At 43.8% G+C, this 144,179-nt stretch overlaps 4 protein-coding genes across 32 annotated transcripts in view; 1 reads left to right on the top strand and 3 right to left on the bottom strand.

Annotated features, from left to right (window-relative positions):
- Window positions 1-4,654: 4,654 nt before the first annotated feature.
- On the bottom strand, window positions 4,655-10,123 carry MC5R (melanocortin 5 receptor). The gene is made up of 2 exons (XM_038525579.1): window positions 9,980-10,123; window positions 4,655-8,441 (listed from the first exon to the last, which is right to left on the bottom strand). The coding sequence occupies exon 2, from the start codon at window positions 8,413-8,415 to the stop codon at window positions 7,438-7,440; it is 978 nt and encodes a 325-aa protein (XP_038381507.1). The 5' UTR covers window positions 8,416-8,441; window positions 9,980-10,123; the 3' UTR covers window positions 4,655-7,437.
- Window positions 10,124-42,611: 32,488 nt separating this feature from the next.
- RNMT (RNA guanine-7 methyltransferase) lies at window positions 42,612-76,756 on the bottom strand. Of its 3 annotated transcripts, none has more exons than XM_038526000.1 (12): window positions 76,672-76,756; window positions 75,162-75,200; window positions 73,981-74,442; window positions 72,315-72,450; window positions 68,634-68,759; window positions 66,443-66,558; window positions 64,693-64,874; window positions 64,043-64,207; window positions 59,866-59,983; window positions 51,692-51,793; window positions 50,322-50,355; window positions 42,612-47,281 (listed from the first exon to the last, which is right to left on the bottom strand). In XM_038526000.1, exons 3-12 carry the CDS (start codon window positions 74,398-74,400, stop codon window positions 47,244-47,246), a joined length of 1,437 nt encoding a protein of 478 aa, XP_038381928.1. In that variant the 5' UTR covers window positions 74,401-74,442; window positions 75,162-75,200; window positions 76,672-76,756; the 3' UTR covers window positions 42,612-47,243. The 3 variants fall into 3 exon arrangements, with proteins under 3 accessions (XP_038381928.1, XP_038381927.1, XP_038381929.1); XM_038525999.1 differs by lacking the exon at window positions 76,672-76,756 and adding an exon at window positions 76,108-76,294; XM_038526001.1 differs by lacking the exon at window positions 76,672-76,756 and adding an exon at window positions 75,463-75,666.
- Window positions 76,757-76,907: 151 nt separating this feature from the next.
- FAM210A (family with sequence similarity 210 member A) lies at window positions 76,908-106,822 on the top strand. The gene is made up of 4 exons (XM_038526002.1): window positions 76,908-77,084; window positions 95,841-96,357; window positions 100,816-100,927; window positions 104,960-106,822. Exons 2-4 carry the CDS (start codon window positions 95,882-95,884, stop codon window positions 105,191-105,193), a joined length of 822 nt encoding a protein of 273 aa, XP_038381930.1. The 5' UTR covers window positions 76,908-77,084; window positions 95,841-95,881; the 3' UTR covers window positions 105,194-106,822.
- Window positions 106,823-124,240: 17,418 nt separating this feature from the next.
- The window catches only part of LDLRAD4 (low density lipoprotein receptor class A domain containing 4), a 386,066-nt gene continuing 366,127 nt past the window's right edge, over window positions 124,241-144,179 (bottom strand). For 26 of the 27 annotated variants that reach the window (XM_038526019.1, XM_038526024.1, XM_038526003.1 and 23 more), the window contains 3 exons: window positions 141,745-141,896; window positions 127,114-127,173; window positions 124,241-125,788 (listed from right to left, as the gene is read on the bottom strand). In XM_038526019.1, the coding sequence (XP_038381947.1) occupies window positions 125,261-125,788; window positions 127,114-127,173; window positions 141,745-141,846 (690 nt within the window). In that variant the 5' untranslated portion in view covers window positions 141,847-141,896 and the 3' untranslated portion in view covers window positions 124,241-125,260. Of the gene's footprint in view, window positions 125,789-127,113; window positions 127,174-129,097; window positions 130,581-141,744; window positions 141,897-144,179 lie in introns of those variants that run through there. The other variant, XM_038526029.1, reaches the window with a different exon arrangement.

Raw genomic sequence — 144,179 nt, forward strand, 5'->3', positions numbered from 1 at the left:
TTGACACCACACTGTCAATCCCAGTAACCTTGATAGAAAGTAAAAGTAAGCAAGGTATTTAGTGGTAAAGAAGAGGGGACAAAAATAGGGAACCAGCTTAAGAATCTATCAGATTTCTGTTGGGAAGTTTTTAAGGCTGCTTTTACATGTTCCTGCTCTCATGCCTCATTATTTCTAGTAATGTGATTGTGACCCAGAATGTGCTGATATGACTGAGGTACACTGTAGTGTAATGCAGAGAAGGGTCAAGCCTCCCTTTTTTATGCATCAACACATAATAATTGTATTATTCTCTACTTAAAATGCATTATCACTGTAAAGACAAAGTCAGTCTGTGGAAAACATGTGGTCAAGTCTTTTTTTAAGAACTTGACTTAAAAAAAAAAATAAAAAAATAAAAAAAATAAAAAAAAAAGAACTTGACTTAAAAGGTTTTAAAAGTATATTTGTTCTTCGAGTAAGGGCAATGATGAAAAAAAAAAAAACCAGAAGAAAGGAAGATTTAAAAGGAGGAATGGGGCAGACACACAGCAAATTGTGATCTTAAAAATATCAGAAAAAGAACAATAGGAGTTAGCATTCAATCTAGAGGCCAAAAACTCAACATAATCTTATTGGACACTGAAAGAAGAATCAACATAATGTAGGCAGACAGTCCAATAATCAGATATCCAATAAACTAGAATCTGAGTCCCTTTGTATAAAATTCGATAGTTAATTCGATATCAAGCAATTGATGACTTCTTTAGATGACTTCTGTTCTCTACATCCCATTGCATGCCTGTTCTAGGCCCTCAGTCCTACATTCTGCCCAATTGTAACAGCCTCCCTACCTCCCTCCCAATGTTAATGCAAAGTCGCCCTCAAACTACTTTGCCAGCACAGATTTTATTGGATCATGGTCATGTTTATTAAAAGAGAAGAAAAAAGAAAGAGAAACTTTCAATGGTCTCCCTAGTTCCTACCAGAGAAATGTAAAATAGATTCTTCTTCTTGGCTTTCAAGGCCCACATAATCCCACTTCTATAGTTCCTAGTACATATCAGTGATTTTCCACTCTTGCCCCAACATATACTCTTGAGTCTAGTCTGCTATCTTGCCACTAACAAATACTTGAGTGAAAATTAATGCTTTCTCACATCCTATGTTCCCCTTTCCTCCAACTCTGAAAGTCCAACCCTCCTTCAAGGATTTATACATACTTATGTATTAATCTCCCTTGATTTTACTAATTTTAGATCTAATATTTCCTCTCTCAAATTTCACATAGTGATTCTACATGGAGTAGGTGGAAAGAGACAAATATATTCTAATCACCTTAGGGGCTTTTCCAAACTAATCATCCCATTCCCATTCCAAAACTCTTCAGTGTACCCCACAACCACCTGTGAGTATCAGTGCTACTGATATGGGAATGCACCATACCCCTCATTCGTCACAGTTATAAATAAATTATATACTATTTTTATTCTGAGACAAATTACAATGTGTCTATGTTTTCACACACCTCCAAGCAATTCTCTGATACCAGCAAGGGGTCCTACAATTCAGCTCAATTCTGATACTAAATACCTGGACTTAACATCAGATACCACAAGGTAAGAACTCAGTTCAGTTCCTACAAGACTGCCTCCACCTCATTTCAGACACCAATGGCAAGTCCAGTTGTCACCTGTGCTTCAGACCCACTGGCTATAGATAGAAGGCTGCCACAACCCCCTCCTTTGGTTTGATTAATTTGCTAAAAAGGCTCATAGAACTCAGAAAAACATTTTACTTATGAGATTACTGGCTTATTATTAAAAAAAGAAAGAAAGAAAGAAAGAAAGAAAGAAAGAAAGAAAGAAAGAAAGAAAAGAAAGAAAGAAAAAAGAAAGAAAAGAAAAAAGAAAGAAAGTACAGAAAAAACCCCCCCCCAACCCCGCAACAGAACGACAGCACAAATCACCTCACGACCAGCCACGCCACGCCCGCATGCCCGTCCCCCCCCGCCCTCCCCTCCCCGCCCACCAACCGCCCGCCCCGCCCCGCCCAGCCCTAAGTCCCAAAGAAAGAAAGAAAGAAAAGAAAAGAAAAGAAAAAAAAGAAAACAGCCAGTTAGAAGAGGTGCATAAGACAAGGCACGGAGAAAGGGAGCTTCCATTTTCTTTTGCTCCCCACAAGCCTTCCCATGTTCACCAACTTGAAAATTCTCTAAAGCCTGTCATTTTGGATTTTTATAAAGGCTTCATTACATTGGCGTGACTGATGAGATTATTGGCCAGTGATGATTGAACTCAGTCTCCGGCACCCCTTTCACTTTCTGGAGGTCAGGGAATGGGGTGATAGTGGAGATAGGACTGAACCATTCTAACCTTCTAATCTCGTGGTTGATTCCTCTGTTGACCAGCCCCCAGCCCTAGGTAATTCTGAATCCTTTAGGGGTATTCTAAAAGTCAGCTTATTAACATAACAAAGGACACCTTTATTGCTCTCATTATTTAGGGAATTCCAAAGGTTTGAGGAATACTGTACCAGGAATAAGAATAGAGACCAAATAGCTGTTTTATTATATATTGAAATATCACACTAAGCCACACGAGTTCATTTATAATTACATAGAATGTACTTTCCTGTATATATGACTATTATAATTGGACTTAGTCTATTAGCTCCTTGAGGACAAAGACACTGAATGGCCACACTTACTGGCATTATGGCTGTGCATATGATAGATGTTGTTCACCAACGTCTCCAGCTCACTTTGATGCTAGATCATGGGACTTATTTTGACAATGGAAATGTGAGTAGAGTGGGCAGCCCACGTGGCTCAATGGTTTAGCGCCACTTTCAGCCCAGGGTGTGATCCTGGAGACCCAGGATTGAGTCCCATGCTGGGCCCCCTGCATGGAGCCTGCTTCTCCCTCTGCCTGTGTCTGTGCCCCTTTCTGTGTGTGTGTCTCTCATGAATAAATAAATAAAATATCTCTTAAAAAAAAAAAGGAAATGTGAGTAGAAATAAAAACTCACATATCTGGATTGAGCTTCCATCACCCTGAGTAACTACAATGAGACTATCTGCTAATTAGTGCTAAGCATATAACATGGTGGAAATATAGATTTTTGTTATGCTAAGTCACTGAGACTAGAGAGCTGTTTGTTTCTACAGGATAACCTGGGTTTTCAAAGTGTGGCCCTTGGACCAACAGCACTTGGGAGCTTCTTAAAAATGCAAAATCTAACTTCCTACTCAAGACTCACCAGATCTGAATCTGATTCTAATAAGCTCTCCTCATGTTTCATGGCTATTGAAGTTTGATAAGTACTGGCCTCGACTATCCTGACAAGTACAGAAATTGTTACTTAAAAGTGGCTGAATCAAACAAAGGGTTGCTGAAGGGGAGGTGGGCAGGGGGATGGGGTAACTGGAGGACGGGCAATGAGGAGGGCACTTGATGGGATGAGCACTGGGTGTTACACTATATGTTGACAAATTGAATTTAAATTTAAAGAAAAGTAAAAGAAAGAAAAAAGAAAAAATGGCTGAATCAAAACTTAAAATGGTACATAGAGAACAAGGAAGGATGGCAGTGCATGTTATGTGGTAAAGAAAAAGAAAGTCTGACTGATGGAAAATATACAGAATTATATGTTGGAAAACAGGACATCAGTAGTGTGTGTTGGTTATTGGGGGGATTGAATGAGATACTGCAAGAAAGAGATGAGCTAAGGAAAGAAGTGACTGAATGCAAATATGAATAAAAAACAGCACAACAGTGTGAATGCACTTAATGCCACTGAACTGTAGACTTAAAAATTAAAATGACATATTTCATGTTATATGTATTTATATGTATTTTACCACAGTTTTAGAAATAAATAAGATTCTTTAGTGATACATTTGGACACATCTTTAAGGAAAAGAAAAATTCAAAAAATCTGGAGTCAAGGACTTCAGTTGGACAAAATGGCTCAAGAAAAAAAGAAACTAAAAGCATGAGTCTCCCCCAAAGCCTGTTAGATTCAAAGCATACATGGATAAGAAGAAAGAAAAAGTCAAGGAGTGAAAAGGAGAAACATACAGCAAGCCTAGGAAATACGTCTAGATCTGCGCTGTCCAATATGGTAGCAGTAGCCGCAGGGTCTGTTGAGCCCTGGAAGTATAATGCGTCATCTCCTGTTTTTCCCATTCTTGAATGAGAGTGTGTGTGTGTGGTCTCCTGTTCCACCATTATTCATTGGGGGAAAGTATCATATAAATTATCCTTTTGGTTTATTGGTCTCCAGATCAAGAGGAGCCACTTCTGGGCCTGATGTAGAGACTACTTACCTTTTCAGTTATTCCCTCACTCCAAAGCTCTGATATGCACCCTACATTCCCCCAGTGAGAATTGCCGTAACAGCCATAGAAGAGTATGAGAGCCTTCATTTTAAGTGTATGGTCTATGCCCCATAAATTCACATTTAATTATATGCAGCATCTTGAATTGTGGGCAATGCTTCCCTGTATCTTGAAATATTCCCATCTTGAAAAAAATTTATGCCCCATAATCCCTTTGATGGTGGACATTATCTAATGGCCACTGGTTGTAGCCCCGTACTGAATACTAATAGGTGCTATCCCCAAGATAGTTACTTATTTACTAAAAGGCAGACTTTTGGACGATATATAATGTCAAGTTTACAATTTCACTTTATTTTCAGGAGTTAAATCATTTTGAACTGAGAAAAGGCCATCATACAGATGATAACTACAGTCAAGGAAACTTCATCACTAATGAATGTACCTTCTCATTCTGCAGCAGTTGCTGACAAATTGGCAAGAAGACCAAAAATGCTCTGAATATCACACAACAGAATGATCAGTTCAAAAGGGTGGCCTAGTCCTTCCATTTTATTAATGATTTCTTTGAACACATAAAATTTTACATCAAATACAGTCCCTACATAAGCAGAAAGAGTTCCTATATAATACCATACAATAATTACACAGGTTATTTTGTGGAGGGGACTTTGTGCTGGGATTCCAGGGATTGGCTCACTTACAGATATTTGCCATGTCATTATATACATGTATTCCTTCCAACTGAAGACACATCTGAATACTAATTATTTCTGTCTCAATATATAGACATTAAGACATTTGAGTATTTCTCTAAAGACCTTTATAGAAAAGGTAAAACCTTGTTTGAAGCCCTGAAGCACCAGAGCAGAGAGCCTAACTAGAACTGGATTCCCCGGTGGAGCCAATGTAAACCACTGGAGCTGAAGTTTGATCCTACCCAAGAATGGGAGCCCTACTGACCTCAGTTAGCACTCAGAGTGCCACCAGGCAATCTGCTATGGGCAGCAGATTAAGTACACATTTGTTTAGCACCAATAACAAACATCAGTCTGTGCTAGAAACTGCTAAAGACATCACGGACTGCAGTTTCCCATCATAACTATGCAGAGATCACTTACATGCATGAGTACAAACAAGGAGGTTCTGCTAAAATGTTGGGAAGCATTTGAAGAGCTTGCTATTCTTTTACACCTCAGTTGTCAACAACCTGCTAACTTGCCATTTTCCAAAGATTTGGATACTTTATCCACTTTCCTGCTTGTGCCAGCACTGGTAGTTTTGTTGTTGTTGTTGTTGTTTTGTTTTGTTCTGTTTTGTTTTGACTCTGAGCTGCCAAATGGGAGGATCATGTCTATAAGTTATTTGTGTGAACTCGACCCAGGAAGTGTTATTCTATATCTTGGCAAGTTGAACACCAATAAAAAATAAATGTATATATAAAAAAAAAAAGAACTATACCCAGGAAGTTCCTCTGCTCCCATAGACTTCAACAGCTCATCATTGTGTGACCCCCATGGTCTTAATTTATACTTTATATTTCCTCCACTGGGAATAGTCTAGACATGAATATCCAAAACTAAAGAGAAGATATTAACACCAAAAATAATAGGATGGAATATGAGAGCTGTAAGGACCAAGCTCTTCACTCCAGATAAGAACACTGAGACCAAGCAGTTAGAGATGTGCCCCAGGTAACAGAACTGCTCTGTGGCAAAGCAGTCCTGCTTTCTGGGCCACTGTTCCAACTACTGACCAGTGAGCACTGCCTTCTGCATCCTCCCCTTGTATTTATCCCATCTAAAACTTTTTTTTTTTTTTGAGACTTTATGTATTTGAGAGATGGAATGAGTGAAAGAGGGAGAGAGAAGGAGCGGGGGAGAGGCAAAGGGAGAATCAGATTTCCCACTGGGCAGGGAGCCCTATGACTCGGGGCTTGACTCTAGGACTCCAGGATTATGACCTGAGCTGAAGGCAGATGCTTAACTGACTGAGCCGCCCAGAGGCCCCACCATCAGCAACATTTCTTTAAAATAAGTAGTGAATCTTTACGGTGCTTCACAAGTTTTCAAGATGTTCTCACACTTTTTCATGCAGTTCTTATGACCATCCAGTGACATCAGCACAGATGTGAAAACTGAAATGAGATGGCTAAGGTGACATTGCCTGTCGGCGGCAGAGTCAAGACCTAACCTGAAATTTTCTCCCTCCCTTCTATGTCGGAGAAGACGAGATTCTATGCGTTAGATGGGCACCTGACCGCCGGCGCCCAAGCCAGGCTGCAATGTGCAAAGTATACAGTGAGGGGGTCTCAGAATCCAAAACATTCTGTCTGAGAAGGTCAAAGATAACTTGACTATGGGCATGTGCTATATGCAGGGTGGGGGGCACCTAGAGCCCCTAACATGACCCCAAAACACTGATTTGGAAACCCTGGACCGAGTGAGAATAAGACACAGAGGCTTTCACACCACATGAGGCAAGGTTTGTAACATGAAGGCTCATGTCTGGGCAGGTACGAAAACATGATTGACAGAAGTGTAATTAAGGCAATTCCATCCTTGGACAATTACGGACATGATCCGGAGAATCAAAAGTTTAGGAAAAGAGAGCTGTAGAGACGTCCCATAACAAATGAACTGCAAATCTCAAATGGAAAGAATTAGACCACTTAATTCTGCCCTGAAAAGCACGCGTGACTCACGGGAGCATCAAGCTAAATGACGGAGCTGCTCCTGGGGAAAGAAAGTAACCACGCAGCTTGTCTTTAGTTACAGTCGTGACTTCAGTGGTAGCTGTTCTTCGCGCTGAGACCTGCGTCCAGAACGCTTCTTCTTCCCTGAACGCAGACTTACTTGATGGAGGATAGACCAGACCACCAGAAATGGGTAGGACCGGGAGAAAAATCAGGAATGAGATGGGACAGTAAGAAACGGTCACACACCGTTCCCCAAATGGGTAAGCGGCACGTGCTCGTCCGACCCAACAACTTCCGCAGGGGGAAATACAGGACAACTTCGACATGGAAAAAAGATAAACAGGATGCGTGCTTCTGATTTCCAGCTTTCTGGCTCCCTCCCTGGCTGTACCAAGGTGCATAAGGAAGAACTTCTTGCTTAATACCTGCTAAGGAACCTACGGGGTATTCGGAAACCGTGGCAACAAAAGATCTCTTTGAAGGACTTCCTCATCTCCTGGCTGCGGAAGGCATATATCAGAGGGTCGATGACAGAATTACACATGATGAGTATGAGGTACATATTAAAGTAAGACATAAAGCAAGAACAGTAGAAGTTCTGGGGGCAGGAAATCATCAAGATGAGATGGAGGAAGAACGGAGCCCAGCACACGATGAAGATGCCCAGCAACATGGTCAGGGTGACGGCCCCTCTCATGCTGGCCGTCTGCCTCACAGAGCTGCAGCCACGCAGAGCTGCTATCCGCTTGACGTGAGTCCGCGCCAGGAGGAACATGTGTATGTACAGGGACACCATGAGGAAGAGCATGGTGAAGAACATGGAGATGAGGCAGACGATGACATACGTGGACTCGTAGTAGACGATGAAAACGATGCCGCAGCCTGTGCAAAAGGTCCAGATACACGTGATAATCACTCTGGAACGCCTCACGGTCATGATGTGGTGGTAGCGCAGGGCGTAGAAGATGGTGACGTACCTGTCCACCGCGATGGCCAGCAAGCTGCACATGGAAGCCACCACGGAAATGCAGATCATGGAGTCGAACACGTTGTCAATGTGACGCACAAAAGCATCTGCTATCACCACGTGCTTATTATGTATTAAGTATATGGTGATGGTCTCCCAGGTGTTAGACATGCTCACTAGCATGTCAGCTACCGCTAAGCTGCACACAAAGAAATACATGGGGGAGTGCAGGTTCTTGTTCTTCACTATGGCTCCTATGACCAGGATGTTCTCCAAGAGGCTGATGAGACCTAGAGTCAGAAACACCTCCACAGCAATGCCCATCTCTTCACACGGCGAAGACTTGTTCTTGACATTTGGTCCTGAAAAGTTGCCCTCTGTGGCATTCGAGTTGAGATCCAAGAAAAGCAAGTGAAATGAGGAATTCATTGTTCCTCTTCTTGGCAACAAATTTACTGTAAAACAGGTTTGAATTCGTGATTCAGAGAGGTTAACGGTCTACCAAAGGAGCACGACAGCATCCAAGGGCAAGCACAACCTAAGAACGAGGCTGGATGGACTCAATGCATGAGCATGAGGCTGGGGTGCCCCAATCTGCCTGGGTCCCTGGCATGTGTCCCCCCCCCCCCCACGCAGGCTTAGAACGTTCATCAGCAAATGGATAAAGAAGCTGTGGTCTCTGTATACAGCGGGATATTCCTCAGCCATTAGAAACGACAAATACCCACCATTTGCTTCGACGTGGATGGACCTGGAGGGTGTGATGCTGAGTAAAGTAAGTCCATCGGAGAAGGACACACATTATATGGTCTCATTCATTGGGGGAATATAAAAAATAGTGAAAGGGAATAAAGGGGAAAGGAGAAATAATGAGTGGGAAATATCAGAAAGGGAGACAGACCATGAGAGACTCCTAACTCTGGGAAACGAACTAGGGGTGGTGGAAGGGGAGGTGAGCGGGGGGTGGGGGTGACTGGGTGACGGGCACTGAGGGGGCACTTGATGGGATGAGCACTGGGTGTTATTCTCTATGTTGCCAAATTGAACACCAATAAAAAATAAATTTACAAAAAAAAAATTAAAAAAATTAAAAAAAAAAAAAGAATTTTCGTCAGCTTCCTCCGCCTTCCTTCCTTTGGCTCCCGGTCTTTCACATGCCTCTTACTGGAGTGACCATACATCTCAATGTGCCCAGGACACTTTCACTTTTTATGCTTATTGTCCTAGCACCCGAGTTTGCTCTCGGAAGTGCCCTGAACCCATAACCTACAAAGGCCCTTGCAGTCTGATTTTCACATTTCTGAGGCAACTGCACTGCATTTTTCTCAAGTGAGAACAGATTTCTGAAGGACTGGCAGCCTACTTTCTCTCCTAAGAGAAAAAGATGGGAGCCTCTCAGAATTTGTCCTCGTACTTCTAAAATCCACTAGGACTCGGTCCCCCTAGCTGTAAGGGAGTCTAACCAGGGTGATAATGTGAGCATGATCACAGGCAAAAAGTTACTGTCTTCAATGCATAAACCTAAGTTGCACATATGTGTTAAAATTGGAGCTCACAGAATGCTGTTTTTCCCTTAATAAATATTTTCCGGGACTTCTGCTTTTGAAACTCCACAAAGTCTGATTGACAGATAGTCTCAGAAATTTCACAGAAACAAAGGATTTAAATTTGCCAAATAGAGCAAGATACTTCGTTCCTTTGTTGCCCAATTTTTCTCCTATAATTTATCTTTAAAAATGCCTTGTTATCCAGACTCAGAGCACATTTGGGGATAGAGCTAGATTTTTTTTGTCAGCATTCTCATCATCAATAAAAAGTATTTATTAACTTGTAATCTATTTGCTATTATATCTGAGATGTCGACCAATTAAATTATTGCCTTAAACATCATATCAAGCTGTTTAAATACCCAGTTAGCTCTCTTCCACATATAAGTCAGGCATAATGCTGCATTCCTTCCAAGACAATTTTAATAGAAAATGCGGCTATTTACCAGGGCTCCGCCGCGCCTCTTCTCTCGCACAGCAGCCTTTGGGCTCCTCGCCGGGGACGCTGGCTCAGCCTGGGCACCTGGCATCCACTGGCTAAATGCCATCACCCTGGGACAGGATCCTCTGAGCCAAGTGCTAGGGCAGCCTGAGCCTCAGTCAGGACTCCCTGGCCTTTATGCCGCTCGCCGACCCGCCTCCCGGTTGCCACCCACTCTGGACCCAGTTGCTTTCTCTCTTCCCAGCCTTGGGCTGAGCTACCACCTAGTGGCTAGAGACGCGCAGCCGGCCACCGGCCTTTGGAGCTCTAAGGACGCTCGCATACAACAATGTTCTCGTGCTTCTGGAAAGTCCTTCCCCAAAAGTGCGTTCAAATGTGTTTTCTAGATGGTTGTTCTTTTTGACATTGCTTCCTTTCTCCTTCTGTTATGCACTGATGCAAACGCTGCCAGAGAGTGCGACAGCTCAGCCTCTCCTCTCCCTGTTAAATCCTCCTATCCGGAGTCAGCCCCTGGTTCCTGGGAAACACTTGGCCGTGACCCTGATACACACCCTCTTGTTGGTCCCGTTCTGTCTGCCACGTGAGCAAAAGGAGAAAATGGATTTTCCCCTGGCCAAATACCCTGGCTTTTGGCGATAGTTTCTTTCTAGACCTCTGCTACCTAAAACACTGGCGTCTGACGCCTCCTGCAAGTAACCCAGGGTATCGCCAGGCTTACTCTTTTAAAATTCTGCTAGATTTGCTTTGAAGTTTTTTTTGTCTTTGTGTGTCTTTCTCAGATTTTGCTATTTATGTTACGCTGGCCTTGTCACTTTGTCAAATAAACTGGGGGATATTGTTTCACACGGTTTTCCATAGTGGCTGTACCAATTTACATGCCCACCAGCAGTTCACGAGGGTTCCCCTTCCTCCACATCCTTGAATAAACTAACTACCTCTTATCTTCTTCGTGATAGTCATCCTAACAGGTAGCAGGTGATAGCCATCCTAACAGGTAGCAGGTGATAGCTCGTGTGGGTCTGACTTTTATCAGATCTTATTATACATCCTTGCTGTGCTGAGGCCCACATTAGAGGTTATCATGGGTCCAGCCAAGGGGACTTCGGGTCCTACTGCAGAGGCAAAGCTTACGTAGTGAAGCACTGAGAGAGCAGCCAGAATTATAGAAAGACAGATTCGGGTGTTTTTAACTCCAAGGTTTACAAAACATTTTCCTATATTAACTCACTTGATGCTCATAGCAACCCTGGCAGGCATCAATGTTATTGCCATTGTCATCATTGGGGGCTTTGAGGCTCAGAGAAGCTGGATGGATCTTCTGATATCACTTGACTAGTAAGTGGCAGGACCCAGCTGCTGCAGCCAGGTCTTCTCAGCCCCGAGCTCATGCCTGTATGCACATTCATGCCCATGTTCATGTGGGGACAATAGGCAGTGGCGTCCTAACCATGCACCATATTTCCTATGAACATTTATTGAAAGCCTACCATGTTCTGCAAGTCCAGATTCTCAGCAAATTCTCCCAACAACCCGTTTAGTCCATAACTTAGCACCAGCCTACAGATGAGGAAACCAACGCTCAGAGCAGTTGTGTTAACTGACTCCCGGGCTGATAATGAAACCAGGAACGGAATCCAGCCTGTAACCACTTCTATGCTTAGCACAGAGTCTAATGTCTTCAATCTTCGGACTCGGTCACCTGCTGTAGAGGAGGAAACTCGGGATTCCAGAGGCGGCCGGAGGAGAGCAGAGGGACGATTTGAAGCAAAGTAGGGGAGAGGTGACCAGGCAGAGGCAGGGAAGGGAAGCATGACCAGAAGCAGGAGGACGGCCCCTGGGGTCGTAGGTAGGAGCGGTGCGTGCAAGCCCTCTGAGGGCACACCACACTGAGCGGAGACAAGCTGATGGCTTTGAGGGTCAGGAGGAAAGCCAGACTGGGACTTCCCACAACCCAAGGTGCTGGGGAGGCCACCGGGCTGGACCACGCATTGCTCCGTAGCTTGTGAGGAGGCCCTGGCCTCACTCTAAGAGCAATGGGAAGCCTTACAAGGCCCTAAGCAGATCAGCGCAGTCGTGAGGCGATGAAACCAGAGGAGCTCAGGAGTGAAGGAGTCTGTAAGCCAGGGGCAATGCCTCACAATGGACAGGTCCCTGGGCCCAGTCTCCTGATCCCCCAGCACCCGGCACCCGAACCCGGCACCCGGCACCCGGCACCCGGCGAGTAAGCACGCCGATTCCACGCGACCAAATCTTGGCAGTAGCAGCAAAATCACAAAGTGGTCCTGGTGGACACACGTGCACAAGGGGGATGGCCCTGAACGGAGAGACCCTGGACAGCACAACGTTTACTCCCGCTTTCCCTCCTCGGGTACGACAGGGAGGATGTGGAGTTTGGGGCTTTTTGAATTTTTTTTTTTGTTTATTTGTTTGTTTTTACTGTTTTCAAGTTTGTTTTGAAACTTGAAACATTCAAGCACGGCCCCTCGAATGCCACCCCCAAGTGTGGGAGTCGGGACTCTGTAAACCTTCGAGGATCTAGACTTTAAACAGGATTCAATAACCATATTTTGTACTTAGTATGAAGTTAAGAATCTTAGAGAAAAAAACTGAGTAGACAAAGTCCTTTCCTTTTAGAAGCATAGAAATCCTAAACAGCAAATTGAGCTCCCTCAGCGGACTCCTTCTGTAGGATACTCTACAGCTCGCTGGAGAGGCGCGTGCAGATTCCTTCCCCTAACATTCAGGTAACCATCGGGAACTTAGCCACAGTATGGGGAGGAAGGTCTCTTTGCCAGTTTTTAAATCTTTCCTATTGTTTTTGTGGTTACCTTGCCGATTTTTATTCAAGAAATTTCTTCTACAGCGATTGTTATTTCGGGTTTTACAATAAAACTGCTTTTTTATGGCATGATGCTCTCTCTACTCAAATTTTTTTTCCTTCTCTCTGTCTCCTTTGTCCACTCAATTCCTATTCATTCTTTTAGATCTAGGCCAGTACTTCCTCCTGGGAGTCTTTTGAAGAATATCCCTACACTGGCTGTGAGTGCCAGCCGCCTTCTGCATTGTTTTATGATTATCTGTCTGACTGTAGACTTCCTGGTTGCAGGACTCCCCTTGGTGGCCCCAGACATCATTATTGGCCTGACATTTCCCTTTCCTCTTCTCAGTCATGTGAACCCAGTGTGGCCTTGATCAACCATTAGCCACAAGGATTAATTAGAAGGTGGCCCAACCCAGGAAAGCAAGCAGACCACTGAGAAGGAATTTTATTTCTACCACAAAGAGGACACTCTATCTCCACTACTAAGTATGATGTAAAGACCTATATAGTCCTAGTAGTAGTTAACTACCAACTTCCCACCCCAAGGACAATCAGCCGTAAGAAGCCGGGGGGCTCAGCGGTTTAGCGCTGCCTTCGGCCCAGGGCCTGATCCCGGGGTTCTGGGATCGAGTCCCCACTGGGCTCCCTGCATGGAGCCTGCTGCTCCCTCTGCCTGTGTCTCTGCCTCTCTCTCTCTGTGTCTCTCATGAATAAGTAAATAAAATCTTAAAAAAGAAGGAAAAAAAAGAATGAGCTTAACAGTAGGAACCAAACGAGGATTCAGCTCTTCTTCAAGCCCACCCTTTATGGACTTTCAGTTACATGAATTAATGTATTATCTTTATCATTTAAACAAGTTGCATCCAGCTTTCCTCCTCTGAACATAGAAAGGTGTGAAGAGGAGGTAAGTAATGAGAGAGAAATCAGTCAGTAGGATATAGTTATCTCTCTTTTTTTTTTAAAAAAAAAAGATTTTATTTATTTGAGAGAGAGAGTACAAGGGAGGAAGGGACAGAGGAATAGGGAGAAGCAAACTTTCTACTGAGCAGGAAGTCTGACACGAGGCTTGATCCTGGACCTCAAGACTATAAGGTCCTATCCTAGGACCTCAAGACCTAAGCTGAAGGCAGATGCTTAACTGACTGAGCCACCCAGGCACCCCTAATCAGGTTATATTTCTTTTAAGTACACACAATGTACATTTTTACTTACCCACTGTGGATATAAATAAAATAAGTATTTGATATCTGTTAATAAAAATGAAATATAATTATGTAGAATGATGCTAAGAATACCTTCCCTCAGTTTTCACAGCAGGGTGACCATTGTTATTAAGATTTTCCCTGTTGGCGTTTTCTTTTATTCACTTTATAATTTTTTAGAAACTATGTTTATTAAAAAAAAAGAAACTATGTTTATTAATTTGATAGGTTTTAGCCATGAGCTCTCTTACAATTTCTATCACAAGAAATGATGTGAATATGTGTTCACTCATATGCAGAATATAAGAAATAGTGCAAGGGACCAGGAGGGAAGGAGAGGAAACTGAATGGGGAAAAATCAGAGAGGAAGACAAACCATGAGAGACCCTTAGCTCGGGGGAACAAACTGAGGGTTACTGAAGGGGAGGTGGGTGGGGGGACAGGGGACTGAGTGACGGGCTTAAGGAGGGCATGTGATGGAATGAGCACTGGGTATTATAGCAACCAATGAATTATTGAAAACTATATCTGAAACTAATATGTTAGCAAATTGAATTTAAATTAAAAAACAAAGAGATGATGTGAGACATGGCAATGAGCTAAAAGCACTTGTGTGTCCATCCTGTGGCTTGTGCCTTCCATCTCTGTGGGAGTTCTTACTGGACAAAGATTTATGAGGATCTGATCTTTGGAGCCGTGCCGTCAGACACCACTTACTACATACTGTACTGAATGTAAATTAGTCCAACAAGAGCTTCCATGGACTTTACTTCTTGAATCTCCTTGTTTTCACTCATAAACTAATATGCAAATACAGTTGATCTTGGCCTTTAAAAATTTACATACTAAGAAAATCTAATGTGAAAAGATTTTGCCAAGTATGTTATTAGTGATATTTTTATGAGTGCCTCTTAGCCCTCTCAAGTCTCTAGTTTCTATGGCTGCATATGGAAGGAAAGGAGCATCTACTCAAAAATACCTCTATAAAAATCAATCACTGTCTCAATGAAAATCTTTTTTTTTTCTTTTCTAAATTATATCCAATTGACATGTTTTCTAGGAATACAAAATGAAATTCAATTTAAAAAATAATTGAGTAACAATATCAACGCAAATCCACTCTCAAAACGTAAGGCAAGAAATTTTATGTTAACTGGTAGGATTTAAGCAGATTCTTTTACCCTCTTGCAAGACTTTACATAAGGATATAGTCCAAGTAAAAGGTAAAGCAAATGCCATAGAGATAGTAATTGAAGAATTATTCATAATACCAAAAAGAAGCAATAGGATAATAACTAATTGAATCCTTGTGTGTCCTTGAATCCTTGTGAGAGAAATATTAACCAACCATTAAAAATTAGGAAAATCATTATTCAGCTTTAAAATGTTTATGATATGCTCATGGACCGGAAGAACAAAAATTGTTAAAATGTCTGTACTGGGATGCCTGAGTGGCTCAGTGGTTGAGCGTCTGCCTTTGGCTTAGGTCATGATTCTGGGATCCCGGGATCGAGTTCTTCATTGGGCTCCCCACAGGGAGCGTGCTTCTCCCTCTGCCTATGTCTCTGCCTCTCTCTGTGTGTCTGTCATGAATACATAAATAAAATCTTTTTAAAAGTTAAAAATAAAATAAAATTTCTATACTACCCAAAGCCATTTATGCATTAATGCAATTCCCAACACAATTCCAACAGCACTTTTCAAAGAGCTAGAACAAACAATCCTAAAATTTGTATGGAACCAAAAAAGACCCCAAATAGCCCAAAAAATGATGAAAAAGAAAAACAAAACTGGAGGCATCACAATTCCAGATTTCAAGCTATATTACAAAATTGTGATTATCAAGACAGTGTGGTAGTGGCACAAAGACAGACACATAGACCAATGGAAGAGAATAGAGAACCCAGAAATGGGCCCTCAACTCCATGGTCAGCTAATCTTTGACAAAGCAGGAAAGAATATTCAATGGAAAAGAGACAGTCTCCTCAACAGTGTTGGGGAAACTGGGCAGCCACATGCAGAAGAATGACACTGGACCACTTTCTTACACCCTACGCAAAAATAAATTCAAGATGGATGACAGACCTTAATGTGAGATGGGATCCATTAAAATCCTAGAGGAGAACACAGGCAGAAACTTTTTGACCTCAGCTGCAGCGACTGCTTACTAGACATGTCTCCAAAGACAAGGTAAATAAAAGCAAAAATGTATTATTGGGACTTCATCAAGATAAAAAGCTTTTGCACGGCAAAGGAAAAAGTCAAAAAAACTGAAAGGTAGCTTATAGAATGGGAGAAGATATTTGCAAATGACATATCTGATAAAGGGTTAGTATCCAAAATCTACAAAGAACTTATCAAACTCAACGTTCAAAAAAACAGATAATCCAGACAAGTAGTGGGCAGAAGACATGAATGGACACTTTTCCAAAAAAGACATCCCGATGGTTAACAGACACATGAAAAGATGCTCATCACTCATCATCAAGGAAACGCAAATCAAAACCACAATGAGATACCATCTCACATCTGTCAAGATGTCTAAAGTTAACAGCACAAGAAACAACAGGTGTTGGCAAGGATGCAGAGAAAGAGGAACCCTCTTACCCTGTTGGTGGGAATGCAAACTGGTGCAGCCACTCTGGAAAACTGTATGTAACTTTCTCAGAAAGTTAAAAATAGAACTACCTTATGATCCAGCAATTGCACTACTAAGTAATTATCCAAAGGATACAAAAATACAGATTCAAAGGGATACACCCACCCCCCGATGTTTATAGCAGTATTATCAACAATAGCCAGGGATCCCTGGGTGGTGCAGCGGTTTAGCGCCTGCCTTTAGCCCAGAGCACGATCCTGGAGACCAGGGATTGAATCCCACGTCGGGCTCCCGGTGCATGGAGCCTGCTTCTCCCTCTGCCTGTGTCTCTGCCTCTCTCTCTCTCTCTGTGTCTCTCTCATGAGTGGATAAATAAAATCTTTAAAAAAAAAAAAAAAGAATGAAATCTTGCCATTTGCTATGACATGGATGGAATTAGATTGTATTATGCTAAGCAAAATAAGTTAGCCAGAGAAAAACAAATAAAATATGATCTCAGTCATATGTGGAATTTAAGAAAGAAAACAGATGAGCATATGGGAAGGGGAAAAAGAAAAAAAGGATAGAAGGAAACAAGCCATAAAAGACTCTTTATGACAGAGAACAAAGTGAGAGTTGTTGGAGGGAGGTGAGTGGGGAATGGGCTACATGAGTGATGGGTATTAAGGAGGGAGCTTGTTTTGACGAGCACTGGGTGTTGTATGCAAATGATAAATCATGGAACTCTACTCCAGAAACCAATATTGCACTGTATGTTAACTATCTAAAATTTAAGTTAAAAAGAAATAATTATGATATAATAAGAGGCAGATGTACATTATGCTTGTAATCAGGTTAAAATATTTATGCATTTGGACAAAGACTAGGAGGAAATAAACAAAAATGAAAATGGGCTAGGGTACGGGGCTCAAAAATTGTTTTTTCCTGTTTTGCCAAGCTTTGAAGTTATTAATTTTATCATGTCTGATCTGGAATATAATGAGGTTTGACATCAATCAGTGCAAAGCTCCAGGATGACCTTCTGGAGACTGGACAGTGCATACTAAATGCTTCGTGACAGATTCATATGGTGAAATGCTATACAGACATTTTTTTAATGTTTTAGAAAAAAATATATAATGTCAAGGAGAAATATTAATGGCATATGACTAAATGCATGATCCCGATTTTATTTGGGTGAATACATAATTGACTGATAGATATTGTTAGAGTATATACCAGTACTGCTATCTCTGATGAGTTAACAGTTCCAAATAAGTTTTATTTTCTTTTGTGTTTTTCTCTTGAGTTTGCAGGTTTTCTACAATGAATGTATTTTATATTTGTAATTATAAACGATAAATGTTATTTTTAAAATAAAAATGCTGCCGTTCTTCTCAAACCAACGTTTTACAACTCTCTGACCCACCCCAGTCCCACTAGTCTGATTCCTATCTGCTCAAATTTGTCAGCTTTCACTTTACTCACCCCAGTTTTTGTTGTAAAAATACAAACTCCTACTGACATGATTATTCCTCCTGGATCCTAACGTTTAACCTCAACTCTGTTGCAATACGCGTGCTTTGGACTCTGCTTCAGCTCTAGATCTTCCTTGATTTCTGCTGGCATCAACTCAGGCAGAGATTTTTCCCTGGGTTCTGGTTTTTCCTAAATCAATTCCTGGGCAGCACCAGGCCACAGAGGACTGACTCAGATGGCTTTTTTGGTGCCCTCTCCTGATCAGAGATGGCACTACCTAGGCTGTCCCATGAAAGACTCCGTATTTAGACAAAACCTGAAAACATTAGGCTCTGGCAGTTAGGAAGAACAGTTCTAGAACTCATATTCTGAGCATCTTCTATCTTTTTAAAATTTATTTATTTATTTATTTATTTATTTATTTATTTATTTATTTATTTATTTTTAGAACACATGAGTAGTGAGGGGCAGAGAGAGAGAAGAGGGAGAAAGAATTCGAAGCCGACTCCATGCTGAGCACTGAACCACAACATGGGCTCCATCCCATGACTGGGAGATCTGACCTGAGCCAAAACCAAGAGTTGGACCCTTAACCACCTGAGCCACCCAGGCACTCTCCCCCTTCTAATCTATCGTTAAGTAGAAAACAAAGTAGCTGAACAAAAAACATGCTGCATTCCTGGCAATTTTGGGAGTCTAATTTGCCCTAATAAAATTATTATTCATCACTATTTCAGCTAAAACTGGTATATGCAGAGTTTTAGGGATTATTAGAAGTGCAATTTTTACGATCCCTTAATTGTTCTAAAGAGTTAAATTCCAGAAATGAAATCAGATACAGATTTAATAGTCCCTATCCTAACCCTGAAGTCTAAATATCTGAAGTCTGTCTGCATATGTAAGGATGTTAAGACCAGATTCTACTCTAAGTGAAACTCAGGAACTGTTTTTAAAACTGAATATGTGACACCAGGAGATCTTAAGCCCTCACAGGCAATGTCTTGTCCAATCTTTCCAGTGTAGTTCATGAAGGCTGGAGAACAAGATGGAAATAAATCCACTGATACATTAGCTTTGGGATAGGAATCTTACCCAGTAGTATCTCATTTTGGCTACTTAGGGATTTAGGGGGGTTTTCCTCCTTGTCTTTCCCTATACATTCAGGGTTGTGTTCAGGGACCCATCCTCCCCCACTGCCCACCACATTTCTCAGAGGAAGCTCACTATCCCCCCTCCCAGACCCAGTTCCAACAGTGGGCCTCATGGTTTTGCTAATTCTAGTCAATAAAATAGGAGAGGGACCCACTGAAGGGCTTCTAAGAGAGCTACAAAAAAAGACAGTGCTCTGTCTTTGGGAGGCATCGAGCGTGCGTGAAACTCTGGGACTGCTGGAGCAACTTGTAGTCAGAGATGGAAACAACCTGGGAATTGATTAGCCTCTGAGTCAACCAACTCTGAACACATTCTACTGCTGAGCCATTTGTATAGGAAAACATTAATTCCTTGTTCTTAAGCTAGCCTGAGTCGGGGTTCCTTTGGGTTGCAGCGGAATTCGTCATAAATGGCATAGTTCATTTGCCAAGTTGCTAATACTCCGTGTCCTTCAGGATGAGAAAAGGATAAAAAAATGAGTGGGAAATATCAGAAAGGGAGACAGAACATGAGAGACTCCTAACTCTGGGAAACGAACTAGGGGTGGTGGAAGGGGAGGTGGGCGGGGGGTGGGGGTGACTGGGTGACGGGCACTGAGGGGGGCCCTTGATGGGATGAGCACTGGGTGTTATTCTATGTGTTGGCAAATTGAACACCAATAAAAAATAAATTTATAAAAAAAATGAGCATGATTAACCATTGAGACAGTGCATGACTATGCTGAGAAGGAGCAGAGAGGCGCTCCTTCGCAAACAGGCCGCCACTTTGAATCCTAACAGGGGTGCAAAAGCCACTGGGAAGAGTTGATTCCCACTGTCTCGGTTTGCCTGGTTTCCCCAAACCTAGAAAAATAGCATCCTCTGCAGCTATCGGTGGTGCCGGCCACTAAGAATCCCAGAAAACTGTTCCAACGTCTGGAATCTCCTGGAGTCTCTGAAATGCAAGACTACGCCAGAAGGAGAACTTTCTGAGTGCACTCACTGATCAGTGGGGTTCAACAGCACCCCTAGGTGCAAGCCCATTAGGACAACATCTGTGGCAGTGATTTTCAGTAGAGACTGTTAATCATTGCAGCTTCTAACAATGGGTTCCTTTTGCTTTCGTCTCACTGAAGAACTTGGGAGAAGGAACTTCTCCGACGTAGCACCTTCACGGCCCAGTGTTTTCAAATGAAAGCTGAAAATCTAGTGCAGTCTAATAAAAATATACACTGAATCCGAATTTTGGAATATACTGAACAGGGTGTCATATCATATTTCCCATCCCTGAATATGTCACTAAACAGAACTAGTCTGTATGACGGCTTGGTGCAAATTAGGAAAAGGGGGTCCTCTGGGCAGACGGCCATACTGACATATAGCTTGGTTATTGGACAATGGCTTTGTGGAAATCTGAAAAAGCCAGCCCTTCTAAGGAAGATAGCCCCTCCTCCCCACCAAGGCTGATAGCAGCTTGAGAAGCAGATTGGCTTCAACTCCCGTCTACTCTCTCAACCGTAGTCCCTGTGCAGTGTACTATTTGTCGTGGGTGCCCTCTGATACACTTGTTTTTGTTACAAGAAATTGTCTGAGGTACGCCAAGTAATCGGATATTTAGTACAAAGATTCCAATGTCAGGAACCCAGGAAAAGTTAAGCAATTGACCTTTAAATCCTCCTGGCAGGAAATCGGATGAGATATCAAGCTGATAAAGAGAGAGACAATTTGATGGATGGAGGAATGTGGTGCCAGAGATAGCATCTTTGGAGAAACTGGGGAAAGTTCATTTCTTGTATAAGAGCTCAGGTTGGGACAGTACCGAGCCTGATGTGCCAAGTACAAATGGAAATTGCTTCTACATAGTATTCATCAGACATTTTTTTGACTGAATGTCCAAAACAAATTAACAAATTCTAGACATTGGTCTAATAGTGCCTGCCCCTTGATCATTTGTCATTATTAAGTATTACGGAACTGAACCTAAGTAAATCCCTGCCACTGCAATGGAAGTCCCAAGGCTTGGGCCGACCAAGACCTGGATGGCAGAGAGCTCACACGTCAATGACTTGCTCACCCACGGGTGTCTTTGCAGCCACAGAACTATCGATGTGCACCCTTATTTGTTGTCAGTACCTTGAAAAGGGCTCATTAGAGGCACAGAGACCTTATTGGACTCTCACCACTGCCTCACTCTTGGTGTAGTTCATTCTGTGGATTTTGACAAATGCAAGATGTCATTTATCCCCCATTACAGTATCATACGGAATAGTTTTACTGCCTTATAAATGCCCCATGTTCCATCTATGCCTCATTCCCCCATCCTACACCCCTAGTAACTATTGACTCTTTACTGTCTCTATAATTTTGCCTTTTCCAAAATGTTATAGGGTTGGAATCGTGCAGTGTGTAGATATCTCTGATTGGCTTCCTTCGCTTAGTAATATGCACTTAAGTTCCTTCCATGTCTGTTCATGGCTTGATAGCTCATTTGTTTTTATCACTGAATATTTCATCGTATAGATCTACTACAATTCATTCACCTATTTAAGGATATCTTGGTTGCTTGCAGATTTTGCCAACTGTAAATAAAGCTGTTATAAACGTTTGTGTGCATTATCGTGATGAGCACCAGGTGTTACATGGAAGTGTTGAATCTCTATGCTGTACACCTGAAACTAATATTACATTGTATGTTAACTGTCATTTAAATAAAAACATAAAAATAAACATTTGTGTGAAGATTTTTGCATGGATATAAGTTTTCAGTTCTTTTGAGTAAATACCTAGGAATGTTATTACTGGATTACATTGTAAGAGTATGTTTAATTTTGTAAAAAACTGTCAAACTGTCTTCTAAGGTGGCCGTACTATTTTGCATTCCCACCAGCAATAAATGGGAGTTTCTGTTGTTTCCCAGCCACATCAGTATTTGGTGTTGTCAGTATTTTGGATTTTAGCCATTCTAATAGGTATGTCGTGGCATCTTATTCTTGTTTTAATTTGCAATTCCCTAATTGCTTATGTCATAACACATGATGTTGAGCATCTTTTTATATGTTATATGCTATCCGTATGACTTCTTTGATGAAATGTCTATTCAGATATTTTGCCCATTGTGTAGGTGGGATGTTTGTTTTATTGTTGAGTTTTAAAAGTTTTTTGTAAATTTTTTATGCAAAGTTCTTCATATATTTCAGATACTTTGTATATGAGTCCTTTATCAGATACAAGTTTTGAAAATATTTTCTGCCAGTCTGTGGCTTGCCTTTTTATTCTTTAATAGTATCCTTTGCAGAGCAAAAGTTTTTAATTTTAATGAAGTCCAACCTACCAATTTTTTAATAGATTATCCTTTTGGTGTATATCTAAAAACTTATTGCAAAACCCCAGATCACCTAGATCATCTCCTATATTATCTCCTACAAGCTGTATCATTTTGCATTTAACGTTTAAGCCTATGATACTTTTAGAGATAATTTTTTGAAAGGTGCAAACTCAGTATCTTGATTCATTTTTTTTTTTGCATATGGATGTCCAGTTGTTCAGCACCCTCCTTTGAAAAGTTAAAAAGATGATCCTTTCTCAATTGACTTGCCTTTCCTCCATTGTCAAAGATCAGTTAAGTACATTTTGTGTAGGTTTATTTCTTGGCCCTTTTTCCCCTGTTACACTGATCTATTTGTCTATTGTGATGATTAATTTTATGTGTCAATTTGACTGGGCTAAGGGGTGCCATTAAATATAACATTATTTTTAGGTGTGTCCATAGGATGCATCCAGAAGAGATTAACATTTGAATACAAGACTGAGTAAAGAAAATCCACCCTCACCAATGTGATTGGGCATCATCCAATCATTGAGAGCTTGAGTAGATTAAAAAAAAAAAAAAAGCAGAGGAAGGGTAAATTTGATTTCTTCTATGAAATGGAAAATCCATTTCCTCTTAGCCCTTAATATCAATACTCTTGGTTCTTGGGCCTTCAGATTTAGGATGGGATTTACACCATTGGCTCCCCTGGTTGTCAGGCTCTTAGGTTTGACTGGAACTAAACCCTGCTTCCCTGAACCACCAGCTTGAAGATGGCAGATCATGGGATATCTCAGTCTCCATAATATCTATATCTATATGCACAGAATCAATAGGATTCACACACACATATATATACATCTATAAATATATATATATATATTATACATATATACAGAGAGAGAGACAGAAACAAAGAGACAGAGAAATCATTATACATCTCCTATTGGTTCTGTTTCTTTGGAGAACCTAATATATCTATTCTTTCACCAATACCACACTGTCTCAATCACTATAGCTTTATAGGTAAGTTTTGAGGTCAGATAATACCAGTCTTCTAACTTTGTTCTTCTTCAGTATTCTGTTGGCTATTCTGGACATATCACCTTTCTACATAAACTAGAATCAGGGCACCTGAGTGGCTCAGTCAGTTAAGCATCGGACTCTCGATTTCAGCTCGGGTCATGATCTCAGGGTCATGAGATTAAGCCCCACATTGGTCTCCACGCTTAGCAGGGAGTTCAGCTTGTGATTGTTTCTCCCCTCTGCCTCTGCCCCTCCCATTCCTCTGCTCTCTAAACAAACACACAAATATTTTTTTTTTTTTTTAGAATCAGTTTGACAATATCTACAAAATAACTGCTAAGATGTTGATTGGGATTGCACTGAATCTATAGATCAAATTGGCAAGAACTGGTATCTTAGCAATATTAATTCTTCCTACCCATGAAAGCAGAACACTTCTCCAACTTATTAAAATCATCTTTGGGATCCCTGGGTGGCGCAGCGGTTTAGCGCCTGCCTTTGGCCCAGGGCGCGATCCTGGGGATCCAGGATCGAATCCCACGTCGGGCTTCCGGTGCATGGAGCCTGCTTCTCCCTCTGCCTGTGTCTCTGCCTCTCTCTCTCTCTCTCTGTGTGACTATCATAAATAAATAAAAAAAGTTTAAAAAAAAATCATCTTTGACTTCCATCATCAAAGTTGTGTAATTTTCCTCATGCAGATATTGTACATTGTCTTAGTCTGCTCAGGCTGCCATAACAAAATACAATATTCTGAGTGGCTTAAACAACAGAAATTTATTTCCCTAAGTTCTGGAGGCTGGAAGCCCAAGATTAAGGTTCTGGCTGACTTGGTTTCTGGTGAGAGTCCTCTTTCTGCCTTGTAGACAGCTGCCTTCTTACCATGTCCTTACACAGTAGTGAGTCACAGATATCTCTCTCTTCCTCTTCCTTAAGGCCACAGTCCTATCTTTATGTCTATGCTTTAAGCCCCTATCCGTATGATCTGTTTTCACTTTAATTACTTCCTAAAGACCTTATCTCTAAATACAGTCACATGGTGGGGGCAGGGGAGCTTCAACATGAATTTGTGGGGGACACAACTCAGTTTATCGTATACATATCATGTTAGAGTTGTAGTTTTTCCTGGTGCTAATGTAAATGGTGTTGTGTTTCTTATTTCAAATTGCAGTTGTTAATTGCTTCTGAATAGGAAAGTAATTTATTTTTGTATATTAACCTTACATTACTTTACTATAACTGTTTGTCAGTTCCAGGAGTGTTTCTGTCAAATCTTTGGGATTTTCTACACAACAATTATGTCATCTGGGAATAAAGGTAGTTTTATTTCTTCCTTCTCAATCCGTATATTTTATATTTTCTTTTCTTGTCTTATTGCATTAGCTAAGACTTCTGGTATCATGATGTAAAGAATATCCTTGTCTTGTTCCCAATCTTAGCAGGAAAGCATCCAGTCTCACACTATTATATATAATGTCAGCTCTAATTTTTTGCAGATGCTGTTTATCAAGTTGAGGAAGTTGCCTTCTATTCCTGGTTTTCTGATAGTTTTTATCATAAATTGATGTTATTCAGCTTTTTTCTTGTTGTGAGGATAGGAGCAACAACTCACAAGCTTTTAATTTTACATGTCAAACTGGAAAGTAAGTCCTTCAGTAAGTCCGTCAATCTTCCATTCTGTGTAATCTTGCGGGTGGGGGAAAGCTTATTGAGAGTCTAGAGCAATTGACTGTCTTTCCTGGTTGCCAACACCCCAGAGATAACTATCAAATATTCTTTCCAAAATTGACTTACCTACCAATCACTTGATAGGTAAAAGAGAAATAGTCAAGATTTTATCTTTCCATGTATATGTTTAGGTAGGGGATGCATAATTAGGTGAAAGTACTAGGTCAGTTGGACTCCTCTAGGCCATGTGTATTCCATATTCCAGCTCAGTCACACATAAAAAAATGAACTTTTTAAATTATTCATAGTAATTTTGGCCATACTAAAAATTCTTTCTCAGAAAACTCCAGAGTTTGAGAAAATCAGGCATAACTACATTCAATTTCAGCTGCTAATTACAAGAATCAAATCTTCCTCTTCTTTATAGTCTAAATGCTGGAGACTCTCTGACATTTCTTCTTTATCCCCTTTCTAAACTCAGAGAAATCTAATTTAGGTTATAAGGAGGGAAATGAAAAAAAAAACATTATATGTAAAGAAACAATCATAAGAAATATGATGTGGTGAGGGAAACAGGCAGGAAACCTAGCCAAGTAAGGGAGAAAAGGGGCTGGAGATTTGGAGATTGAAGATATGCCAATCATAAGATGCTGATAATGTACCTTCTAAGTTTCTTATTATCTGGAAGACACAGGTTCTGCCTTTACTTCATCCTTGGATTGGTGTTCTACTGCTCAGTGTTTTATTCTCATGGTGGAGAATGTGCAGAATAATCAGATTTAAATGAATGAAAAGAGAGGGAATGCCTGCCTGCGGATCAGACCGTCCTTCTCATGGGGGAAGGCAGCCTCCTCATGACACAGGATGGCCAATGGGTTCTTTCTCCAGGACTTTGAATCTGACTAGAGGCTACAAAGAGCAGGGAGTCCTAGAGCCCAGCTTCCAACCATGCTTGTACAGCCAGGAGAGATACGGATTTCAAGGTGGCTAGACATAAGGCAGCACAAAAAGAATGAGCTTGGCCCATGATGCCACAAGACTGCATTACAGCACAAATGTTATGAGCAGATCATGGAACGTACTAGAAATATGTTTATCATCCGAGGAACTTAGGATCTAGGCAGTCTATGAACCATCTGCATTATATTTACCTGAGATGCTAATTATAAATACAGATTCCAGAGGATCCTTCCGGCCTAGTATTCTGTGGTTTTAATCAACTCCTAGTCTTTAGGAGCACTGAAGTTTGAGAACACTGTGCACTGAGTATATGTTATATGCCAGGCACATGATGTAGATACATTTGTACAGATAAAAGGGAAGTGTTATCCTCATTTTTTAAAGGTATACAAGCTGAGGTTCAATGTGACTAATATGCTCAAGGTCACATAGTGAGGAGGTGGTGACGTTAGGATTTTATAAGTCTAATTCCCATGTTGCTTATGAAAAAACAAATATCTAATAAAGAAAAATTAAAAAGGAATGAATTGAAACTCTAAAAGCACCTTCCTTTCCCTCTTCATTTTTTTTTTCATTTTAGGTTACTCTGAACAATTTGTTTTTAAATGGAACACTGTGTGACTCTAAGAAGCAACAGTAGCAATCTCCAAGTATAAACAGGTTCTAATCCATGTGGATGGAAGTTAAAACGGCGTGCCCTTTTCCGATTAAAGTCATGAGCCTTCTGTGAAGTAAAATGGACTTGGCATAGGTAAGTTAAATAAGGTAGCATCTTGACATGAATTTTTCTTTCCAGAAAAAAAAAAAAAAGCTATTTCCAGAGAGAAGAAAAAAGGAGTAATATTTAGAAAATATGTCCTTGGATTAAAATTTCATTGAGAATAATTTCAGAGTATTGGTCTCATGGATGACATCTCATGCAGACATCTAAGAGTTAAACCAGGGGATCCCTGTGTGGCTCAGCGGTTGGGCATCTGCCTTCGGCCCAGGGTGTGGGCCTGGAGTCCCGGGATCGGGTCCTGCGTCGGGCTCCCTGCATGGAGCCTGCTTCTCCCTCTGCCTGGATCTCTGCCTCTCTCTCTCTCTCTCTCTGTGTCTCTCATAAATAAATAAAATAAAATCTTTAAAAAAATAAATAAGAGCTAAACCACTCCATGTTTGCCCTTTCCCCATGAATGACAGGGTTCCTGCCACACTGCTCAGTGTTGGGTTTCATGAGGGACACCAGGATGAGGAAATAGCATTTTATGCTCAGGGAGTTTATAGTCAAGTGAATCAGAAATAAACCCAGAGTCGTGATTATATAACCCAGGATGTAAGAAGGGAGAAGAAAGGAGAATTAAAAAGGAGGAAGAAGAGGAAGAAGGAGGAGAAGGAGAAGAAAAAGGAGGAAAAGAAAGAGAAGAAGGACAAGATAAAGGAGAAGAAGAACAACAATAACAAGTATAGGAGTTAAGGAAAAAATTGGCATGTGTTTAAGGTGCTGGTGAAATCCAAGCAGAACCTGGAGTTCTGCCCAGATGGCTGGACCTGGGGTGAGTGACAGACAAGAGGGACCCGTTACAAGGGGAGGCCTGAGGGTCTGCAGGCCAGGGGAGGCCAGTCCAGGCCCCGGGAGGGACAAGCGCTCGTGCCAGCAGGAGCCCGGCCAGGTAGGGCTGCCGTGGGAGCCGGGGAGGGGAGCAGGGGTCCAGGCAGCCTTTGTGTCCTCCCCTCTGGCCTCCTGTCAGCAAGGCCCTAGCAGGATCTTCCCCGGAGGCCCCCATGGACTACACAGCACGGTCTGGAAGATGAAGACTGTGGGGGACCTTCGAGCTGCCCCCAGAGAGGAGGTCTGCAGATGGAGTAGGAATTAAAGAACAGAGAAAAGCCAGTCTCTGAGCAAAGTAAAGAGTGTGACTGAAGGCAGGAAGGCGGGATGAGGCAGTTCGGAGACCCGCCACTGATAAACACGTCTGTAGCAGAGCAGGAAGGAAGGCCCTGGCGGGAGACGGTTGGCGCGTCATGAGCTTGGTCCTCAAAGCTGTGGGGAGACAGCAAACAGGGGAACCCTCACGCAGGCCAGGCTTAGGGAGAGACGGGCAAAGGAGGACCCGCGCGGGCACAAACTTGGAGTTCAAAGACCTTAATAATCAAGATAACTCAATACTGTAATGCAATAGTCTAAAAAATCAAAATTAATGCCAAAAGTACATGATACATAAAATATCAAAATCTGAGGAAAGGCAGGGTCAGGGTGCTGACCTTTCCCCGTAATATGCATAGTTAAAATAGCACTGTGACTGCAGCAGAGACACCAGAGTGGGGCCCGGAGCAAGGAGGTCAGGGGTGGATGTTGACAGGGGTGCGGCGCCACCGAGTAAGCCGGTAGCCACAGGCGGCCGTTTAGCACTTGGAGTTTTAGTATCTTCTCGTCTAAACTACCTTAATTTTTTAAATTTCCATTGATACTCAACGGAAATTGGAACACTGACGATGTATTCTTGAAGCAACTTGGGTGCGTCCATCTTTTTCCAACCGAATTTTATGAAATCTAAAGATCAAGTATTTTCTTTGAATACTTAGCATTCAAATTGTGTTTGCAAGAGTAAAACACATGCCAGCTTTTAAAGGCTTGCTATAAATAAAGGCATTTGAACTACTCCGTGAATGATTTTAGTATGACCTTTACAGTATTGCATGTTAAAGTGATATTAATTTGGATATATCGGATTCAATAAAATATATTTCCGAAATTAAAGTCACCTAATTCCTCCGGCTTTTTTTTAGCATGGCTGCTAGAAAATGGTAAATGCCGTATTGGCTCGCTTTCTCTTTCTATTGGCAGCACTGGACCCAGTCAAACCAGCACAGTCTGGACTAAGGTAATGGCGAAGAGCTGACAGGTGCACAGGCGCGGGGAGTGTGGGCATGGAACCTGGGACCCTTGGCTGGATCCCTAGCGGCAGAGCCTGAGGCGGGGATCCTTACACACGTGATTAATGGGGGCGTCTCAGAGCAACCTGTGCAGGTGAGGGTAGAGGAAGCTAGACTTCAGTGTTGTTTTCAGGGTAAATCTGGCTTCAGGCTGCTCCCAGGACGTGAGGTTAAGTTGTGCCAGAGGTTATCCTGTCCCGAGGTGGGAGGGCTCGACTGCCATCCCCTCTGCCTCAGTCAATACTGGCTGCAGGTCACGCAGGGGTGAGGAAATGTCATCCACTGGGCACCTACCTTGCAGTTGACAGCCCCTTCAGCCAGGAGGGGTCCTCCAGAGAAGGGCAGAAGTGTGGGCACTGCCAGCCGCCAACCCCGGCAGCGGCCCCATAGAGCAGGCCCGGGAGCACCTCTTACAGGGGATGCGAAGCTGAGTAAGAGGAATGAAGGAAACTGGGCATATCGTGGGCCCATTTACCCAAAGAAGGAGTTGCAGGCTTGCCATAAAACGTGAGGAACTTGCTCTCTATGCGCTCAGGTGCTTGTGAGCCATCGCAGTGGGATGTCCCGGAGGCCAGTGGGCAAGGGGCCTGAGGAGGGATGAAGGATGGACGGAGAGCGGGTCGTCAGCAAGAGGTGGCCCCTGAGGCCTTTCGGCTTGGCTGAGGTAACTCAGAATAGGCCTCCAGAGGAAGGCGGAAAGCTCAGGGCAGCACCGCAGGAGTGCTGACGCCCACTGTGGGCGGAGGCAACAGGACAGACAAAGGAGGAGACAATGGTCCCACAGAATCCAAGGGCAAAGGAGGTGTCATGGAGGAGGAAAGGCTCAACGGGCCAGTGCGCCCCAAAAGTCAAGGGAGATGCAACCAAGAGAGCACTGGCGGCTTTGACAGAGCAGTGTCTGTTCAGGGGGGCCCAGCCGGTTGCCGAAGCTGAGAAGCGGGCGGAGGCGGGGCAGGCCCTGCCAGCCCCATCCCACCCCGGCTCTCTTCTGTCTTCTCGGGGAGCAGAGCTGCAGCCTTATTCCTGCAGCACAGCTTGGCGATAAAGGGGACGAAAGCAATCGAATGGGAGCGTGGATAGGTGTGGCCAAGCCGGGGAGGGGGATGGTGACAAGAGGCTCCCTGTTTGGGGTCATTGTTTTGGGATGGAGGAAGCCTGAAGGTTTAAGGTTGCCCGCCTTACCTCCTAAAAACCTATCTGATGAACTTAAGGGAAAGGAAGGAAAAACGAGATACAAACAGGGGAGTTAGGATGGCGGGACAATAGGGGGCCCGGAGCTCACCTCATCCTTACAATAGGACTCCATCAACATTCCACTGTCTTTGAGCAACTAGGAGGAGGATCAGAGGATTAAGAAAACAATCTGCGCAACTGAAGTGAGCGCCTGGCAGATGCAAGGTTCAGAGACCTGAACTCAGGGAGGGCAAACCCCACCGCCAGGAAGGGGAGGAAACCCACCTCACAGAGCAAAGTCAGGAAGGAGAAAGTGGAAAGAGCCTATGGGGGATCCCGGGGTGGCTCCGGGAGGATGGCGCTCCTCCCCAGAGGGTCTTCCTCGCCTGGGACAAAAGGCCAGCGGGGGAGCCCCTGAGCAGAGCTCAGGCCAGGGGCAGAGGTCCTCCCAGAGGGCAGAAAACCTGTTCACTTTTCTCCCCTGTGACCACAGAAGGTCTAAATCTTTGTGTCCAGGGAGCAGAGCGGGAGCTTCCCCAGGGCTGAGCAGACACTGGAGCAGACTGCGGACAACCTGGTCGCCGCTCTCACCGCCGGCCACAGCACTACAAGGCTCTGAGGCGGCTTCTCTGTGGCAAGAGGGAATTAGGACCCGGGGTCAAGTGCAGAGAACTGATCATCTGGCTCCAGCTCCTCACTGAGCGTTATACTAAGCTATGGCCTCTGCACATGGACTGTGTGGGGTTGCCAAGGCCCTGCACTGGGGAGATGGCAGTGCACGACACCTTATCAGGCCCTTTAAAACTTAGTTTTGAATCCTAGCCACTGGCCAGAGATGCGAATGTCATTCTCCGTGGGGAAACACTGGAGCCTTTCCCCTAAGATCGGGAACATGACAGGGATGCCCGCTCCGCTTCACCACTGCTATTCAACATAGTCCTGGAAGTCCTGGCCTCAGCAATCAGGCAACAAAAAGAAATAAAAGGCATTCAAATTGGTAAAGAAGAAGTCAAACTCTCCCTCTTCACAGATGACATGATACTGTCCATAGAAAACCCAAAAGACTCCACCCCAAGATTGCTAGAACTCACCCAGCAATTTGGCAGTGTGTCAGGATACAAAATCAATGCCCTGAAATCAGTGGCATTTCTATACAGTGAGACTGAAGAAAGAGGAATTAAGGAGTCAATCCCATTTACAATTGCACCCAGAAGAAGATACCTAGGGATAAACCTAACCAAAGAGGTAAAGGATCTACACCCTAAAAACTACAGAACACTTCTGAAAGAAATTGAGGAAGACACAAAGAGATGGAAAACTATTCCATGCTCATGGATTGGAAGAATTAATATTGTGAATATGTCAATGTTACCCAGGGCAACTTACACATTCAATGCAATCCCTATCAAAATACCATGGACTTTTTTCAGAGAGTTGGAACAAATCATCTTAAGATTTGTGTGGAATCAGAAAAGACCCTGAATAGGGACGCCCGGGTGGCTCAGCGGTTGAGTGCCTGCCTTCGGCCCAGCGCGTGATCCTGTAGTCCTGGGATCAAGTTCCACATTGGGCTCCCCGCATGGAGCCTGCTTCTCCCTCTGCCTGTGTCTCTGCCTCTCTCTGTGTGTCTTTCATGAATGAATAGATAAATACATAAATATATATATGTATATATATTTTTTAAGAAAAAAAAAAAGAAAAGAAAAGACCCATTCGGGGCCAAGGGAATATTGAAAAAGAAAACCAATGCCGGAGGCATCACAATGCCAGAGTTCAAGCTGTACAGCCAGAGATAAAATACAGGAAGTCTGTGGCTCCAAGCAGGTCAACAGCCAGGTCACAGACAGGTTAGAGCAGGGAACTGATGAAAGCCCAGGACACACGAGATCGTTTTGAGAGGACCTCCTAAGCAGCAGGAGTTCTGCTCCCCAGGGACGAGAGGGCGAAGGGACACCATAGTCTACTCCTCTACCAACCCCCCATCCTCCTAACCCATCACTGCAGTGGGGACCCCAGAGAGAAGCACCGGGCCTCCAGTGGAAGCTGAAGCCCCCTACACCAAACCAGCACCTGGCAGGGGCAGGCTGGCTTGTGACCAGCACGGAGGAGCTCTCCCTCAGAAGACCACCGGCCCTGCATCCACCAAGTCTACCAATTAAAGTAAGCTTTGAAACATCAGCTTCCCATGGAAATAGGTCCAGGCTTGCTTCCTTTCCCCCCTCTTTTTTTTAAACTATTTTTTATTTTTCTATTTCTTACTTATTATTCCTTATGCTTCACTTTATGTAATTTTTCTTTTTTTCTTTAATCAAGCATATACTCTTTTGTTTATTTATTAGTCCATTTCCTTCTGTTAGCATTCAGATCATTATGATTTTTTATTTTTTATTTTTTTCTCTCTTCTTTCCCTACTCTTCTCTCCCTTCCTGCTTCTTACTTTATAGAATCAGGCTTAAAGTTTATTGTTTGCATGCTTGTATCCATTTTTGTTCCATTTCCTTTTTTCTTGTCTTGAATCAATCTTTTTGTTTTTGTTTTTCTTTACTTTTTTCTTTTTTTTTTTTCTCCTTTTCTTTCCTATTTCCCTTTACAAGCTTAATTTCACAAACAAAGCATGCCTATTTAAAGGTCAAGACACTTCCCAATACAAGCAATGAGGAATTCTGTAGAGGAAGGACCAGTGGCAAAGAGAAGCCAAAAAACAACAGCAGGGTGTACACAGCATACACTAGAAACGCTTCTTGAAGACTTGTTCTTATTGCTGTTTTCGCTGGAATTCCCCCCCTCCCCCCCCCGGAATTTTTTCTTCTTTCTTTCCTCCTTTATTTTCTGGACACAAAGACTAGAAGAACAAATTCACCACAAAAGAAAGAACTGGAGATAGTATTTTCTGTCATGGATTTAATCAATATGGATATAGATAAGGTGTCAGAATTGAACTCAAAATAATGAAAGATACTAGCTGGGCTTGAAAAAAGACTAAAAGACATTATAGAATCTATTACCATAGAAATAAAAGAACTAAAATCTAGTCAGGCTGAAATTAAAAATACTATTACTGAGATGCAGTCAAAAATGGAGAGTCTAACTGCTATCTATGACAAATGAGACAGAAAAGAGAGTCGGTGATATAGACGACGAAATGATGGAAAGTAAAGAAGCTGAGGAAAAGAGAGGAAAAGAACTACTTGATCGTAAAGGGAGATTTTGAGAAATCAGCAATACCACAAAGTGCAATAATACTTAAATAATAGGGGTCCCAGAAGAGGAGGAAAGAGAGAGGGGGACAGAGGATTTATTTTAATGAATTATAGGTGAGAACATCCCTAAATTGCAGAGTAAATAGACATTCAAGTCCAGGAGACACAGAGAACCTCCCCCTCAAAACCAATAAAGATAGGTCAACACCTCGAAATATAATAGCGCAGCTTGCAAATTTCAGAGATAAAGAGAAAATCCTGAAAGCAGCTTGAGATAAGAGGTGCCTAACCTAAAAGGTAGAAATATAAGGCTGGCAGAGACCAGTCCACAGAGACATGGCAGGCAAGAAAGGACTTGATGACACATTCAATGGGCCACATGGGAAAAATACGCAGCCAAGAATACTTTATCTAGCAGGGTTGTCATTGAGAATAGGAGGAGAAAGGCGCTCAGTGTTTCCCCATTGAGAATGATATTCCCTGTGGGCTTTCCACAGATGGCTTTAAGATACTGAAGAATGTTCCCTCTTATCCCTGCATTGTGGGAAGTTTTAATCAAGGAAGGATGCCATTATTTTGTCAAATGATTTTACTTCATCAATTAAGAGGATCAAATGGTTCTTGTCCTTTCTTTTATTGATGTGATGTATCACACTGATTGATTTGCAGATGTTGACTCGCCCTTGCAGCCCAGGAATAAATCCCACTTGGTCGTGGTGAATAATCCTCTTATTGTATTGTGCAACCCTATTGGCCGGTGTCTTGGTGAGCAGTTTGGCATCCACGTTCATCAGGGACATTGGCCTGTAATTCTCCATTTTGGAGAGGGTCTTTGCTTTGGGGATCAAGGTAATGCTGGCCTCATAGAACAAGTTTGGAAGTTTTCCTTCCATTTCTATTTCTTGAAAGAATAATATTAATTTTTCTTGAAATGTTTCAGAGAATCTGCTGGGAGACCTGCTCTGGACTCTTGTTTGTTGGAAGATTTTTGATTACTGCTTCAATTTCCTTGCTGGTTATGGGTCTGTTTCAGGTCTTCTATTTCTTCCTCTTTCCATTTTGGTAGTTTATGTGTCTAGGAATGCATCTATATCTTCCAGATTGCCTAATTTGTTGACAGATATTTGCTTCTAATATTCTTTTAGAGTTGCTTGCATGTCTTCAGTGTTGGTTATGATCTCTCCTCTTTCATTCATGATTTTATTTGTGTCCTTTCTCTTTCCCTCTCTTTTTGATAAATCTGACTCATGGTTTATTGATCTTATTCTTTCAAAGCACCTGCTCCTATGCTTGTTGATCTGTTCTACTGTTCTTTTTATTTCTACATCATTGATTTCTGCTCTAATTATTATTTCTCATCTCCTGCTGGGTTTATGCTTTATTTGCTATTCTTTCTCTAGCCCCCTTAGGTGTAAGGTTAGACTGTATATTTGAGACTTTTCTTGTTTCTTGAGAAAGACTTGTATTGCTATATCTTCCTTCTGCCATTGCTGCATCCCAAAGGTTTTGAAATGTCATGTTTTCATTTTAATTTGTTTTCATGTATTTTTAAAAATTCTTCTTTAATTTTCTGGTTGACTCATCCATTCTTTAGTAGGATGCCTTTAGCTTTGATGTATTTGGTTTTTTTTTTCCAAATTTTCTTCTGTGATTGAGTTCAAGTTTTAAAGCATTGTGGTCTCGGGGAAGCCTGGGTGGCTTAGTGGTTTAGCGTTAACTTTGGCCCAGGACCTGATCCTGGAGACCCGGGATCGAGTCCCACGTCGGGCTCCCTCTGCATGGAGCCTGCTTATCCCTCTGCCTGTGTCTCTTCCTCTCATTTTCTCTGTGTGTCTCATGAAATAAATAAATAAATAAATAAATAAATAAATAAATAAATAAATAAATAAATAAATAATAAAGCATTGTGGTCAGAAAATATGCAGGGAATAATCCCAATCTTTTGATACTGGTCGAGACCTGATTTGTGACCCAGTATGTGATCTATTATGGAGAAAGCTCCATGTGCACTAGAGAATAATGTGAATTCTGTTGCCTTAGGTTGGAATGCTTTGAATATATATGTGATCAACAAGAGAACAAGGGCTTTGAATGATACATTGGACCAAAAGGAGGTCGCACATATATTCAATGTAGCCCCTATTAAAATACCATTAATATTTTTCAGAGCTAGAACTAACAACCCTAAAATTTGTATGGAACCACAAAAGACCCCAAATAGGCAAAGGAATGTTGAAAAAGAGAACCAAGCTGGGGCATCACAATACCAGACTTCAAGCTGTATTACAAAGCTGTAACCATCAGAACAACATGGTGCTGGCACAAAAACAGACACATAGATCAATGGTCCAGAAATAGACCCTCAAATCTATGGTCAACTAATCTTCAACAAAGCAGGAAAGAATATCCAATAGAAAAATGAGGTCTTTTCAGTAAATGATGCTCAGAAAATTGGACAGCCACAAGTAGAAGAATGAAACTGGACCATATTCTCACACCATACACAAAGATAAACTCAGAAGCCTAAATGTGAGACAGTAATCCATCAAAATCCTGGAGGAGAATTCAGGCAGTAACCTCTTTGACCATGGCCACAGAAACTTCTTGTTGACACATCTTCTCTTGCACTGTTGGTGGGGATGTGAACTGGTGCAGCCACTCTGGAAAACAGTGTGGAAGGTCTTCAAGAAGTTAAAAATAGATCTGCCCTATGATCCAGCAATTGCACTGTTGGGGATTTACCCCAAAGATACAGATGCCATGAAATGGCAGGACACCTGCACCCCGATGTTTATAGCAGCAATGTCCACAATAGCCAAACTGTGGAAGGAGCCTCGGTGTCCATTGACAGATGAATGGATAGAGATGTGGTCTATGTATACAGTGGAATATTACTCAGCTATTAGAAAGGATGGATACCCACCATTTGCTTCGACGTGGATGGAACTGAAGGGTATGATGCTGAGTGAAGTAAGTCAATTGGAGAAGGACAATCATATGGTTTCCCTCACACGGCGAATATAAGAAATAGTGAAAAAGACCATAAGGGAAGGGGGGGAACTGAGTGGGGAAAATTAGAGAGGAAGACAAACCATGAGCAACTCCTAACATTGGAAATGAACAAAGCGTTGTGGAAGGGAAGATTGTTGGGGTAGCTGGGTGATGGGCACTAAGGAGGGCTCTTGATGGGATCAGCATTGGGTGTTACCTTGTATGTTGGCAAGTTGAATTTAATTTAAAAATTTTTTTTAATTAAAAAAGTAAAAAAAAAGTGAAAACTAGTTTAAAAATAAATAAATAAGAGGACGGGTAGGAAATGGTGGGGGAGAGAAAATCTGGTCTCATAGAGTGGATCAAGATGCTGATCCTCTTGGTTCTGAGTGTATTTTGGTTTGTATGTTAGAAGGTACTAAATTCATATGTAAGATAAACAAAAAATATTTATAAAGTACAACAAAACAAAACAAGAAGAAAAAGGGCTGAGGAGGGGAATGGGAAGGGAGCAAGAGTATAACCTCATGATGGACCAACATGGTCTCCACTTGGATCTGAGTGTATTTTGGTCTGTATGTTAGAAGGTACTAAATTCCAATGTTATAAAACAAAACAAATAACCCCCCCAAAAAACCTTATATATACCAAAATTAAATTGAATACAGTGAAAGGAAAACAAAGACTATAGCTATGACATGTACTTGTGAATAAATGAAAGTCAAAAAGGAAAAAATTTAATGAGGAGTTGATAAAATATTATGGTTAAAATGGGGAAAAAGAAAGAATATTGGAAATTTTAAACCTGAAAGGTAAAGGAATCCTAAGTCAAAACACCTGAAGTTCTATGTACTATTTTCCCTCAGTCCTGGAGCTTTCCAGTGCTGCTTGTTCAGTAAACTTGCTCTTCCCCTGTCCTTCCAGTGGTCCTTCTGGGGGAAGGCCTGCTGTGCTGACTCTCAGGTGTGTGTCCCTGGGGGGATGCCCGACCCCCACCAGGTGCCCCCCTGGTGGGAGCCATGACATCTTTGTCCCCTGGCCCCACCTCTCTTGAGGGTGAATGGGATGGGGGGAATGGTGGAAAGCAGATCTCCAGGCAGGAGCCAGGAGCTCCCTGGGTGTTTCAAAGCACAGACTGTTTATGTGCCAAACTTCGACTGGGTGCTCACTCACTCGGATCCTCCTGGGGGGCACTGATTCGTAGGATTTGAAGGGTGCGGGGGAGCGGGAGAGCTTTTTCCAGCTTGTGGGCTCACTGGCTGTGCCCTCCCGGAGAGCACCAAGCGTTGCCCACCTGGGACAGAGAGGTCTCACGGCTGGAGTGTTGACGGCTCTGCCCTCCCAGCTGCAAGCGGAGCTGCTGCTGCCCAGTCCTTGCGGGGACCCGCATGGATAGTGGTGTTCCGATCCATCTGTGGTGTGCGCTGTATGGCCACAAGCTGAGCTTCCTTCTGTGCTCACTGACCTAAACCCGTTTCCTGCTCCAAAGCTTGGGCACTTTGCTGGTTTAGGTGTCCCTTTCTTTCTGCGCCTCCTGGAATATTGACTCCAGTATCCCTCCTGTGGTTCTGTCCTGCTTCACCACTGAGCACTTTTCAGGCAGGGAAGACTCTCGGGAGCAGATTTCTAAACATCCTGATTTTGCACCAACGTGCTCTGTGGCTTTCCTGCAGCAGCTTACAAATGTTCCCCCCACCTTTTATCTTCTGATATACCCCCCTGTTTCTTTTTTTTTTAATTTTTTTATTTACTTATGATAGTCACAGAGAGAGAGAGAGAGAGAGGCAGAGACACAGGCAGAGGGAGAAGCAGGCTCCATGCCCCGGGAGCCCCACGTGGGATTCGATCCCGGGTCTCCAGGATCGCGCCCTGGGCCAAAGGCAGGCACCAAACTGCTGTGCCACCCAGGGATCCCTACCCCCCTGTTTCTATTCTCTGCACTCCGCCCTTGCATCAGGTGGTCACTTTTCTCTCTGTAGCATTCCAGCTGTTCTCTCTTTACATCATCTCAGGTTGAATTCACAGGTGTTCAGGGTGGCTTGACCTTTATCTAACTAAATCTGGGGGAGCAGATGAAACTCTTCTGCCATTTTGCCCCCCATCTCTCTCTCATACATTTGAAGAAAATGTCAAGCTGGGGCCCCCGGGTGGCTCAGCCAGTTGAGTATCTGACTCTTGATTTCTGCTCAGGTCATGATCTCAAGAGTCCTGGGATTGAGCCCCGTGTCTGTGTTAGATGTGGAGACTGCTTAGGATTCTCTCCCCTTCTGTCCCTCCTCACCACCTGCCCTGCCTCTGTCCCCGTCTCCCTACAGAAAAAAAAAAAAAAAAAAAAAAAAGCTGTTTTGCAAGAGTGGTTATGCTGTTTTACATACTTAGCAGCAATGTACAGAGGGTTCCCTTCTCATCTCACCACATTTTCCCCAACGTCGTTATCGTTTGTTCATTTTGGTTATGCCATTCTAGTGGATGAAAAGTGGTACCATGTTGTGGTTTTAATCTGAAAGCCATTTTTCCTGTGCTTTTTTTTTTTTTTAGCCATTTGTAATTCTTTTGTAAACCTTTTTAAAAATATTTTGCCCATATGTAAATTGGATCATTTTTGTCTTACTGAGTTTTAAAGTGTTCTTTGTAATTCTGGATCCAAGGTCACTTGTCACAAACATGATTTGCAATTTTTTTTTTCCCATGCTGTAGTATATTAATTTCCTTAATGGTATCTTTTACTTTTTAATTGTGATGAAGTCCAATTTATCAATTATTATTTTAATGGATGTTTTTGGTATCCTAAAAGATCTTTGCCTAACCTAGGGTCAGGAGGACTTTCCCATAAGTTTTTTTCTAAAAGTGTTGTAGTTTGTTTTTAAATTAAGTCTTGAATCCACTTTGAGTTATTTTTTGCATATGAGTAAGGTAAGGGTGAAAATTGTCCCATCACTATTTGTCAAAAAATTATCCCTCCCCTGTGTATCTTGGTGTCTCTCTTGAAAATCAATGGACTTATATATGAAATTATTTTTGTACTCTACATTCTCTTCCATTGATCTGTATGACTATCTTTATGCTAATACCACACTGTCTTGATTACTGTACATTTACAGTAAAATTTGAAATCAAGAAGGATAAGTCCTCTTTGTTCTTTTAAAAATTTGATGCTGGAAAAAAATTTTGATGCTGGGTCTTTTTAATTAATATATTCAGTTTAGGATCAGTCTGTCAACTTCTGCAAAAAGAAAAAAAAAAAAGAAAAAGAAAAAGAAAACCAAACCAACCTCACTGAAATTTCTATAAGGATTGCATTGAATCGACTGGTCACTTTGGGGTATATTGTGATCTTAACAATATTGAACTTCTCAATCCATGACCTTGAAATGCTTCTTCACTTTAATTTACCTCAGCAATATTTTCAGAGTACAGTGTACAGCAATGTTTTCAGTGTACAAGCCTTAGATTTTTGTTAAATTTATTCATATTTTATTACTGTGAACTGAATCTTTTAATCTCATTTTAAATTGTTCATTGCTAGTACAAACAACTGCATTTTGTATATTGACCTTGTATCATGTAAGTGCTGAACACATAACCTTTTTATGTATGTGAGTATTTGGGGGTTTTCTATATATGGTTGCCTGCAAATAAAAGACAATCCCTCATTCTTTCCCAATGTAGATGTCTTTTACTTCTCTTGCATGATTACACTGGTCAGAACCTCCAGCTTAGCCTTAGATAGAAGTGGTGAGAGTGCCAATCTTTCCTTATCCCTGGTTTTTATCTATCTTCATTGAGTAGGAAGCTATGGGTTTTTATAGATGCCTCTGATCAGGCAAAGAGGTTTGTTCAGAGTTATACAATGAGGGATGTTGGGTTTCTATAAAATACTTTGTCTACTGCAGTGACCATGCAGCTTTGTCTTTTATTCTGTTAATACGGCACAGTATATTAATTCTCAGATGTTAAACCATCTTTGCATTACTGGAATAAATCCTTCTTAACCGTGGTGTACGATCCTTTTTGTGCACTGCTGGGTTCTGTTGGCTTATATTTTGTTGGGGATTAATGGGATATTGGTCTGTAGTTTTCTTTTCTTGTGGTGCCTTTTACTGGCTTTGTATCAGGGCATCACAGGAGCTAAGAAGTACTCCCCCTCTATTTTCTACAAGAACTTGCGAAGGACTGATAGTTTCTTTCTTAAATATTTTTCATAGAAATCCCAAGTGAAGCCATCTGGGCCTACGTTTTTCTTTGTGGGTAGATTTTTAAGTACTCACTCAATTTTTTTTTCTATTCAGATTCTCCATTTTTTTGAAGTCAGTTTCAGTATTTTGGGTCCTTTTTGTCTTAAGAAATAACTGGTCCTTAACATAGAATTGTTCAGATTACTTTTTTAATCCCTTGTTTTTAAAAAAATGAATTTGATTGTGAGTTCCTTTTTCATTCATTTCAGTAACTTGCCTTTTTTTTTTTTTCAGAATCTAGCTAACAGTTTGTCAATTTTGTTGATCTTTACAAAAAACCCACTTTTTTATTTTGCTGATTTTCTCTATGGTTTCTGTTTTCTAATTCATTGATTTTCACTCTAATTTCCTTACTTCTTGCTCTGGGTTTAGTTTGCTTTTTCTTATTTCTATGCCCCTCTAGTTACTTAAGTGGAATCTTAGGTTGTTGACTTGAAATCTTTTTTTTCTTTCCCATTATACATTTCCCTCTAAGTACTGCTTTAGCTTCATCCCATCCATCCAGATGTGTTATTTTCATTCAGCTCAAAGTATGTTCTGATTTTCATTGTCATTTCTTCTTTGACCTATAGGGTATTTAGAAAGTCTTTCGGTTTCATTTCCAAATATTTGTGGATTTCCCAAATTTCCTTTTGCTGTGTATTTCTAATGTAATTCTTTTTTGGTAGTTAAATTGTTTTGTATGATTTTAATCCTTTTAAATTTTATTGACATTTGTCCTATGAGCTATTCTGGAGAATATTTCATTTATGTCTAAAAAGAATGTATATTTTGCTGTTGTTGAGTGAAGTGTTTTATAGATGACATTTAGGTTAAGCTGGTTAATAGGGCTGTTCAAATCTTTTCTATCTTTGTTGATCAGGGTTCTCTTTCAAAAACATAAAATGACCACATTCATATGGTCCTCTTGTAGCTTTCCACTGCCTTTAGAACAATATCCAGGTTCCTTCCCACTCCTGCCTATCTCTATGTGCTCATCATGTACCACTCTTCACTTTGTTCAACCTAATTAACAAGCTAAAACTAGCTTTGTCTCCTGTTATTGATAATCAAGATCCATTACAAAGATAACTAAGATAGTATGGTATTGGTGCAGAGATAAATAAGCTGACCAGTGGAATAGAACAGAATTCAGAAACAAACTCACACTCATATGATCACTTTATGACATATGATCATTTTGTGATAATATGACAATATGACAAAGGTGAAAAACTGTGGTTTGGGAAGGAAAGATGGTTTTTCTCAATAAATGGTGCTGGGAGAGCTGGAAATTCAAGAAGAGAAAACGTCTACCTTAAACCTTACCTCACACTGTTAACAACAACAAAAAATCAGTATGATTTCAGATTTAAAAGTGAAAAGTAAGACAAAAAAAGATTTTAGAAGAAAACATAGAACATCTTCATGTTCTTGGAATAGACAAACATTTCTTAAGCAGAATATGCCAACTGTGAAAGAGAACACTGGTATGCTATTTTAAAATTTAAGAGCTTATTTTCATATATTTGGGATACATACACACACACACACACATATGCATTCTCACAGTACATTCAACAAATGACATGCATCCAATCCAGAATCAATGTGTTTTTGAAAACCACAATACAAAGGATAGTCCATCCAATAGAAAAGTGGGCAAGAACCTGAACATTTAACAAGATAATAAAAAGGCTAATAATCATATGAAAAGTGCTCAAATCTCATTAATCAGTAAAATGAAAACTAAAGCCACGATGAGATACACATGCCTGCCAAAATGAAATGAAAAAGACAGACACTACTGAGGGTAGTGACTGGAACTTTGGAAAACTGCCTGACTGTATCCAGTAAAGCTGAACCTATGTATATACTGACCCTGCAATTCCACTGCTAGGCAGAAAGGAGTACCTATGTATTCATGTACTAGGATATTTGAAGTAGTACTATTAGTAATAGTTCACAAACATCCACGGGATAAATATGTGGTTTATTTACGCAATGGAATACTATACAGCCATGAGAGAAAAAAAAAAACCACATACAAATTCATGCAACAAAAATCTTACAAACATAATGTACAGCAAACCAGCCAGATACAAGAGAATACAGACTATTTGATTCCATTTAGATTATGTCCAAAACCAGACAAAACTAATCTATTTCTCAGACGTTAGATAGTGGTTACCCTTGGGGAGGTAGTTACCAGAAGGGAACATGGTGGGGGGGTTCTGGGGTGGTGGTAATAGTTTGTTGATTGAAGTGGTGATTGTATTTGTGGCCCATTTGTGAAAAACCAAAAACTTGTGTATGTTATACTTCAACTAAAAGCTAGAACAAAATGATTTGCCTCTGCCTGGATAATCAACTCAGACTGAAGATTCCTTCTCTCTTGGCCTCTCCTGTTAGCTCTACTCTCAAACTGTGTTTCCACTTCTTGCCACTTCCAAATGGTGAGGGTGGGAAAAGAACCATCCTCTACCCACTAAGATGCAGACTAAACTGGATTTGCTACAGGACTAGTAGCTTAAGAAGCAGGTCTACTAAAATGTGAAGTCCAAGTCTATCTCTTTGTCCTCTTCGCCTATTGATTATTCACTTTTACCCTCAGTCCCCAAGTACACTCAAATACCCTCTTGCTCTCTGCCCCAAAACCTTACACAGGATAAATGCTCCTCTCAGGGGACACTTAAATTTTAAGTACGAAAGTCTGTTTTCAAGATTAGAGAGAGAGGGAGAGACACAACATATGTATATGAACAGGGGAAGGGGTAGGAGAAGCAGGCTGTCTGCTGAGCAGGGAGCCTGACACGGGGCTCGATCCCAGGACCCCAGGATCATGACCTAAGCTGAAAGCAGACACTTAACTGAATGAGCCACCCAGGTGTCCCAAAATAAGTATCAAAGGTTTGAACACCAAAAGGTTGGAGCACCAAGCAGGTAACATTTTAAGTTGTGGGCAGTGAATAGGTGAGAAGTCATCTGGATTTAATCTCTTGAGGGTGTAACATAAAATTGGATTTTGGGCCTGACTCGAGGGATATGGGTAGTCCAATCTCGGCTCCGCTTTGGGCAACTTTATGTTCTCTCTGTGCTCCAGTTTCCTCATTATTAAAATAGGGATAACAGTGCGTAGCTCATATAGTCACGAGTGCCAAAGTGAACTAATGCACATAAAGGATTTAGAAAAGCAACTGACCAAAGGAAGGAGCTAAATGTTGTCAACCTGGCTTTATTCCAGGTCTGCTGTCCCCAGGGAATCCTGGCCCAGGGAGTCTAGGGAGCAGAGGGCTTTGGGATAACCCGAAGTCTCCCCAGCCTGAGGGAGGTACTCTTGGGTGTTCCACGCTTGCTCAGTACTGCAGTGAGGAGCAGGCGCCCAGGCTTCAGGATTAGGTGGGAGCAGAGGAGCAGCAGAGAAGGTGAAGAGCTGGCTGTCTCCCGGCCTAGTCACATCTATCACTAAGTGCAGGAGTCACCGCACTGCCCGCCTTTGAGGAACCTGGAATATTGCTCTGTCAGAGGGCGAGAAATGAGCCTACCCAGGTGCGTGGTACCTGACGTAGCACCTAGGGAGGCGAGGCGGTCACATCATGTACCTGTGCTCCTATGTGACCAAAGGGCCAGTAAATACCGCAGGCATTTCGGTACAACTTTTATTACAGGGCCCTGGTCCCTGGATCTGGTCCCTGGATCTGGCCCGACCTTGAAGACCCAGACACCTTGGCAGCGACTGGCTCACAATACAAAGCCTGAAGTAGACAAAAAAGTCAGCATATTAACAATGAAAAACAACATTCAGGAGCTAGAATATTCATCGGCAGATCTACACAAGAAACCCCATCTTCACTAGGATACTTGAAGACTGACCAAAATAATATAACAGCAAGGAGTTAAGATAGGCTGAGGGGATGGGAGACCGGGCCTCGGATCTGACCACGCGTTCTCTGCCTCCCCTTCCCACTGCTGACCCACACCGCATGCTGCTTCAAAGCCCCCCACTTTGTACACCTCTGCTCAGATGCTCTATTACATAATGCTACAAACACAGATTTAGGTAGCAATCACATTTCCTCAACTTTCAGGTTTGGGGACACTGTAGGCCAGGAAACTCTGCACCGGTCATCTGCCTCTCAGAGGCATCACACACATTAGTTAACAGAAGTCAGTCTCTAATCAATGCCTTCTCTCCCCGAAGGCAGATTGCTCTGGGAGTCACCCTGGGCATGGGAAGAGTGGGCATTACCACAGACAGCTGCGGTGTGCAGGGGAGGACACCGCCCCTTTGAATGCAGCTGGAAATAGCCAGCTCGTCTCTGTGAACACCATGGTTACACTTTAGCTATTTTAGGCCCAAAGAATTCAACTTGAGCATTCGTTATACCACAGTCCAGCCAGGTTCCCAGACCAATCCTCCCAATCCTTGGGTTGTGTCCTCTCAAGTGGCTGGTTTGATCTCCATTTCACTTTTATCGTTGGAGGACAAACTGGAGAGCCTGTAATCACTCCCATAAACTTCACATCACCGACCTGATAGTGAAGGGCCATGCCCCTTTCCTAACCGGTTTCCCTGAGTCTCTGTCCAGACACTTAGCTGCAGGAAGAAGGCATCAGGTTGGAAGGTAGAGCAGAGGCGGCTAGAAGGATAAAGCTCAAGCACGGGGCAATGCCAGAACCCTGCATCTTCTGGGTGCGGCTCCATGGGCCTCCTGTACACACAACAGCTTGCTTGCTTGAGGTGAAAAGACTGGCTGAATCCACTTGGGTTTCCTTTACTCCTTTCTGTGCCTTCAGTGAAGGCCTTGAGGGACCGCACCTTCCTTGTCTGCTTTGTATTACCGCCAATCACTCCATCCTTCAGGGGATCCTTCTCTCCCACAAATCACCCATGGGGTGGAAAGAGCAAGGGGCTAAAAAAAGTTTTACTACTTGCTTAAAATTGGCTAAGGCCATTAAATGAAAATGATGATTAAGAAGTAATAAGCCACATCCTCTAGCAAATTATCAAAACACTTTCTGGAACTTTCCCCAGAATTAAAATGAACCCGCATATGTAACATGAAGAGTTCACCATCCTTACATCCCCAGCACCACTACCAAACCTCCGCTGGCTAACAGCAGCCAGAAATGCTATTATTTATTTCCCCCAAATGACTTATGGCAAGCTACCACTAAGGCAAAAAGACTTAATTTTTATAAACTGGTAACAGTTTGGGGACTGACAAATTGGACAAGGAACAAAAAGCAGGTAACCCGTGTTCTCTTGTTAAAACGTCTGTTACACCATGAATAATCAACATATGTAAACAAACTAAGAAACTTTCTGTTTTAAACAAGTGCTCTGGATAATTATAGAAAGTAGTGTCTTTTAAATCCATGCACTGATTAAAAAATCATTTTTAGATGATTTTTAGAAGAATATGCAATAATTGCTGTTTTGTTCTTTGTAAGTTTTTCACTACACCTAACACTGGCAAGTTTTTTAAACGGTGACGTAAAGTAAGGATGACCATTCACCTAGGTGTCCGGTCTGGAAGAGGAGTCAACAATTCTGAAATGGCAAATACAGATCTTGAGCAGTGACGGGACGCTGGATCCTACTGCACCAAGCACGATGTGGTGACACGGGAGGGCAGGTACTGTTCTCCCAGGGCTGAAGGGGAGTAACGCATCTACAGAGCACACAGTGCCCGTACCCTACACGTCTAACCTCGGGGGGAATTCATCCGAAGTCTGGTTGTCAGCTTCCTCTAATCACATCCTCCTGTTGCAGTTCCATACATACATCTGAGGAAAATGTTCACACAGGACAGGTTTTCATTAAATCACGAGAAAAACAACTGTGGCATTTTTGTTCAAGGAACAAAGAGAAATCAGTCTAACTACATTCCTGATAACTAGAAACATTCATTGCTATGGAAGGAAATCTTTAAGATAAAGCCCCTAAAATCCAAAATAATTTTATGCTGGCATCGAAACCGTTCTAACCAGTTCCAGAATTAGATCGTATTTGCAAATAAGGTAGTTAGTATTTATAATGAAACGTAAAAACTGACAAAAATTCTAGGTAAATAATTTTTATGATCATTTAAAATTCTGTTTTAAACTTGCAACTTTAGTGATATATATTGAACACATTCAATAGTACAGAACACAATCCATTTAATCTTGAACAACACTATATAACAAAACTACAGAAATAAGCACAAACCCCACAAACCAGTATGCTCCCTCATCAATTCTATAACTGCAATAAATTTAATACTGTAAACAAACACTGAACAAATCAGAGCACTGTGGAAAGAGCTCAGGAGCTCAAACAAGTCATACTATAATTTTTATGCGCTAAGAGAGTAGTGAGGCAAATGGAATTCTTAGAACATTACTTAAAAATAGATTTTTAAAGACAAAGGTCCCAACTGATTCTTATATACACACACAAAAGTTCATCTGTCACAGACAGCAAATGTTGAATTTATACACTGGAGTTTCTGGCAGCATCCTGCACATTTAGAATAATTAAACAAAGTTGTCAAATCTAGGATGGATCATTCAAATCTGTATAGGACGGGACACAGCTGTCCTGGGCTACTGCATATGTGCTCACTGCTGCTTCTCAAATGCAAAAACCAAGTAAATACCTAAAAAGAAAATAATAAAAATTAGAGTTTGGTTTCTTATATCCTTAAGCTAAATAACAATTTCAGTCTTGTTTATAATTTGGTGAAAATTCTCAAGCTTCTGAAGGGAAAAATCCCATTATTTCTAAGGGTCCTCAATTATTCTGAATCATATTTAAGCATATAGGGGGTTATATCTGTTTACCTGAAAACAATCAATTATAATACTCAGTGACATTACAGCTCGAGAAAACAAATTCAACAGCTTTAAAATGTCTAAAAACAGTTTGAGATAAAAAAATTTAAAAGTATAAAGGCAAAGAAAATTAAAACTAAAAAATCTTATATAACAATTCTTTTTATCTGGAGTGAGACAGGTAGAATAATTGTACTACCATTAATGCTTGTGGCATTGGTTATCTAGGTTTTCTGTTCAGGGGAAAAATAAAACTAATAAGAATTATAAGGAACATATGTAACGTGCAAGTTAAAATTCATCCAATTATCCAATTGTTGTGTTGTAGGTCCTGATAAATAAGCCAAAAGCTACATGAGAATTGATGCTTAGAGAGATTTATCTGGCCCCAATAGTGATATTCCAATCCCATGAATATTATCCCTTAAATACACTGTGTGTTCACTCAGACATCTAAGTGTATGTATTGGTCTTCATTCTGGATCACACTGAAATTCAAACCTATTACATCTTCTAATAAGATACCAATAGATTTTATGCTATATAAACACCTGACAAAAATGATAAATCCTTAAAACATCACAAGGATGTTCAGGGTGTACACTAGTACATTCAGCGAGTCAGGATAGTAGACCCACGTACCTTGGTGTCCTCCCTTAACTTCTGAATGGGATACAGATGAATGACTGCAGACAATGTAAAAACCTCACAATCCTCTAGGTTTTACTCAACCTGTCCAGGTGTATCACCCCAGTCCTTCCAAAATGCTACTTTTAATGCTATTCTGTTTCTTATCTATTATTCCTAATTTCTTTTAGGAGAAATGAAACATTGCTGGCATTACAGTGGATAGAGAGAGAACAGTCAGGGCAATATCAACATGGTAGAGTCTTCTAGAAGATAAGAAAGCAAAGCAGTCCAAGACATTCTAAGTATAATACAAGACTTAAGAGCAGCCAGCATTAGTTAGCTTGGTCCCCACTCCAAGCGATCCTTCTGCAGTCTAACCTTGACAAACTCACCCCAAACACATTGGTACCTACTGCAAACAACCCAGCAGTCCTGACCTACCTAAATCTAGGGTCATTTAAAAATCACTAAGACACAGTGTTTGAATTCACATTGGCAATTAATAACTTTCATTCCTTTCTAACTCAAACATTCTGAGAGTCTGACTCACATAAAATGCCTTTATGCAAGCATATCGATTGGGATTTAAAGAAATAAATCTTGAACCCACTTCTAAAAACAAATCAACAATTCTCTACTTTCCTTTCACATTTAATAGATCTAGAGGAGCAGCAGGTTCTAGTAATACGAGCTTCATGATTAAACCAGAAATTTGAAGTACAGCTTCTCGCACTTACTAGACTATGACACGGGGCAAGATACTTTCCAGGCCACAGAGACCTCCAGTTTAGAAGTGTGGTGCATCAAAGAATACACTGATCCTGACCAGGTAGATCCTAGCTACTATGTGGCCACTGTTCCTTTCCTACTGCTTTTCACATCTCTAACCCAACTCCCTCCACTGTCTGAGGGCATCTAATTCATCTTCTGCGTGGTATTACTCAAGTCCATACTGACGTACAGAAATACAGTTTGAAACTACAGATAGTACCACCATCATGACCTGTGACCAAAGCTGTTTTCCTTACATCATATTTGGGACTGGCAGGCTCTCTAAGATAACTGGCTCATCTCCACTCTAGGAAAAGTAATGAAATGTACAGGTTTAGGCACACATTTCCCAGTCTGCTGGCCCTGTAATCCCATTTCCACTAAGGGTAGCAATATTCTGAGACAGATGGGCTCACGATGTTGGCTCTATTCATTTCCTTTCCCTTCCTTCTCTCTCTAATTTGGCAAGTCCTAAGAACAATCCTTCCACATGGGCTTCCTTCCATGAGGCATGGTTATAAGTATGAATCACCTGGGTTAGCTCTGTGACCTCAAACAAGCTACTGAAGTGTTTTCTTATCTATGAAAAAGAGATATTAGAAAAAGTAGTCTACCTGAAAAGTTGTGAGGATTAAATGAGTTACAACATAGAAAAAGTCTCCAGTCATTATTATACTATTATTTCTCATATTTTACTACCTTTCCTTTGGCTCTCCTTCAACTTTTTTCCCTATTATAAAAATGACAGCCCTTAAAACAGTTTGCCTAGTACTACATTTATTTGTGTCTGTTTCTTCCATTAGACAGTATACATCTGGAAAGTAGAGATTACAACTGTTTTTTTTTTTTAATTCCCCCAGAACCCTCTGACAGCACATTATGTAAGTCAATACTCAACATTTATCAAATGGATGGTCTCTGATTACCACTTATGCCTTCAACAAAATCAACAAATACTTAAATTAACAGTGGGAACTATCTTTTATGCCCTCAGGGCAGCCATATAAGGATATTATCATCATCTTAACACTGAGGCTTTCGGAGTTAGCTTATTCAACATCCATTTGCTGAAGAACCACGGACTTCACAGATTTGACAGGCCTCTGACTTCTCTTACAAAGACAGGCACCTCACTTCAAAATATAGGCACCAGGCCCTTCCCAATCACACATCCCTCTAAAATATCCTGCTCACTGATGCTTCACTAAATGCTCTAATACTTATTATGTCTGTGTTGTCAACACCAGAATGGCTAGAAAAAATACATGGTAGTGTTTAATAAGCCAAAATTTCCAAACGTGCCATTTATTTATGTAAACCATTTAATAATACCATTTATTTATGTAAACATAAATATGCACACCCTCATATGTGTCAGAGAAATTCCAAAGTGTTCAAATTTTAAGGAGCCCTCTGAAACAAACTTTGAAAACGTCAGTAAATCTACAGTGATGATATACTCACTTGTGGCTTCCCACTCTGATTTACTTAAGGTTCCCTGAAATTAAAAAAAAAAAAAAAAAAAAAAGAAAGAACTTTTAGATTGAATATGGAAGTACATAAATGCCTATTTTTCAATACTGGACAGAAGTGCCCACACAATCCTATTTCACTATAAATATAAGTTGACCCTTGAACAACGCAGATTTGAACCTGCTGGTATACTTTTATGTGGATTTTTTTTTAACAAATGTAAATGTGTTTTCTCCTACGATTTTCCTGATAACTTTTCTCTAACTTACATTATTATAAAAATACAGTATATAATACATATAATATACAAAATACATATTAATTAACTGATCAAGTTATTGGTAAGGCTTCTGGTCAACAGTTGGCTATGAGCAGTTAAGCTTTTGGGGAGTCAAAAGTTAGAGGCTTACTGTCCAAGGGTCAACTATACACACAATTTACTGTTAATATTATTGTGACCTAAATATATAAAAGAAATCAATGAGATTTCAATGTCATCTTCTGAATTTTGCACTAATTCTCTAAACCACTGATTCTCAATTGAAAGGTCAATTTGTGTAAAGAGGGTATTTGTGCACATGTGTAATTGGAAAACACATCTATCTTATATTTTTAACTTGAAAATAAAAAAATTAAAAGAGCCTATCTTGCAACATCCAATAGCATTATAGGAGAGAATGTGATTTCTATGTTTTTACAAAGGAATCACAAAACTCATATCCCATAAAGGAAATAAATTATACTTAAAAGTTACCAAAATACTAAAAAACATGTTTATATAGTAATACACATGCTACTTTGCACATGCCTTGACTAACAAGCTAGACTGATTGGCAATTCCAGTAACTAAAGTGATTTTGGAGAAGTGATGAATGTAAATGATAGTCTAAGACGTCAGCAGAAATGTGTAATGCAAATTTCTTTTTTTTTTTTTTTTTGTAATTTCTATTGATGACAAAGTCACAGCTATATCTAATACCATTGTGGTACAGTTGCATTCTTAAAGAAAATGTGAAATTCCATGTAGAAGTCAGTGAAAATGGAGATGTAATTTTTCTCCATGTATGTTCATGAACATATCTATGGAACACAGTGAGTCAGCAGTGCCTATATTAAGATACAATGATATAGCAAGGAATTCTCCAACCAAGCCTATAGCTTTTTCCCCATCTTTATTGCCTGATATAGCACTCCATTCATTCTCAGTATTGAAATATTTTATCTTCTATTCTATGGTTATAAAAAGAGGAAACAGACTAACGCATATCTGATTTCAACAAAATAATTTCATAAGTTTCCATATAATATAAGCTTTTTCTTTTTTTCATTTTTCTATAAAACTGCTACAAATGAAGACTTACCAAAGGTAACCTTACTTGACTGTTCTTCATGTACTCTGCTGCATGTTCATAGTCATCCACCTTCTCAGAGGCAAGTTTGGAATTCTCATTTGCTGGATATGGCTAGGGAAGCAAGTGAAATTCCTAGTTAGGAAATTAAATGAAACTTATAATTCAGAATTAAAAATACTAAGTCACTAAAATAAAGTAAAATAAAATAATTAAGAAAATAATCCTTAAATATTATTTCAGGAATACAAACTACATATACTTTTGAAATACTAAAAAAAAAATGGGTGAAAGGATCCTCCCCTAACAAAGTAGCTGTCATGGCCAATTTTGATGATAATCATAGAATATTTACAGTTGGACAAAACTGTACCATTTATTTAATCACCACCAAGGGTCACTTAGCATCAAACGCTTGGATCTCCCTGACTGCCAAAGACTTTTTCTGTTATAAAGTGGGATTTATTATCAAAAGAGCTAAATATTAATTTAAATATTACAGTGATATATTAGCCATCAGAAGCATGAACAGAAGTTAGAAATAATACAGATGAAAAATTCAAAATGCTGGCAGAAGATAGTGGTAGAGTTAAGAGGCCCATAGGCTCACCTCATCCCATGAATACAACCAAAAACTACCAAATCATCCTAAATACCCCAGAAATCGATCTGAAGACTGGCAAAACAAACTCCACAACTAAAGGTAGAAAGAGGCCCCATTGAAGTAGGTAGGAAGTGCAGGGACAAGATTTGGGAGAAACAGATCCTGGGCATTTTGGTGGAGAGGGAGCTACAGCTGCTGAGAAGGGTGAGAAACAAACCAACACACAGGGCAGAGTACAAGGGAAACAAATCTCCATTAACAACTGGCTTATAAAGCTAAAGGAACCAAATTTCAAGAGTTCTTGCAACCAGTGGGGCTTAAAAGCCTGGTCAGCGTGCCTGGAGCTCCGTGGAGGACACTGGGACTGCTATAAGAGAAAAGGCAGGGTAAATAGCCTGCAGACATATAGAATTGGAACAGCAATCTGAAGAGTGCCTGGGCCACACAGTGAGGGGATTAGTTGCTCATCTCAGAGGATGCCCACAGAGACAGAGTTCAGAGATCCCTCCAGGAATAAAGGAGCTGACTGGCACCATTTCCCTCTGTGGTTCCTCAGCATAAACACACAGCCACCTGTAGGAACCATTGCACATGAACACTCACTACCTAAACTGCTTACAATAAGCTATATCCTGCCTACACTCTGGCAGAATGGCCCTTCCCAGGCATCTTTGCCTCAGTCCCAAATGATGTGGAATGCGTGGGCCCCATTCCACAGAAGACAGGCTCAAACCACTACCCACACCGCATCTCCCTACCCAGGAGTTCTGCAAGGCCTCAGTTCCAGCAGAAGTGGCAAGAAGTCCCATTTCATAAGCAGACTAGAGTACACCTAGATAAAACATACCACATTCAGGCCAGGGAATAAACACTGCTCACAAAAGGCAATAAACCTCTGCAGACAACTGTCCTAGAGGATAGAGACCAGGACAGAACAGCAGAGCACACAAAGCATACACTGGAGATACTCCTAGAAGCACCAGGCCCTAGGGACCAGGGAGTACTACACAGTAGAATACTATAGGACCTCTCTTCATAAAGACATTATCCTCAAGAACAGGAGATGTAGCTGACTTTACTAAAACAAAGAGACAGACAAAATGAAAAGACAGAGCAATCTGGCCCAAATGAAAGAACAGGACAAGGCCATGGCCAGAGATTAAAGCAAAAATAGATTTAAGTACATGCCTGATGGAGAATTTAAAGGAATTATTCTAAGGATACTCACTTGACTTGAGAAAAGAATGGAGGACAACAGTGAGACCATTAACACAGATAAGGAATAACATACAGATAAAGGGCTTAAAAAATGAAATGAGAAACATACTTGATGGAATGAACAGCAGGCTAGAAGTAGAGGAACAACTTATGATCCAAAAGAGAGAGTAAAGGAAAATAATCGAGCTGAACAAAAAAGAGAAAAAAGAATTATGCAAAATAAGAATAAACTTAGGGAATTCAGTGACCCCATCAAATGGAGTAACATTCACATGATAAGGTCCCAGGAGAGAAAAAGGGGCAGATAATTTATTTTAGGAAGTAACAGCTGAAAACTTCCCTACTCTGTGGAAGGAAGTAGATATCCAGATCCAGGAGGCACAGAGAACTCTCATCAAAATCAAAAGCACACTAAGACATGCTTTAATTAAAATGGCAAAATATAATAATAATATAATAATAAAGAAAAAATATTAAAAGCAGCAAGACAAAAGAAGTCATTAACTTACAAGGGAAAACCCATAGGGCTAGCAGGAAATTTTCAATAGAAACTTTGCAAGCCAAAGGGAGTAGAATGACATATAGAAAGAGCTGAATAGGAAAAATCTACGGGCAAGAATACTCTATCCAGCAAGACTATCTTTAAGGAAAGACAAAGAGTTTCCCAAAGAAAAATTAAAGGAGTCTGTGACCACTAACCCAGCCCTACAAGAAGTATTAAAGGGGACTCTTTGAGTGAAGGGGAAAGACCAAAAATGACAGTATGAGAGCAGGAAACATTAATGCAGCAAAAATGAGTGTCTGTAAAAACTCAATCAAGGAATTCATAAAATATAAGGATATAAAACAGGACATCATATACCTAAAACTTGGGGAGGAGTAAAGAATGAGTTCAAACTTAAACTGACCATCAAATTAATATAGACTGCTATATGCTGATGTTATATACAAACCTAATGGTAACCACCAATCAAAACCCACTAATAAGTAAGCAAGGAATAGAGAGAAAGAAATCCAAATACATCACTAAAGAAAACCAGTAAACCATGCAAGAAATAGAAGGATCAGCGAAAATCTCCAGAAGCAACCACAAAATAACTAATAAAATGGCAATAAATATCTGTCAGTTACTACTTTGAAAGTAAATGGGGCATATGTCAAAAGACATAGAATGACAGAATGGATAAAAATGGATAAAAAAACAAGACCCATCTATATGCTGTGTACAAGAGATTCTTAGGTTTAGACCTAAGATTGAAAGTGAGGGGATAGAGAGGTGCCTGCGTGTTACAGCTGACTGAGCACCCAACTCTTGGTTTCCGCTTAGGTTGTGATCTCAGGGTCCTGGGATTGAGCCTCACGTCAGGCTCCGAATTCAGCATGGACTCTGTTTGGGATTCTCTTTTAGTCTCCCTCTGCCCCTCCCTGCCATGCATATGCATGCTCTCTCTCTCAGTAAAATAAATCTTAAAAAAAAAAAAAAAAAAAAAGGAGGAGGAAGAGGGGGAGGGAGGAGGAGAAGAAGAAGAAAGAAGAAGAAAGTGAGGGGATGGAGAAACATTTATCATGCAAATGGTTGGCAAAAGACAGGGTAGGAACAATACTTATATTGCACAAAATAGATTTTAAAACAAAGACTGTAACAAGAGACCAAGAAGAACACTAGATAATAATAAAGGGGAAAATCAAAAAGAAAGTTTTAACAATTGTAAATATTTATGCCCCCAACATGGGAGCACCCAAATACATAAAACAGTAACAAACATAAAGAAACTAACTGATAATAATACAATAATAGTAGGTTACTTTAACATCTCACAGCAATGGACAGATCATCTCAACAGAAAATCAACAAGGAAACAACTGAATAACATTCTGGACCAGATGGGATTTAACAGAAATATTTAGAACATTCCATCCTAAAACAGCAGAATACATATTTTTTTCAAGTATACATGGAACATTCTCCAGAATAGAACACACATTAGGCCACAAAACAAGCCTCAACAAATTTAAAAAGATCAAAGTCATAACATGCATCTTTTCTGGCCACAACACTATGAAACTGGAAGTCAACCACAAGAAAAAATCTGGAAAGATCACAAATATAGGGAAGGTAAAGAAACATGCTACTAAATAATGAATGGGTCAACCAGGAAATAAAATAATAAAAAAAGTACATGGAAATAAATGAAAATGAACACACAGTGGTCCAAAGACTTTGAGATGCAGCAAAAGTGGTTCTCAGAGGGAAGCTTATAGCAATACAGGCTACCTCAAGAGGCAAGAAAAACCTAAAAAATAAACTACCTAACTTTACACCTAGAAAAAGGGCCTAGAAAAAGAAGAAACCTAAAATCAGCAGAAGGAAATAATGAAGATTAGAGCAGAAAGAAATGATGTAGAAATGAAAAATACTACTAAACAAATCAATGAAACTGGGAGCTGGTTCTTTGAAAAAACAAACAAACAAAATGAATAAAATCGATGAACCTCTAGCCAGAATCATCAAGAAAGAAAAAGGACCCCAATAAATAGAATCACAAATGAGGAAGGCAAAATAACAAACACCATTCAAATAAACAAATATAACATAATGAAAAACTATATATCAACAAATTGGACAACCCGAAAGAAATGGATTAATTCTGAAAAATATATGAATTACCAAAATTTAAAGAAATAGAAGATTCAAACGGACTGATAACCTACAAAGAAATTGAATTAGTAATCAAAAAACTCCCAAGAAACAAAAGTCCAGGACAGGTGGCTTCCAGGCAAATTCTACTAAACATTTAAAGAGTTAATATCTATTCTTCTCAAACTATTCCAAAAAAACAGAAAAGGAAAACTTAAAAATTCAGATGCCCTGATACCAAAACCAGATAAAGACATCACACACAAAAAAGAGAGCTACAGGCTTATCTCTGATAAGCATAGATGCAAAAATCCTCAACAAAATACTAGCAAATGGAGTTCAACAGTATATTTAAAAAAATCATTCACCAGGATCAAGTGGGATTTATTCCTGGGCTGCAAGGATGGTTCAATATTCATGAATCAGTTGTGATACATCATATCAATACAAGCTAAGAACCATATGATCATTTCAGTAGATGCAGAAAACACATTTGACAAAGTACAACATCCACTCATGATAAAAGCCCTCCACATAGTATATTTGGAACATACCTCAACAGAATAAAGGTCATATATGAAAACCCAAAGTTAACATCATCCTTAATGGGGAAAAACTGAAAGCCTTTACCCTAGGAAGTGAGGAACAGAATAACAGGATAAGGAAGTCACCCTTATCATTTTATTCAGTATAAGACTGTTAAGCCCAAGCCACAGCAATCAGACAACAAAAAGAAATAAAAGGCAGCCAAATCACTAAGGAAGTAAAACAAGAAAGAGACTTAAACTGATGATTACCAGAAGGGAGATGGGGGGGGGGCGGGGAGGGTTTGCTGGATGAGGCTTAAGGAGCATTTGTCCTAATAAGCACTTGGTGATTAAAATGGAAACCTAAAATAAAAAATACAGATGAAAAATGAGTCAACAGAGAACTGTGAGTTCAAGAAGATAGGAAAATAATCCAGCTTCCAATTATGGGCAGTCTCCGTATTTCCTAAGAACTTGCAGAAGGGACACACACACACACACCTTTGTTTTTTAAGGCTATGCTGGCCAAATGTTTATTAAAATAACCTTCAACCGCTATTTTTAATCCATTTCAAATAGCATCTCTTTATACTATGAAGTGTACCACTTTGTAGTACATGTAAATCAAAACATAATGAATTACATAGAACACTTAGTATTTAACAACCACATACTCTAAAAAGGTTATACGGGGATGCCTGGGTGGCTCAATAGTTGAGCATCTGCCTTCAGCTCAGGGCATGATCCTGGGGTCTTGGGATCAAGTCCCACATTGGGCTCCCTGCAGGGAGCCTGCTTCTCCCTCTGCCTGTGTCTCTCTCATGAGTAAATAAATAAAATCTTTATGAAAATAAAAATAAAAGGTTATATATTCTTTGTAATTCCTTTTTTATATATATATATACACAACAAACCAGCTAGCAAGGAATCACTTTTTTCTTTTAATATTTTATTTATTTGAGAGAAAAAGAGAAAGAGCACGAGCAGGGAAAGGGGGCAGAAGAGAAGCAGATTCCCTGGTGAGTGGGGAGCCTGATGTGGGGCTCGATCCTCGGACTGCAGAATCACAACCTAAGCCGAAGGCAGAAGCTCAACTGACTGAACCACCCAGGTGCTCCACAAGGAACCACTTTAAACCTAGATCTTCTTGATAAATTTTTAAGAAAATGATTCAGAAATGTCTATTTTGCTATTTTCTTTTTCCCCCTTATCGGTATCCCACAGTAAGCTCAGATATTTAGCTGTTTGCTGTTTAAGTATGTAGCTTTTTGAAGTCCTGTACTGCTATCATGAGCAACCTTACTTTTTATCATACCTTAACACAGGGATATAAGAAATATCACTAACGGGTTTGGAACCTCAACCCCACATGTTGTGGTTTCATCAGATACAAAGCTTCAAAACTTTAACGTGAATGATCAGAAACTATTCTGTTGTAGACTTGCTCTTCAACTTATCAGTATAAGATTCCTCCATGTGATTACCTGCCTGTCACTAGACATCTAATTTCTCTTCCCTCTCAATCACTTTAAAAAACCAAACAACATATGATTAACATAGGATTATAAAGCTGCAAAACTAATCATTCTTTTCAAAACAGGTAAGAAAAAAGAAAACAGGTGTCAGGACTTTAAAACCACATAATGCCTTGACATGAGAATTCTCATTCTTCCTTCCCTCTACAACAGTGCTCTAGGAGAACAATCTTTTACTGGTTCTATTGCGGGCCGGCTCAAAGCTGACGGCTTTAAGAAAAGACTTTTATACATACGTCAGAAAACAGATCCATTTAAATCTCTGACCTAGACTAAAGCAGGAGCATTGGGACTGCTCTTTCTGCCTCTGGTCCTAACATCCCTCCAAACCATGCTCCATTCTGTCACAAGTCATGTTCCTATTCATTGGACCTTGTCGTCTCCCGCTCAAAGTACTTTATACATCTGCAGAAGTGACTTCAAGGAGAAGTAGGCAAAACCAAAGGACTCTGCCAAACTACATGCTATTACTGCTCAGGTCCGTCCCCAGACAGCCACACCTGTCTGATAGGTCATATCCTCAAAGGCAGACTGGGGAAGAAGACTGGAGAACCACTGTGCTGCAGAAAGTTATCTGTGCTTCTTCAAACATCCCCTGCTCTCTCATGCTCTCTGCCTTTACTCTTAGTTCACTTTCTTCACAAAAGACCCTTTCATATATGCACTGCACTTTAAATATTTCATTATTGCAGTTCTCACATGGTACTCAATTATTTGCTTCTACATTTATCTTCTCAATATACTGTAAAATCCTTGAAGGAATGGGACCCTGCTATCCCATAACCTACTGTCGACAGTTTTGAATGCATTACACAAATTAACTCATTACCTACATGCTAATAGAATATAAATAACTAATCATCGTACATGCAAAGCACCACCAAAGATGATAACCTACAGGCATGTGTGTGTGTGGTGATTTGCACACGCACACTTTTTCTAGTTCTCTCTTCTCCCTCAAAACAAAAACAAGCCTCTCCAGCTAAACATAAAGCAAATTTAAACATTCTTAGTTTTAAAATATAGGAAATATGACCAACGAAGAATGTAATATTTTAGTGGTTTAAGTAATTTCAAAAGATAATTTAGAATTTAAAGAGGCCACTCCAAATTGGGAAAGTTGTATGGATACAACAGCAGGAGACTTGGCATGGTATGAGATCATCTTAGACCCTAGCCAGGAAAATCTTAAAGAACTAATGTAACCAAAAGGCAGTATTGTGAAAAAGTAGTGCAATCCTGCACCCCAGAGAACATTTGGTAATGTCCAGAGTCATTTTTGGCTGTTATAACTGGGGACAGGGAAGCTACTGACATCTAGCACATAGATACCAGAGATGTCAAACAACCTAGTGTGAAGGGAACAGCCCCTCACAACAAAGAAATTATCCAGCTCAAAATGCCAACTGTTCTTAGGTTAAGAAATCCTATTTAAAAGCAGTACTATCTAGAAAATAGAATTTGATGACAGCACCACTCACTCACTCATTCAAGTTTTTCCTGACTACCCACAAAGCAAAGTCTCTGTAATGAGCTCTGTCCTAGGTGCTGAAGAACTTAGAGTAGTTCAAATAATCTGATTTACATAAATACTTAGCATCTAAACGACCTTAAAAGGAATCTCAGAAACAAAGAGGAATATTTACACCTTTCTAAATACCTACCTCCAAGGCCTGCATTCGTTTTAACAGCATTTTATTTTCGTTGTTCTTAATCTTTTCCTCATAGAATTCCAGAAATGTCTTTTTGTAGACTAGTTTCATATTGTACTTCTTCGCCATTCTGTCCAAAACAGATTACTTAATGAAAATGCTTCCAAAATATCAATAATTCCTCAACAGTTTACTTTCACACAACAGTGACAATGTCTGGGCATCATCAAAAAAGCTATCAATTATATATTTACGACAGGATAATGCAAAATGAATGAGGAGTAACGTACCAATAAGGACATCTATAAAAACACATGCATCCTAAATCTCAATCTAAATCAACGGGTCACAGGAAATGTAACAAATAAGTCAGGAAGTAAAATGAAAGGCTATGAGATGGGGATGAAGAGCTATAAAGAACACTTCTATTCCATTTTGTTTTATTTTATTTTTTTAAACCTTTATTTTTATTTACTTATTTATTTATTTATGATAGTCACAGAGAGAGAGAGAGAGAGAGAGAGAGAGAGGCAGGCAGAGACAGAGGCAGAGGGAGAAGCAGGCTCCATGCACCGGGAGCCCGACCTGGGATTCGATCCCAGGTCTTCAGGATGGCGCCCTGGGGCAAAGGCAGGCGCCAAACCGCTGTGCCACCCAGGGATCCCCTATTCCATTTAACTTGATCCTTCACAGTGGCATTTTGAAAACAGGTGCCATTCTTTTTTTTCTTTTTATTTGAGAGAGACACAGAGAGTGTGAACATAAGCAGGGGGAGGAGCAGAGGGAGAGGGAGAATTAGACTCCCCACAGAACAGGGTGCCCGACATGGGGCTCGATCCTGGAACTCCAGGATCATGACCTGAGCCAAAGGCAGATACTTAATCTACTGAGCCACCCAGGCACCCCCATTCCTCCTTAAAACATTCTTTTATCTCTTGGGCTCTCTGGCAAGATACATTATTAATTTTTATACTACATCCTGGGCTGCTTCTTCAGTTTTTTTTTATAAATTTATTTTACCCAACTTCTAAATTGTAATATTCTGAAGAGTTTGGCCCAGAGCATTACTCATTTTCCGTTCCCTGTCTTTAAATAGCACGCCAACAGCTATCTGTAGCTCAGCTCTCTTGTCATATTCATTTATCCACTGCTTCCTAGAAATCTCCACTAGGATGTGCCAGGAGTACTCTCTAACTTTCCAAATCCAAGGTTGAATCCCTAGACTGTTCTGCCAATCTTTGCTACTTCAGTAAATCTAATGATTTGTGCCAGAAACCTCAGTTCTCCATGCCACCTCTGTTTATCTATAAAACGTTCTTCAAATAGGTCTTCTTACCCCTTCATTGGCCACCATCTTGCTTTAACTACCACCACCACTCAGCTACACTACTTCACTTCTTTCCCTGCTTCCAGTCTTATTCTCCCTCAATGAATTTTCCACCTACAGTCAGATTAAGCTTTCAAAAATACACACGTCACTTCCCTCATTTACGCCCTTCACTGGCTCTCCAGGACACTTAATAGAACACAATGTAAAAGCTTTGTGCATGGCCTCTAATGTACTCATTTATAAAGGAATGGTTCCTTGGGGTGCCTGGCTGGCTCAGTACATAGAGCATGAAACTTCTGATCTCAGAGTCATGAATTCAAGCCCCATGTTGGGCAGAGAGCTTACTTAAAAAAAATAAATAAAAAAAAAATAAAAAAATAAAAGGAAAAAAGGAATGCGGCCTCATCTTGAGCTACTTGGGCTCTGATTCCTACAACTCACAGAATGGCTTTGCTTCAGCTCATTCACATATATTGTTACTATATCTGGAATATTCTCCAACTTCTTTTCATCCTTTAGATGTTGACTTAAGCATCACTTCTTCACAGGTGGATTCCTTAAATACTCAATTACATTAGATCTCCCTGTTTTTTTCCCCACTGCATTTGCCAAAGTTTATAGTATCTATATCTGTTGACAACATGCAGGGTCTGGAGATGATCTCAGGTAGCAGGTAAAAGAGATGGAGGGAAAATAACTCTCAAAGGGTCAAGAAGGCTTGTGAGGTGATCGTGGGGAGGGGACAATGTAAAAGAACACATTTGAGAGCCACTGGGATATGTATGTAAGGCAAGGCTCCCCATAATTTGAATTAGCCCTTCTTGGAAAGACAACATGAGTAAAGATAACAGTCTCTTCTACACTAGGCAGTTCATTTTCTACCATAAATCTCCATAAGCCTTCAGAAATAAAATCAAGTTTTATGCCTGAGAACTATCATTGCAAAGAACTGACTCAATCTGACCAATTTCAATAGGTTTGTCATATAAAAGCTTGTTATATTTTTGTTCAATTTCTTAATAAAACTGCAAAAGGGCATCTCAAAGTCCTATGCATTTTCAGATCCTGTCTCACTGAATGTATAGCTGTTTTAATAAATAATTTTTAAAAAAATTTAGATACTATATTGATGACTTGTGACTTTATATGTGCATCACCATTAAGCAATTTAAGTACAAAAGATTGCTACTCCTTCCTAGCATTTAAAAAGAACTTTTATTATGGGTCACCTGAATGGCTCAGTTGGTTAAATGTCCAACTCTTGATTTCAGCTCAGGTCATGATCTCAGAGGAGATGGAGCCCTGTGCTGAGCTCCGCGTTCAGGAATCTGCCTGAGATTCTCTCTCTCCCCCTCTGCCCCTCCCTCCACTCATGTTTTCAATCATTCTCTCTCAAATAGTAAACCTTAAAAAAAAAAAAAAAAAAAAAAAAGCTTTTCATTATATCCTTTATCTTTTTGGATCTACTCAAATTACCAACTTTGTTAACCAAAAATACCAAGCTTACATACTAAACATATGAAATGATGTACTAAAGACAATTTCTTCTTTTATAAATATGAAGAACAGAAACATTTCACAAGTCTACTAATGTTGAGGGAAAAAAATGATTTGATCGATATGACAAGGCCTTATTATGTTTAAGTTTATTCTTCTACTTTCCTTCTCAGGGAAACCCCAAGAGCCAGGGGTTCTCATAAGGCCTTAAAAGCCTTATCTGATGCAAAAGACGAATACCCACCATTGGCTTGGACATGGATAGAACGGGAGGATATTATGCCGAGTGAAATAAGTCAATCGGAGAAGGACAATCATCATATGATTTCACTCATACAAGGAATATAAAAAAAAAGTAAAAGGATTATAAAGGAAAGGAGGGGAACTGAGTGGGAAAAATTAGAGAGGGACACAAACTATGAGAGACTCCTAACTCTGGAAACAAACAAGGGATAGTGGAAGGGGAGGTGGGCAGGGGGTTGGGGTGACTGGGTGACGGGCACCGAGGGGGGCACTGGACGGGATGAGCACTGGGTGTTATACTATATGTTGGCAAAATGAATTTAAATTAAAAAAAAAAAAAAAAAAAAAGAGGGCGGCCCTGGTGGCCCAGCGGTTTGGCGCCGCCTTCGGCCCGGGGTGTGATCCTGGAGACCTGGGATCGAGTCCCACGTCAGGCTCCCTGCATGGAGCCTGCTTCTTCCTCTGCCTGCATCTCTGCCTCTCTGTCTGTCATGAATAAATAAATAAAATCTTAAAAAAAAAAAAAAAAAAAAGACATCAGTGGAAGAACTGGAGAAATCCAAATAAAGTCTGGAATTTATTATTTATTTTTTTAAAAAAGCCTTATTTGATGAAGCCTGGTAACCCAACTTTCCCTGTGTCTATAGTCTGCTGGACACCTAGAACCTGGTCCATGAGTGAATACATTCTTGAATCAGGATTTTATTATCAACATTTCCTGTGAGACACAGGCTGTAGTGAAATACAAAACAACTTTTAATATCTAACCTCACTAAAGGAGGATCTTTGCTTTATGAAGATTCATACTATATTACCAAAGTTATTAACAGTTTTTTTAAAAAATAATCTTTCACTATTTACAATGTCAGGTATTTTCTCCCACAAGATGAAGGCAACAGACTCCTTTCTGTACCTACAGGATAAAGTAATTCCAAGGATGAAAGAAAACTAAATAACCAAGGGTATAAGAGACCTACGGCATAAACTAAATTTGACATTAGTCTTTTTTTTAATTATTTGGGTTCCATTTAAAATAAGGAATGAACAGAAATACTAATTTTTTTTTCTTTCTTTCTTTCTCTCTTAAGGCAAAGAGTAACAGATTAATGACATTCTTACTCATTTAGCAATGGAAAATAGACCAAGAATTCAGGGACATCCACAACACCTTCCAAGTTGAAGTCGTATTTGCAGCCGAATAAAGGATAATCTCCTTTCTTCTGAAACTTCACAGTATATATCTCATTCCCAAATGATTCTGTTTCTGAAGCTTCAAGGCGTCTTCTATTAAAGATTATCCCCCAAACCAAAATAAAAAGATTAAAATTGTTATTAGCTCAGACTTATGCTCACCTGATTATGCATGTGAAAAAACTAAAGGACGCAATTTTAAAAAGATACTTGATCAGCTTTTTAACTGAACTTGAGCTACTTTTAATAAGCAATACACTAGCAGATCATCAACAATCATACCATGTAACTCCTAGTTAATTCTTTTTGTGTATCTGATCTAGAGTTTGTCTAGCACTGTAACCTCCGGCTGGATAAAGCATTGGTCTCCAATTTACACAAAAAGGTGTTTTAAAGATTCATCTGTAAGTCTATCTTTTGATCTTAAATGCTGAGTATACAAGTATATTATCAGTGTTTGGCCCTTATAAGATCAACATGGCATATTCTATAAACTTTATTTCTGATAAACATTTGCTACTTTAAAATAAGCTTACTTCTGAGTATCTTATAAACCACTATATATTAAAAGCACTTACATCAGTTCAAAGCTATTAGGAGTGGTACCAATAAAATAGCCTCCAGGGCTCAGTCTCTCACAGGCATTTCTGAGCATCATGTCAGCCTGCTCATAGGATTCAAATGAATAATGACAGACAAACTGACAACTACAGATGTCAAAGCACGTTTCAGGGTCACGAAATTTGTTAAACAAAAGTTCCTGAAATAAATTAAAAATTAAAATGGGTCAAGATTTTGAAGTTAATTGCAATATAAAAACTTTTTACTAAGTTAATTTCTAGAATTAGAGTCCTTAAAATAAAAGTAGGCAGGCCCTCCCAACCACGTATCCACTACCTCATTATGCATAATAAGGCCCACAACAAAATGATCTTTTCCTTCTGGTTCAATAAAATTTGATTATCATTTTCATAGTAATTTAAAAACTAAGAATGAAATCATGTTTAAAAATCTATCAACCAAATATAACATTTAAAAAGGTTGATGCTTTAATTTGGCTTTACTTTAAAGCTAAGGTAAAATGGTGTTAACAGTAACTTTGATTTAAAAAAAACACAGACCTTGCCTTTGGGACACTTTTTAATAGCGTTTTTATAAGTTTCCAACATTCTAGCAGAATACTATCATTTTCCTTCTCACTTTCACAACTGCAAACAAAATGTGTACGATTAAAGATACCCATAATAGTTTAATGAGCATAATGAGTCAGACAAAGCACTGAAGGTTAAGATGAAACTTTTACTACTTAGTGCCTCTGTAGTTCTTAAACTTCATAGTTGTTACGAAATTTAGAAACAAACGGAAAGTGCAAAACTTCAAATTTTGGTATGTTGGGAAACTACCCTAATAAATTACAAAGGCAAAACAAAATGTAAGCCCAGTTCTATTTTAAGGTACTGGAAAATAAATGTTGTCTGAATAGAAAGGCAACAAATGATTTCTAAAGTTCAAATTACTGGAGCACCTGGGTGGCTCAGCTGGGGAAGCGTCTGCCTTCAGTCCAGGTTGTGAGCTCAGGGTCCTGGGATTGAGCCCCATATTGCTTTTCCCTCCCCCTTGCCCTCCCTCCTACTCTTACTCTCCTGCTCTGCACTCTCGCTCTCTCAAATAAATAAAATCTTGGGATCCCTGGGTGGCGCAGCGGTTTAGCGCCTGCCTTTGGCCCAGGGCGCGATCCTGGAGACCTGGGATCGAATCCCACGTCGGGCTCCCGGTGCATGGAGCCTGCTTCTCCCTCTGCCTGTGTCTCTGCCTCTCTCTCTCTCTCTCTCTGTATGACTATCATAAATAAATAAAAAAAAAATTAAAAAAAATATAAAAAAATAAAAAATAAAAAAAATAAAATCTTAAAAAAAAAAAGAAAAAAAAAGTTCAAATTATTAAAAGCAAAAAACTCCTATAAGTACTCAGTGGGTCATTTAAAGAAATGTATCATTAATAGAATTTCTAGCTAAAACTGAAAATGGATGTCCTAAGATTTTTAATGTTTCAAAGCACATTTATTTTTTTAAAGATTTTATTTATTTATTCATGAGAGACACAGAGGGAGAGAGAGGCAGAGAGAGAAGCAGGCTCCACGCAGGGAGCCCGACGCAGGACTTGATCCTGGGTCTCCAGGATCACACCCTGGGCTGAAGGCAGCGCTAAACCGCTGAGCCACCCGAGCTTCCCCCAAAGCACATTTTAGAAGAAATAACTGCTTTTTAAAACATGTCATTCACTCAAACTAAAAATATAAAACGTAAGTTGACAAAAAGAATTCTGTACCTTTGAACAATCAGCAGTTACAAATTCTGCATTGAAAATATATTCATTATCACGACAACGATTTTTCATGTCCTCATACCGCTGCTGACACTGTTTGACAGAAACATCAGCGATATCTGGAAGGGGAACAAGTGTTAGTTAACTGGCAATGAAGACCCACAGAGATAAAATGTAAATGTAAAGATGGCACAAACAAAAGCAAAGTAAAATGCTGGGACCTTATCACGAATACAAGGTAGTAATGCACCAAATGATGCAGGTAATAATTGATATCTTCTTCACCATAAGAAGTAGCATGGGTAGAAAGAAAACAATTTCATTTACAAATGTTCTTATTATATCAGTAAAATTTGATTTTATTAAGTCTAGGCTCTTTTTCAATGTTCTGTGTGATGAAATGTAAAGTAACAACATCTGTGCTACCTAACAAAGTAAAATCTGATCAGAACTGGTAGGACCGTGTTACGAGCTGTAGTGGCCACTTTTTTTCACAGAAAAGTGTTTTCACTTGAAAGAACCACTGACGGAGAGACTTTATGATGGCAGACATTTTCTTGAAAATGAACAAAATATAGTATTTGTTACCAATGAGAAAACTTGAGATTTCAAGTGAAAATCACAATTTGAAACACTTGCATCTACCCGCTCCCTCCTCCCCCATGGGGGGGGGCGCTGGGCATCTTCCCAATATACTTAAAACTTTTCTGATTGGCAGTAACATTAAAAAAATGTGATTTCTTGATGTCGACATTTAGAAGATATGCATAACATTAGTAAATATTATTTTCTAAATATTACAAAATCTTTCAGGGTGAAAGATTCATTCATCACAGAAGACAGACCAGTGGATTTAAAAACAACAGAATACAAAAATTTCACTTATGCAGATTCAGATGCCATACTGGAACTACCTGTTGAGTTTTGATACAGTATGAAAAACGAATATGCTCAATTATCTGAAAAGGCTGTTAAAATATCCCTTAATTTTACAACTACTCATCAAATAACACATCTCTTGGGGATCCCTGTGTGGCTCAGCGGTCTGGCACCTGCCTTCAGCCCAGGGTGTGATCCTGGAGACCCAGGATCAAGTCCCACATCGGGCTCCCTGCATGGAGCCTGCTCCTCCTCTGCCTGTGTCTCTGCCTCTCTCTCTCTCTCTGTGTATGTCTCATAAAGAAAATCTTAAAAACAAACAAACACACACATCTCAACACAGAGAATGCAGAAACAAGCATGAAAACCCAGTTGTCTCCTAATATTCTAAAGGGACTTGGAAAAACATTTTTAAAGTACCTCTCTTCTCATTAAACTTTATTTTTTAGTGAATAAAAGTATTTTTTCAATTCTTGATTTTAATTTCTATAATCAATAGATATAGCCACATACACAATAGCTTTCTGTGTCCCTTAAATCTTAAAAATAAAAGTGACAGAACCCATAAAACCAAAAAACTTGTTAGGTAACTTCACAGTTGGTCCTATGCACTTCATCTCATTGGAAGAATATCTGCTTCTCTCTTCAATGTTAAGACCAGCAGGTTCCGGTGCTTGATTCATTCAGTTATTAAATTCCTATCAACTTTTCTCACCTAATAGCTTTAGCAACTTTTTATGACTACTGCTTATATCGATTATTTCATCAAGAGCAGAAAATAGTGATTTTCATAATTCCCCCTGCACTTACTATTTTTTAAATAGAGCAGAATTTCCCTTTTCAACCAACCATTTGGTCACCTCTGAAATATAGAGGGTAAGGAAGATACCCGAACCCTTGATTTGTGAATTTCAGAATGATGAGTAAGTTTCCTAGCAACCTCCAAGAGTGAACAATGAGTTTTTTTCCTTATTTGATGTGTCTCAATCCACTGAAATCACTATTCTTTTTGTTGATTTAACTGTCCTATCTTCGGCCAGTGGAAGCTGTTTCAAGTTTGTGCTTCAGACATGACTCCACCTTTGATTACTTCCTTCCTTTTAAGGAGGACAAATTATCCCAAGCTCATTACCTATATTATGCAACACCATTAGTAAAGTCTCATAACTCCTTTAGGAAAACACCCATCTCACACACAGACCCAGATTAACATCTTATAAGGTATTTTAGTGCCATGTGATGTTGAGATTCTGCTTATTTTCTAATTGCCTGATTGATCACAAATTATTCTTGCCCATATCATTATGTATCTTACCTGTACAAACTAGCTTGTTAATTCTTCCCTTTTTCCATTTGAGCAAATCTCCACCTTTACCACATCCCAGGTCCAAAACAGTGATATCGCGTTTTTTTTTCTGTCGTACCTTTTCTAAAAATTCCCCTAAAAGAGAGGAATGTCATAATAAATTAGCATTTCTCCATTTTTACTACAGCATAGACTGTTACACCTAATAACCTACTGACATCTGCCTGACGCTTATTATAAACTAGTACATGTTCACTTATGTAATTAATTCATCTTTTGGTGAACATTTCAAAATATGACTAATAGTTGACCTGATCCTCTAGCATTACAGATGAAAAAGTATGTGTCTGGTATTTTTTTTTTTAACTTAAAAGATTTTATTTTATTTATTCATGAGATACACAGAGAGAGGCAGAGACACCGGCAGAGGGAGAAGCAGGCTCCCTGAAGGGAGCCGGATGTGGGACTCGATCCCAGGACCCTGGGGTCACTCCCTGAGCCAAAGGCAGACGCTCAACCACTGAGCCCCCCAGGTGCTCTGTGTCCAGTATTTTAGAAAGGTCAGACAGGTTTTTGAGGGTTACTTTTAGAATCTGACTTAACACTGGATAGCAGACTCTTTTTTTTAAGACATTTTAAATTCTAATTAGTACAAGATTTAATACTTGTTCATGATAAGAAAAAAACTACTTATGATTTTTGTAGTTTCCTCTTCCTAAAAACTAAATGTTTAGCTTATAATATACCTAACTAAATCAAAATAATTATAGGATCATAAAAGTGCTTGATTTTTATAAAAGACATCAGGCTTACCACAAAAACCAATATAAGAACTAGTTCCAAAACTACACATAACTCTTAATTTTACTGTCACCAGAATTCTTAAACACTCTAGAGTAAAAAAAGAAATCTTTCATCCCAATATACCAAATCACAGTATCAGTAGGACCACATACATCAGCATTTAAATGGTTCAAATATCAGTTACAGGCATATTAACATTCTTAGACAATTGAAGTATTTAGCAATTCTAAAACTTGATATAATACTGAATCATAAATCTACTCTTTCTATCTTTATTACTCTGAGTTTAACACTTCCTTCTTCTTCTTCTTTTTTTTTTTTTTTAAGTTTTATTTTTTCACGAGACACACAGGCAGAGGGAGAAGCAGGCTCCCCGCAGGAGCCTGTTGTGGGACTCTATCCCGCATCCTGGGATCACGCCTTGAGCCGAAGGCAGACGCTCAACTGCTGAGCCACCCAGGTGTTCCTAAATTTAACACTCCCTAGTTCCCATGTATACTATTTTGACTGCTAGAATATTCATGGTGTGCCTGGGTGGTTCAGTCAGTTAAGCGGCTGATCTTATGGTCCTGGAATTGAGCCCTGGGTCAGGCTCCACACTCATTGGGAAGCCTGCTTGAGAATTCTCTCTCCCTCTTCCTCTCCTCCTCTGCCCCTCCGCCCACCCGCATGAGTGTGCCCACACGCTCTCTCTCTAAAATAAATAAATCTTTAAAAAAATTAGCATTAACACTATGAAATGAGTAAAAAATTATTATAAAATCTCTTTATTTCCATAGTAAGACTAGTAAGAGGAAAAATTATGAATATTATTCAAAGATATCTTTAACATGTCAAGAACAGTACTCAAATAGTTACTAAGCTATTGGTACTTCCTGAAGTACCAATAAGAAAGAGAACGCCAAAGAATAGGCATTGAGACAGAGGGAAAAAAAGGCCAGAGAGGGAGCTTGGCACAGACCACATTGATTGCACCAGAACCAGGAAGACGGTGCAGATAGCAAAGCACCCACTAAGAGAGTTGCTGGAACAGCTGAAGGAGGAAGGATGAGCACAAATATGTGGAGAGAAAAAACTTTTGCTAAGTCTGACTTCAGACTTTTTAAAAATGACCTATTTCCCTGATTATAAAAATAGAATGATTAATGATGTGAAAAAATATAATTGAACTTAAAATATTTATTCAATGAATAAATACATGAATAAATGACCCTGAAAAAATATCCAAGAAATTATCTATATTACTGAGGATGATGAAGAAAGGAAGAGAAATTAGGACTAGGGTCCAAAGATTACCTTGGAAGTATAGATTAAAAATGCCACAATACTAAATAAAAGGGGGGAAGGGGGGTGACAAGCAACATTCAATTACCCTAGCTTAAAACTAGCACAGACAAATAAATCCTATTTCTGTAATAAAACATGAATATAAGAAACAAAAGTGAGACAGAAAATATTAATATGTGTTTGAAATAATGAGCCTAGGTCTCAGCCCTAATACTATTCAGAATGAATAATGTATCTTTAAAAATTAGTCAATTATTTGGGCACTTGGGTGACTCAGGTTAAGGATCCAACTCCTGATTTCCACTTAGCTCATGGTCTCAGGGTCATGGGATTGAGCCCTGCATCAGGCTCCAAACTCAGTGGGGAGTCTACCTGAGATTCTCTCTCCCTCTAACCCTCCCATTTGGGCTTGTTCTCTTTCTCTCACTCTAAATAAATAAGTCTTTTTAAAAAAAGTAAATTACTGGGGAAACTGGCTGGCTCAGTTGGTAGAGCATGCGACTCTTCATTTCAGGGTTGTAAGTTTGAGCCCCATGTTGGTTATAGAAATTATTTTTTAAAATCCTTAAAGTAAATAAGTAAAATAAAAATTAATAAATTATCATCAAAACTAGTAGAAAACAACCACAATTAGCACCTCATTCTTTCTAGTGTAATCCCGAAAGCATTCTCACTTTTCCTGAGGCTAGTGTTTAAAAAAACAAAACCACTCAAAATCTTACTAAGAAAAAACTTCAAAACACAATGGCTTTTAAAAATTCTCTAAACTCGGGGTACCTGGGTGGTTCAATGGCTGTGTGTCTGCCTTTGGCCCACAGCGTGACCTTGAGTCCCGCACAGGGCTCCCTGCAGGAAGCCTGCTTCTCCCTCTGCCTGTGTCTCTGCCTCTCTCTGTGTGTCTCTCATGAATAAATAAATAACATCTTTAAAAAAAATTCTCTAAACTCACATAAGAAATATGACTACTTAATATACCAGAAAGCAAAAAATATATTCTGAATATTTCCACCACTGACTTCCATTTTAATTTTAAAGATGAGTTTCTATAAATAAAATGTTGTCTCCAGAAAGCTGAATGTCTTCATCAAGCCTCACAATAAATTTCATTTCTCCCTAGGCATTACAAGAAAAATAAGTTCAGTGAAAAATCACCACGCATGACTCTTGGACTCTAAATTAAAGGCCTAGAGGTAAAAAACCATGACACCATCCATTTTCTTTACTTAATTGAAACTGAATACTTAATCCAACATTTTGCCACTGCTCCAAAACTATTAGAGTAAAATAGAATAATTATTTAATAGCACTAAGTAACTTTAAGTATAAAAGAAGCACACTGCCTTTGGAAAGCCTAATTAACTTATGAACTTAATATCAATTAAACACTCACAAATATCTTATATAGTCCAAATTTAAATACAAAAAGAATTTATCTTGAAGGCCTAGTTTTAATTTTTGTTGCAGTTTTATAAAGTCAAAGTTTGATAATTAAATGAAGGAATTAATAATCTAATAGTTTAGCATATGAATTACCATTTGGGAAGAAAAAAAATGAAACATAAGCTGAACTCCAAATCATAAAACAAAAATCAATCATACCAATGAGGACACTTTTCATCCAATTATTAAAGTTTCTTAGGTAAAAAATACGACTTTGGCTACGCTTCTCCAAACCAACTTCCTGTAGTTCATTATAGTGGGCAGCCACTGCTGAACTGTGTCCTTCTTCTAAGTTCTGAAAATAAGAGAATGGAAGAAAATTAAGCATCAGAACATGGCTACTATAAGCCTAAGAGAGCATATGATCTATGTAAGAACAAAATACTAATGAAATTGGTAATCTTCAGTAAGAAATGGCATTGATGAGAGAAATCCTATTAATTATAATCAGACGTAAGATTTGTTCTCCTCTCTTCCCTATTTTTAAAAACACCTCTTGGTTTAAAATTTTCATCTTTATCTTTCATCTGTATAATTTTGGTGTCAATGTCTTAATAAAATCAGTACTCTTCCAGAGTTCTAATTTACTCAATTCAATAAATGTCAGGTTCCGGGATCCCTGGGTGGCGCAGCGGTTTGGCGCCTGCCTTTGGCCCAGGGCGCGATCCTGGAGACCCGGGATCGAATCCCACATCGGGCTCCCGGTGCATGGAGCCTGCTTCTCCCTCTGCCCGTGTCTCTGCCTCTCTCTCTCTCTCTGTGACTATCATGAATAAATAAATAAAATTTAAAAAAAAAAAAAAAAAAAAAAATAAATGTCAGGTTCCTACAAGAGAATAAAATAAAAGTTATATTTATATTATCATATAAAATTATTGTTAAGAACTGAGATACACAAAAGAATTAGAACTCATTAAGCTATGCTCAGTGTCCGTGATTTTTGGGTTTTTTTCTTTTAATCTAATTCAACAGTTTCTGTGTGTACTCCCTACCTAATACACCAAGCATTCTAAATGCCATGGTAGGTAAAGGGCTTCAAATCCCCACACTTCCCTGTTCAACAAAAGTGCTTCATCTTTTACCCATCTTACATATCAGGTTTAAGATTTTCACTGGGAAAAACGGGTTCTGCTGCTAGTAAAGTTGGGAAACTGTGTGTGTAATACCAGCTCCTCTGTTACATGGATTGAGACCCTACCAATGACAAAAGCCTATACCTTAACGCTTCACTCTGCGCCATTCACTGAAGTACTCCTTCCATTCAAATTCAGGTTCTGCCTCTGAGTCCCTCTTGTTATGGCATTCCCAGATGAAAATGACTTGCTGTCCCCTGTTCTATAATATCCATCCTAAATATCAGGCTTAAAATTCTATGTAACTACCCCAAGAGAAGCTCAAACAATATAGTTTAAGGAATCACATTAAAGCTGAGTATAATGTTGAAATTTATTCTTTTAAGTCTTAGTCTCTACTACTTCTGACACAGAGAGTGATGAAACATTTAATAAAAAAGGAAAAAAAATATATCAACAGGAACTTATAACTCGACTTTCTTAAAATGCTGAGAAAAAGCAAACAATAACTGGCTTTCAAGTTTCTAGTTGAGTAAAAGCGTTCTTAAATAATATAAAAATTATCTCAATTAGTAGAAGTTTCACCTAAATAAAAGCAACTAAATTACAAGAGTTAAAAGCCCACTATATCTTAAGAAATTATTCCTTACAAATAGAACATTAAGGTTTAAGATTATGTAAAAATCAGTATTATTTCACAATTCAATTAGACACATTCCATTATGAATAAAAAATAAATACATTCAACATACTTTTTGCTTTTCAGGAACATCCTCAAGTTCTATTTTTCTCTTCTTCTGTGTGCCATCTCCAGTAGAAGATTCATCTTTTGGAAAATCATCAGTTTCCATTCTTCTTTTCCTTGAAATGCCCTCATCATCACCAGAACCTTTTTCCTCTGGGACAATTTCAGCATCAAGTTTTCTTTTCTTGGTTGGAGTATCTTCCCCACAACTAGAACTTTCCTTTATAAGATCATCTTCAAATTCCATTTTTCTCTTTTTCGGTGCGTCTGCTTGTTCCCAGACAGGAGCCTTTTCAGAAAGTCCAGTCCCAGGAGTGGTTGTGTTTTCATTAATACTGAATGAAGACTTTGTTTCCAAATCTTTTGATGCTTTTGCCTCTTCGAGAGAGAGCTTTTCACACTCTTCTGCTTTTGCAGAATTTTCCATTTTTGATTACTTAAGTAGGTGGCAAAACTTCATGAACTAAGACTGGAATGGCAAAAATTTGATTTTACTCATACAAACACTAATGCCGAAAGTTTAAAACAATTTTAACCAGAAGCTAGCCATTTAATTCAGTAATCAGCTAGGAGTTTAAATAAATCTCATTACAGAGAGAATACTGAAATCATTAACTGATATATGTCACATATGAACCTCTGAATATTTTAATATGGAAATACTAATTATAATCCCTAAACATACGTATGATCTTACCCCTAAGTCATTACTGGCATTGAAACGGACAGATGAAGTAGGTCTTACACAAGCATTTGTTCCATTTCTGTTTGGATTCTTACTTTATAGCCTGAGTTCTCAAACTGTGAGCTGGACGCTGTGACAAACTTGTACAGGTACAGCAGGGTATTCTAAAAGTCTAAGCAACACAGCTTCACATAGAGCAGTTTCCACGGAGTAGAGAGCACTGCATTCCTTTCAATGACAGTAGCACTTGTGCGAAGCTGGTATTTTGGGGGATTCCACATGAAATCAATGTGAAACTGCAAACGAAGTTGGCAACGTCAAATCTGATCTCACAGCTTGAGAAACTGGACAGTACCCAACAGGGGTACACGTTCCACCAGGAAGCACTTAGGGCTAACTAAGAATTAGACACAAATACTATTTTTTCCTTTCAATTTGTGTATTAGTTTTTAGACAAGGTCGTTAAAACATAAATACTAAATTCTTTAGACTGAACTACTTACTAAGTGGAACTGCGGGGTGTTTCTTCTGGCCTAGTGACACTGAAATAAAAAAAAAAAGAAAGAAATCATAAACACTAAAGGTACCAGGAACAGGATAAGCCTGGGAACCGACGGTTGACTTCTGAAATGCTTACTTCATAGTGGGAGCCTGAATTAGAAAGTGAAGAGAGTAGAGATAGCTTTGGACAAGAGGTCTGGAAACCTGGTCTGCAACTTACTATTGAGTCTCCTTCAAATGCTCATGGGCCTGTGTGTAAAATGGAAGGGATGGAGGAGTAAGAGCTATGGGGCAGGGACTTACTAGGTTGTTCCATGATCCCACTGTCCTTCCTACTACAGAGGACCTCAGGGCACTGGGTGATTCGTGTCCATGAGGCTCACAGCCATGGGGTCTCGAGGGCTCGGTGCCTGCGGCCCACAGCATGACCCCAGGTCCCAGGATGGAGGCCGGCATTGAGCTCCCTGCAGGGAGCCTGTGTGTCCCTCTGCCTGGGTCTCTCCCTCTTTCTGTGTCTCTGCCTCTCTCTGTGTCTGTGTCTCCCTCTGCCTGTGTCTCTGCCTCTCTGTCTCCGTTGACCTGTGTCTCTGTGTCTCCCTCTGTGTCTCTGAGTCTCCGTCTGCCTGTCTCTGCCTGTCTGTGTCTCCCTCTGCCTGTATCTCTGCCTCTCTGTCTCCGTCTGTGTCTCTGTGTCTCCCTCTGCCTGTGTCTACCTGTCTCTGCGTGTCCCTCTGTGTCTCTGTCTCTGTGTCTCCGTCTGCCTGTCTCTGTCTCTCTGTGTCTCCCTCTGCCTGTGTCTCTGTCTCTCTGTCTCTGTCCCTCTCTGTGTCTACCTGTGTCTCTGTGTCTCTGCGTGTCCCTCTGCCTCTCGGTCTCCATCTACCTGTGTCTCTGCCTCTCTCATGAATGAATAAAATCTTAAGAAAAAAAAAAAAAAAAAAGCTTCACCCTAGACAGCAGTTTTAAGGCGTGAGGCTGTGTTATCGGAACCAAACGTAGAAGGGGGAGCCCGGAGCCCGAAGCCTGGGGAGATTCAGCAAATTCATGACCGGAACGTTACGGGGCTCCGGGCGGGAAGCGGCGGGCAGCGGGGGGCCCCGGGGATCGCAGCTGCGGGCCCGGGCGCAGGCGGCGAGGGCGACGCCACCAGCCGGGGAGAGCGGGGTCGGAGGAGCGCGCGAGGCGGAGGCGCCGTCTCCGGGAGCCGCGGCCGCAGCGACCCGAGCGGCCCGGGCTCCGCGACGCCCCGCGGCCCAGGGCGACCCCGTTGGGCCGAGCGGACGGCCGCCCGGAGCACCCCGAGGTCACGGGCCCGGCCTCGCGGGGCTGCACCTGCGCCGCCCCTCCCCCCCGCCGCCCGCCGCCCCCGGGCCCCGCCGCCCCCCGCCCGCCCCGGCCCGCCCCGTCCGCGTGCGAGGCCCGTCGCGAGAGTGAGGGGCCCCGGGGCCGCGGCGGCCGCGGGGCGGCTGGAAACAAAGAGCGGCCGTAGCGCCGGGCGCCGCACTCACTCACCCACGCAGGCGGCCACGGCTCTGTTTGCGGAAGCGGCCGGCCGCGCCGCGCGCGTGCTGTGACGCCACTTCCGGGGCGGGGTCGGCGCCGGGACGCCGCGGTCGCCGGCCGGTGGAGCGAGCGCCGCGCGAGCCTCGCGCCGGAACTACGAGTCCCGTGGTGCCGCGCGCGGGGCCTGGCGAGGGCGCGCGGTGCCGCATGGGCCGCCGCACGCACGCCGTTGGTGGGCGCGGCGGGAGGGCGGGCGGCCGCGGAGGCCGGGGAGGGCCGGCGAGGGGTGGCCCCGTGGCTTCCGGCGCCCTGACCCGCGCTCGACCGGGTCACTGTCCCGGTGACTCCGCCGCGGCTTCGGAGACCTGCCTTTCGGCCCGTGCGGCAGGACGGGACCCGGCGGGGCGTCAGCCTCCTGAGAGGTAGCCTGGGCCCCGGAGCGCCGACAGCTGCGGGAGGGGTCAGGCACCTGCCCGCGGGGCGCGCCCCCGCCGCCCCCGCCCCCGCCCCCCCTCCCCGGCCGGGGTCCGCCACGCGCGCCCCGCAGCCCCCGCCCTCGTCTGACCGAGCGGGGCCTGGGGGACTGGAGCCGGCTCCGGTCCGGGCCTCCCTCCGCTCTGCTCTCCGTCGGAGCACGGCTGCCGAGGGGCCGGGGAGCCGCGCCGTGGAGTCGTCCTCGAAGGCGGCGGGCCCTGGCTCGTCCCTGCGGCCTCCGGGGATGCCGGGGGATGCCGGGGGATGCCGGGGGATGCCGGGCACGGCCCGCGGGGACGGGACGGACCGCCTGACTCCGCACGTCCGCAGGCCTCCCGGGTCTCCCGGATCTCCGGGGTCTCCCAGGTCTCCTAGATCTCTCGGGGTCTCCCAAATCTCTTGGATCTCCCAGTCTCTTGGATCTCCCAGTTCGCCCTGATCTCCCAGGTCTCTCAGGTCTCCCAGATCTCCTAGGTCTCCTAGATCTCTCAGATCTCCCGGGATCTCCCTGATCTCCTAGATCTCCCGGGGTCTCCCAGGTCTCCTAGATCTCCCGGGTCTCCCAGATCTCCCAGATCTCCTAGATCTCCCAGGTCTCCTAGATCTCCCAGGTCGCCCAGATCTCCCAGGTCTCTCAGGTCTCCCAGATCTCCTAGGTCTCCTAGATCTCTCAGATCTCCCGGGGTCTCCCAGGTCTCCTAGATCTCCCGGGTCTCCCAGATCTCCCAGATCTCCTAGATCTCAGGTCTCCTGGGGTCTCCCAGGTCTCCCAGATCTCTTGGATCTCCCAGGTCTCCTAGATCTCCCAGGTCACGGAGGTCTCCCAGGTCTCCTAGATCTCCCAGGTCGCCCAGATCTCCTAGGTCTCTCAGGTCTCCCAGATCTCCAGATCTCTCAGGTCTCCCAGATCTCCTGGTCTCCTAGATCTCTCAGATCTGCCGGGATCTCCTAGATTTCCCAGGTCTCCCAGGTCTCCTAGGTCTCCCAGGTCTCCCAGATCTCTTGGATCTCCCAGGTCTCCTAGATCTCCCAGGTCACCGAGGTCTCCCAGGTCTCCCAGATCTCCCAGGTCGCCCAGAACTCCTAGGTCTCTCAGGTCTCCCAGATCTCCTAGATCTCTCAGATCTCCCGGGATCTCCCAGGTCTCCTAGATCTCCCAGATCTCCTAGATCTCTCAGGTCTCCCAGATCTCCTAGATCTCTCAGATCTCCTGGGATCTCCCAGGTCTCCTAGATCTCCCAGATCTCCTAGATCTCTCAGGTCTCCCAGATCTCCTAGATCTCCCAGATCTAGATTTTTCAGGTCTCCCAGATGTAGATCTCCCAGGTCTTCCAGATCTAGATCTCTCAGTTCTCCCAGGTCCCCCAGATCTCCTAGATCTCTCAGGTTTCCCAGTTTTCCCAGATCTCCCAGGTCTTCCAGATCTCCCAGGTCTCCTAGGTCTCCCAGGGCTCCGCTACAGCCCAAGGCACCCCTGTCCTGAAAGTCGGAAGCTCCCTGGCTCAGGTCTTCCCTCCTGAGACGTCGGGTCAAAACTCCCTGTGAACTGGGGCTCTTGATGCATGTGTGTTTTAACGCTGTTTGGCCTGAGCGCGTCTGCACCTTGAGGGCATAAAAGCAGTGTGATTAGATTTGCGGTTCACCTTGAATCCTTTCCCAGATCGATCCCCCGAGAAGCAGTCTTGAAGACGTGATCTCCTGGCCTACTTGCCCGGAGGTAGTTAGGTAATGGGACTTGGCGTTGGAGGCGGCCAGGTTTGCGGCGGGTACTTTACAGTGGAGCCCCGTCTGCACGGTGGGCATCAGCGTTGCTGCGTGGTTGGCCCGCGGTGAGCCAGCCATTCCTGGACCAGGACGAGGCCTATTTTTAACAAATGAGGACGAGCTCTCGGTTTCAGATGCCTGCACTTGGATTCTTTATTATGTGCGTGAGCGGTGTTGAGAGTGTCCGTTCTTGAGGATGGACAACTATGAAAGTATAGGCCCTAGGACTGGTGTGCTGTGTACATACCCACCCCTTAGAACGAGGCGAGGACAGCCCATGTTGCTGGTTCTGATGCTCAAGTTCCTAGAGATAAGTGCTGTTGTAATTTTAGGGAAAATGAATCTAACTTTGACTTCTAAAGACATTTTTTCATTAGATTAAAAGCCTCTTAACTATGAGTTTGCACAAACTCCACCATGAATATATGTCTTGCATGGGATATATAGAGATCGTGTTTTATGATTTTTATCAATCTTCACTGAAAATCATCATGCAAATTGAGTGGAGAATAGGAGAACTCTTGAATGCAGTGGTAAGGAAGGAGTGAATGGCCAGATAAAAATGCTTTAAAACTACTGTTGGTGTTATTTTCCCCCATTATTGCCTGAGTAATATCTGGTTTTCTGAAAGTTGCATTAAAATAATAGTTAATATTTTGGTAGCTTCTATGTGCCAGACTAAGTTCTATACATATTTGAACTGATTTAGTTCTTAGTAATCCAGGGGGGGGGGGGGGGGGGTAGGTTTTTTTTTTTTTTTTTTTTTTTTTCAAATGAGGCTTGAGTAATCTGGCCAAAGTCATGCAGCTGGGTTATATATATAATTGCATGGGTTATTATATTTAGAGAAAAAATAACTCAATGTTATCTCACTAGAATATGAGCTGCAACAAGGCAAAGATCATCATTTTGTTCAGTGATTTAACCTGAGTGCTTTGAATAGTGCCTGGCATAGCTGGGTGCTTATTGATTGAATGAGTTGCCAAGAAAAGCTTTAAAAAAAAATTTTTTTTTTAAGGGACATATAGGGTTTATTTCAATCCATGTATAAGATTTCTTTTTGTACTACTTTGGTTATTTGGCTCATTACTCACCCTGCCTGCTTTGGATTCTCCTGGTTTGGATTGTATTTTTGTCAGTAACAGAAAATGGAGTAGTAACTTGCAAGTTCTCTAGTTAAAGTAAAGGTAAGCAACAGATTCAGTAGATACCGTGCCTCCTTTTAAGTCCTTAGTTTCCAAAGGGACAGCACACAGAAGTATAATCTTAAAGTGTAATTTCTGTTATGCAGTTGGAGATCACATTTTTGAAGCATAAAAATTTTTTAAATGTAGGTAGAGTCTTGCAGCTTCCTAAGCACAGTGTCCTTGGAGGTGGGAGAGAGGTGGCTTATGGAGGGTTTGTTTCTCCAAGCTTGCGGAGGGACTGTTGTGCCAGTCCATTCAGCAGAGTGGTCCTGCTTAAATTTTATTGCCTTTTTGGAGCACATAAGATATTCTTGTTCTGAATGTTTTTGGTATAGTTGAAAGTAAGATTTGGTTGAGAAATCTAATTTCATTTTGTGTGATTGGTTAGTTTTATATGTCAACTTGAGTATGCTGAACTATCCATTTAATCAAACACTAATCTAGGTGTTGTGGTGGTATTTTAACATGTGGTCAACATCTGTAATCAACTGACTTTAAGTAAAGGATTGTACCCTCAATAATGTGAGTGGGCCTCGTCCGATCAATCGAAGGCCTGAATTTTAAACTGAGGGGTCTCAAGAAGAAAAACTTCTTCCTCAAGACTACAGCATTGATTTCTGCCAGTTTCTAATCTGCAAATATGCCCTACACATTTCAGAGTTGCTGGCCCCCATAATTTTGTGAGCCAATTCCTTAAAATAAATCTGTATTTACTTAGGTGAATAATCTAATAATAGATTTCTAATACTTAGAAATAAATATCCATTCACCAAATATAAATAAACCTAAAGACAGATAGATAGAGATATATTTATGTATTATTTCCTGTTGGTTTTGTATCCCTGGAGAAACTTGTCTGATTCAGAATTTGGCACTGAGAGTGGTTCTAGAGGAACAGATTCTTAAAGATGAGTTTTTTGAATTGGCTGTGGTGTTCTTGGAATTGGTTCCCTAATCAGGTTAGATGTAAAGGCACTAAGGACTATTTCCAGTGGTAACAAGGGCACTGGTAGCCCATGATGTGATGTGGCAATAGAGACATACAGAGCGCAGAACATTACCATCTTAAGGTTCTGGATGGGATGATCACATATTTGATGACTTAAAACATTTTTGGTCAAATTAACAAGTATGAGACTGGCTGTTGACTGCTGGCTGCTAACTGTGCTGGCGAAAGAGGAAAGAAAAAGATGAGCTCAGGTCTTCAGATTCGCAGCTCAAGCTCTGTGTAAATAACCTGAAAGTTTTTATGTCTGCCCTAAAGAAACTCATCTCCTGTAGATGCAGAGCTGAGACTGCTGGAAACCAAGCCTAGAGTCTTATCCTGCAAAATGGCTCAATTACAATGTAAAATGAATTCCCCATCTAACAGAGTACCTGGTATTAAAATGAGGGCATTGATTGAGAAGGAATGCAATCTTCAAATTTGGAATGGGGGTACTGAACCCCTAAATTTCAATCCATTGTCTTTGCCAGTAAAAGCAGCCTTTCCACTCCTTTTTGAGAATTGAACCCTGCTTTGTGTGAGGTACCTGTAATGGCCTTCATGAGGTATTTGCCTTGCAAGATAGCTGGTTCTCCTTAGGAACTACCCTACTACACTTCCCTGCTGCTAGACTCAAGTCCTAGGAAGCCCTCAAAAAGAAGCTACAAAGTGTATCCCATGAGGAGGTGTGTTGCACTCTAAAAACCACATTAATATTATACACATAGGATTCTGGGGAATTTTTCTGGGATTGGATATTAAAGTGTGGGATAATGATAGAAGGAACATAAAGTTGGACCAGGCCAAATTTATTGATATAGGGACCACTAAGCTAAGATTCTGGATTCACTGTTACAGCTTGAGAGAGTTAAGAAGGGCTTCTGACAGTTTAGTTGGCTAAAACATGGACCAAAAGGGGACCCATGCTACATGAAGTTAAAATACCAGACTTGCCTTGTATACTAGAGGAAGGAATCCAGAGGCCTAGGGAGATTGGAATGGTAGAGTGGCTTTACCATGTAAGACCAATTTACCCATTCTGGGAGGGTCTGGATGAGATACCTTTCACCCTGACAGTGAGAAAAAAATTTATGAGGGGAGCCCCATCATCCATGAAGAACTTTGTGATTGCTCTTCTCTGTGGGTCAGAAATTACAGCAGAAACTGCTGCCACTGAACTAAGGATCCTTAAGTACAGTGAGGATAGTAGGAAATTGAGTAGATAACACAGAGAGACCTGTTTTCTTAATGACATATCTTACATGCTGAAGGAAAGAAGCCAGAGGAGAGGGTGGTTGAAGTACAGGAAGGAGAAAAATACAAGGAAAATATGATTGAGCAGAGTCTTGGAAAAGACAGGAGGAGGTTAGATCTAGAACACAGAGGGAGGATTCAGTTTCTTTTCTGAGGAAGGAGTTAAGGGATTCTGAGTTGGGTGTGGACGCAGGTAACTTTGGAAGGGGGAAGGCTGAAGGTGAGAAAATTTACTCCTAATGACTTAGGCTCATTTTTAAAGGGAAGGGGGGGGGTATATCTTCGTCTGTCTTGTGGGGCCATTAAGTAGTAAACATAAGTGAATTAAATTGGATGTTAGAAGATAAGTGCTATGAAAAAAGAAACAATAAGATAGGGAAGATTGGAATGTTGGTAAGGGAAGGGAGGATTGGGGTGGCGTTTTAATTTTAAATTGGATAGTCAGGGCATGCCTCATGGAATGGATGCTGTTTGAAAACAGACTCAGGGAGTGAAAGAATTAGCCAGAATCCTGAGAAAGACTGTTCCAAGCAGAGGGAACAGCCAGTGCAGAATTCTTACAGTACCCCCTTTAACATGTGGGAAGAGCTGCGAGGGGGCGGGGGCAGTGTGGCTGGAGCAGAGTGAGGAGAAGAAAGAGTAAGGGATGTGATGTATTCAGAGAAGAAAAGGGAGGAAATTACGTGAGGCACCGTAGATGATTGTAAGGGCTTAGGCTCTGGCTCTAAGAGATTGGAGAGTTCTAAACACGAGAAATATGCTTCAGTGTGTCTTATATTTTACTGTGGGCTGAAAATAAAGTATAAGAGGTTTGAAGAGATTGAGAAAGTTGTGCAACGGTCAGTGAAAGGAAAGGGAGAGGAAGCAGATTGGATCAGGAACCAGTGTGAGTTGTCATATAACATTCAGAGCCTTTCTGAAAGGTGAGGTACCCTGAGTGTATGGTGGGTACTAGTTTACTCAGTTGCGTGATTTTTGTTACTGCTCAGTTGTAAGATGCTTGTGGGAAAAATAGTTGCTCTAGCTCAAGATTAGATTTTGTGGGCTGGTATTTACAGATGGACAAAGTAGTAGTTCAAGGCATGCACCCTAGAATTGAGGCTGGTTAAAGACTTCTGAGTGAAACTAGGAAAAGCTATTAGATTTGAAAGAAAAATGGGAGGTAGGGTGGTGTAAGGCCCTGGAGCTAGAGTCCAGAGAATAAGGGAGGGAAGGCTGTAAGTAGAAGAGGCTGCAGAAAGTGGGATCGTGTGTTTCAGAACTTCAGTTGTGGAGAAATACCAGATGGTTTCCAGGAGGAATGCATTGCTAAGGAAGCTGGGATTTTGCATGGATCAGCCAAATGGAAGAATGATAAAAGTTTAGATGAAGGAAGAATATGACTTTGTTTGGCCAGGTCTATAGATGAGAAGATAAGGAAAACTAGGACTAATTATTGTTATAGCATACTTAATGCTAGAAACTTATCATTTTCTCTCATTTCATCGTCATAAATACCATAGGATAAAGGTTTAGTTAAAACCCCACTTAGGGCAGCCCGGGTGGCACACCAGTTTAGCGCCGCCTTCAGCCAGGGCCTGATCCTAGAGACCCGGGATCGAGTCCGGCGTCGGGCTCCCTGCATGGAGCCTGCTTCTCCTTCTGTGTCTCTGCCTCTCTCTCTCTCTCTCTTTCTGTCTCTTGTGAATGAGTAAATAAAATCTTAAAAAAAAAAAAAAAAACCCACTTAGGGATAAGGAAAAAAGCTAAGTAAAATGATGCCAGAAAGGGCTGGAACTCAAATCTTTCTGACTGCAAAGCCTGCATTTCTCCCAGTGCAATAGAATAACATCAGCCAGACCCAAAAAAGAAGGGAATGGAAATAGAATCATGAGATTCTGGACCAGTGCTACCATTACAAATCACTGTGGCTTGCCTTATGAAATTTAGGTCCTCTGAAAGACAAAAAAAAAAAAAAAAAAAATTGTGTAAATGAATATATTTAATTTATTTATTTATAGTAAATTTGTAAAAATCATTGATTTTTATACAAATGATACATTTGACATTTCAGACTGTTCCAAAAATCAGTGAATTATTAATGAAATTTTTTGAGAATTCACTAAGGGGCATAATTTGACCTTTCTTGAAGACTAAGAATTTAGCAATGGCTCCTTCATTATCACAGCTTGTATATGTTGCCCAGTTCTTGTATTAGAAAGCTCAAAAGCGGAATAGATTGAAGGAGGTGGATTATATAATAGAAATTAAGTTGAAGGCATCAAATTCATTAAGGCGTAGGAAAATAACAGCCCAGAAAATACTACAAAGAAACTTGCATACATCTACTTTTTTAAGCATCCGTCAAGGTGTGATTAAGACAGATTGAAATGAATAAATTAGAATATTAATCTGTTGAAAAAAATTGGATTTCTCCCATTTGGTGGTAATTGAGAGAGTTTGCATAACTAAGGGTAATTCTTTTCTTCGTTTATTCCTTTTATGTTTCAGCCTAATGAGTTTTACAATTGATCTCCTCCTCATATCTGTGATTCAGTTTAAAGCTATGTTAAATATTAGTTGTATTTGGCAAGACCACAGTGTACTTTTTTAAAAAGTTAATGAATTTTATTTTTTAGAGAAGTTTAGGTTTATAGAAACATAGAACAGAGATAGTACCGAGAATTCCCATATTTTCCACCCCTACTCCCACAGAGTTTACACTATTATTATTATTATTTTTTTAACTCTGCTGTTAACATCTTGTAGCAGTGGGGTACATTTGTTAGGATTGAAGTCCTGATATTGATACATTATTAACTAGAGTCCATAGCTTACATTAAGATTCACTCTTTGTATCCTGTAGTTAGTTCTCTGGGTTTTGGGAAATGTATAATGACATTTATCTGCAATTACAGGATCATATAGAATGTTTTGCTGCCCTAAAAATTTAGGCCCCATGCTCCACTTGATCATCTCTTCCCTCCCCCTACCCTGCAGCCTCTGGAAACCACTGCTAGTTTTACTGTCTCTATAGATTTTTCACTTCCAAAATGTCATATAGTTAGAATTATGCAGTAGATATCCTTTTCAGACTGACTTCTTTCACTTAGCAATATGATTCCCTCCAGGTCTCTTCATGGTTTCATAGCTCATTTATTTTGATCACTAAATAATATTCCTTTGTATGGTAATACCTCAGTTTGCTTATCCATTCACCTATTCAAAGACTTCTTGGTTGTTTCCAGTTTGGGGCAATTATGGATGAAGCTGCTATAAACATTTGTGCGCAGGTTTTTGTGTGGACTTTTCAGCTTATTTGGGTAAGTACTTATAGGACTGCTATTGCTGAAGCTTGTGTTTAGCTTTCCTTGGAAACTGCCAAACTGTCTTCCACATTGCCTGTAATACCGTTTTTCATTCCCACTAACAATGAATGAGAGTTCCTTTTCCAGATCCCCACCAACATTTGGTGTGTGTTAGTGTTTTGGGTACCAGTTATTCTAATAGGTGCATAATGGTATCTCATTATTGTTTTAATTTGCAACTCCCTAGTGACAAATGATGTTGAACATCCTCTTTTTAATTGAGGTGTAATCAACATACAACATCATATTATTTTCAAGTGTACAACCTAACAATTCAATATTTGCACATATTGCAAAATGAACACCACGGTAAGTCTGTTTAATATCCATCACCACGTAAGTTTTTCTCCCCAACCTCTGGCAACTACCAGTCTGTTCTCTGAGTTCAGATTTCTTTTTTTTTTTTTTTTTCTTTAAGATTCCACATATAAGTGAGATGACATAGATTTATCTTTCTCTGACGTTTCATTTAGTGTAATGCTGTAAAGGTCCATCCATGCTGTTGCAAATGGCAGACTTTTATTCTTTTTATGGCTGAATAATATTCCATTGTATTTATATACTGTTTTTTTTCATCCATTCATGGACACTTAGGTTGGTTCTAATATCTTGGCTATTGTAAATAATGCTGCAATGAACATGCAGGAGTATATATCTTTTTGAGTTAGTGGTTTTGTTTTTTGTTTTGTTTTTTTTTCCTTTGGATAAATACCCAGAAATGGACTTGTTGGATCACATGATAGTTCTGTTTTTTGAGGAACTTCCATACTGTTTTCCATTGTGGCTACACCAATGCATAGTACTTTTCTCCTCATTCTCACCAACATTTGTTTCTTTTTCCTTTTTTTTTTTTTTTTTTTTTAAATAATAGGTATTCTAACAGGTGTGGGGTGATACAGCATCTTTTCAGATGTTTATTTGCTATGTGTATATCTTCTTTAATGAGATGTCTGTTCATATCTTTAGCCATTTTGTAATTGAATTTTCTTATAAGATATTGAGTTTAAAGAATTTTTTTAATATTTTAGATACAAGTCTCTTATCTGATATATGTTTGGCGAATATTTTCTCCCCGTATGTGGCTTTCATTAGAGCAGTTTTTAATTTTAATAAAGTCCAACTTACCTTTTTTTTTTTTTTTGATGGATCCTGCTTTTGGTGGTGTATCTAACAAGTCCTTTATTCTATGTTTTCTTCTAGAAGTTTTATAGTTTTATAGTTTGCATTTTACATTTAAATCTATGATGCATTTTTATTTTTTTTTTTAAAGATTTATTTATTTATGATAGACCTAGAGAGAGAGAGAGAGAGAGAGGCAGAGACACAGGAGGAGGGAGAAGCAGGCTCCATGCCGGGAGCCCGACGTGGGACTCGATCCCGGGACTCCAGGATCACACCCTGGGCCAAAGGCAGGCGCTAAACCGCTGAGCCACCCAGGAATCCCCTATGATGCATTTTTAACTTAAATTTTTGGAAAGGTTTAAGATCTATGTTTATGTTCATTTTTTTTTTTCTGTGTGGACATCTGGTTGCAGTATTGTTGGAAAACTTCTTTCTTTGTTGAATTGCTCTTGTGCCTTTGTCTAGGATCAGTTGATTATATTTTTGTACATCTCTTTCTGGACCCTGTTCTATTTGATCTGTGTGACTTTGCGTTCTCCAGTGCTACACTGTCTTGGTTATGGTTATTATAAAGTTTTAAAATTGAGTGAGTAATGTATCAATTTTTTTTTTTTTTTGTCTTCTCGCGATAGCTAGGAATTGCAGTATAGTGTTGAGTAAGAGTGGTCAGAGGAAGGACATCCATGCTTTGCTCCTAGTAGTAGGAGGAAAGTGCCCAGTCTCTTTTCCATGAAGTACCACATTAGCTGTGAGTTTGGCGTAGATGTTCTTTATCAGATTGAGGAACTTCCCCTGTACTATTAGTTTGCTCAGAGTTTAAAAAAAAATCATGAATGGGTATTGGATTTTTGTCAAGTGGTTTTGCTGTATCAATCCATACAATCACATGATCATAGGATTTTTCTTTAGCTTGATGATATGCATTATATTGAGTTTTAATTATTCAATCATTCTTTAGTTTCTAGACTAATCCCACTTGGTTTGGTGTATTAAACATTGATGGATTGGATTTGCTAATATTTTGTTGAAGACTTACATATATGTTCATGAGAGAGATTGGTTTATAGTTTTCTTAAGCAGAGAGCTTCATCCAGTTTTGGTCATAGGCTAATGCTAGCCTCACAAAATGGGTTAGAAGCCTTTCTTCTTCAATTTTCTGGAAGAGATTGTGGAGAACTGACATTATTTCTGCCATAGATGTTTAACAGAATTCACTAATAAAACACCTGGGCCTGGTCGGTCTTTCTTTCTTTTTTTTTTTTTTTTTTTAGCTTAATTCTTATTGATTCAATTTCTTTGAAAGATATAGATAGGGCTATTTAGGTCATATTTTTCTTCCTGTATGAGTTTTGGTAGTTAATATTTTTCAAGGACTTGTTCCATTACAGCTAAGTTACCATACTGGTGGGCACAAAGTTGTTTACAGTATTCCTTATCGCTTTTTAAATGGCTGTGGGTCAGTACTCCTGTTTCATTTCTTATATTACTAATTTGTGTTTTCTCTCTGGGTAAACCTAGCTAGAGATTTACAAATTTAATCGGTATTTTTCAGAGCCAGATTTTGGTTTTGTTACATTTTCTATTGTTTTCCTTTTCAATTTCATTGATTATTGCTATGATGATGGTGTGGTGATGACGATGTCTGCTTGCTTTAGGTTTATATTGCTCTTCTCTTTCTAGTTTCCTAGAATGAAAGCTTAGCTTATTGAGTTTAGATCATTTTTCTTTTCTGATATATGCCTTAAGTGCTATTAATTTCTCCACAATAATTGCTTTACTGCATCCCACAAATTTCAATAAGTTGCATTTCCATTTTTAATTCAAAATATTTTAAAATTTATTTTAAGGTTTCTTTGACCTATGTATGAATTATTTAATTTCCAGGGGATTTTCCAGCTATCTTTCTGTTAGTGATTTCTAGTTTAATTCCATTATGGTCTGAGAACATATTTTGCATGATTTTTATTCTTTTAAATATGTTAAGGTTATTTTATGCCACAGAATGCGGTCTGTTTTGTTGAACTCTCCATGTAATAAGCTTGAGTAGAATGTATATTCTGCTCTTGTTGGAGTATTTTATAAATGTCAATTAGATCAAGTTGATTAATAGTGTTTAGTTCAACTATATCCTTAATGATTTTCTGACTGCTTGGCCTATCAAGTACTAACAGGGGGTGTTGGAAGTTTCCAGTTATAATAGTGGTAATGTCTATTTCTCCTTTCAGTTCTGTCAATTTTTGCCCTGCACTTTAATCTTCTTTTATCAGATTTACACATATTTAGGATTGTTATGTTTTCCTAATATTACCACTATATTATTTATTATGAAATACCTCTCATTTTGATAAACAAGGAATTTCTAAAGTCTGCTTTGTCTGAAATTAATATAACTATTCCATCTTTCTAAAAAAAATCAATATTAATGTGTTTTTTCTCCATCCTTTGATTTGTAACTTAATCTGAGTCTTTATAAAGTAAGTGATTTTTAGACAAAATGCAGTTAGTTTTAAAAAAAAGACATCTCTGACAATTTGTCTTTTAATTGGCTTAATAATCTACCATGTTGGTAAATGTTTTTTATTCATTGCTATTTGTTCTTTGTTTTTCCCTTTTTCTGCCTTCTGTGATTTTACCTGAGAATTTTATATGATTCTATTTTATCTCCTCTTTCAGTGTATCAATTACACTTTTTTGTGTGGAATATTTTGTTTGAAGGAGAGTGAGAGCATGAGCCCGGGGGGGGGGGGGGGGGGGGGGGGCAGGGTTTGCGAGGGAAAGGGAGAGGGGAAAGAAAGTCTAAAGGTAGTCTAAAGGTCATTGAGATCACCACCCAAGGTGAAACCCAAGAGTCAGATATCTAACTGACTATACCACCCAAGTGCCCCTCAGTTGCACTTTTTAAAAAAAATATTTTATTTATTTATTCATGAGTGACCGAGAGAGAGAGAGAGAGAGAGGCAGAGACATAGACAGAGGGAGAAACAGGCTCCATGCAGGGAGCCTGACACAGGACTCGATATTGGGTCCCCAGGATCAAGCTCTGGGCCGAAGGCGGCGCTAAACTGCTGAGCCACCCGGGCTGCCCCTTTTTATTTATTTTTTAATATATTATTTATTTATTCATGAGTGATCAGTTGTACTTTTAAAATACATTTTAGATAAATCAATTTTAAAATCATTTTCCTTAGAGCTCATAATACACTTTTATCTCATCTAAGTCCCCTTCAGATGATTTTGTAATACTTCATATGTAGTTGCGAGTACTTCACCATGGAGTGTTACCATAGACTATTCCCAATTCTTTGGGACAGTGCTATTTTTAAATTTCACTTATTATGTACTTTTAATCGTTTAGTGCATTTACTAGCATTACTTTAAACAATTGTCTTCCAGATCAATTAATAATAAAAAAGATTATTTTACCTCTGTTGATTCCTTCCCTGTCAATCTTTTTTTAAAATGAAGATCTGAGTTCCTATGTTATTTCCTTCTTGAAAGTCAAATCTGTTGGCAGTGAATTCCTTCCAATTTTTTTTTGCTTAATAAAACCTTTGTTTCTCTAATACTTTTGATGGATAATTTTGCTGCATATGGAATTCTAGTTTGATGGTTTTTCTATACACACTTTAGTCCCTTTACTCTTTTCTGGTTTCTTTTTTTTAATTTTTTTTATTTTTTTTAATTAATTAATTTATTTATGATAGTCACAGAGAGAGAGAGAGAGGCAGAGACATAGGCAGAGGGAGAAGCAGGCTCCATGCACCGGGAGCCCGACGTGGGATTCGATCCCGGGTCTCCAGGATCGTGCCCTGGGCCAAAGGCAGGCATCAAACCACTGCACCACCCAGGAATCCCTCTTTTCTGGTTTCTGAAGAAATGTTGGCTCGACTTTATTCCTGTTTTCCTCTAGATAAGATGTTTGTTATTTTGTGTTTTTTTGTTTTTGTTTTTACTTCCAGTTGCTTTCCAGATTTTCTTTTTGTAACTTGAATATGATATGCTCAGCTATAGATTTTAGATATTTATCCCCCTTGGTTCTCAGAGCTTCCTGGACCTGTGGTTTGGTGCTTATTAGTAATTTTCTCATGTAATAACTGAGATATTTCTTATACTTCTTTATCTGTTCTCCTTCTGGCACTTCTATCATGCGTATGTTACACCTTTAAAGTTGTCCCATATGCTGGGATGTTTCATTCTGGTTTTTTTTATATGTGTGTTGGTGGGAGGAGGAAGGTTCATTTTTTTGGTTCCTCTTTACATTACAGTCTAGGGAGTTTCTGTTGACCTCCTTTCAAACTCACCCATTCTTTCCTTGGCTCTCTGGATTATGAATCCCTTAAAGACATTCTTCATTTCTGTTACAGTGTTTTTTGTTTTGTAGCATTTCCTTTTGATTCTTAGAATTTCCATTCTGCTTATAGTCTATGTTGTTTACTTTTTCCTTTCAAGCTTTTAACATATCATAGTTATTTTAAATTGACAATGTTAACTTTTAAGTCAACAAAACTTCCCAAGCTGAAGATGCTATGTTGATTTTAGAAGTCATTTATTAGAGATCAATTGAGTCTTTAAAAGCTGACAAATTGTTGACATTCGTGGAACCGAATTAGATTGAACACCACTAGATGTCAGGTTTTGCTCTAGTCCCTGTAACTACTGGGAATCAAGACAAACTTCTTGCCTTCCGGAAACATAGAGTTAGTCCACAGAGAAAAAAAAGAAGATTCTAATATCTACGTTTTCAGTGGAGTTTCTTCGCTAGCTTTCAGGGCTCAGGGTATTAGTGCGTGGGCTGTGACTTGCAGGAGAATGGCAGTTGAAGTAAGACCGTTATTTACAGAGAGTTTGTCCACTTTGTGGACAAATTTTGTTTTCATAGTTAGGGCATCTGTGGCAGTGGTCCATAGGTTGGAGGAGGTGAGGACAAGCCAGAAGATGTTATTTCTCTCATTCCTGCTTTAACCTGAGCAACTTTGCTTTTATTTATTTTTTTATTGAACTTCCAAATAAGATTTTGTTTGACAAACATTTTTCGAATTCACACAATAGAGAACTAAATCTTGCTGTTGGAATTTGTTGTTTCAACTCTAACTTTTTAGTTACTGTGTTTTTATGTCTTATATAAGAACAGCATAACGGGATCCCTGGGTGGCGCAGCGGTTTGGCGCCTGCCTTTGGCCCAGGGTGCGATCCTGGAGACCCGGGATCGAATCCCACATCTGGCTCCCGGTGCATGGAGCCTGCTTCTCCCTCTGCCTGTGTCTCTGCCTCTCTCTCTCTCTCTCTGTGACTATCATAGATAAATTAAAAAAAAAAAAAAAAAAAAAAAAAAAAAGAACAGCATATACATTAGTTAGTTCCTTTTGCACTCAGGTATTGTATTTCTGGTGCCGCTTGAATGCCTTAGGCTTCCAGGTTTAAGGAACAGAAATATGTTCATATGATCTTGAGTAGTGTGGGTTTGGTTAGGATATAGAGGGAGGAAAGGAATCTCATAAATAAATTCCTTGCCTTATGGAACTGGAAATTTAGAATATAGCTTCTCTAGCATTCTAACAGCATTTTAACATTTGTGCTTTCTCATTGACATTTGTTCCAATCCATTCTTCTCTCTCTGTCATTCCTTTCACTTGGCTTCTCTTCTTTTAGTTCCCACTGCTTCCTTATACCTTTACTTTTTTCTTTTTTTTTTTTAATTTGAGTATAGTTGACACAATGTTACATTAGTTTCAGGTGTGCAAGTTAGTGATTTGACAAGTTTTTACACTATGCTAGGCTCAACACGAGTGTAGCTACCATCCATCACCATTCAACGCTATTACCATATCATTAACAATGTATATTCCTGTGACTTATTCATTCCATAACTGGAAACCTTATACCTTTAATCTTGACCTATGTGTCTTCACCTTCTCTTTGCCTCAGAATTGCTATATGAGAGGCTCCTAACTTTCACATGTGTGTTAACTGCTTAACCGTGCCTGGTCTTGGGCTAGCTATTATTGGATTGATTAGGTACAATTTCATATAATTTTTCAAGTTTTGTGCCAGAGCTGTCCTAGGAACTGTTTATCCTGTATAATCTCCTTTCAGCTCAGGCCCTGGTCCTTAGGCTGTGTCACTGTAAATAAGGTCAACAGACTACTTTGTTTACTTACAAACTTACAAATAATAACCTGTAACATTTTCTGAGCACTTGCTACATATTCCTCATTTTCAAACATATTTCACATGTATTTATTTTATCTTATAACAATCTTAAGAAGTAGGTGCTATTATTAACCTTGTTTTATAAATTGGAAACCAAGGTGCGTTCTTGGGGCAGGGGTGGTAGTGGTGGTGGGTGGTGGCAGCGGCTGATTAACTTGTCCAAATGGTACATAGTTTATAGCATTTTCAAGATGTGGACTTGGGCAGTCCGACCTTGGCTTCCAGGCTCCTGGTTGGTAAATTCTACTGCCTGCTCATGAAAATTATTCATGATGCCCACCCCCCCACCGTACATAGTAGGATTGTACACTGAGAATCAGCACCATTAATCATGCATATACCATCCACTTGCAGTGTTAAAGGCTTTGATGATGCAGTTCTAAAGTGGAAAAGGACAGCCACAGCAAGCAATGTAACCTGTCACCTCACTTGGTTCTAGTAATGCACTTTATCATTTATTTCCATAACTGAAGCAACAAGCAGTTTAAAACAGTGCCTCGTCTATACATATGAAAATTTCATACTGCCGAGGCGGGGAAATAACAGACAATTTTTGGTATAATCTAAGTCTCATGACTTAAAAAATGTCTTACTGAAATTATTGTATCTCACTGGAAGAAATTCAGGTTTATCACTCTGGGTCTCTATTTATATCAGAACTAATGGCCTGTTAGTTCATAGCTTCTTCAGGTCCACTCATTGTGTCCAGATACAACTGATTTGATCTAACTAGAGTGAGGAATGACACCTCTATCATTGACCAAAATCTTTTATCTTTAATTGGAAAGATTAGCCAACTAACAAAATCTAAAAATGAAAACTGACAAGTGAGCTGAGGCCATTATACACAGTGCTAGCCGTGCGGCAAGGTAACTTGCCTAGATTTTATTGTTCCTGAAGCCTGTTCGTTCCAGAGTACGTACGCTAGTACTCCGTCTGTACTTGCCATCTACTTTTACTTGTATTCGTCTGAAACAGGTTTGTTCCTTGAAATCCTAGGAGTCTTACTGTATGTATATGTCATCAATATTGTGATTACCTTTGCAAGTCTGTAGAGTTGCATTGTCACTAGCCATTGCCCGTATGTTGTCATTTGAATTAATTCTAATTTTCATTTGTAATTTAAAGTTAATTTTAAGTTAAAAGTTAATTTAATGGGCCTTATTTTCCTTGAGGCGCTTTTATCCTGTGTCTTACATATGGAAGCCATTTGCTGGACCTAGAGAAATGACCTCCAAATTCATATTGTCAGATGTGACCTGTCTATAGGAGATTATGATTTATTAGGTCTGGATGGAGACCAGGAATCAGGTTTTTCAAACCATCTCTTCTTTGTCTCAACATCCCCAACCTGCCATGATTCTGATGCATAGCCAGTTTTGGAAACCACTAGCCCAGAGATTGGTTTCTAGGAGAACAAAGAAGTCAAAGTAAAAGTACTTAAGTAATTAAGGACTTTTTCTTTTTTTTTAAGATTTTATTTACTTATTCATGAGAGACACAGAGAGGCAGAGACACAGGCAGAGGGAGAAGCGGGCTCCATGCAGGGAGCCCGACGTGGGACTCAATCCCAGGTCTCCAGGATCACACCCTGGGCTGAAAGCAGTGCTAAACCACTGGGCCACCCTGACTGCCCAGTAATTAAGGACTTAATAATTTTTCTCTATGGCTTTTCTTTGTTGTTTAATATTTAAGTCATTAATTGAAGCACCTGTTACCATCTCTGTGGGTATTATTTTATTTTATTTTAGTTTTTTTGGTTGTTAACTGGTCTGAACCTTCAGATTGTTACTTGTCACCGACTACTTTTCATTGCAGCAATCTCCAGTATCATCTTTAAAGTTTCCTGGGAGCCTATTTTTTGCAAGATGTGTAGTTTCATTTTATGATTTATGTGCATTGTGCTATTGGATTATCTGTGAGAGCCTGATAAGAACTGATGTTAACTATTAATTAGGGAGGGGTGAGTCAGGGAATTAATATCATATAGGGACAGTTCATTAAATGGACATTTTTGTGTAATGATAGACAACTTTGTACTCCCAGTCAACAAATATTCATGTAAAATAGAGTATTTGTATTTATTGGATTGCTAATTCGTTGGAGTGCTAACTCATATTGATTCTTATTTAGTATACAGTTTAAAAAAATGAAATCATCTATTCACAATATAGTAGAAGTAGTAAGGTAACTGGTGTAGGGTGGGGATAGAGAATTGGTATTCAGGTGGTGCTGCCTGATACTGAGAGAATGGAATTGATTTGCCATATAGTAATGCATACTATAATTCTGTTTTATTAGTGGGGAAACCTATGTCTAGAGAAGCTAGGTAATTTGCTCAAAATAATCCCACTGTTAGCTTAGTTGGGTCTGTCTTATTCCAAAGACTATATTCTTTTAAAATTAAATTATACTGTCTTACATTATCTAAAAAAAAAACAAAAAACAAAACAAAACAAAAACAAAAAACAAAAAAACAAACCTTTTAGTTACCTGGAAAAGTCTCTCTACTTACCAACCAAAAACATATGTGATTTATAATTTTATATAGTTTAGTCAAAAGGCATTGTAGAAAAAAAAATGGTACTTTGTATCAACTACTTATCAGACTTTAACAGTTGTATTAATAACTTATTTGATGCTTATTTAAATGATATATTTTAGTAAGATTTTTAAATCGTAGTATGTTCAGACTATATACCTTAACATTAATTTCTGTGGATTTGGTAGCAATGTCTGTCTGTTACTTCCTAATGGTTAATGATTTATTTTTAAGTGGATTGGTTTAAAATAGAAATCTATGTATAGTCTAATTTTTTTTTTTTTTTTATCTAGTCTTTGTAGAAGCTGAAATCCTTCAATCACCGTTCTTCAAAATGCAATGGAATGTACCGAGGTCTGTATTCCGACTGGCACATAGGACATGCATGGAACCACATAAAGCCAGTCTCTTTGGACACCGTCAAAACATAAAGGGACCATTACTTTTGTACAAAGCTGAATCCAGAGTAGTTTTGGTACAGGGCCGTCAGAAGCAATGGCTGCACTTATCTGCTGTCCAGTGTGTCGCAAAGGAAAGGAAGCCATTCACTGCTCATCCACCCCAGCTGGGGGTCCTTCACCATAAACAGTGGGAGCAAGATATTTTATCCAAGAGGGTTATGTCATCCAAAGCCACATCCCCTGGAACTTCTTCAGAAAAAAAGGAAGAACCTGATCCTTTACAAGACAAATCTATTAATCTATATCAACGATTTAAGAAAACATTTAGACAATATGGGAAAGTTTTGATTCCAGTGCATCTAATAACTTCTGGTGTTTGGTTTGGAACATTTTATTATGCAGCTATAAAGTAAGTTTTTGCTTGGTTGAGCACCTTCCCTGCTTTGTCACAATGTGAATTTTTTTAATTATACTAATGAAAGCCTTAAATAAATAGTTTTTTAAATGCTTTAATGTCTTGAACTGATGAATATGACTGCTTTTCATAGCAGTTTTTGACATTTTCATAGCTAAATTTGCTTAGCATGTATAGCAGGGATTATATGAAAATTTTAAACTATCATCTCATTTAATCCTCACAAAAACCATATGAAGTAGGTAATGTAATTCCCATTATATTAATGAGATTAAGGAAGAATAAGTCAAAATAACTTAGCTTTTCTCAAAATATTTTGGAGTCTTAGTTCAGAGCACCAACTCTCATCTATTAACATTTAGCATAGCACAGAAATAAAGAGATTTTGGGAATTCGACAGCACTATTGAGTTCTATACTTAGATATTCCTTAAGGTGTTCACAAATGTAAAAATATATCTATTATTTTGCCATATGTATGATTTTAGTGGGAAATTAGTATGATATTTTTGCCAAACCCTGGCTAATATCTGCTGCAGATATAAAAATGAACAAATTGCAGACTTAGGTTTTAGTGTTACCCACACCTGATACGTGTCAAGGTAAGGCCTTTTGTTCTGATCAGAAGTTAATTTGTTGTACACTTAAAAAATTGGGTGTAGATCTCATGTTAGATGTTCTTACCACAACTAAAATAAACTTTTTAAAAAAGTTAATTTGGTGGGCCTAGCCTGTAGGTATTGTAAAACACAGAATGTCTAGAATGCACCCTTTTCTCTTAAATACTCTTCCTTTCTTTTAAGATAAGTTATATTATTTACAATGTTTTAGGAACAGGAGTACAAACTGAAACAGATCCCAGTGATTTCCAGTGTTTTCCTGCCTCTAGAACCAAGGTGTTCCAGCATGTGCCTGTTCCTTTGAGTGCGCTGTGTTGGCTTGTGGTGGACTGGGTACGGCAGCTCAGTGAGCTCGCATCCTGAGGACAGTGAAATGGCACATTGGACCCCACTTTGACATTTTATAGTAAACTCTCCTTATGAGTCTAGAATGATTTTATTCTTTCCAGAAGTCCATCAGTTTTCAGTGTTTGGTTACATTTAATGGCTTGATATAAAGGTATGAATAAAATATGTCAGTTTTATATGTAAAGCTTACTCCTTGAGAAAAGGTTATTTTCTTTACTAAATTAAAAGATAATGACGACTTGTTCTGAGAAAACACAGGATTAGGAGTGTTTCTCTACAAAAATTCTGAAGGGATCTTTTTACCTTGTGTAGTTGATGCTGTTCTGATTCTCTTCACATCTTTCTCTCCATTAGCTTCCTAATGTTCAATTATATCCTTTTTCATTGTGTATCATTATCCTTTAAGAATTGTCCCTTTCGGGATCCCTGGGTGGCGCAGCGGTTTGGCGCCTGCCTTTGGCCCAGGGCGCGATCCTGGAGACCCGGGATTGAATCCCATGTCGGGTTCCCAGTGCATGGAGCCTGCTTCTCCCTCTGCCTGTGTCTCTGCCTCTCTCTCTCTCTCTCTCTGTATGACTATCATAGATAAAAAAAAAAAAAAAAAAGAATTGTCCCTTTCTTTACAGAATATCCTCATATGTACACTTTATGGAATTATCTTTTTCATTAATGACATTTTTCTGGACATATATAATATTTATAGAAGTCTTCAGAACTGCTCTAGTTTTTAACAGCATAAAAAACAAATGTTTTTTAAAACACAGTGCCATTTTGGATAAAAATTATTATTGGCATTCAGCTCTATATAATTAATGGCTGTCTATATGTCAAATGTTCTTTTTTGAGCTATTGAGGATTTTCTGATGCAATACTGTGAAAAGTGATGAGTGATAGCTCTGCCCTCCTGAGGCTGCCCTTTATAAGCATTTGGCCAGAAGTCCTTGGAGGGAGAAATCTAAGTTTTTAATTAATTGAGTATGAGATTCTGATTTGGGCTCTTAAAAAGAGCACTTTTGTTCCATTTGCTTTTCTTTGCCTTCTTAGGTAAAAGTTCTAAACTGAAGAAAGCAGACCGCAAGTAACCTAGTGATAATGAATCATACCTAAGAGGTTTTCAGTGCCATCTGGCACCTAAGGCAGTGGTGACACTGCCATTCCCTGTGGAATGCACCCTTATCTTATTCTTCCCCCTTTTTCTGGAGAGTCCTTGCGTGTAAACATGGTGGTAAGACTGCACTTGAAGTCCTGTCCCTTTACCTGTCACAGTTTGCCTGTGGCTGGCCGTCAGTGCGGGACTTTGCCAGACCCTGCACCCCAGCCCATCCATCACTGTGCCGCAGTTTTGGCTCCACACAGCTGGTTTATGTTCAGTAGGATGTGTTGCTTCCCAGGAACAGTTCTTAATGTTTTTTATTAAATCCTATCCCTTCAGAAAGTTGATTTGTTCTAAGTAAAGATCTCATCACAAATAATACTTGCAGAATAAGTATTTAGCATTTGTTCTAATGGTAGTGTATCTCACTGCCATGTGGTTCTGTTATAAAATTGGAATGGATTGTATTAAATATAGGTTTTCAATTCAACTGACAAGAAGCTCTATTTTATTTTGTTTTAGCTGGGCAGAGAGCTGGTATTTGTTACTACTTAACTATTAAAAGGAAGAGGAAAAAATAGTTTGTAACTTGAAAGATGGGCATTTGACATCACACGGCATTCCTGCCTAGTGTTTATTTTCGTCACTCTGACAACGAGCATTGCTGCCTTTCTAGACATGATAAACAAAGTGCCATTTTGTATTTATTTAGCTCAGTGATAAAGATCTTAGGCTTTTCAGATTTCAGGGAGATCTGAATTAAACATGTTAATGGATTTTATTTTAATTTAAGCTTTACTGCCGCTGCTCTCTGGCGGACCCTTGCAGAGATCCTACATCCAGCCCAGAGTGCTCCATCTGATCAAACGTAGCTTGATGGCAGCTTTGTTCTACGCTTGGATGCCCTGTGTGTTAGGCCTTCAGCTTTCTCAAGTTACAGATCCGTTCTGAGGCAAACTCCTGCCTGATTTTCACTGCATTTTATCCTGACTGTGAATGTGCTTTTGCCCTTGTGTATTTCTGCATCAGTTGAAGCATCCACAGAGCTGGACTTTGTGGAGCCCAGATTTCTGTCAGGCTGTGGAAGCTCAGAGTAAAAGTGACTCTGTTGGCGTGTTACTGTTGGAATCAGTCCCTCCCTAGGATTTCATACTTAGCAATTCTAAAGGAAATGAAAGTTATTTTGACTTTAAAATAATCAAACCACCAAATCAGTATTTCAGAAATAAATAGAATCACGGGCACCTGGGTGGCTCAGTTGGTTAAGCATCTGATTCTTGATTTTAGCTCAGGTCATGATCTCAGGGTGTGAGATAGAGCCCCACGTGGCTCTCTATGCTCAGTGAGGAATCTACTTGAGATTCTTTCTCTCAGCCTTCCCCCCTGGCATGTTCTGTCTCTCTCTAAAATAAATACATCTTGGAAGGAAGGAAGGAACGAAGGAAGGGAGGGAGGGAGGGAGGGAGGAAGGGAGGGAGGGAGGGAAAAGAGAAGAAAAGAAAAGAAAAAAGAAAAGAAAAGAAAAAAAAAAGAAAAAAGAGAACTAGAATTTGATTTGGGATCAAAGGGCACAATGTCTATAAAACAACAGAGTGAGGGAGAGAGCTTAAGACAGCACATGCCAGTATAGCTATATGTTGATAAACAAGGAAACTAAAAATAGAACTTAGCAGCTCTTATTAGAGACTTTCTCTGCTTTCTCTCCCTCCCTGCAAAAACTTGTTGCAATTTATGGTAATTGCTTCTTCACCTGCCTTTTATGCTAACAGAATAGAGGCATCCACTTAGAATAATTGAACTTTCCATCAAACCCATAGAATCATTTATTCTTTACATACCACCACAATAAGTTCTGTTATAATGTTGCTTTTACAGTAATATAGTTTGAGGTGTAATTTTAGAGGTGAAAGCATAGGTCTTGAAGTTTGAATCAGCATTCTGAGGAGGTAGTGTTTGGTTGAGGCAACTAAGACCAAGTCAATGATTTTGATCCTTCCTTCTCAAGTCACTTAAAGCTATTAATTTTACTCTGCTAGATCCTTCTGTTTAAAATATAGTGATTAGGGATGTATGTCTCTGTGTGAAAGGAAAGCAGAAGCTACAAGTGGTAAGATAAAGTACAATCCTGATGTTTCTGTACATCATGTTCTTCTAGAGTTAAATCACAGTGCTCGACAATGCAGAAGTGACTTTTAAATAAAATTTGGTTTTGGTGTTTTCAGAAAACTTTGAAAATGTTTATCCCTTGAAGTTTGTGTGTATGCTTACATCAATACGTGTGTATGTATATATGTGTATGTATGTTATATACACACACACACATATACACGTACGTTACTTTGTTCTTTAGAGGAGTGACGTGTATATATAAATCATTTTGTTTCTTTCTTAGAGGAGTGAATGTGGTTCCTTTTCTAGAACTCATTGGGTTACCTGACAGCATAGTAAACATTCTGAAAAATTCCCAGAGTGGAAATGCACTAACAGCATATGCCTTGTTTAAGGTAAGTACTGTTAAGAATGAATTGCTCTTCACGCTTAACTGGTACCCTGCTCAGTTTCTCATAAAACTCTGTGTTAGTTCCCAGTAGTTACCTTTTGTAACTTAAAATAGCCATATAAAATACCAGTCTAATGGCTAAAGTTGTTTTTTTTTAAGTTTAGATTTTATAAATAAAATGATGGTTTAGGAAGAAGTGCCTTGAGAATAGATCGTTCCTAACTGCTGTAATCAGATAAACGTGGGACTTCCAAATTTCCGGAAGTCATCTTTTTGACATTTCTCACACTTTAGAGTATATTAGTTTTCCTTATTCAGAGATCCACGTGTCACCTGACTTGTTAGTGATATTTAGCATTTATTCCACTGTTTATAATAGTTCATCTTCTTGATAAGTAAAGTAGTAAAGTCTAATTCAAATTGTTACGTGGGATCAACCTTAGACTTAGTAGCTGTCATGTATTTCCTTTTAGAAGTTTGTTGTCTATAATCTAGCTGTTCTCTGGAGTTGAGACAATGTTTATAAGCCGAGTTTCTATGTCTGTGGGTCTTTCTTTTGGAAGAGGAGCTCCGTGTAAATTGTAGAATTTAGCCACATTTATCTTATTTTTCTCAGTTGACAATTATGAAGTTCTATATATCTTCATCCTGATAAAACAGGTAGAAACATTTGGAAACTAGGTGCTATCTTATTTTACTTTCATTGTATAAAAATACTTAGAAGTATGGTTTTCTGGTAGTACCAGTAACGTTGTCTTATTCTGTTATCCTCATTAAAATCCTCTGAAATCTTGGGAGATCTCTTTTTTTTATTGTAATTTTGACTGGAGAGCTAAAGCTTAATTGAATATTTCCAACATGAAAACTTAATAAATCCGTAAATGATGAAGTTTCTAGCTATAATGGGTATAATTTACCTTAATAAATCAAACTATCATGATGATTTAAGCTATTTCCCTAATGGCTCCTTATCCCATGTTCCCATAGCATGTATAGCTCTTAATAGTTCGTATCATGGTCTGGTGTTAGTTGTGTGGGGCTTGTTTGTTTTTTTAATATTTGGTTTCTTTATTTGATTTTAAGTGCTTAGGAATTCAGAGTCATGTCTTCTTTCTCTTTGTGTTTTCACTATGCCTGGTATTGTGGTTTGTGGGCACATCAGTGCGCAGCGTATGTTTTTTGGGTGGAAGTTGAAACATGAACCTGTTCATGTAGGTAGGCTAGTGTCAGCAGTGTTTCGTCCCACTCACTGTTCCTCTGGGAAGTGGGAAATGTGCAGGGGATTCTCCTGGGTATTTTCTGTCACCCACAGTTTCTCAAGTGCAGTGACAAAACATTGAGATTTATTGCTTCAATAAGGCAAAGCCTCAGAAAAGAGGTGTGGCAAAGAGGAGAAAACACACTTGGGTTTAGCCTTGTGACACAGACTGGGACACACTCCTCAGCCCTGTATCACCATCCCGGAAGTGAACCTTTAGTTTAATTGACAAAAATTTTTTGAGTCCCTACTATGTGTCAAGTGCCATTCTAGTACTGGGAATACTGTAATTAAATAAAATGGTACAGAATTCATGCCCTCATGGAACTTATATTCTAGTGGTGGGAGCCAGTTGGGTAAAGAAGGTAAAGTTAAAACACACACACCACCATGTTTAGATGATGGTAAGTGCTAAGAAGAAAGAACAGCAGCAAGGGAGGACGTGTTTGTGTTGGGGTGTTTTGGGGTATTTTGTTTTCTTCAGAGGGATGTTGCCAGCAGGTGAGGGAGTTGGGTAGAAGAGCATTCAAGGAGAGGAAACACAAATGCAAGGTACTGAGGCTGCAGGCTACCTGTAGTATTGGCGGGAACAGGGAGGATGCCAGTGTGGCTGGGATGAGAGGCGGCAGAGCGGCAGTCAGATTGGGGGCCCTTACAGCCACGTGAGCACTTCAGCTTTTACTCAGAGGAGGTGGAAAGTCACTGGGCAGTTTTGAGTATCTGACTTGTGTTTTAACAAAATCATTTTGGCTTGTGTATTGAGAACAGCCTATATAGGAGGGCAAGGGTAGAAGCCTAGAGACCTAGCAGGAGGAGTTATTGCGGTGGTGTGGGTAAGAGCTGACAGTGGCCAGGACCCAGGGGTAACAAGAAAGCCCAGGAGACGCAGGTAGATTCTAGATATGTTTTGAAGATGGAGCTGATGGGATTTTTTAATGAATTGAATGTAAATTATGCAAGAGAAAGGAGTTAAAGCTGTCTTGTAGGTTTTTGGCCTGAGCAACTTTAGAGTCGCGGATGGGCGCCTGGGTGGCTCATTCAGTTAAGTGTCTGCCTTTGGTTTGAGTCATAGTCCCAGAGTCCCAGGATCAAGCCCTGCGTCAGGGATCCCTGCACCATGGGGAGTCTGCTTCTCCCTCTGCCTCACACCTCGCTTGTGCTCTCTCTGTCTCTCTCTAATAGATAAAACCTTAAAAAAAAAAAAAAAAAAAGAATAGAGTTGCAGTCATCTGAGCCTCTGACTCTCGGTTTAGCTCAGGTCATGATCTGGGGACATGAGATCAAGCCCCTCATCAGGCTCTGCAGAGTCTGAGGTTCTTCCCCTCTTCTCCTTCCTCTCCCCCAAATCAATCAATCAATCAATCAATCAATCAATCAATCTTTTGAGAGGAGAGGGAAGGTGTCCTGGTGGCTCCATCCGTTAAGAGTCTGACTCCTGATTTTGGCTCAGGTCATGATCTCAGGGTTGTCATGATCAAGCCCCACGTGGGGCTCCCTCTACACTCTATGTAAATAAATAAAAGAATAGAGTTGCCATTTCCTGAGATGTGGACAGCTTTGAGAGAAGTAGGTTTGGGGCAGGACCATCGAACATCATGAAGCAGTTGTGAACAAATGACATTTTGAGATCCTATTAGACATGCAGGTGGAAATGAGTAGGAGGTTGTATATACTGGAATTTAGGGGAAAGGCTCAGTCTGGAAATCTAAGAATCATTAATGTACAAATGGTACTACAGACATGATCCTGGGCTAAGAGGACTGAGGAATGAGGTGGCTGGAGAGAGGGAGTACAGTGCTGCCCCATGGTGTTCAGAGGTAGGCAACAGGAAGAGGAATGGGCAGGAAGGACTGGAAAGGGGCAGCCTCCAAAGCAGAAGGAAATCAGGGAAGTGGGGGCACAGCAGCCAGGCAGGGCATGCTCCAAGGAGTAGAGGGGGCGAGCTATCTCCATGGTTCTGACGGTTCATAGGCCTCTATAGCAACTGTGATGAGAGGTGGGGGTGAAGGCTTGGTTAGAGTAAATTCAAGAGAAAATGAAGAGGGAAATTGGAGAAGGAGAGCATAGGCCCCTCTTTCAAAGGGTTTTGGTACTGAAGCTATCAGAATGGGATACAGATGCTCTCCGCTTTTGTGTTGTTCTTTGACCAGTTCATCTAGTACTCAGCTTTGGTCCTTAATCTCTGGGCAAAGTTAAATCTGTGCATGCTTGCACAGGTTTTTTTTTTTTTTTTTTTTTTTTTTGCCTCATGAAAGTTCCCAGTTGGGATTTCAGACCCAGGGTGGATTGTAATGAGAAGGTAGCATGAGGCCTGGAAAAGTCAAAGGGTTTTGGAAGTGAAACTAAACTAAATTCAATGAAGAATAAACATTTGGCCCATGTTTGCTTCTCACCATTTGAAGTAGTTTGGGTCTGGTTTCGTTCTAGATACACAGTGTCCACAGGTTAGAAGGAATTTTAAGGAACAGAGGCAAGTGCATGTTTGTTATTGGTCCTGAGGCATCTTCTCACATTCCTAGGGCGTCTGTCTCCGGGTTCACTAGCACGTGGTTGCAGGCTCCAGGGCTTCTGCAAATATGCTGTAGTCCTTGGGTCAGTGTCTCAGTAACAGATGTTTATAAAATACATTTACAGAAGAGGGAAAAACCCTGTAGCCTGGTGAAGCAATTAAGTAATTTATACTCTTGTTGTTACTAAAAATTTTAATTTCAGATTGTTTTTGCTTAAGACAGTATTCCTGATGAGCTGTTGATCTCCTGCCTTTGCTTTTCCCCTCAGATTGCAACACCTGCCCGATACACTGTGACTTTGGGAGGAACCTCCTTCACTGTGAAGTATTTGCGTAGTCGGGGCTACATGTCGACACCGCCTCCTGTTAAGGAGTATCTACAAGACAGGATGGAAGAGACCAAGGAGCTTCTCACAGAAAAAATGGAAGAAACAAAGGATAGACTCACTGAAAAATTACAAGAAACCAAAGAGAAAGTTTCTTTTAAGAAAAAAGTGGAATAGAGTGCCTTATATAACAGGTGATAGAACAATTTCTGCACTTTAACCCTTTGGAGACTATGGACAAGGATACATGCTTCTGATTATTTTTTTTTCGTTAGTTGCCTAAATATACCAGTTCTCTGAGGGTTAAAGGCCTAAGATACCTTCTTTTTAAAGTTAAATATTACTAGAAAAATCAGTGTTTTTTGAAGAGAAAAATGAACCCAGTATAAGATTTTAACATCAATCACAGCATTAAGCAGCGGTTAATGTCATAAGTCAAAGCTCTTCTTCAGGGTCTTCAGAATCCTACTTGCTTTGAGTTTTATTGCAACCAGAACTTATGCAGATGAAGCCGTTGACTCCTTGAATGACTGATGTGGCCCTACACATGGTGTTAACACTGGATTTTCATCTTTATGTTATTCCTTGAACTTCTAACTATATTCATTTCTCAATGTGGAGACCAACTATTATCGTCAAAACTGCCAGTGAATGAGGGGATAGTGTTTCTGAAAAAATGGTATATAACAGTTATATACATTTAAAATAACACACTTTATATGAAGGAAATGGAATAAAAATTGAGTCCTATGTATGTAAATAAGATGTATTGGTCAGATGTAAATGAAAAATTGACCCTTTAAAAATGATTTTTACCTGAAACTTGTCATGATCAAATTTTTTAAAGGAAATCTATATGGACATGGTACTTTTTCACCTACAACATAAATCTCTACCATGAATCATTTGTGTTCTCTTCAACTCTTTTGCAGAGGAAACGTGAAAATAATATTACACTTTAAGTTCATTGTTAAACCCAAATATTCCTAAACCATGATTCAAGTTTGTGGTTCTCAAGCAGATACAGGTGTGGGAGCCGACTCACACCCCCTGCCACGTGGCAGACCTTTGTCTCCATAGGCCAACATCCTCTTAGTCTTTGTTTCAGAGTTAATGTTGATTTCTTGTGCAGTAATTTTTTAAATTGTAGCTGCTTTTTCCCTTAGAATGAGAGATCCTTTTCCCTTATATTGAAATATGCTTGAGCATTTTACTTGAATTTTTTTTTTTTTTTTTTTACTAGCAAAGCTATCATTAAATTATCTGCTTGGAATGAAATTCAGCCATTGTCAGATATGAGAGTTGCCATGATTCTGTGAGTGTGTTTGAAAATGTGTGTGTCTGTTTCCTTTGGTTCTAACTGCTTTTACTTCAGTTCTAATCCTTGAGTTGATATTCAGAAAACAGAGTGGCCTCTTTCTAGATGTGTCATTGTTTGGATGATGTGATAAGACAAAATGTCAGAGGGACTTCCAGAAGCAACCCTGTGGGGGATCACTGCTATTGGGATGGACTTTGTATTAAATATTTAATGGCCAAATTTGGAGAATAATTCAAAGGAAATATTTAAATTTACTCTTGATGCATCTAATCACTATATTGGGACATTTTATGAATTAGTATGCTGTGATTGGAGTCTGTGCCTTTCTCTGTCACGCACACTCTTGAGCACGGAGAAGGGTTTGGTCTCCTGATACACAGCTGAACACAGGATTTCAGCTTGACAGCACATTTTAAAATCTAAAAACAGTTGACATGTTTTAGCTTGCTTATTAAGCAGATATTAAATGCTAAGATGTTAACAAATTTCTTGGGTTTTTTGTTTTTTTTTAACCACTTGAGACTATGCCTGTGTTTTAACACCTAATGAAACTCTTCTAAAACAACTTACTTTTCACATTGCACAGGGCATATTTTCCTTTAGGGATAAAGTTGGGGTTCTTAGAAGTCACTAATAATCCTGAGACTAAAGTTTTCTTGTCCCGACTATCCACCACTTGAGTTTTTGTTGCCATCCGGTTATAGAAAAGGAGATGCTGATGAGTGCTTTGAAATTCTCTAGTGAAATAGTCTCTGAAGAGGTGAGTCCTTTTGTCATTATTTGGTATCAGGAATATTTGTATCCTATCAAATGCCATTGCTAGTATATTGCTAACCTACTCTACACATGACTTATAAGGGGGACACACCTGTAACATGTTGTTTGTAATATTACTAGCAGGCTAACAGAATGTAGTAATGTGTGTCAGGTTAAACAAATCACTGACATATAGATATGTCACACAGTAAATCCATATAGTTTGCTGTATATAGTAAACTCCCTTGGATTTACAGTCAACCTTATGCTTTGGATTAATTTGCCCCTACGTTCTTGTGAGAGTGAGTAGAGCAATGTGATATGCATATGTCTTTAGGTAGGATGTGTCAACAGGGTAAAGAGGGAGCTATGGCTGAGATTTAACTCCTATAAAGTGGGTGGAAAGGGTGTGCTCAACAAATTAGCAATTGAAATGAAAAATAGGCAAGAAACTTCGTGTATTCAGGAATAATAGCAATACCAGCCTTTTGCTGTACTAAACAAATCTTTTACTGAATCTTTTGCATACAGTAGGGTGCTGTTTAGATTTCAACAAAAGGAGAAAGAGAACGGATATATTGCGATTCCCTTTCTCCTAATAGTGAACATGATAAAATTATGCCTTCAAATGTAGTCTTCTATTTCTTTTTTTGTTACAAAATATCCCCCCCCCCTTTATTTACAAATGAAAGATACCACTGTGATCCTCATGCTCCAGGGTGAAATAGAGCTATTGACTGTCCTAGAAGACTGATCTTAGAAGGTAATTCCAGGAATTGGAAAGATCTTAATAGTTTGGGCCGAAGATGCGTTGGGCGAAAAGAAGCAAGTTGTGTACTTGACACACCTAAAGGTACACGCAGCAGACTTCAGGCTTCACTCTGCCCTGGACACTTGACTGGCCTCGGGCCCCATCCAACCTTCTGATTCCTGAAAGATCAGGCAATTTGAGCTTATAACTTCTATCTGGGAAGAGCTGTTTCAGGCCACTGGGGTATATTTTTCCCCTCTGAGATTTCTCTTTTGTGACGTCTGTGCCACGTGGATTCATTTTAACTAGTCACAGCAAGTCTTTGTCTTGCTTCTTCACGGTTAGGCTTTGAAAATCAAGCTGTGTTCTTCCCTGTGGTCCCTGACGATCTCCAACAATAATAACTACAGATCATAATTATCTCGTGGCAGTTATCTGGCTATTTCCATAAGCATGAGCTTAGTAGAAAGAATGCATCTTGATTCTGGGACCCTTTCTGGTGACGTGATTGGACAGCCACGGTGGGGAAGTGCGCAGCAGGTCAGGAGTCTTCTCAGGGCGTGTTTTCCACGTCGTGTTTTCTCCAGGACAACATGGTCTGTGACGGCAGAAGTTGGAAGACAGTTAAAAGACACTCCACGTGCTGCCTAAGTATATCCTGCATTCGGCCTGAAAACGCAGGTTGCGTAGAGCCTTTCTTCTTTCATTCCCTCTGCCTCCCTCTGCCCAGCTTCTTCTGTTTTGAATTCTGATCAGTTTAAAGGTCAGAAAACTGCAAGTGTGCATGCACGCCTGCCTGGTTCTCCGTGGAGCGCAGGCCTGTCTCCCCCGCCGTCTCTGGTGGGCAGGCCCCGTGGCCCAGCTTCAGGAAGAGTGGGATGGCAAGCTTGCAGTTCCCGGACTTTTTTATCACGTACGTGGTGAGAGCCTCTTACTGTATTGTGATAGTTCCGTAGACATTACCCTAAGCATATGGCATAGGAAATTGTGGTAAATCTGTATTGTCCCTTTTACCAATAGATGTTTTAGCTCCTTAAAACCAAATTAGATTTTTAAATCTTAAAAAAAAAAAAGAAAACATAAACATACAGCATTTTCTCTCCATGCACAAGATTTCAGTTGTAATGACCTTTTATGAACTTCCAAGTACTAGATTTAAGACTCTGTAATGATTGAAGTATATTTTGATTTGTGTTTTATTGAATCTGGGTCAGCATTTTCTTTGGACACTTAAAATGGTGACCACTTGTCACCATTGCTGTCCTTCTCTGAGAATAGTGGCTGTTTTCATTCTCCTTATGCTAAGGGTGCCAAAAGCAGGGTCTGTGAAGTCCTCTAATATGATGGCTCTGACTGCCCTCCAGCGACCTCTGGAGATAATATTACAGAGCTTGCTGCTGTGGTGCTCCAGTGACTGGCACTTTTTATTCCCCTATTAAAGAGGATGCAGGATATGGTGGGTTGTAACTTAATTATTACTTCTTTTGGTTCAGAAATAAGGGACAAGTATTAGTACTTTCCCCAAAAAGTTGGAAATAATCATCAAACACTTGTCTGCAAAATCTAATGCAACTTATGTTGAGAAATCTAGACCGTTTGGTAACTGCATTATTTTAAAAGCATTTTAGAGTAATAGGAGTTCTGAGTCATACACCCTAGGCTTGCAGAGAATTTGTATCGAATTTTGCCTTTAGTGGATCATTTTAGAACTGAGACCAATACTTTTAGTTGAAGAAAGGAGAGGAGGAGAACTGGGTCTGGAATTCAGATCCCAATTTCCAGTTTATTTGATTTTTTTTTCCGCTTATGCCAGGCATGAAAATAAAGTAAGTCAATGCTTTGGGTCCTTTGAAATTCTTTGTATTTTTGGAGCTGAAGCCAATTTATTAACATTCTTTGCCTGTCTCTTCTGCTGGTGTTTTCCATCTTCTTTGGGCTTTTAACCTTCTAATTTTTCTTTAAATTGCTCACAGTCTACTACTTTCATCCTTTTCTCTTTAGAGTGGTAGGAAGGGAAGAAAGTACCTATCCTGTTCTCGCATGTACGGCTACAGAGAGGAGATACTGCTTTGTGTCCCATGCTCCAACATCACTTCCCTTAGCCTGTGATGTGAGAAGGTTTGTCCAGGGCCAGTCAGTGCTGGCGTCTTCTTGCTATCTGGGTTAACCTTGGCAAAGCAGCTGTTAGTAGCTATTTTCAAACACCTAAATCCATACTGGAGAGCAAGTAATTAAAACTTGGTAATTAGATCTAGTCTTTATATATCTGCACATTTAATCTTTTCATACATCCAAAGAGGATTTGACCTCAGGAAATTGTCCCATTGCCCCTTTGGCAAAAAGGGAGTTTGCGTTTTCCCACTGCTCCTATGTGGAGGGTCCCGTTAGTGGCCATGATGTGTGAGCCTGTGTCTGTGGCACGCTTGAGCCAGCTCAGATTGGAATTTTCCATTTACTCGAGGCCAGTCACTGGAACATCTGAAGCGATCAGAAGCTGGAATTTATGGAAAATTTTAGCACTGAGAAGTTCAGCATATCCCTGATTAAGAATGATCAGGTTTCACCAAAGGACAGAGGTTGGCTTCACTGAGCCCCAAGGAAATGCGACCAGACTTAAACCCCGGCATGCCACGCCCTGGTGAGCAGCTGTGCGGTACGGCGAGGTGACACAGAGAACAGCTGTAGTCTTCAGTGCTGTCTTGTTACTCGTGTTCTGCGCAGGGAGACCTGTCTATGGAACCTGATGGGCTAAACTTTGCCGCATTTGCCTTGCATCCCCGTCACTCACGTAGCTTGCACAGGCACTTCATGGCTAATCAGCAAGGATGATGAGAACCAAATATGTTCCTGTTCGTGGGCAGCAGCCCCTCCATCTGGGTGGGTCGCCACATCTTGCCTCCCCTCCTCTGTAGCTGTGCTTGGCTGAAGCACTTGCAGGCAGAGACTGGCTGATGGAGAAAGAAACCTCAGAGTGGAAATGGAGAATACACATGCTCATCCGAGGCTTCAAGGAGGTTGACAGTAAGGCAAAGCCTGAGTGTCCATGGGCCGCATTCCGGAGGAGTGTGATCATGCCCCTGTTAGGGACGAACAGTGAAGGTTATGGGTTCTAGATGCAGAAAGGCAGGGGTGCCTGAAGTGCAAGGTCCTGGCCTTGGGGGCCGGAGGTTCATCCAGGGTCTCCTTCAGGACAAAACGGGGGAAGTAAAAAGATTGCTGAAGTAACAGAGCCCAAATCAGCACTAGCTGCTCCCTAACCTAAAAAGAAAGCCAGATGAGGAAAAAGGACGAGGGGAAAGGGGCAACTAGGGAAAATATTTTTTTTAACTATTTTCTCTTTGCATTTTCACATTGTTTCTAAGGTTAAGACACACATACACACCCTGCTCCCAACCCCGCACTGTGGTTCATTAAAGCAGAAATGGCATATGTATATGGCAACAATATCTGTATATGGCAACAATAACGCAGAGGGAAATGTATTTTACTTAAAATCTATGGGAAGGAAGTTTTAGGCCTGGTAATTAAGTCTTTACTTTGACATTCGAATCTAAATTGTACAAATTGCTGTGGAGCACTAACATCTGAATTTTTGTTTCCAGTTTTATTGAGAAATAATTGACATACACTACTGTGTAAGTTTAAGCTGTACAGCATGGTGGTTTGATTTGCATATATTGTGAAATGATGCCTGCATTAGGTTCAGTTAACTCCATCTTCTCACATAGATAAAAAATGTTTAAAAAAGGTTGTGATGAGACACCTTAGGATTTACTCCCTTAACGACGTTGCTATGTATCACAAGGCAGGGTTAGCTACTACTCATACCTAGTGCTTATTTAACTTACAACTGGAAGTTTGTACCTTTTAAAAATTTTTATTTAGAATCAATTAATGGGGCAGCCCGGGTGGCTCAGCAGTTTAGCGCCACCTTCAGCCCAGGGCGTGATCCTGAAGACCCGGGATCGAGTCCCACATCAGGCTCCCTGCATGGAGCCTGCTTCTCCCTCTGCCTGTGTCTCTGCCTCTGTCTCTTTCTCATGAATGAATAAATAAAATATTTAAAAAATAAATAAAATTAATGAATATATGGTGTATTATCAATTTTAGAGGCAGATTTCAGTGATTCATCAGTTGTATGTAACACCCAGTGCTCATCACATCACATCCCCTCCTTAATGCCATCACCCGGTTACCTCATCTCCCAAGCCACTTCCCCTCCAGCAACCCTCAGTTTGTTTGCTATTATTAACAGTCTCGTATGGTCTGTCTCCCTCTCTAATTTTGTCTTCTTTTATTTTTCCCTCCAATTCCCTATGTTCCTCTGTTTTGTTTCTTAAATTCCACAAATAAATGAAATCATATAATTGTCTTTCTATGACTGACTTATTTCGCTTAGCATAGTACCTCTGTTTCTATCCACATCGTTGCAAATGGCAAGATTTCTTATTTTGATGGTTGAGGAATATCACGTATACAGAGACCACATCTTCTTTATCCATCATCTTTCGATGGACACCGAGGCTCCTTCCACAGTTTGGCTATTGTGGACATTGCTGCTATAAACATCAGGGTGCAGGTGTCCCGGCGTTTCACTGCATCTGTATCTTTGGGGTAAATCCCCAGCAGTGCGGTTGCTGGGTCGTAGGGCAGATCTATTTTTAACCCTTTGAGGAACCTCCACACGGTTTTCCAGAGTGGCTGCACCAGTTCACATTCCCACCAACAGTGCAGGAGGGTCCCCCTTTCTCCACATCCTCTCCAACATTTGTGGTTTCCTGCCTTGTTAATTTTCCCCCATTCTCACTGGTGTGAGGTGTTATCTCATGGTGGTTTTGATTTGTATTTCCCTGATGGCAAGTGATGAGCATTTTCTCATGTGCTTGTTGGCCATGTCTATGTCTTCCTCTGTGAGATTTCTGTTCATGTCTTTTGCCCATTTCATGATTGGATTGTTTGTTTCTTTGCTGTTGAGTTTAATAAGTTCTCTATAGATCTTGGAAACTAGCCCTTTATCTGATACGTCATTTGCAAGTATCTTCTCCCATTCTGTAGGGTGTCTTGTAGTTTTGTTGACTATTTCTTTTGCTGTACAGAAACTTCCTATCCTGATGAAGTCCCAATAATTCATTTTTGCTTCTGTTTCCCTTGTCTTCATGGATGTGTCTTGCAAGAAGTTTCTGTGGCCAAGCTCAAAAAGGGTGTTGCCTGTGTTCTCCTCTAGGATTTTGATGGAATCTTGTCTCACATTTAGATCTTTCATCCATTTTGAGTTTATCTTTGTGAATGGTGCAAGAGAGTGGTCTAGTTTCATTCTTCTGCATGTGGATGTCCAATTTTCCCAGCACCATTTACTGAAGAAACTGTCCTTTTTTCCAGTGGACAGTCTTTCCTCCTTTGTCGAATATTAGTTGACCATTAGTTGAGGGTCCACTTCTGGATTCTCTATTCTGTTCCATTGATCTATGTGTCTGTTTTTGTGCCAGGACCACACTGTCTTGACCACAGCTTTGTAGTACAACCTGAAATGTGGCATTGTGATGCCCCCCGCTCTGGTTTTCTTTTTTAATATTCCCCTGGCTATTTGGGGTCTTTTCTGATTCCACACAAATCTTAAAGTGACTTGTTCCAACTCTCTGAAGAACGTCCATGGTACTTTGATAGGGATTGCATTAAATGTGTAAATTGCCCTGGGTAGCATGGACATTTTCAGGATATTAATTCTTCCAATCCATGAGCATGGAATATTTTTCCATCTCTTTGTGTCTTCCTCCATTTCTTTCAGAAGTGTTCTGTAGTTTTTAGGGTATAGATCCTTTACCTCCTTGGTTAGGTTTATCCCTAGGTATCTTATGCTTTTGGGTGCAATTGTAAATGGGATTGACTCCTTAATTTCTCTTTCTTCAGTCTCATGGTTAGTATATAGAAATGCCACTGACTTCTGGGCATTGATTTTGTATCCTGCCACACTGCCGAATTGCTGTATGAGTTCTAGCAATCTTGGGGTGGAGGCTTTTGGGTTTTCTAGGTAGAGTATCATGTCATCGGCAAAGAGGGAGAGTTTGACTTCTTTGCCAATTTGAATGCCTTTTATTTCTTTTTGTTGCCTGATTGCTGAAGCTAGGACTTCTAGGACTATGTTGAATATCAGTGGTGATAGTGGACAACCCTGTCGTGTTCCTGATCTTAGGGGAAAGGCTCTCAGTGCTTCCCCATGGAGAATGATATTTGCTGTGGGCTTTTCATAGATGGCTTTTGAGATGTTGAGGAATGTTTCCTCCATCCCTACACTCTGAAGAGTTTTGATCAGAAATGGATGCTGTATTATATCAAATGTTTTCTCTGCATCTATTGAGGGAATCATATGGTTCTTGTTTTTTCTCTCGTTGATGTGATCTATCACGTTGATTGCTTTACGAGTGTTGAACCAGCCTTGCATCCCAGGGTCAATCCCACTTGCTCATGGTGAATAATCTTCTTCATGTACTGTTGGATTCTATTGGCTAGTATCTTGTTGAGAATTTCTGCATCTGTGTTCATCAGGGATATGGGTCTATAATTCCCCCTTTTGGTAGGGTTTTGTCTGGTTTTGGAATTAAGGGTGATGCTGGCCTCATAGAACGAGTTTGGAAGTATTACGTCCCTTTCTATCCTTTGGAACAGCTTTAGTAGAATAGGTATTGTTTCTTCTTTAAACATTTGATAGAATTCCCCTGGGAAGCCAGGAGTTCTAGTGTCAAAGCATCATGGTCTGAAAATATGCAGGGGACAATCTCAATCTTTTGGTATCAGTTGAGACCTGATTTGTGACCCAGTATGTGGTCTATTCTGGGAGAAAGTTCCATGTGCACTTCAGAAAAATGTGTATTCAGTTGCCTTAGGATGAAGTGTTTATATATCTGTGAAATTTATACGGTCCAGTGTATCATTCAAGGTCCTTATTTCTTTGGTGATGTTGTGCTTAGAATATCTGTCATTTGCTGAAAGTGCCATGTTGAAGTCTCCTACTATTAGTGAATGATTATCTAAGTATGTCTTTACTTTGGTTATTAGTTGATTAATATACTTGGCAGCTCCCACATTAGGGGCATAAATATTCATGATTGTTAGGTCTTCTTGTTGGATAGACCCTTTAAGTATGATATAGTGTCCCTCTTCATCTCTTACTAAAGTCTTTGTTTTAAAAATCTAAATATATGCTATGCTTTCTTTTGAGGACCACTGAATGGTAAATGGTTCTCCAACCTTTCATTTTCAGGCTGTAGGTGTCTTTAGGTCTAAAAGGAGTCTCTTGTAGACAGCAGGTAGATGGGTCTTGCTCTTTTATCCAGTCTGAAACCCTGTGTCTTTTGATGGGATCATTTAGCCCATTCACGTTCAGAGTAACTATTGAAAGATACGAATTTAGTGTCATTGTAATACCTACTCAGTCCCTGTTTTTGTGGATTGTTTCCATGGGCTTCCTCTTTCTTTTGCAGGGCCCCCCTTAATATTTCTTGCAGAGCTCGTTTGGTGGGCACATATTCTTTCAGTTTCTGCCTATCTTGGAAGCTCTTTACCTATTCTAAATGACAGCCTTGCTGGATAGAGTATCCTTGGCTGCAGGTTCTTCTCATTTAGGACCCTGAGTATATCCTGCCAGCCCTTTCTGGATTGCCAGGTCTCTGTGGAGAGTCTGCTGTTAATCTGATATTTATCCACATATAAGTTAAGAATCTTTTATCTCTCACTGCCTTATGGATTTTATCTTTATCTTTGAAATTTGCAAGTTTCACCATTACATGTCAAGGTGTTGAATGGTTTTTATTGATTTTTTGGGGTGGTCCCCTCTATCTCTTGGATCTGGATGCCTGCTTCCCCCCAGATTAGGGAAGTTTTCATCTATAATTTGTTCAAATATACTTTGTGGTTCCTCTCTCTCTCTCCCAGCCTCTTCTGGAATCCCAATTAGATGTATATTATTCCTTCTCAAGCTATCATTTATTTTCCTCAGCCTTTCCTCATGGGCTGTTAATTTTTTTTCCCTCAGCTTCCTTCCTTTCCATCAACTTATCTTCTCTGTCATTCTTTCTTCCATCTCATTAACCTCGCAGTTAGAGCATCTAGTTTAGACTGTATCTCAGTTAAAGTATTTTCTTTTTATTTAGGCCTGATTAGATCTCTATTCTGCAGTAAGTTTCTAGAATCCTTTATGTCTTTTTCCAGAGCCACCACTAGTTTTATAATTGTACTTCTGAATTGTATTTCTGATGTGGTATTTAAATCCATTTTCCTGCAATTCTGTGGCAGAGAGAATTGCTTCTGGTTCTTTCTTTTGTGGTGAATTCTTCCTTCTAGTCATTTTATTCAGTGCAGAGTCTCTGCATGAGCGAGCAGAGTAAAAAATATCAATGATGACCTCAGTAAATACACCCCAGATAATTCCAAAGATGTCAGAGACCAGAAAATAAAAAAGTAAAAGAGAGCAAAATAATAGGACCACTAAAGTGAAAAACAAGTTTTAAAACAAAATAATAAGAATAAAATCAAAAACAAACAAACAAACAAAAAAGGATGGGGAATATTGGAGAGACAATTAATAGGTCCTGTGGGGACCTACAGGGTGATCCTCTTGGTTCTGGGTGTATTTTGTTCTGTATGTTAGAAGATGCTCAATTCCAAATTTATATAAACCAGCAACACTTACATAAAGACCCAACATCAACCACAAAAACAAGATAAAAGAATGGGGCAGAATGGGAAGGAAGAGAGACTATAGTCTCATAGAAGGAACCAACAGAGTGTTCCACTTGGTTCTGGTTGTATTTTGGTCTGTGTGGTAGAAGGTACTAACTTACACCAGTATAAAACAAAATGAGTCAGAAAAAAACAAAAAACAAAAACCTATAACTCATGTATCTACCAAAATTAAATTGAATACATTGAAAAATGAAAGATTTGTGACCCAGTATGACCCAGAAATATTGTATATTACATCTAAGACATGTAACTGTAGAAATATGAAAGTCAAAAGGGAAAAAGCTTAAAAACAAAGAGTTGTTAAAATATTTTAGTTAAGGCAGGAAAAGAGGAAAAATATTGTAAATTTTTAACCTGAAATAACGAATCATAATGGAAAAAAAAAAAAAACACGTCTAGTTCTATATGCTATTTTTCCTCGGTCCTGGAGTTTTCCAGTGCTGCTTGTTCAGTAAACTTGCTCTTCCCCTGTTCTTCCAGCAGTTCTGGGGAGGGGCCTGCTGTGGTGATTCTCAGGAGTGTCTGTGCCTGGGCTCCGTCTGAGCTGTTTACCCTGTGAGGCCTCTGTTCTCTAGAGCCCACCCCACCCTCCTAAGGTGAAAGGTGAAAGAAGAGAAAAAAATATGCAGTGGCCAGATGTCCTGGCTCTGGAGCCAAGAGCTCCCTGGGAGTAACTAACTGCAGTCGTCCAGTCCACCCTGGCTGAGATGCTCCTGGGGGCAGGCCGAGAGCCACCTCTGTCCTTTGTGGGCTTTAGGGTAAAGGGAGCCCTGGAGCTGGCCCATGTAACCCACCGGCTTCCCCCAAATGCCCCGAAGGGTTGTGGGGCTCCAGCCCTTTACCAAGATCGGACTGTGTCTTTGGGTATATTGAGGCTTCACTGGCCATCCTGCATTTCTGCCCTATTTCCCTGCTGAGCACTTTTCATTCAGGGAAGACTTTGGGGCCCAGATTTCTAAAGTTCCCATTTGTCCTCCCCACTGCTTTCCTGCCGCGACTTTCCATGGCTCCCCTCCCTTGCCTTTCCTATTCTTTGCTTTCCTGCCTTGTGGAAGAGATAGCTTTTCTCTCTGTAACATTCCAGCTCTTCTCTTTATATCTCAGGTTGAATTCATAGGTGTTCAGGATGGTTTGAAAGTTATCAAGGTAAATTGGGGGGACCGGATCAATCAAGGACCACTACTCTGCCACCATCTTGCCTCCTGAACTCCCTTCCCTTCTCTTTTTCATTTTTTGAGGATTCTCCATACAATTTTCCATGTAGCTGCTCCAATTCACTGTCCCACGAACAATGCATGAGGTTTCCCTTTTTCCATTTTTGTTTGTCTCAAGAAACTCTTATTTCCCCTTTTAATTTACTCTGGTGCCTCTTTCTTTCACTGGCATTTTAAGCTACAGTTGTGAGTGAAGACAGCATTCCAAGGTATAAAGTACTAAGTCTATAGTAACTGGGCAAATGCTTTTAAATTAAATTAAATCTAGAACATGGATGTTATAACAATAGCAGCTGAGTGAAGTAAGTCAATCGGAGAAGGACAAACATCATATGTTCTCATTCATTTGGGGAATATAAATAATAGTGAAAGGGAATAGAGGGGAAGGGAGAAGAAATGTGTGGGAAATATCAGAAAGGGAGACAGAACATAAAGACTCCTAACTCTGGGAAACGAACTAGGGGTGGTGGAAGAGGAGGAGGACGGGGGGTGGGGGTGAATGGGTGACGGGCACTTAGAGGGGCACTTGACAGGATGAGCACTGGGTGTTATTCTGTATGTTGGCAAATTGAACACCAATAAAACATAAATTTATTATTTTAAAAAATATTTTATTTATTTGACAAAAGAAAAGAAACAGTGAACAGGGGTGAGCACAAGCAGGGGGAGCAGCAGGCTCCCCGCAGAGCAGGAGGCCGATGTGGGACTCAACCCCAGGACCCCAACCCCAGGACCCTGACCCTAGGATCCGACCCCAGTACCCTGACCCCAGTATCCGGAACCCAGGACCCCGGCCCCAGGACCCAACCCCAGGACCCGACCCCAGGACCCTGACACCACGCCCGAGCCACCGGGCGCCCCATGGTATCCTTTTCTTATAGCTGTTTTCCTCCTCACACCTTTGTAATCCCCTTTCCAAAAACAATTCAAGGTTGCCTGGGTGGCTCAGTTGGCTGTGCATCCAACCCTTGATTTCCGCTCGGATCACGCTGGGGCAGGAGCCGGGAGTCCCAGGTCAGGCTCCAAGCCCAGCCTCATTTTCTCTCTCCCACCTAGAGATCTAATTAAAAAACAAAACACAACAAAAATCAGAATCTAAAAGGGTGTTATTACCACAAGTATTTCATATGACACTTTTAAGTTTTGTTTCCAAAGTCCTGTTCTGAAGTTCATTGCTAACGTAAACATGCAGAAATTGTTTTTTGCAACCATGCTCAACTCATTCTAATAATTCGGTAGCTTGTGCGAGGTTTTGTGCAAACACAATTATGTCATCTGTGGATCTGTATACTTGATTAGAGATAACGGCATTCTAATCTCACGTGGAGTCCTTTTGCCACACGATCCCAGCCCGGACCCCGAGGCGCCTGTCTCCTGCTGGAACCGCTCCCGCTGCGGGCTCTTGCTCTCGCCCTGGGCACCAGCCCCAAACCTTGGCTCAGGCTCCGCCCGCCGGGAGGCCCTCGGACAATCTGCGAACACGTCCACGGAGAACCTGGGCTTGAGGAAAGGATAGCTACAAAAAAATAAATGTATTTCTTTGAGACTAGATTTTAAAACCCATGTAGTTTCCCCTGCGCATATGCGCTTTGGTTTTGAAAGACTGCAGGAGACAAAAGCAGGAGACCCCGTGTATCGCCGCTTAGTCTCCGGGAGCTTGTGCTATGGTGGGACCACAGCTCTAGGAACAAGCAGGAAAAGCGGATTCCGTGGCCAGCAGCACTTAGAGCGACATCTTTCTTTAAAATATTGCAGTTACAGGGATCCCTGGGTGGCTCAGCCGTTCAGTGCCTGCCTTTGGCCCAGGGTGTGATCCTAGAGTCCCGGGATCAATTCCCGCATCAGGCTCCCTGCCTTGAGCCTGCTTCTCCTCCCTCTGCCTCTCTCTGTGTCTCTCATGGATGAATAAATAAAATCTTAAATAATAATAATAATAAGTAAATAAAAAATAAAATAAAATAAAATATTGCAGTTACAGACCTCGGGTCTAGGACCTATGTCACCATTGCTCAGTTAAAAGAGGCAGATACACAACAGAACTATTTCTCTGCATATAACCGGGAATTATGTTGAAAAGTGAGCACACACGACTGTTAGAAACCTCCATGACTTGCGATGATGAGAACGCAAGCATGTGAACTACTGAAAAGTCCCAACACGGTTGTACTCTCGTAGGCGGCTGCTTTGGAGTCACAAGTAAATGGGCTAAATGCTATGAATAGTGTTGTACACATTTAAGTATAGCTTTCAACTAGACAAAAACAGAAAATGTGATTTTTGAAAGCCATGAAATGAAAAAATAGCGACACTGAAAGGAAGCACATTGAAAGGAAGCTGTATGGTTCAGAGTAAAGGTTGGGCCTCCATCAGCTCTGCAGAAAGGAATTCCCGGCGGACACGTGAGCACCTGGCTCTGGCGCAGCCACTCTGGATGGGCGGGAGGCCTGGGAGTGGCGCTCCATGGAGGGCCCTGGCTGCTCAGGCCGCACAGAACCCGAGGGGGCTCGGGGGCAGCGGGGGGCAACGGGGAGCAGCGGGGGGCAGTGGGGAGCAGCCAGGGGCAGCTGGGGACAGCGGGGGGCAGCGGGGGCCAGTGGGGGGCAGCAGGGGCAGTGGGGGGACAACAGGGGGCAGCGGGGGCACCCGGGGGGACAGTGGAGACAGCGGGCAGGGGCACTGGGGAGCAGCTGGGGGCAGCGGGGGCAGTGGGGAATGGCCGGGGGGCAGCAGGGAGAGGCAGCAGGGGCAGTGGGGAGCAGCCAGGGGCAGCAGGGGACAGTGGGGAGCAGCCAGGGGCAGCAGGGGACAGCGGGGAGCAGCCAGGGGCAGCAGGGGACAGCGGGCAGCAGCCGGAGGCAGCGGTGGGCAGCAGGGGTAGCCGGGGGCAGCGGGGGGCAGCTGGAGGCAGCTGGGGACATTGTGGAGCAGGCTGGGACAGCAGGGGGGCAATGGGGAGCAGCTGGGGACAGCGGGGAGCAGCGGGGGGCAGCTGGGGGCAGTGGGGGACAGTGGAGGGCAGCCGGGGGCACTGGGGGCAGCTGGGGGGCAGCCAGGGACAGCAGGGACAGCAGGGACAGGGCCCAGGCCCCGGAGGAAGGTATCGGGTGGGGCCCTCTGGGAACAGGTGTGGCGAGCAGGTGGCAGGTGTCGGCCAGGTGGGGCGCCCCGGTAATGCCTCCCTGGGGGGGGCAGGGCCTCTCCTGTGACTCAGATGAGATGTGCCACTGAGCAAACAGAAAACAAGCGGTGGGTCCATCAGAGTCACCATCCTCTGGGGATGGACTGAGGCAGAAACACGGTCCGGGGCGTGTTGCACGGCGCCCAGGTCAGCAGTGGTTCCGTGAGGCGTCGGGGGCCTTTCTTTTTCTCCTTTCGGTATCAGAACCTTCGAAGGTCTGTGCAGGGGCCCCGGCGCCCAGGCCAGGCTGGGGGACAGATGCTGCGTGACAGGTGTGGCCGCGTTGGGACTTGCTCCCCGAGGGCGGCCGGCGGCTTGGCGGGGTCGGCGGGGTCGTGGGGTCAGCGGCACGAGCCCTCGAGGGGTCTTCACCTAAGCTGGTGGCTGAGTCTCCGTGGTGACAACCTGGACCGACAGTCTGGCCGGAGGCGGGTCTCCAAGGGGACTTGTCTTCCTGACATTCCCCAGCTATCAACCTGCTGGCTGCGCGGCTCCCCACGGTCGCAGAAAAGGCCCAGAGGGACCAGAGCCCGGACGCCTTGAGGGCCCCCCCGACTGGAGGCCCTCCCTGGCCCTGGATAGACCCCTGCACTGGATCCCCCCACTGGATGCCCCCCCACTGGAGGCCCCCCTGCACTGGTCGGATCCTCCCCACACTGGACAGACCCTCTCTGCACTGGACGGACTCCCCACTGGACGGGCCCCCCGCAGGCCAAGGGCTTGGCTTAGACCTCCTGCAATCTAACAAAATACGCACTTTTCACGGTCCGTTGTTCTACAATGTGACATGTAGACATGTCGCTTTCCATGAAGCTCCGCGCAGAACCTCTCCCCCACGCGCCGCAACCGAGCGCCCCCGAAGGCGAGAACCAGGAGCATCTGGTGCAACCAAAGCGCCGCGGAATTCCTGTAGATTCTTTATTCAAACGGTCTCACTGCGAAGGTGCAAGTCGCAAGTGCTCCGCGCCGGCGTAGCAGCCGCTGGTCCGCCTGTGCGCTCGGCGGGTCTCGGGACTCAGCGGGAGAACCCGCGCCCCCTCGGCCGCACCGTCCACCGCGAGCTTCCTCCCAGGACGCCGCGCGGCCCTTCAGGTGCGTGTCTACACCGCGTCCCCGCCTCGGCAGCTCACGCACGGGGCGAGCGAGTCCCACAGCACCTCGCACATCCGGACGCAGGACCCACACCCGACAGGGCACCGTCCTGGGCGAGCGCGGGGGCCCTGGGTCTGGGCGGTGGGCGGGGCACCTGCGGGCTTCGAAGCCAGGGAGCCAGGCTCCCTGGGGTGGCACGTGGGTGCGTGCCCCGCACACGCGCTCCACACACACGCCCCGCACACGCGCCCTGTACAGACGCGCCCCGCACACACACACCCTGTACACGCGCGCCCCCACAAATGCAGTCTGCACACACGCACGCGCCGCACACAATGCTCCCCGCACATGCACCTTGTACACACATGCACCCTGCACACGCACCCCGCACAAACACACGCAACACACACAAACACACACAACATGCAGACACACCCTGCACAGACACACACCTTGTACACACGCGCAGCCCCATACACACGCGCCCTGCACAGACACGCACCCTGCACACACACGCACCCCACACACACACCCCTCACACAACGTGCCCCCGCACACGCCCTGCACACACACGCACCCCGCACACACAATGGCACCCTGCACCTACGCCTCGCACACACAAGAGCCCCGCACACACACATCCCGTACATATGGGCCCCCCCGCACACACACCCCATACACACACACCCTGCACACGCGCCCCGCACACATGCCCCGCACACACACACCCCGCACACATGCACCCCGCGCACGCGCACCCCTTACACCTGCGCCCCAGGCACACGTGCCCCGCACACACACGCACCCTCACATACGTAGGCGCCCCGCACACGCGCCTCGCACACACACGTGCCCCACATACCCAGGCCTCGAGGGGCTGGGAGGCGGCACGGGCCAGGCCGGGCGCCCAGGCACACGCCGCACCCAGCGGCCCCCGCCCAGGTCGGCGCTCGGTCCCTCGGCGGGTGGAGGGGCCTCCGCGGGGGCGGGACGGCAGCTCCTGGCCGGAGCGAGAGGCCTCCGCGGGGACTCGGGGGCCTCCGGGCCGCACCCGCAGGGGCACCTTCCACGGGTGCGCGAGGCCCGGGAGTCCGGCGGGCGGGAGCGGGCGGGAGCGGGCGGGCGGGCCTCGGCTGGACTCGTCGCGCAGGCGCTGGGGCGGCGGGGAGCGGAGGCCACGCAGCAGCCGCCCCGCACACGGCGCGGATGTTCCCGGGGGACCCGCGGCTGCCTCGGACAGTGTCCCTGTCACCGTGACGCCGCCCCGGGGGGCGGACCAAGGCGTCCAGGGGAGCTCAGCATCCTCCCGCGGCCACGGACCCACGCGGAGCCACCCGGGCGCCCGCAGGCCCGCAGCGTGAGTAGGGGGGGCCCGCTTCCAGACGCAGCTCACCTGGCGGCAGGTGGGACGGGCCGAGCCGCTCTGGGCTGCAGCTGCGGGGGCGGCCGGTGGGAGCTGCTCCTGAGGTCCCCACGCTGACGCAGCTTCCCCCTAGCGCCTGGCCGGACACCCCCACCCGCGGGGTCCCCTCTGGACGGGGGACCCAGCCTCTCTGAGCCTGGCCAAGCCGAGCCCAGTGGGGGGCCCGCACCCCTGCACGTGCACCTGCAGCAGCCTGAGGCCGGGTGGCAGCCGCTGCCCACCTTCTCCCTCTGCGGAGGCTGCGTGTGCACCGGAGGTGCCCCGTGGACGTCCTGACGCCCGAACAAACCCACAGCAGCCGCCTGCCGGCCGAGAGACACCTCAGGAAGGGGCCCCTCCCTGGAACCCCCGGGACGCGCACGGACGCGGACGCGCGGGGCCCACTTGGCCCCAAGGCTGCAGAGGCCGGAGCCCCGGCCTGTTCCCACGCAGGGGACCAGCCCCCCGACGGCGCCAGCGCAGCCCACCCTGCCCGGCCTGGAACCGACCTCGGGATGGCAGCGCGGCGCAGCAGGACCCAGCTCCCGGGCCGGAGCGGGGGCCCGGGGCGCACGGGGCCGCCGCCGAGCCTCCAAGCCGCCGAGCCTCCAGCCCGAACCGCCGAGCCGCCGAGCCGCCGAGCCGCCGAGCCGCCGAGCCCCGGCCAGCCAGCCGTGTGGGCCTGCACCAAGCCACCTGCCGCCCAGGGGAGGACAGGGAAAACGGAGTGCGCTGCAATCACGTATTTCAACAGTATTGAAAATAACCACCTTGCATTTTAGACAATTTATTGCATAAAATAATGTATGTATCTGAGTATATTTCATGCTACAGTGAAAAAAGTCTGAATCACTGAAGACACTGCACTGCTGGAGGACGGGCAGCGCTGCATAACGCGGGCAGTACGTGGACGCAGGTGTGGGGTTCGGATTCAGAAGAACGTGCAGCCGTGCTGAGACTGGCCGAGTGACAGCGGGTCAGAGTGCTGGACTGTCACCCATCCCCCTCTCCATCCCCGTCTCCAGACCCCTCACCCCTGCAGACCCTTGCAGCAGTCCTGCCTCCCTTGATTGGCACAAGCCGGCCTTGTTAGGCTACATCCCCCAACGTCCTCCCTGGTGACTACCGGGATTCCAGGTATTCCCGGGCCGAGCAGCAATCCACAGGCGAGAAGACGACACATGGAACCGCGTGCACAGCAGTCCCCTCAGAAACATTTAGGTAGTGCAACTTTTAAACACACGTCATCACGATACAGATTGACTCCTTGCATTCATCTAACTTCTTCACTTTATACCTTGGCACACAAAACAGGAATTCTGAATCATATTTTTAAAACAAAATAAAAAAGATCCACACCTTGGGAGAAAAAGCAAACTGGCCGATGCTTCCCCATGACAATATATAATAATGCATCCTTCTTTATCAATTAATTATAAAACAGGCCACTCTGGCCCTTTCTCTGCAAAGTCTCCTTTCATAATTAAATAGATCAAACACCTCTATGGGTCTTGTTTCATGATACCCTCCGAGCACCCCGCACGCGGTGTTCCCGAGCCCCCTCCCGCCACCAGGGCCAGGCCCGTCCTTGCACCTGTCCCCAGATGCTGATGCTGGTTGGACCGATGGCAGTCTGTAGGGTTTCCGCCCAGTCCACGCAGGTCCCCTAAAGGAGCCCGAAGCAAAGAGCTCCACCGCACGTTGGGTTTTCCTTCCCGGAGCAGGTGACCCGGGCGGCCCAGGTGGGGCAGTGGCCGCCTGGGTGCTTCCTCTTGGGCGCAGGCCGGCGGCTCATGCGAGGTTCCCAGGCTTCCTGTCCTTGGCCTGGGCGGGCAGCCCCGGGCCCCCCACGCTGTCCTGCGGGGCCACCGGGCCGCCGCCCCTGAGCGCGCCCTGCTGGGGCCGGAGGAGGGCAGCGCCTGGGGGCCGGCCCATCACCTCGCTGTAGGCGGGCGGCGGCCCCTCCATCCGGCCGTGGCTGCTGCAGGTGCTGGCGCTGATGCCCGAGTGGCTGCTGGGCGGACACGGGCCCGCGCTGCAGGCGGCAACGTCCAGCAGGTCGCTGTCGAATATGGTTCGGTTGGGCGGGGCCCTCACCGACTCGCGGTTGAGCTCCCGCTGCTGTTCGGGGTCCCTGAGCTGCAGGGCGCAGGGCCCCTGGTAGGGCGGCGGCTCCTCCCCGTCGGACAGCGAGATGGTGGGGGGGAGGTCGATGTCGTGCTGCACGTAGGGGTAGGTGGGCTGGAAGCGGCTGAAGCGGTCCCTGGGGAGGAAGGTGGGGGCCGCGAACCTGTCCCTGGGCCTCGGGGCGTACATGACCTGCAAGGGAAGGGGCACGGGCTGCAGCCGCGGAGGTGACGCGGGCCAGGTGTCCACGGATGCCCTGCCCGCAGCAGTGCCAACGCTCTTCAAACAGAGCAGGAGCAACAGGAAGAGAGCATTCCAGAAAGCAAACAGCAGCTTGGTGACCACCGCGGCCCCCACCCACCCACTGCAGTGACCCCGGGGCATGCAGGCTGCAGGCCCCAGGCCAGCTGGAAACCCGGGTCGCAGGAGCCGCCACCGCGCTGGCACCTGGTGCGTCCGGGCGCCCCTCATCCTGCCCCTCGCCAGCAGGGACCGCCCCCCCCCCCCCCCGCCCCGGGCTGCACAGCTTCACCCACGCAGCACGGCCTGCAGCAGGTGCAAGAACTGGGGCCGCTTACGGATCATTCACGGGAGCTTCGTGCTCTCGGTTACCCAGAACCCACAAGGGACTTCCCTTCTCTCTGGTCTCTAGGCCTTTCTAGCCGCTTCACTCTGGATACGAGTTCCTGCAGCGACTTCCAATGACCGACCGGAGACACGCGTGGGCCCGAGTGGCTGCGATCCCGGGTCCGCTTGCCCAACAGCTGTGGCAGCGCCCGGGTCCGTGGCCCTCCCGCCTCCGCCACCCGACCGCGTCTACAGGGACGGCCGCGGCCATGCGGTCTCCTGCCTCCTCTCACCTGTGTGTTTGGCTCATGGGCAAACGGCTGTGTTATTTCAGGCCTCGTGTGAGCCGTGGAGATGTGTCCCCAAACTGCGCCCCATCGGCCAGGCCCCCTCAATGGGCAGCTGGCGGGTCATGTGCAGGTCAGGGACTCCCAGCCTGGTGTCCCCAAGGGGCTGCAGATGAGCACAGGCGCCCCGGGGATACTCCGGGGGATCCCCCCAACCTTCCCGGTCCTTCCCGGGGTGGGGGGGTTATCTCATGATCCCGCTGTGGCCCTGCAAGCCCCTCACCAGTTCTGCTGCCCTGGTGCCCCCCACCTCTTCACCCCCTGTCCCCCCCTCACCCCCTCACCTCCTCCTCACCCCCCTCCATCTCCTCCTCACCCCTTCACCCCTGCCCCCCCTCACCCCCTGCCCTCCCACCTCCCCCTCACATCACCCCCTACCCCCTCCTCACCTCCTCCTTCTCATCCCCTGCTCCCCTCCTCACCTCCCCCCTCCTCACCCCCTGCCTCCTCCTCACCCCCCTCCTTGCCCCATGCCCCCTCCTCACCTCCCCCTCCTCACTCTTTTACCCCCCTACTTGCCCCCCCTCCTCACCTCCTCACCTCCCCCTCACCCCCTACCCTCTCCTCACCCTGTCATCCCCTTCCTTGTCACCCCCTCCTTACCTCTGAGGCCGACGGCCGAGGCCCGGAGCTGTCTGACGGCCACAGGTGCCCTTCCTGGCACTGGGGGAACAAAGCATCACGAGAGTCATTAGCTTCAGGCAGCAGCACCCAAAGTCAACGGGTTGTGTTGGTCGCAGCCGCAGCAGGCCCACCTGCCATGGGGAGGGACACGCCACTGGGCCTTCCTCTGCCCCAACGAGGACTGGGACCCGACCCGCTGGAGCCTCGGCCGCAGCTCGGAGCAGGTATGAAGTCCAGCATCTTCCCGGCGCACAGTCACACGTGGGCAGCGCCCTCCACCCCAGCTCGGGTCAGTGTCCAGGTGCCCCCCTCTCCGAGGCTCAAGGCCACCCCTGGTCCCCCTCTGCCCGTGGTCAGGTCAGCATCCAGGTGCCCCCCCACCCCACCCCCAGGCTGGAGGCCACCCCCCAGTCCCATCCGCCCGTGCTTGGGGCAGCATCCAGGTGCCCCCGCCCCAGGCTCGAGGCCACTCCCAGTCCCTCTCCCCACGGGCCCAGCGCTGAGACAGCCTTGTGAGCTGCAGGGTGGACGGGCAGCAGCAGCACAGGGGGGTTACCCTGTAGCCCCACAGCCTGCTCCCCATCAAGGCTGAGCTGGCATTGGCACCTGCCAGAGGCACCACCTGCCTTCTGGTGACTTTAGTCTGTATTCACAGGACAGATATCACTTGACGTCTAGTTGTTTAATGTTTTTCAGAAACGCTGGGCCAGAGCGATGAGGTGACAAGGGGACCGTCGACGTAGTGATCGGTCACCTCTGACTCCGCGGGCTGCTGGCACCGCAGCAGGCATCCGCCCTGGACCCACGTGTGGGCCACCCGCCGGCGTCTATGGCCTGTGGCTACAGTAGGGAGGAGCATGGGGTGGGCGCGGGGACGTGGGGGTGCGGGGGACATGGGGGAGCAGGAGCACGGGGTGGGTGTGGGGGTGCAGGGGTGTGGGGTGCCTGTCCCCGGATGCCCAGCGAGTGCAGACGTCCCTGTGCCACCACCAAGCCTCAGCCTCAAAGTGCCCCAGGACGCCCGCGGGGTAAGCAGCCCCTGGCCTCGGTCGCCAGGCCGGTGTCACCCTCGGGCCACAGCCCCACGCTCCTAAGACGCCCCGGGGCCCGTGGGACCAGCGGTCGAGCCCCAGGCAGGCCCAACCGCCTCAGGGGCCGCGGGGCCGGGTCTCGGGTGGCGGGGCAGCCCGGCGCGGCGTCTGGGGGAGCCGGCCCAGTGCACCCCTCGCCGGGACAGGCCCCGGGGATCCGCACCAGGGCACAGCGTGAGGGCCCCCAGGCGGCTGGCAGATCTCCCGAAATGCACGAGGCCGCCCCCAAAAGGACAGAGGCTCTGGCTATCATCTCATCGTGCAAGGACGGCCTGCTTCCTGACGCGGGCTCGGGTCCCTGCACCCAAGGCGACAGGCACAGCTGCTTCGCCGGGTCAGCCTCCCGTGCGGCGGGGCTGAGGGAACTGGGGTCTGCTCGAGCGGCAGGCTCCCGCCCCAGGAGGCCGCCCCAGGAGGCCGCCCCAGGAGGCCCCATCCAGGAGGCCCGGCCCAGGAGGCCCTCCGGAGCGGGCTCAACACGCCATCACTCGGGCTCTCTGTGCGTGGATTCCAGCTCACTGTTTCACGGTAAGTCACTCTTGGATCGCTCTCGCCCTACGTACTCTTGGTACTGGTGACTTGAGCGCACGTTAGAGCGAGCGGGCGACACGGGGCCCGGCGACACCTGCCCCAGGGAGCTCACAGGAGGGGCCCCGGGTCCCTGGGCCGCCCTCTGCTTGCACAGGGCCTCGACGGCGCCTCTTCTGCGCTCATTTCCCGCCTGCGACAAGGGCACCGAAACAACAACGGCGGTGACCGACTATGTGATGACCGGTCAGTAAGACGCGGCCGGGACACAGCGCGTGGCCCGGGGCTCGCCCGCAGGCAAGGCCCCAGGAGGCCGCTGTGGCCCTGTGGCAGCGGGCGGCTCAGTGCTCGGGCCCGGGCCGTGGTGGCCACTGCGACACTCGCCGAGGCCGGGGTCTCCAGTCATCTCTTTTGAAAGATGAGCTCACTGAAATTGCCTTGTTTTCTTTACAAGATTACTCCAAAGGTGGCATTTTGTCTTTTTCCAAAAAAAAAAAAAAAAAAGTGTTAGCGAGCACAGCTGACGCACGATGTGCCACGAGTGTCCGGCATGCGCGGGGGACCAGCCTCTCAGTGTGTGAGGCCCTGCCGACCACCTGCAGCTGCCACCTGTCACCCGAGGGCGCGTGGGGAGCGGCAAGACTGGGAGCGTGGGCAAAGCTGAGGCCGGCGCACTTCTCCCAGATTTCCTCAGGACCTTTCTCCTAAGGTCGGGGCGATTCCTAAGAGTGGCACCCGGGGCCCTCCGAGCGGGTTCTCCTCCAGCCCCCGGGGGCTACACGGAGGGCCACGACAACCCTGCCCTGCCATCGCCAGCCCCGCTGACACCAGCGGCCACCAAGGAGACGGCCGGGGGCCCCGACGTGAGCTGAGGCTGCTCTGCAGAGCCTGGGCTGCGGAAGTAGGCCAAGGACAGGCCTCCCCTGTGAGAGGGCCCGTCAGCGCGGCCCTACACGTGAGGACCCCAAGCCCCCTGGAGCACCCTGGGGGGCTGACGGATCATCAAGGCACAGGGACCCAGGATCTGAATCTCGCCGGCTTGAGGACCCTTCTACCCCTGAGAGCTTGCTCCGGATTTTCCTCCTTCCCAACTACCCACGAGCACTATCCCCTATTACGTCGAACCTGCATGATGCTAACACATCCGCATTAAAAACAAAAATTACCACCTATCTTTCAAATGATTGTCTTTATGATGCCAAAATCGAGGCGTGTTCTCTGCAGACCTGGAACACACACGATGACTCCATTTCCACTTTAAATCTGACCATTTGGTACAGTTAAGGGGGCGGGTGGTGAGTGGGAAATCAATACCAACTTCTCTTTTTTTTATTATTAGAATGTGTATAGTATAGAACGTGTGTAGAGTAGTAGGATGTGTAGAGTAGAACTTCCACCATCCTCATAATTTAAAAGTGTGTTCGATGGCATTAAGCACATTCACGTTGCTGTGCAACGGTCACAACTATCCATCTCCAGAACCCTTTCATCTTCTCAGGCTGAGATGCTGTCCTCACTGAACCCTAAATTCCCACTCCTTCCTCCCCTGACCCCCGGGCAACCACCGTTCTCTCCGTCTCTATGAATCTGACTCTCCTAAGTACCTCTGATAACTGGAATCACACATTTTCCTTTTGTGGAGATACAATACATCCTTTTTTCACTTAGCATGATATCTCTAAGGTTCGTCCATGTTGTAGCATGTGTCCGAATTTCCTTCCTCATTAAGGCTAATTTCCGTTGTAGACACAGGTCGCATTTGGTTTGCTCATTCATCCATCGATGGATATTTTGGTTGTTTGCACCTTTTGGCGATTGTGAATAACACTGCAAAAAACAGAGGTTTACAAATATCTCTTTGAATCTTTGCTTTTCATTATTTTGGGTATAAAACCACAAGTGGAATAGCTGGATCATATGGTAATTCTATGGTTAATTTTTTGAGGAACCAACCAACCAAACTGGAGACCATACGTAGGAGACCTAGCAGCAGGACCATTTTACATTCCCATCAGCAATGCACAGGGTGCCAATTTCTTCACATCTTCAACAACACTTGTTATTTCCGTTTTTTTTTTTTTTTTTTAAATAACAGCTATCCCAGTGGTTGTGATGTGGTGTCTCAGTTTGGTTTTGATTTGCATAGAATCAGTGTATTGAGCCAAGCATTTCCACAGAAACAAAACACAACAGGAAACACTGCTATATATACACACACAATATATGTGTATATTTTATATATATATAATTTAATATATATCATATTGTATATATAAAAAAGGGAATATTTATTATAGGAGTTGGCTTATATGGTCATGGAGACAGAGAATTCCCACAGTCTTCCCTGTGCAAGACAGAGAACGAGGAAAGCTGGTGGTATAATTCCGTCTGAGTCTGATTGAGAAGCTGGTGGGGTGTGTGTGTGGTGTGTGCAAGTGCACCCCAATAGAAGTGTCAGAGTCCCAAGAACCAGCAGTTCGGATGTCCAAGGGCCCCAAGAACCAGCAGTTCGGATGTCCAAGGGCAGAAGATGTACCCCCCCAGTTCAAGAAGAAGAGAAGATTTACCCTTCCTCCACCTTTTTGTTCTACTCGAGCCCTCCAGGGATTGTACGATGCCCGCTCACACTCGGGAGGGCAGATTTTCTTTTCTCAGTCAACTGAGTCAAATGTTCATCTCTTCCAGAATTACTCTCACAGACACATCCAAAAATATCAGTCTATTACTTATCTTGGCATTGCTTAGTCAAGTCAACGCACAAAATTAACCATCACAATTGGTGATACTGAGCTGCTCTCATGTGCTTATCGGGCATTTGCGTATCTTCTCCAGTTAAGCGTCTATTCAAGTCCTTGGCTTATTTTTAAACTGGGTTGTCTATTATCTTGTTACTGAATTGTAGAAGTTCTGTATCTATTCTGGATATTAATTCCTTACAGATATATGATTTGCAAATATTTTCTCCCATTCTGGGAGTTGCCTTTTCACTCTTTGGAGAGCATCCTTTGATAAACAACTTTTTGATTTTTGAATTCTAATTTATCAATTTTTTCCTTTTGTTGCCTGTGCTTTTGGTGTCATATCCAAGAAATCATTGCCAAGCCCACTTTTATGAAGTTTGCCCCCATTGTTATCTTTAAGAGATTATAGCTTTAGCTCTTACACTTAGGTTTTGGGACTATGTGGGTTCATTTTTTGGTGTATGGCATTAGATGATGCCTTTCTCCTTGAATGGTCTTGGCATTCTTGTCAAAAGCCACTTGACCACATATATGAGACTTTATTGCTGGGCCCTCCATTCTATTCCACGGGACTATATGTCTTTATCCGGCACCCCACTGTTTTGTTACTGTAGCAGGATTTGTAGTAAGTTGTGAAATCAAGAAGTGTGAGACTTCCAACTGTGTTATTCCTTTTCAATATTATTTTGGCTGGGGCAGGGGGCACTATCTCCTTGGAGCTGCCATATGCATCTTAGGATAGACTTTTCTTTTTCTGCAAAAAAAAAAAAAAAAAAACATCATTGGGATTTTCATAGGAATTACACTGAATCCGTAGATTCCTTTGGGTAGTACTGCCATTTTAAGAATATACAGTCTTCCAATCCATGAACACAAATATCTTTCCATTTACTTGTGTCTAAATTCTTTCAGTAACGTTGTATGGTTTTCAGTGTACAGATTTTTCACCTTCTCGGTTAAATTTCTCCCTAAGTATTTTATTCTTTTTGATGCTACTTGTAAATTGAACTGATTCCTTAATTTCCTTTTCAGGTTGTTCACCATTAGAGTAAAACAATGCAACAGATTTTTGCATATTGATTTTTGTATCCTGCAACTTTGATCAATCTGTTTGTTAGATCTAGCTAGCAGGTTTTTGTGTGTTGGAATCTTTTATCTTTTTGTGTGTTTAATCTTTAATCTTTAAGGTTTTCTGTATGTAAGTTCATACCATCTCTAAACAGAGATAATTTTAATTTTTCCTTTCTAGTTGGAATACCTTTTATTTCTCTTTCTTGCTGAGTTGCTCTGGCCAAAACTTCCAGTAAATCCTATGTTGAAATAGAAATGGTAAAAGCACATATCCTTCACCACTGAGTATGTTAGCCACGGGCCTTTCATAAACGGCCTTTATATGTTGAGGTAATTTCCTTCTATTCTAGTTTGTTGAATGTTTTTAATCATGAAAAAGAATCAGAAAACTTCAAGTACTTTCTCTGCATCAGTGAGATGATCATTTAGCTTTTCCTCTGCATTCTATTAATGAAGAGTAGATTGACTTTCCTACATGGAACCGTCCTTGCATGAGAGAAATAAGCACCATTTGGTCACAGCATATAATCCTCTTAGTATGTCACCAAATTCAGTTGGCTAGTACTCTGTTGAGGATTTTTAAATGATATTCATAAAGGATGTTGGTTTTCTTTTACTTGAGAGGGACGCTGGCCTCACAGAAGGAGTTAGAAACTGTTCCTTCCCTCTTCCTCTTCTTCAAATTTTTTGGAAGAATTTGAGGAGGACTGGATTAATTCTTCTTTAAATGGTAGAATTCACAACGAAGGCATCTGGTCTAGGTTATTTTCTTTGCTGTGGGTTTTTTTGAAGATTGATTCAATCTCCCTACTACTACAGATCCATTCAGATTTTCTATTTCTTCATGAGTCAATCTTCATTGGGTGTGTTTCTAGGAATCTGTCCATTTCAACTTGTTCATCGTACTCTCTTATAATCTTTCTAATTTATGTATCTTGGATCTTTCTCCATCCAAAGGATACAACATTTATAGCATTAAAAGAGAGTAACATGTGACCGTGACTCACTGGGGCCTATGCTGTGACCTGCAGCTGAAGCCTGCTGCCTCGCATCCATGTGCACCATGATCACGGGCAAGGCCACTCCCAGGCCCCGAATCTTCTCAGTTAAACTCTCCTTTCCACATACAGAGAACCACAGGAATCAGATTTGGGGACTGCAAACAACCAGCTCTCTGCAAGACTGTAAACACCCAATACTGTGTTTTTCAAACTGAGTTGCAGCCCCTTAGACAACTGGAAAATCGATTTAAGTGGGTCACAACCAGCATTCCAAAGTACTGATAATGACTGCGTACATTGTATTATTTTGCGAAACTTCTTAGTTGTGTAAATGAGTATTGTGGATTATGATCTAAAATGTGATTTTCTGCTGTTCTTCAGGATCAAAACCAATCTGAAGGTCTCTGATCGGAGCCGATGATCCCTCATGTTAGATGGGAGGGAGGTGGGCAGGAGGGGACAACCAGTTCGCGGTAAAGGAAGGCTGGCTTTGGATATTTTGTCTTCTACCCAAGGGTTCTTCCCAGGGAATTAATGTATTGTATAACATCAAACTTCTGGAAATCTATTTTCTGCCCATCTCAGGGTGAGAACTTCAAAGCACAGGTAAAACTCATCTTGGGATATTCAGCAACACCTTCATCATCTGGCAAAACAGATTTTCTCTCATTTCTTCCTTCTTCCTACAGCCTCTCCACCACTCAAATGCTTTAGTATTGCTGTCTTTCCACCCTAGATGGCAGTAACAGCTTAGATATGAAGGCGGGACCTTGGGTGTCCCTGACTGTTTTCTCCAGCACTTTCCCCTTGATTTCTCTTTGGGAATCGACCATCAGACTTACTCTCAATACTTACAATGTCTTCCCAACTCTACTCAATCTAGGGCACATCCCTTAAGAGAAAGATCATTCAGGAAGATCTGTTGGGAAGAAAAGGGAAATCCTCTACGTTTCCAGAACAACACAATGGATCGTGGAGGTCTACAGGCTCTGAGGAGCAAGCAGAAAAGGAGCCACGCAGGTGCCTCTCCTGGGCTTGGTGCTGGGTGAGAGCGAGCGATTAGACCTGGAGAGAAACCAGCCTGGGAATTAGAAAGCTCAGGGCAACAGAGAAATGTGCAGCTACGTGCTGTCAGCCCAGGTGGGCACAGTCACCTCCTCTTTTGTAAGATTAAGCCTAGGGACGGGGCCCAGGGCTTTCCCAAGGTCACAGGCCTGGTAGGGATTAACACAGAGCCAGAGCCCAGCTACCTCCCTCGGCATCTCCTGATAGCCCCGGGAGCCTCCTCAACTAGGGCCACAGAATTAGGACAATTTAGAGAACTGTTCTTGCCCCAGAACAAATTTACACCAATTTCTAAGGACTAAGTAAACATAAAGCAGGAATTCATCTGGCTCCTTTAAGGCGGGTCATCAGGAGAGTCCTCTCCAAGGAGATGACGTCTGAGCTGGGACCTCGATGATGAGTTCTAGAGAAAATGCTAGTGCAGAGGCCCCGAGGATTTACAATTCTATTACAAATCGTGCAAAGGAACACAATGAAGTAAAAACTTTGAACGAACTTCCTTGAAGAAAGGGAGACAGACCATTGCTCCCACCTGCAGCTGATTGATTTCTGGCAAACTATTCAACAAAAGGCAGCCCAGCTGCTCCCACACAGTAGCCAGGATCTCTCCACGGGGTGGAGTTCTTATGCTCACGGCTGTGCACCTCTGAGCTTGCCTTCACGCTGTAAGGGTCCACCTAAAACATCACTAGCAAGTTAAAATTTTCATCAATTTTACTTAAAAATCTGGTTTTTGCACACTCTTGTCATAATACAAACCATGCTCAAATGAGTTAGCTTGGGTCTCTGGAGCCTCCAGAGCATTATCGGAATTGTCGTCATCATCGGTTTATGTGAGCGGAAGATGTTTTTTAATTGCAAAAGTGACATAATGCATACATTCTCATCAAAAATTTGGAACACACAAACCGGACTGTCTTGTCCTCCTGGCTCCCCCACAGAGGAAGCCGCTGGTGTGCTGGGGGCGCTTTCCTGACCTTCCTCCAGCATCGGTGTGTAACCCCGGCGGTTATCAGGCTTCCTAACTGAGCCAGGTGCAAAACATCTGAGATGGCTACTAGTCTGGGGGCTTGGCCATATCTTCACTCATTCGGGAATAACTTGAATGACGGGAGGAAACCTGCGCCTGGAGTTTACAGTAGACGCCCACCTGCTGACCTGTCCCCTGCAGTCCCTGTGACATTAGGAAATGTAGTTTCAGCGGCTCATGAAATAATGGAGCAAGTTAGGGGCAGGTTGACAGCAAGGCCCCCCTGGTCTGCAGCACAGCAGGCATCTGCCTCGCCCCCAGAGAAACGGCCCTGCCCTCTGTCCTCTCAGCCCTATGCTACATAAAGCCAGTGGCTCTCTGCTCTTTAGTCTGGGGGGTCGGAGACAGGCCGATTATAACTCCATCATCAAGCTCTTTGGTGCCTTTTTTTTTTTTTTTTTTGGTGCACCTTACTGAAAATAGATCCTTTCTATCATTTTAGAAATATTTTTTTAAAAAAGATTTTATTTATTTATTCCTGAGACACAGAGAGGCAGAGACACAGGCAGAGAGAGAAGCAGGCTCCATGCAGGGAGCCCGATGCAGGACTCGATCCCGGGACCCCAGGGTCATGCCCTGGGCTGAAGGCAGACGCTTGAGCCTCTGAGCCGACTACACAGTAGTCCAGCTCTTCGGGCACAGTGGGAAGGGCACCCCCCGCCGCTCCCCGCACCCTTCACCGGGCCCCCGACACGGCCTCTGGGCTTCTGGAGCACGGTGAGCTCCAGGCCCAGTGTGGTGGGTTTTGAGCTGCTTCCAGGAGCCCAGAACTGCCCATCCTCAGGCCCCCTGCCCCCGAGCCCAGGGCCATCTCTGCTCCCTCGGCCCTGGACACAGAGGCCATGAGCACGTCGCTGGACTCTGCTGGCCCACACATCCTAGGAGGGAGTCCTGGTCCGCAGGCATGACCTTGACGTCTATGGGAGCTTCTCTCCCACTTCTCAGGAAACAGGGGCCTTCTTGGTCCATCTTTGTTTTCACTCTTGAGATAGAGACATGAGCGCAGAATAGATTTTTTTTCTAAAAACCACCACCGTGGGACACCTGGGTGGCTCAGCTGATTAAGCACCTGCCTTCGGCTCAGGTCATGACCCCAGGGTCTTGAGATTGAGTCCTGCATCAGGCTCCCTGCTCAGCGGGAGTCGGCTTCTCCCTCTCCCTCTGCAGCTCTCCCCCTGCTTGGTTCTCTCTCTCTCTCAAATAAATAAAATTCTTTTTTTTTTTAATTTTTATTTATTAATGATAGTCACAGAGAGAGAGAGAGAGAGAGAGGCAGAGACACAGACAGAGGGAGAAGCAGGCTCCATGCAACGAGAGCCCGATGTGGGATTCGATCCCGGGTCTCCAGGGTCGCACCCTGGGCCAAAGGCAGGCACTAACCTGCTGCGCCACCCAGGGATCCCAAATAAAATTCTTTTAAAAAATCAAAAATAAAACCCATCATCACTGTGCAAAGCAAGAGATGGCCATGGCACCCTACCCACGACTTAGGGCTCCCCAGAGAGAGAGGAGACTGCAGTCAAAAGGTGAGCACGCGTCCACGCAGAGTGGCAGCTGCTTCATGGCCCCGGCTTGGCGTGAGGGGCGGGAACAGAGACCAGCGTGGCCTGATACGTGGACTTTTCAAGACAAGCTGTGAATTCCAATTTTCATGCAAAATCTCCCAATTTTTACAGTTCAATCCAGTTTTGTCAAGACACCGGGTGGGGCAAATGGCACCCTTCGGCAGACCTGCAACACCTGCAGGAGGCGCAACACCCTGGGTGCGAGCGCGCCACCTGTGTGCCCCGACCCGGCCGGCCTGGCCCCTTCCCAGCTGCCTGCCCGCTTCTCCCACGGGGCAGCTGCGCCGCTCGCCTCTGGGGGCCCAGGCGCCCTCGTTTCACAAGTGGTTTCATCCCAGCAGCACTTAGTAATGAGGAGATGCTTGACGTGACTTCTTGATTTTTTAATCGAAATTGCCACTTCCGTAGGTCTGAGGGCTGCGTCTCCGCGAGTGCGTGCAGCTGGGGCCCCGTGAGCTGCTCCCGGCCGCTGCCCGGTGAGGCCGTTGGGGCCCGGGCCGCTGTCCTGGGCCGCTGTCCTGGGCCGCTGTCGGCGCAGCCCTCCCGGCTCTGCACCTTCGCCCCGGCCCTGCCGTCCGCTCCGGGCCACAGGGTCTCAGGGACAGGCGGCAGTGAAGGCTGGGCCCAGCCCACAGACCTCCACCCACGCCTGCCTCGGCCACAGGGCGCTGGCACACAACATGGGTGCTCCCAGAACACACTGCTGGAGCTGGGTGGGGAGCCCTGGGGGAGGACCCCTGGGGGGATCCCTGGGGGAGCCTTGGGGGGAAAGTGGGGGGGGGCAGAGCCCCAGGGGAGGAGCCCTGGGAGGGAGCCCCGGGGAGGAGCCCCGGGAGGGGAGACCTAGGGGGAGCCCCAGGGGGGGAGCCCTGGGGAGGGAGCCCTGGTGGGGAGCCCCGGGGAGGGAGCCCTGGGGAGGGAGCCCTGGGGGTGAGCCCAGGGAGGGAGCCCTGGGGGGAGCCCTGGGGAGGGAGCCCTGGGGAGGGAGCCCCGGGGAGGGAGCCCTGGGGAGGGAGCCCCGGGGGGCATGTACGGGAGGAGGCCTGTGAACAGCCACGGAGGGGGGTACCCCTGACCTTCTAAGCAGACCTCCCGGAGTCAGGTGAGCCTGGCAGGTGAGCCTGGCACTTGGCCCCCAAGGGACAGCATGTCCGAGACCCGCTTCCAGAAGAGCCCTGAGAACCAGGGAGACGCACAGAGTCAAGTGTCTCCCTCAGCCCGGCTCGGCTGCGCCCTTGGCTGCAGGCGGAGAGCCGGTTGGGGAGAGGCCCTCGGCCGGAGCAGAGCATCTACAAGGTCAGCCTCGTCCTTGGAAATGAAACCCAACGGTCCCCCGGGCTTCGGGTCGCGTCACCCCCGGGGTTGCAGGGACCGCCCCCACGTGCCGCCCTCTCACATGGCTGAATACCCTTTCCTGACCTGCCCCCCGAGGCCTCGCACCTTCCAGAACAAATGGGCTACAGGCCCAGGGGCAAAGGGCCGTGGGGGCCCCAGGGGCCTCCCCGGAATGTGCCCCCCCCCCCCCGCCGGCTGCAGCCACTGGCTCCCGGGCCCGCCGCTGGCTCTGGGGCAGGACTGGGCGCTGGCCTCGCGGGCCTGCAGTTGCCCTCGGGTGGCCTTGAGCACAGCAGCCGCAGGGCGTGGGGTTGGCGGGCCACCTCCCCCAGGGCCCCGATGTGTCCCATGGCCGCGGCCACAGCTCCGGCCCGGCGGCCGTCCTGAGCCCTGGGGGAGCCCGGTCAGCACAGGCGGTGCCTCAGAGGCTGGGGGTGGCCACCTGGGGGCAGTGTGCGGGGGCCTCACCCTGGGTCCCTCACAGTTTACAGCCTCGTCCATATGCACAACAGCCCTGGAGGCCCGGGGCCTCTCCCAGGAAGGCTGATGGAAGGCCTGGGAGGAGCAGCCACTGGCCATGCTGCTGGGGCGGGGGGCAGGGACGGAAGGAACGACGGGAGGCGGAGATGCGTGGTGCAATGTGGCCGAGGCAGGGGCCCCCACAGGGGCCCTCGGAGTGCGGGACCCCAAGGCCTCCCTGAGGCTTGCTGGGGCGCTCTCCGCTCTTGGAGCCTGGGTGTGCGATCCGCTCCTGCACAGGCCCCTCCTCGACGGGCCAAGTGCCCTGGAGGGGCTGGTGCATGACACCTGCTGCCCTCAGGGGCCCCCACTCGGCTCAGCTGACATTTGGGGTCATGGGGATCCTCTGTGTAGGGGTGGCCCTGTGCATCGCAGGATGGGCCCAGACGCCTCCCAGAGCTGTCAGACGTCCCCTGGGGGGCAACGTCGTGCCAGCGGGGCCGGGGGCGTGAAGGGACCGCCGCTGTGCCTAGGACCCTTCCTAAGGGCGCAGCACCCCGGCGGGGAGCAGAGGTGGGTGGGGAGGCGGCTGAAGCCGGGTTGGGGGCACCTTCCCGTGGGGGCCCACGGGGCTGCCGTGTGAGCACCCGCGCCCAGAAGACAGGTAAGGCCACCATCTACGTCGTGGCCACAGGCTGGGCCTCGGGGCTCAGGGCCTCCGAGCAAAGGCACATCTCAGCTGGTGACCTGCGTTCCAGGGACGCGCATCCCCACTGGCCCTGCCGTCGGGGCACGACGGAGGCCCCGGGAGGCGGAGGCGCCGGGCCGGGGCAGCACAGGTACGAGACCCCAGGGCGCTGCAGCCCGTGCGTGGGAACTGCGGGCAGAGCTTCCAGGCGCTCATCGATGAAACTAGGCGTGGGGCTGGGAAGGCTGCCTGTGGCCACGTGCGGACGGCGAGGGCCCCGCTGCAGGGCGGCCGGGGGAGGCGCCCACAGACCTGCAGCTGCCTCCTGGCCCAGGGCTGAGGCCGCGCCGCCAGCAGGCCCCGCAGCAGGCTGCACGCAGCCAGCCTCCCCCGACGGCCGCACCTGCGTGGGCGCCTCTGGGCCCTGCCACCTGCCCCCGGGAGCCGCGTGAGGGAGCCCGGCCCACCCCGACCGGGAGCTCCCGGCGCCGAGGCCACCGTGGGCGCAGCCAGGTCTGCACGGGGCGCGGGCGGAGGGCCCCCAGCAGTGCAGGGTGTCCCAGGTAGCGCCGTCGGGGGGGACAGGTGTGTGGTGGGGCAGACGCAGGAGCGGCCACCAGGTTCCCCGCGGGCAGCCAGGTCCTCGGGATGGGGGCAGACAGCCCGAGGCAGGTGTCTGTTGGCAGCCCGAGAGCTGGGGGGATGGGAGGGCACCAGGGCTGCTGTCCCCTGCGTTCCGCAGGCTGGCCGTCGGCGTCCAGCATGTGCCCAGGGCCCAGCGAGCGGTGGCCCGGCGCTTCCTGCATGGCTGCGAGTCTTGCCGCGACCGTGACCCTGTGTCCTCTCCTCGCGGCAGGGGCCAGGGACTTGGGGCCCCCTCGCAGCAGCAGAAGCCGCCTTGCCCGACAGGGCGGAATCCACCGGGCTGGTGCCAAACCGCGGGGACGACAGCGGCCTGGGCCCCGGGGCACTGCCCTGTGAGATGGAAGTCGTCCCCGCAGGGCGGAGGGGGCTCCCTGGGCCACCTGGGGATCCAGGGAGTGGCAGGCAGGGGCAGCGGGGACCAGGGGAAGCAGAGGGACAAAGGACATCTTCCCCAGCGCTGCTCCCACAGGCCCACGGCACCTGGCCTCCCCTCCGTGGGCCCGACAGGGGTGCTGAGGAGCCCTGGCCCTGCCCCACCCACCAGCGGCCACGGAGCACCCGGCACAGCAGCTCCCCGGGGACGGCAGAGCCACCGGAGGGGTCACGGAGCCACCATGCGGCCCTAGTCTAGAGCGGCCCTGGCCTCTCGAGGGCCCGGGGTCCGGGGCCCAGCAGCCGCCACAGCGGCACACGCACCCCCACCAGGGCCTCCGGGAGCCCGGGGTCGGACACCCAGGGACCTCGAGGCCACCGTGCCTCTCTTGCCCCCTCTTGCCTGCCACCGAACAGAGAACCCGTGGTCACATTCCCAAGCCTGGCCCGCCGCCACCGGGACCCAGACTGTCAGAGCGGCTGGGACAGAAGGCGCCGGGGCCTCTGGTCTCCTGGGCACACATCCCAGCGCCGTGTGACCCGGTGCGTGCTTGAGCTTCCAGAGCAGCTCACGCGGGGCCTGGGCAGCTTGGACCCACCACGGGCAGTGCAGAGTCCCCACGCGGCCTGCTCCAGCCCGGCGTCCCCGCCCAGTCCCCACAGCGCCGGGGCACCCAGGCCGCTCACAGTACAGTGTCTGCGTGACAGCGCGGGGGACGTGGCGGAAGAAGCCAGACCCAGACGGGCACCTGCTGCGGGGCTCTGGGTCACGAGCAGGCGCGGGCCATCTGTGTGGCTGCCTCGTGGGCGCAGGCCTCGGGGCCCGGGTGGGTCCGGGTGCGGGTCGTCTCTGGCTCCCTGGGTACGGGTTACACGGGTGTGCTCGGTTCTGGGGGTCCCCTGAGCTGGACGCTCGGGATGCTGGGGACACTCGGGCTTTCCCTGAAGCCTGGGGACCTTCCGTGGGGTTTCCAGGACCCACGGAGCCAGGGGCCTGACTCAAGGGCCTGCCCACTCACCGGCTGCAGCCCGTCCTCCTGCCTCCGGCTCCCCGGGCGGTTGATGAAGGACCGCGTGGAGCCCTTGTAGTGGTTCAGCAGGCAGACGATGACCACGACCATCACCGTGACCACCACGACGACGACGATGATCTGTGCAAACTCCAGCTCGGCTGCGGTGGAAAGGGAGAGCAGTTACCGCGTGCCCCGGGCGCCAGGGCTCCGGGAACAGGCCGCCGGGCCTGCAGGGCCCCATCCTCTCCGCCCCACGGGGCTGCCCTTCTCCCCGGGCCTGTGCAGGGCCGCCCCGGCCGGGACCTCGGGAAGCAGGGGCCACACACGGTCCGACCCACCTGCTCGGTGCACCCCGTGCCCAGTGGGGCCTGAGGTGGGGGTGCTGGCGCCCGAGCCCCAGCGCTGAGGGGTGCACGGGGTGCACCTACACAGGGACCTGCGCGGCCTGAGGTGTGCCCCGCACTGGCTGGCTGCAGCCCGGGCTGCCTGAAGGGGGGGGCTTGAAGGGAGCTGCTTGAGAGCTCTGCACCTGCCGGGCACGGGGGGTGGCGCCCTGGGGTGCTTGGGTGCCTGGCGGGGTGGGGAGGGGCCGCGTGCAAGCTGTGCTTCTGCAGGGGTGCCCGGGGCGCTCAGGTGCCTGGGGTGATGGGGAGGCTGGGGGGCCCCGTGCAGCTCTGCACCTGCCAGGCGGCTGTGCCAAAGCGAGTCCACTCTCCCAGGTGAGGACTCCGGGACCCGAACCATCTACGGTGAGACACACTGTGCAAACCACATCCAGGGGCCACACAGACCCTGTGACGGGAAGGGCGCTGACCACGAGCTCCGCCCCCTGACCTCGAGGCCAAGCCTTTGGAGGGAATCTCGGAGGCGCGCTGCGCGGTGTGCAAGCCCCCACGTACCCCGCTCCCAGGCCGGTGCCCTACAGCTGCTCCTGGCCCCTGTGCCCCGTGGGGGTGGCCCTGCACCTGCTCCTGGCCTGTGGGCCCCGCAGGGACAGCCTTGCATCTGCTCCCGGCCCCTGCGCCCCGCGGGAACGGCCCTGCACCTGCTCCTGGCCCCTGAGCCCCGTGGGGATGGCCCTGTACCTGCTCCTGGCCCCTGGGCCCCTGCGGGGACGGCCCTGCACCTGGTCCCGGCCCGTGGGCCCTGCGGGGATGGCTCTACACCTGGTCCCGGCCCGTGGGCCCCACGGGGACGGTGAGGCTCGGCGGCGAGGCCAGCCCCAGGGCCTGTACCTCCTGCTCCTGAGCTGCCACTCAGGGCTCTGCTGGGCGCTGCCCACCCTTGTGCGGGGCCCCCACGCGGGGCGGTGTAGGGACAGCGGGGCCCCAGGGGATGGTGACGACGGCAGCACCACCTGGGCGGGCGCAGGGACACTCGGGCTCACGACGAGGCCACCAATGGGTGCGCTGTTGGCGGGTCCCTGCCTGGAACCTGCGGCACACACATGCACAGACCCATGTGTACGCACCTGCAGACGCGCGGGCACACGTGTGCTCATGCAGACAAGATGCGCACGTGGGTATGCACACGCGGGCACAGCACACACGCACACGCTCCTGCTGGGGGCCCAGCTGATGGCCAGCACACGGGTTCTCTCTGTGCACTCACGTGCAGCGCAGTGCAGGAGGGGACCGGGTGGCACGTCTCCCCAGGGCCTGCCCTGTGAGCACCCGCCACCCATACCCCAGAAACGCAGTGGCTACAGCTGGCACTGCCCTCTGCCCTCGCCTTCGGCCCACACCTACCCAGGGCACAAAGGCAGACAGACAGGCTTGCAGGCCTGGCCAGACCACACTTGCCACGGGGCCTACGAGTGTGACCGGCCCAGATGTGCGCCCTGCAGAATGGGGAGCCCAGCCTGGGGCAGGGAGCTGCTGAGCCCATGTGAGCAGCAGTGGAGGCCGGGGCCTTGCCGGGCACAGCCCTCCCCGTGGGCACAGCCGGGTGAGGAGGCTCGTGGCCCTGGCCCGGGCAGTTCCGGAGGCTGGCTGTCAGCAAGGCCTGGGGTCTGCGCCCCGTTCACCCCCACCGGCCCGGCTGCCACCGTCTGGGCAACCCCAAGGCCTGCGGCCGGACATCAGGTCACATCATGCCCTAGGACTGACCAACGTCAGTCCTAGAGGCTTTTCTCAAGAAAGTTTCACTGCTCTATGGACACGGGAAGAGAGGAGAGTGATGGGTATAGCGAGGGCCCCGCACAGGCTCCGCGAGTCAGTTCTTCACTTGGAGGACGTCTTTCTTTCTTTCTTTTTTTTATTTTAATTTTTAAAAAGATTTCATTTATTTATTCATGACAGACACACAGAGAGAGGCAGAGACCCAGGCAGAGGGAGAAGCAGGCTCCCTGCAGGGAGCCCGACGCAGGACTTGATCCTGGGACCCCGGGGTCACGCCCTGGGCTGAAGGTGGTGCCAAACCACTGGGCCATCGGAGCTGCC

The sequence above is a fragment of the Canis lupus genome, chromosome 1 (assembly GCF_011100685.1).
Source record: "Canis lupus familiaris isolate Mischka breed German Shepherd chromosome 1, alternate assembly UU_Cfam_GSD_1.0, whole genome shotgun sequence".
Lineage (NCBI taxonomy): Eukaryota > Metazoa > Chordata > Mammalia > Carnivora > Canidae > Canis > Canis lupus.

What these genes read in the sequence shown, in the direction of transcription:
- MC5R (XM_038525579.1), bottom strand. Translation starts at nt 8,415, where the DNA reads ATGAATTCCTCATTTCACTTGCTTTTCTTGGATCTCAACTCGAATGCC.
- FAM210A (XM_038526002.1), top strand. Translation starts at nt 95,882, where the DNA reads ATGCAATGGAATGTACCGAGGTCTGTATTCCGACTGGCACATAGGACA. An exon ending in TTTTATTATGCAGCTATAAA is followed by an intron (nt 96,358 to 100,815) that starts GTAAGTTTTTGC and finishes TTTCTTTCTTAG; the next exon opens with AGGAGTGAATGTGGTTCCTT. An exon ending in CAGCATATGCCTTGTTTAAG is followed by an intron (nt 100,928 to 104,959) that starts GTAAGTACTGTT and finishes TTTTCCCCTCAG; the next exon opens with ATTGCAACACCTGCCCGATA.
- RNMT (XM_038526000.1), bottom strand. Translation starts at nt 74,400, where the DNA reads ATGGAAAATTCTGCAAAAGCAGAAGAGTGTGAAAAGCTCTCTCTCGAA. An exon ending in GATGAAAAGTGTCCTCATTG is followed by an intron (nt 68,760 to 72,314) that starts GTATGATTGATT and finishes CCTCTCTTTTAG; the next exon opens with GGGAATTTTTAGAAAAGGTA. An exon ending in TATTTTCCATTGCTAAATGA is followed by an intron (nt 59,984 to 64,042) that starts GTAAGAATGTCA and finishes TGTTTTGGACAG; the next exon opens with AATGGCGAAGAAGTACAATA.